Raw genomic sequence first — 144,179 nt, forward strand, 5'->3', positions numbered from 1 at the left:
TAATTGGATTGGAGGGTGATTTCAAATAAGAGACGTGGAATTGAGAGGGGATAAGTTGGGAGGGACAAAGGGGGGAGAGTTTGAGAGGGAAAATGAATGGTGATGGATATGATCCTATCAACATTGACTAAGTTGGCTTTAGTTCATACAGATAAGGATGTTTCAATAAACACAAATTAACAGAAATTATGTGAGCATCTCAACAGATGCAGTGATGGTCTTTGACAAAATCTAACATCCCCTCTTCATATAAGGTCTTGGAAAAATAGGTATGGAGAGATCATATCTCAGCACAATAAAGGCTATAGATGGCAAACTGTCCCCTCCATCATGCTAGGGAGAGAAATTTCGTATTCAGCAGGAAGCCTAGCATCCCCATTCCTCCACAACCCTGCACTTCAAGTCTCAGATAGAAAATGAGAGAAAGACAAGAACACAGCCATTGTAGCCAGTCAGTGAGCTTCAGAGACCATGTCTTTGAGACAAGATGAAGAGCAGCTGAGGAAGACACAATGTGTTGACCTCTATCTAGTCTCCACATTCATACATGCAGACATGTACTCTCACTTAACACAGCTGTTATGCCCACACACATACGACCACACACATAAACATGTATACACATATACTCTGTTCTCTGTCTCTCTCATACACACACACACATACATACATGCACAGGCAATTGTTCAGTGAGTAGACAGATAGCTAAGTACAGATACAAGGGGAACAATTCCTACTGTCATTGCAGACCAGCTATCATTGCTTCAATTCTGTTCCACACAGAAAGATGCCCCAGCCAAATTTAAACTGCAAGTAGAATTTAATTTTAAAATACTGCTTTTGTTGCTTTGTTATTTTTATATTGTATCTCCTCTTAAAAATCAATTGTTTTGAAAGTAGAAAAAAAAGATGGAACTTTTGTTCTGTTTTGCTTTATTTTGGATTTGAAACGAGGTTTCACTATCTATTCCTGCCTGGACTTACTGAGGGCTGTGCTTTTTGGCACGCTCTGCCACAGCCAGCATGCCAGTATTTTTGATATGGTTAACTTGAACATTTCTTTAAGACAGGTGAAAAACACTCGAATTCATTCATTGATAACTACCCCTAGGTTTTAGCCAAGTTTGTTGTCCATGTCCCCAGTGATCTTCCACTTTCCAGCAGCCAATGGTTAGAAGAGATGACCACACATAGATAATTGTCTTTCAAACATCATTAAAGCCGGCCCTTGCGTGTGCACCTAAATAGGAATTACCTAAATATATTGATGTAGCTAAGGGCTGTGATTAAATTTTCCATTGAACTGTTCTGTAAAACAAGATTACTTTAGAATGAAAATGAATTCCTCTCAGCCATCTTATAATCTTCTTTAGAAGCATTTACATCAGGGGTTATGAGGAAGCATAAGGTGACTTCATCCAAACTACAAGGGATAAACAGGAGGAAAGGCAAACTGCTGTATACAAAAGCCGACACACTTCCGCCGACCACGCCATCACACCTATCTCTGATACCTTCTCTTCCACATGACTCCTCTACGTATTTAAACACACACATGCATGCACTCAAAGCCGTTTATCCCCAAACGAACTAAAACTGCTCTGGGGTATTATCTTTTCCTTAAACAATCACCTAAATTCTTTCTTCTCTTTCAAATTTAAGAAAGTCTGTATTATCATTTCAGCTGCTTCTTGATTATTTCCTAAGCTGTTACGGAGGAGCTTGTGCTCTTTTATTCCACAGACATCATTTTCCACAGAAATGATCTTTTCTTATGCCCATCTGGCGAACCAGCAGGAGCAGTTGGTATATTTTAGGGCTTGTAGGGGTTATTTGTTTACACGCTTTATTTGGGTTTTTCAACCTACCACTCTTCTCCACCCTGATCCCTTCCAGCACCCCAACATCAGGTAAGAGAAGACAGAAGTAGTGGGGGTAGGGGGAGGCAGTTTTACTGGGAGAGTTTTACAAAGAGAGGTTTAATGAGAGGGCAAGCCAGGCACAGGTAAAGACAGAACGAGCCAGAAAAGGAGAAGAAGCCAGAAGATTAGAAGAGATTGCTGGAGTTAGTTTGAAGCCAGGCAGAGCAGTTCAGAGGCTGAGAGGAGTAAGTTTGCTGGGAGAGGAGTTTGAGACAGAACAGCTGAGTCATGAGCTCAGAAAGAACAAGAGAGTGCGAGCTTATTAAGTGGTAAGTCTCCTAGGCTGAAACCATTTCTAGGCCTAGGTGAGATTGTACAGAGGCTAGAAGCTTCCAGGACTAGGCCTAGGTTAGCAGACAGAGCTAGTAAGCCTCTGAGACAACAGCTGAAGCAGGCGGATAAAGTTCCTTTTACAGTGTTGCGATCTTTTTAGAGTACTTTCTGCTGAATCGGGGTGCTGAGACCCTTGTGACAAGTCCACACTTCGAGAGATCTTCAATTTATTCTTATCGCCTCTTTTCTTATGATCACTTGACAAACCAGCAGGAGCAGGAACCAACAGAAGGCATAGCCAGGCCTCCTCCCTTGGGGCTCTGATCTTTTTATACACTTTCTAGAGTCCCCAGAATTAAACCATGTTCAGCTGGAGGAATCATGCTCCTGCCTGAGCACCCACGGGGCAAATAGTCTGCTGCTGTGGACAATCCCGAATAGCTGCATATCCCACACCTGGGTCTAAAGCAAAAACATGTTTATATAACCTAACTGAGTTTTTAAAGACCCCCAAAATTCTCACCGCAAGAGCTCATACGTTTTTCTCTGGAACCTAAACATTCCTCTTTAAATCAAGAAACCATCTATGGCCCCCTTCCTGATTTCACATGGTCCAGGACCTTGGGATTCTTTCAACATTTGTAAACGGTTTTTAAAAATCCGAAGCATAATATTTTACGTGCATAAAAATATATGAATTCAAATAAAATGTGGCTTAAAGACAGCCGACGTTCCTTTCTTGTCAATGGCTGCTTTTGCACACTGGAGGCAGGGCTAAGTGTCACCATAATGAGAGGGAAGCCAAAAAGCCAAATGTAACTAATCCCTCGGCCGACTGGGTAGGCAGGACTAGATGAGGAGCTGAGGAAACGGCAGCTTTATCTTGGCAATTCTGCCAGTTCCCCTATGTGGTTAAAGGCTCACAGAACTATGGATAAGTTATCTCCCCTGATTCAGGAATCCAGGGTACCCCCCTCCAATTGCTTACACATTCGTACCAATAAATTAACTTTATTCTCAAAACACGCTGGACTCTTTATAACAATATTCGTATTTTAGTGTTGATTCCCCTTGTCCACTTGTCAAGAGGACCAGAGGACAAACTAAAAGGGGGATATGACATACTGTGACTCGGAAAGTACAGTCACTTTATTTTAAGCAGAACCCAAAGGGCTAATCATACCGCCCCCTTTTCAGGATAGTCTGTGGCTATCTCTCTTAACTTTGCTTGGCTAGCTAAATTTCTCTTAAACTGCCTCTGTCTCTGAATTATTTCCTTGGGGAAGACAAGAGCCAAGGAGTGATCTTCATCTGTTGCCATAGCCAGGCTGTAAGAGGAATCTCCTAGAAAATTTGCAATTTCACTACTGCTTCCCCTTAGCTGATGGGAAGATAAAATAGGATGTGGAAAGTACTCGAGACGTTATCTGTCTCGCTGTTACTATTTGAGTCGGTGTTAGTTCCTTCCTGTGCTGGCTTCTCTGCCTTCGCCCATTCCTTAGATATGTGTGTTCCTGTACTTCCTGTATTCCTGTACACCTGTACTTCTTCACCTACCTTTTAGCCTTGAACCCCATTCCCTCCGATAGTCTTTGTGGTGGCTGACAGTAATTGTCGACTTGACAGGATCTAGAATCACAGAAGAAGCAGGTCTCTGTGAGCATCTGTAAGGGATAATCTAGATTAATTGAAGTGGAAAGACATACCCTACCTGTGGGCGGCACCATTCCCTGCGTTGGGGTCTCAGACTAGGTAAACGAGAGAGAGTGAACTGAGTGCCAGGCTTCAATGCCCTCTGCCTCCTCCCTGCAGACTCAAGGCAGCCAGTTGGGCCTCCCTCTCCTGCGGCTGTGCTACCACACTTCACTCCTTCGATGAAGTGCTCTGGAACTGCAGGCTGAGATAAATCCTTTGCCCTTACATATTTTCTTGTGAGATATTTTGACACAGCACTGAGAAAAACAGCTAGTACAAGCCTCAGACATAATCTTGATGCTAGCCGCTGCCCTGAGATACATATCTCAGCTCAGATTCTGCTTATTTTGGATTTTCTCCAGTAAAATAAGCTCAGCATATCCAAAATTAAACTCTTTCCTTCTCTAAAATTTGTTCTTTATTTGCATTCTTAATCTCTAGGGATAGAACAGCCAACCACCCTGCCACTAAATGAACAGATCTCTCTCTCTCTCTGTGCCTCATTTTCATCCTTCACATCCAGTCAGTCAACAAATGCCTTCCATTGCATCTCACATCCCACCATCCATACACTTTCTGTCCTCTGTGTTCTCTCAGCAATACCTAATTTGCTAGGTATGGTGGCAAATTCTTTTAATCCCAGCACTCAGGAGGCAGAGACAGGTAGATCTCTGTAAGTTTAAGGCCAGCCGGCTCTGCATAGTGAATTCCAAGACAGCCAGGGCAATAGAGCAAAACCCTACCTCCAAAAGATACAAAACCAAACCAAACAACAACCTAACACTATCAGAAGTTGCTTTATACTTGAGGTTTTGCCTTCTACTTCCACCAGAATTAGCTTTTATCTTCCTATTCAACAAGTAATATTACAGGACTCTGGCGATTCTAATTTTCCATGGGACATGGTTCAGACACTAGAATCAATCCTCTCACAGTCTACTCATTCTTTCAAGTAGTACTCATTGAACGTGTGCAGTATGCCAAACTTTGTAGACCATTAAGACCAAAATTTTCTTTGATCTACCAAAATATTCTTTGATTCAAAAAGTAGATCGGGTAAGATCAAAACATTCTTTGCTATATAGGGATTCCAGCTCATAGGAAGGGATCAATATCACGGAAAGAATCATCACATTTCTCATTCAGCCACACTGGCAAAGGCACCATTTCATACTCAGTGGAACCTGCACAGTGAATGATTTTTGTCTGGGGGTGGGAAAGGGCTCAATTCAAAGCATGGCTCAAATCCTCTCTTTTTGTTTTTAGGAACGTCCTCCAATTTGCTGTTATCAGAGTAAATTCTGGCCCAGCTACTATCTGAGTCTATTTCTATCTATTATTTAAACAGAGTGGTATACATTCCTAATTTTCTAGCCTACCAGAACTGTGTTTTGGTGGTGGTGGTTTGTAGCTGGGGATTAAATCCAGAGCCTTGTGCACACTGAGCAGGCACTCTTCCTCTTAGCTGTACCCTTGGCCTGATTTTGAAGCGTTCCCATTTAAAGTCTAAAAATGACTAACTAAAAGCTATTATAGTTGGTTTGGTTAATTGATTAGTTATGACTTTGGTGACTAAAGCCCACAAACTGGCATATAGCTATGTCACTTTTAATAATATGATGTTTATATTTTTATTCAGGAAAAGTCGAGTGGTTAGTCAATAAGACATGTTTACCTCTGAATGCTTTTTTTTTTTTTTACCATTAAATTTGATTTTCATTTCAGTATGTTTCAGGGCATATAAATATCTTTGCAGATAAATATTGAGGGCGTTAATCTCACAACAAAATGTACGTTTTATATGAATAACTTTTCTGATCAGAAATATCATTGTGTTTATTTGTTAGCATGTAGTTGAATATTTGAATTTCCAGTATCAGATTAAATAATTTCATTTGGAAATTAACATGCAGGTTAATGAGTTGAAATTTTCTCCACCAGATTTATGTTGTATAGAAATTGAGAAATTTTGCTGAAAATTTTCACTCTTTAAGGAAATACATGTCTTCATGGAAGACCATGTTTTTAATCCAAGCTCTCCAGAGCATGAAGCAGGCTGGTCATGAATATGACAACAGCATAGGACGAAAGGAGTTCAAACAGCTACAAAGCCTTGTCCTCCAAAGAGTAGCATTTCTTCGACAGTGCTCACAAGGCACTATGAATTTGCTGCAATTTCTTCAAGATTACTTTATTTTTTTAATTGATTTATGAGCACAAATATTGAAAATCCAGATAATCTTTAAGAACTTTCTAGCACGAAAGAACAGGAGCTACTTGTGCCTGGCAAGCACAGGGTGACAGAGTCACACCTCAGGGCAGTCAGGACTTCCTTAAACTGAGGTGTGTTCTCACCTTCCTAATGCAGTCACAGCTGCTGAGAGGCTGGTTCTGCTAGGTGCCCCATCCAGAGCCTTTAGATTCAGATGGCCCCTGGTGTGAACCATTGATGGAAAGTCAGGTGACACATGCCAGCGTATATTCTGGTCTCACGCTTCCTTGCATTATATTTTTCTATGGGACTCCTGAGGCCAGTTGAGTTTATTTTAGAAGTTTTGTACGTTTTTTGTCTTTATGATTTAACAGTAATGTTGGTTCTGATGCCATTTAAGAATATTTCCAGGAGGAAAAAAATGTGTTAATTAATTCAGTCATTCACTCACTCATTTATTTACTTGGACCTCCTGCTATGCAGCCCTACATGGCCTGGGACTCACACGTAGATCAGACTATCCTTGCTGAGGTCACCTGTCTTTGTCTTCTGAGTACTGAGAGTAAAGTCAGGTCCCAGCACACCTCGCTTTCCCACAGGTTTTGATATGGAGTCTTGCTCTGTTAACTCAGGCTAGCCCTGAGCTCTGCCAAGGTCACTCAAATAAAAGCTATACCTGGATAAACTATTTGCCATACAAGATTTCAAGCTTTTATCAGTTTTATTATATATATATATATATATATTTATATTTATCATACAGATATTCAAGTCATAGACCATGCAGAAAATTTGGCAAAGATAAACAGGCTATGTTAAAAATATAATTGTAACAACAGCTATTTGAATCTACAAGATGTGCCAAAGGGGAGACTCAGGAAATTATCCCGTAGTTAGCATCAATACCAAGGAAGAGAAAGAACAAGTAATAACAGGATCGATCAAGAAGTACTTAGGCAAGAACAATTTAATGAACAAGAAGCAGCATGAAATCGTGCAGAAAGATTGTGGAACACAAACCAGTTGGAAAGTTCGGATACAAGCGCTGTGGCCAAAGGATCCCGAATTTGGCAATTTTGTGTTACAGCAATAATCATGTGAAGAGGTATAAATTAAAGTCATCCTATTGGAATAAAAATAAAATTTCCTTCTGGGTAAAAAAACAAACAACAAAAAACAAAAAACCAACTACAGTCCTTTGGAAAATCTTGCTGCTTAGAAGACGGTTTTAACCCAATCAATGCTGCCGCCACTGGACTCGGCGCGGCGCATAATGAGTGTGAGAGCATTAGCCTACCACCCACGAACATGTTCAAAGCTTACTAATAAGCAGCCGTCAAGCCTGCCAAATACGGTCAGCTTCTGAAGGCCATCTTTGTGAGTAAACCAAGGACGAAGGCTGTTAGAGATTAAGTCCTGAAAAGGTGAAGGCTCTTAGCCATACAAGACCCTCTGGTGGCTGTATTAAGTTTTGCCTTCATTTATCTTTTTGGGCGTCTCACCCACCAATACTGTATTGTTTACAGCCCATCCAAACCTTCCTCCAGTTCGTCCCGTACATCCTCACCACTTCCTCTCACATTCACATTTTCTTCTTTAATTATAATTGTTATACACACACCCCCATACCCTGCTCAGTCCGTTTTGTGTTGCTTGCATGTGTATGTGTTGAGGGAGGGCTCCCCACTTGGGATTAGATAACCCGTTCTTACAGTAGACTCTCCTTTTCTCGGCAGCTATTACTTGCCATCAGCTCTTCATCTCAGGGTGGGTCACTTTCCTAAAGCAGCATAATTCCCAGCTGCAGGCTAAATACTTTTGCTTAGATCTCATTGTTCATCAAAAAACCAACCAACCAACCAACCAAACAAAAACAACCAACCAACCAAAAACAAACAAAACAACCAACCAATCAACCAACCAACCAAACAAAGAACTCTTCTTTTTGCACAGACCATTACAGAAATCCATTTTTTTTTTCACTTAAAAATAACTTGTTTATATGTGAGGACTCATAACACAAAATGGAGCTCGGGCCAGCTCTGAGCATCTCTGTTCTATCAACACCCTAATGCAGCTCAGGCCAGCTCTGAGCGTCCCTGCTCTAACAAGGCACGCTTTGCCACTGATCACCAAGGAGCAACTCAGCAGGAATGTGCGTGTTTGGTCCTACAGAGGTATCCTCAAGCTGGCCAGATGGCAAAGAAGCTTTAGTCAAGTGCACAACCTCCCTTTGGTGGATAAATGGCTGCCAGCAGGTGCTGTGAATAAACTGCTTTTCAGGAAAGAAGATCCCGCTCTCCAAAACCGAGCCCAAAGTAAGACATTCGGGAGAAAAATGCTCGGATTTTGTGGAAAATCAGTAAAATTGGTACTTCCTATTTTCCTTACATTTTCTTAGTTAATTAAACTCAAGTAGAATTTTGCAAATGTCACTCCATTTTATGGGAATTTAAATCTGAAAGTGTGTTGATTTCTTTACTGAGGTGAGATTATGCATACTTCTCCATCTTAAATTCCTGTCTTATTCTTATTTTACATATCATTTCATGGAATATTCAATGCTTCCTTTTAAAAAAGTTAATGTGCAAGCAACTATCATTAATTCAAAGTTCTTTTGTACAGATAATGGCGTATTTATCTAGTGGTCCTTAAAATGCTGTTAGATTTAGAATACACAAAACATTTTGCTGTGGGAATGATACTTTTGGTAGTATATATATATATATATATATATATATATATATATGTATTTCCTTCTATTTACCAAAATTGTTATTGGTGGATGTAATGAGTTTATCATTTTCAGAAAATGAAATTAATTCGCTCTAAAGTAATGGTTCATTACTTACCATACATCTTAAATCATGTCTAAAGGTAAAATACACTTTATTTCTTTCAGTTCTCTTTGTTCGTGAATATTTAAATAATTTAAAAATATTGATCTCATAGTTAAGTCAAAATAAAACATACATAAACATTTTAATTCTTTAGATATTCCACGAGGTTATTGAACAATATTTAAAGTAGCCTTACATTCTGGTGAGTTATAGAATATTTCAAATGTTCATTCTTTATGTCTGTAGGTGAAAATGATGGAAACAATAGTGAAAAATCCTAATTAATATCTGTGAAGTTTTTCACTTTGTGTTTTAAACATGTTACCTTTGCACCAATGTTTATTGTAGTTCTACTCACTATAGAAAGCAAATGGTCAGTCCAACAGTACAGCAACAGTTGAATGTATAATAAAAACGTGGTACATGTAAACAATAGAATTTTATTCAGCCATAAACAAGAATGAAATTGTAAAAATTTCAAGAAAATGGGTATAACTGAAATGTTTTTTATTAAGTGACACAAACAAGATTTATGAAAACAAATATCGCTTCTTCCCTCTTACGCGTGGATCCTAGGTTCTCACCTGTATTCACATATTATCTTGTAGTGAGTTTGTATAGAACCCACAGAACTTGAAAACTGGCTTGCAAGGATTGGGAAAAGAGGTTTAAAAGAAGAAGGGTGAAGGGAGTATTTGCCACATGTGGTATGAAAGTAGATTGGTGTAAGCAGGGGCAGGGGGGAGGGATAGGGAGAGAGAAAAGTAGGCAAAAACAAAACAAAGTGTGCATGAAAATGCCCTAGGGAAAACCTGCTGATTTCCAGGATAATTACAATTAAATTAAAATTTCAAAGTAAGCACTTTTAAAAATACTTATTTTTATAAGTGTGATTATTACCTACATGTATGTACATCTCACACATGCCGGTTTTCCGTGGAGGCCAGAAAATGTTATCAGATCCCCAGGAAATGGAGGTAGAGACATGTGAGCCACCATATAGGTGCTGGGAAATGAGCCCAGAATATTTCAAATGTTCATTCCTTCTGTCTGTAGGTGAAGGTGCTGTTGCAGAGGACTGCAAGGGCAGCGAGTGCAAGTACTCTTAACAACCGAGTGACCTCTCTCCAGTCCCTACGTAATAGTAATAATAATAACAATAATAATAAATTTAAGTAGTTACATTTGTAAAGGTAGAGAATAAAATGGATAGAGCAGTTTTTTTTTTGTTTTTTTTTTTTTGTTTTTTTTTTTTTTTTTTTTTTTTTTTACCATATTTAACATCTGACAGTACACTCTACAGCTAGCAGAAATGGATCCGGAAAGTAAATCATTAGAACACAAGTGTAAAACTCTGTTGTTCTATTAGTTAGACTACATGCATGCCCACTCAAGAGCGCTGAGCAACGCTGCTTTTGTCATATTCATATTTGTCTCTACGTTTTTATAAAATTCTTTGAATGAGGGCCATGAAATTTGGCAAAGCGTACTGAGTAAGATTCCTGTTTTAACGGGATTTCGTGGTGGGTGTGTTTGAGCTATGAGCAATGTACACGCATAGAAATAATTAGAGCCATAGTGGGAATATGACAAAGTGGTGGAGCACTTGCCTAACATGTGAAAAGGGACTAAGTTCAATTCCCAGGGCCACAAGGAATAAACAAACAAACAAACATGTAGACAGAGGGGGGAAAGGCAAGAAAAAGAAGAAAGGGGAAAAGCAAGAAATAAAGGAAGATTTGAGCTAATGAAAACAGCCAATAATTACTGATCTTACAGTCAGTGGCAATTACCTATGTTTTACCTGTGTTAGACATCGATCCTCATTCACACTGAGTTAGGCTCTATTATCAGAGTTGTTTCACTGGTAACCAGACTGAAGCAGTTTAAACAACTTGGCCAACTCAGACAACTAGTTAATGAGATGCTGGAAATCCCTGATTGTAAGTGTGTTGTGTGATAGCTTTCTCCGAAGTTAAAAGTCTTCCACCTTGTAGGGAAACTCTCTTAGTCATAGGGTGAAAGTGAGACACCAGGATATTTTAGGAATGTTTACACGGAGGTGAAACCACAGCATGTTTTAGGGCACTGGTTATCACCCTTCCTAATGCTACCACCCTTTAGCACAGTGCCTCAAGATGGGGTGGCCCCAACCATCAAATAATTTTTGTTGCTACTTCATAACTGTAATTTTGCTGCTACTATGAACCGTAATGCAGATGTGCAGATGAACTGATACGCAGATATTCGTAGGGAACCCTTCTGAAAGGGTCATTCAACCCCCAAGGAGGTCACGGCTTTCAATTTGAAAACCCCTGTTCTAGGGGCGGGTGAAACACTCTATTGTGCAAGGAGGCCCCATTAAGACCGAAAGTAAACAACTTGAAATAGTTTGGGGAAGTCTCTGAAACTGATCAAATTTACTAAGATGCTCCCTCCCCCACAGTATAGATGTATGAGACTGCGCATCACTCTTAGACTAGACAGGCTGTGATTTTGACACAAGCTCAGTCTCCTGGAAGAAGTAGACACCATCCAGGAAGCCGGAAAGTAGGAGAGCAGCCAAGATGCTTAGAAGAAAGAACAAAAAACAAAAAACAAAAACAAAACAACACACAACAACAGAAAACCCAGCTGAGTTGCCTAAAAGAGGCTCAGATCTACTGAGCTTCCTGGAAAGGGCACTCTACCTATTGAAGCTGTATATTGTATCCTGGATCGCCTCGTCGTGGGTGAGCTGTCACTCATTCTGGGTGGGCTTTCATGACACAGCTGTCTTTGAGTCATTATTGATTGTGTAGTAACCACTCACCTCGATTTCTGTAAGTAACCCCAGTAAAACTCATTGTTTCACCAAGTTGGAGTTTGGTGGTATATGTACTTTGATCTATCGTTGGCTCCCTACGTGGGGTGAGTAGACACTTGTTCAGGTCTCCCTAGGAAAAGTCTGTCTTACAACCAAGAGCCAGGAAGTATGTTCTGTCCACTGGCCTATCCAAGCCCAAGCTGGTTCCTCTTTAAGGAAACGTCAGATCTCTGAACTCCTTGTTAAACACTTCCTCCACAAAAACTATGGCATCTGTATATATTTTTAAAACAGGCATAAAGTTCAAAGGAGATAGTAACCACTGGAAGATATGAAAAGAAAATTAAGAGACTAGTCTTTGATCTCAATTTTTTAATTTATATATTCGCCTTATATCCTGAGCGTAGCCTCTCTCCTGTCTCTTCCCAGTCCCCCTTCCCCTCTCCCCTTTCCCCTTCTCTTTAGAAAAGGGAAGCCCCACCCCCCACCTTAGCACAATAAGTCACATCAGGACTGAGCTCATCCTCATACAATGAGGCCAGCCAAGGCAGTCCCACAGTTTTTGAGGATAGGCAAGTTTTCAAACAGCAAAGTTTAGAAGGTAGGGTAGTCTAAATGATGGGTCACATAGGACAAAGATTAAAGTTGAAAATTGGGGAAAAAAATGTATAAAGATGGGGTAAGACAAAATGAAGTAAAATGAAGCCTCTGAGGAGTGTGAGTCAGCCATGGTCTTTCCCAGCGTTGGACTTTGGCATGCTACACTACCAACTTGTTGGGAAAGAGAGCTTGCCAGTGAAATAGTGGCATTATTGTTACATAGGTAACCAACTGATTTCTGTTTGGATCTGAGGTTTACTCCATACAAGGATATTAAAGTCCACAAATGGGAAGATTAAAGACCCTAAAGTGAGCTTACTACTTTTGTTTTCCTAAATTGACACGTTGTGGAACTGCCTCATAAATACTTATGTATCACATAGCCTAGCAATGCTCTCAGCCTTCATCAAAGAAGCTTTTCTTTACAGCAAATGGCAGTTGATTCCGATAGGATGGCTGGTTAACATACTGAGGCCAAGTGCTTAGCCTTAAATAGGACACCCGTAAAACTCCCTTTGAGCATCAGAGAACACTGTGGAAGACAGGTCCAAAATAACGCAGGAGTAGACAGTGGAGAGCAGGCCCATGAAATGCTGTCTCTGTGGAATGCTGTGGCTGCCTGGATAGGGCTCTCAGCCTGCTGAGCCCATAAACACTTAGTCATAGAAAGAGGACGGGATAATAGGGCCTTTCTCTGCTCAGTAGAACTCACAGGAGTCAAGAACTGTGAGGAAGAGGAAGTCATTGTCTTTAGTAATGTAGCCACTGGTTAAGTTACTCCAGCAAATGGGTTCCCACCTATGCCCACACAGTGGTCTTGGTTGATCTCAAAGCAAAGCAAACAAACAAAAGAAAACAGTCACGAAACTGGAATGGCAATTTGGTGGCAGGAGGAGGGCCTCTGGAGGAGGTGTAAGCATGACCAAAATGCATTATGTACACATATGAAACTGAGAAAAATTAATTTATTCCTAAAGATAATATATCCTTGCATGTCTTTTGAAAAAGAGTTCCTGTCTCAGCCAAGCAGAGATAAGGCACAACTCTAAATTTGGGCCTTGAAGTACTCTGAAAACCCACTTTAAGCTTACAGATGCATTTTGAGGTTTAATAATGATCTTGCATTTCATGATAATCATATTTTCTATTTTTCAAATTACTAGGGATGATAACTCATTGCTATGCTTTTAGCTCTAAAGAAAGAGAAGGTAATTTAGGTTAAAACATTGTTAAATGATTAACAAGCTTATCTATAGCAGTATGGTTAGCTCAATGGAAATGAGATAAAACACAAACACCGAAACTTTATTTTGCCTTAAGTGCCTTATGAGTCCAAATAAAAAGTAAAAACTGTTGGACGGAAGTGCTTTCTATGTGCCTGTTACATAGAACTTACACACCCACAGAAGAGTTCCAGGGCTGTTGCCTGACAGTTTGTCTGTGTTTTAGATACAGCTTCCTGGCGTTTATTTACAAATAATTCCCTTATTAAGAAAGACATTTTTAAAAGAAGAAAGAAATTTTAGTCTATAAATTTTATCAAAACATTTATAAATTTTATAATAATAATAATAAGAACACAGGAAGGAACTATCTCGATAATAAAAATATACACAGTTTACAGATACTGTGGTGGTTTGAGTAGGTTTGGCCCCCACAGACTCATGTGTTTGAATGCTTGGCCGCAGGGAGTGGCTCTATTAGAGGGTGTGGCCTTACTGGAGGAAGTGTGTCACTGTGGAGGTGGGCTTTGAGAGGTCTCCTGTGCTCAGGCTCTGCCCGGTGAGGAAGATAGTCTCCTCCTGGCTGCCTTCAGATCAAGATGTAGAACTCTCAGCAGCTCCAGCGCCATGTCTGCCTGCTGCCATGCTTCCTCTTGTGATGTCATGGAGTCTCTTCACAGCGATGGGAATCCTAACTAAGACAGGTATAAAATAAGCTTTTGATAAAAAGTGATAAAGAGCAAGAAAATGATTTTAGATAGGTATGGGTTTTGTGCAGAGTTTTGTCCTGAATTATAAGATTGTTTCAACATGGAACAAATGAAAAAAGACAAAACTGAAGGTCCGGAGTGCCAAACTTACAGAAAGTGGACACGCTTTTAACTAAGTTAGTTATAATATAAAAGTCATTATAAATGTTAAGGTCACTAGATGGTGGTCGCTCACACCTTTGATCCCAGCACTTGGGAAGCAGAGACATCAGATCTCTGGGTTCAAAGCCAGCCTGGTCTACAGAGTGAGTTCCACAACAGCCAGGACTACACAGAGAAACCCTGTCTTGAAAATGCAAACGAAAAAGGAAATGCAAATCAAAACGACCCTGAGATTTCACCTTACACCCATCAGAATGGCTAAGATAAAAAACTCAAGTGACAACACATGCTGGAGAGGATGTGGAGAAAGGGGAACCCTCCTCCATTGCTGGTGGGAATGTAAACTTGTACAACCACTTTGGAAATCAACCTGGCGTTTTCTCAGACAATTAGGAATAGTGCTACCTCAAGATTCAGCTATAGCACTCCTAGGCATACATCCAAAAGATGCTCAAGTACACAATAAGAACATTTGCTCAACCATGTTCTTAGCAGCTTTATTCGTAATAGCCAGAACCTGGAAACAACCCAGATGTCCCTCAGCTGAGAAATGGATACAGAAAGTATGGTATATTTACAGAATGGAATACTACTCAGCAATTAAAAACAAGGAAATCATGAAATTTGCAGACAAATTCTGGGAACTAGAAAAGATCATCCTGAGTGAGGTATCCCAGAAACAGAAAGACACACATAGTATATACTCACTTATAAATGGGTACTAGACCTATAAGATAAGAAAAACATACTAAAATTTGTATACCTAAAGAAGTTAAGTAAGAAGGAGGACCCTGGGTAAGATGACCATACCTCACTCAGAAAGGCAAACAGGATGGACATGAAAGAGGGTAAAAACAGGGAACAGGATAGGAGCCTACCACAGAGGGCTTCTGAAAGACTCTACCGAGCAGGGTATCAAAGCAGATGCTGAGACTCATAGCCAAACTTTGGGCAGAGTGCAGGGAATCTTATGAAAGAAGGGGGAGATAGAAAGACCTGGAGGGGACAAGGAAAACCAAAAATTCTTGGAACAGAGGGCTTTCCTGAGCCTGATCCTCCAACCAAGGACCATGCATGGAGATTACATAGAACCCCTGCACAGATGTAGACCATGGTGGTTCAGTGTCCAAGTGGGTTTCCTAGTTATCAGAACAGGGACTGTCTCTGACATGAACTCAGTGGCTGGCTCTTTGATCACCTTCCCCTAAGAGGGGAGCAGCCATACCAGGCCACAGAGGAAGACAATGCAGCCACTCCTGATAAGACCTGATAGACTAGGATCAGATGGATAGGGATGAGGACCTTCGATATCAGTGAACTTGGGGAGGGGCATGGGAAAAGATGAAGGAGGGAGGGTGAGATTGGGAAGTAATGAGTGAGAGGTATACAAAGTGAATAAAGTGTAATTAATAAAAATAAATAAATAAACGAAAAAGAAAGAAAAAAAAAGAAGGGAACTGAAAAAAAAAGAAAGAAAGAAAATGCAAACAAACAACAAACCTTTGTTAAGGTCAAAATTCGATACCCAGAGCTGAAACTGAATTTGTCATTCAGTACAGTAAGATTTTTCCCCTGTATTCATCTGTTCTTATCAATGTTTTTCCAAAACCTGGTTTAGGAAAACAAAAATTGGTTTCATTTTTTTGCTGAATGAAGTGTTTAAATCTCTCTCTCACCACTAAGCTTATTTTCTTATTAGATAAAATATTCATTTGTTGGGTGGCTAGCACAGTAGGAGAAATTTTGTTAAAATGTATTTGTATTTGGGGGCATTCCTAGTGAGTGAAGACTTAATTTCAAAATTCAAGTCTACAAATAATATTTGAGTTTTCAGACAACACTAATAACTTTTCAAAATTAACCAACACTTTGGCTTTATCTAAGATGCATCCCTTTTGGAAACATCACCATCTCTTTATAACACAATTTCTTGGTGTGTTATAAAATGTTAATTGAAAATCACACGAGCAGTATCTATCATAGGGAGACACAGACTCATTTGTTTGCTTATTCTGTGTGAGTGTGTGCGAGTGCCTGTGTGTGAATGTGAGCCCGTGTGCGTGCACACTTGCAGAAGAACCTGCAGCAGCCTGCTTTCCCCTTCCGCCGTGAAGATCCTGGGACTAGGACACAGACTGTCAGGTGTGCTGGCAAGCTCCTTCATTCACTGAGCTCTCTCGCCAGCTGAAAGAACTTCATAAAGGAGGTCAGTGAGGTGTTTCAGAAGATGAACACATTTGACAGGCAATTCTGACAGCTTGATTGCTAGCCCTAGACACATGTAAGGGTGGAAGAAGGAGGCGGACTCCACAAAGTTGTTCTCTGATTGTCAATCACAACCCCTCATAATGAATGAATGAATGAAATATTTAAACTGAATAAATAATGTGTTTAAGATATTTGGTATTCCGTGTGGTTTATTCTTAAGTGATAAAATACTATTCTTGTACTTTTATATGACTTTTAAATTTTTATGCATCTGTGTTATGAAAGCATCTGTAAACGGTAGTGCATGCAGCTGCCTCGGGAGCTCAGAGGGATTCATTGTCCTTCAGCTGGAGGGATAAGGGTTAGCAAGCTTCCAGAACTTGGGTCCTCAGCAAGAGAAGAACCCACTCTGAACTGTGCAGCCATCTCCCCAGCTCCTCTAACCTTCTTTAACTCAACTTTTTATTTCTAGAGAATTTACACACGAGGATTGACATCATTTTCATCCTTCTCTCCCACCTCTGATATCCCCCTCTTTTCTACTTTACGTATGTGTAAACTGCCGAGTCCACCTAGCATTGTTAGTGTGTATGTGTGCTCAGGGCCGGCCACTAGAAATTGGATGGCCTATCAGGGACCTCACCCTGGAGAAAACAGGATTCTCTGCTCTAGCAGCCACCGAGCTCTTCATTAATGGTGGGAGCTTGTGGAGCTTGCCTGTCTATATTGGCATGTTAATTGAACCTGTCACTATGCAGGTTTTCTTTGGGACCATATTGTATCTTTGCGGTAACCTCCTTCTGCTGAAAACAGAAGCTTCTTTGATGATGAGTTGAAAGCTACACTTATCTGTGAGTATAAGGTTAAGTTTTTATAATACAGTTAGGAAATATTAATTTAGAAAAAAAGGGAGCAGTAGGTTTTCCCCTAGAGGGTCACATGACCTCTCCGGCCACCAGTAGTTGGTTAGGCAACCAAGTAGTGGAGGCATAAATTCCCTCCACTGAGTGGTCTTAACTTGAATTAGACAACAGTTGGTTACCCCCGAGATAAAAGCGCCACTGTTGCACCATTGGGACTGCCTTGCCAGTCCAGTCACTGTGGTTCACAGGCTTTATAGTCAGGTAGGACTGGTAGCTTACCTGTCACCTTCTGATACCATGAGAGCAGGTCCTCAGGCTTGCAGGTCAGTTCCAACACACTTCTTCACTTCTGTGTCCAAAGCGTGTGATGTATTCAGAAATAGCATCTTGCCTTCTAGCTCTGGAAGGCAACCAAGGGCACTGCCAATAGTTCAAATTGTTTTGGAAAACTCTTGTAACCGCTGACCAACAACTCGAAAGGTTTCCCATGCTTACCACGAGGGTTAATGCAAGGTAGTGTGTGGCCCCTTGTGAAAATCATCATCACCTTGTGTGCTGTTAAATGTGTACACGCACACATACACACGTGCACACACATTTCAAAAATAAGATTATAAAATAGTATGTTGCTCTGTGGACTTTTCAAACTTTCTTACCATTACATCTTTCTCCTTCTTCTCTTTTCCTCCGTATCACCCTTCCTCCTTACTCTCCAGTATAAGTCTCCCCCATTTTCTCTATCACCCCATTTGTAGCACGGGTCTCCTGCTCACGCCCTTTCTAGGGCTTCTCCTCTCCTCTGTCCACGGTCTCCTTCTGTTTTCCTGGCTTCTTAGCATACTTCAGGTTACCCCTCATAATGAATGAACGAATTACATCTGAATGAATATTCACTCAGTGGAATATTTTCTAGTTCCATCCATTCAGCTACATATTTCATTATTTTTTTTTTTCAGAGCTAAGTAGTATTGCATCGTGTGTATGAACTACTTTTTCATCATCTATTCATTAGCTGAAGGACATTTAGATTGTTTCCATTTCCTAGGTAGTATGAATAGGGCAGCTATAAACATGGATGGACAAGCACAGTGGAGTAGGATGTCCAGTCCTTTGGGACTGTGACAAGGAGTGTTGTAGCTGGGCCACATGCTGGACTGACTTTCAGATTTTTGAGACTTTTCCATACTGATTTCCACATTGGCTGCACCAGTCTGCGTTCTGAACAGCAGTGAATGAAGGTTCCCTTTCCCTTGCATCCTCAGCAATAGTTTCGCCAGCTGTTTTCTTGATCTTCACCATCCTGACTGGGGTACGATGGACTCTCGGAGTAGTTCGATTTTCATTTCTCTGATTGCTAAGGATGGTGAACATTTTATAATATATTTCTTAGCCATTTTCTTTTTTTAAATTTCTTCTTTAGAGAACTCTTTGTTCAGATCCAGAGGCCAAGTTTTAAATTGGGCCGTCTGTTTTCTTGACTCTGGTTTTTTGAGTTCTTTTATATATTTGGGAAATTAATCCTCTGTCAGATGTATAGCTGGCAGGGATTTCTCTCCTACTCTGTGGGCCCCCACCTCTCTCACTTTATTGTTTCTGTTTCTTTCGCCGTGTAGAAGACTTTTAGCTTTATAAGGTTTCATTTGCCAATTGTTGGTCTTAATTTTGGAGCAAACGGAGTCCAAAGTTCAGGAAGTCCTTTCCTGAACGTGTGTCTCGGAGGGTACTGCTTAGGTTTCCTTCTAGCCATTTCGTTCTTTCAGGTCCCACACTAAAAGACCACCACCTTTCTTTAAAACTGAGTTTGTATGTTTTTCAAAGACTCAACTAAAATACCCGGTACTTTTCACAATGTCAGAATTTATTAACTAACAATAAATTCAGAAGGTATGTTGACTTTCTTTGTCAGCATCAATTTGACAAGTAGTCTCTATTTCCCGACAAGGTAGATACAGAAACACGGAATCTTTTATTCTAATCTTATCTATGAATATTAACTTTCAGATTATGCACTACACATCAAGCAATATATAAGCATTTTATATATGCTTTTTATGGATCCGCTGTGTAGGATTGAAGAGTATCAAGCAGGGCTTAAGGAATTGCATAGGCACTTGAGAAGCAGACAGGGTAGCTCAAGGGATCAAAAAAGGTCTCTGTGGTAATAAGATACCCAGCGCTGAAGGTCTGCTGCTGAGAATCAAGGTTTGAGCTGAGCCATTGGCAGAGGCTTTGGATGCTGAATGGAAGACTCAAGCTAGAGGACAGTTGGGTGGCAGGAAAAGACAGACAACGGGCAGATTATATCACTTCAAGTGGAACAGCCACATCACAGCAGGGACTGAGGCAAGCTGAAGGTCCTAGGATGGTTGGGAATTCTTTGCTGCAGGGAGGTTGGTAAGATAAGGTCCTTTGAAGCCTTAGGGCTCCTTCTCTTCAGGGGGGTCAGATGAGGGAGCTGCACCCCTGCTAGCCTGGTTTTCCTGGTTTGATAGTAACATCAGCGTGTGTGGCTATAGCCCCCATTTACTTCTTTTTTTTAAATAGTGGGGACCTTTCTGCTTTAAGGAACAAGTTGTTAATCTGTGTGTGCCTTGTGCCTGGTGCCAGGCAGATGGTGTTTACAGGCACAGTAAGGTGTAAATTCTACTTGTGCGTTTTCACCCAAAATGGAGTCAGTGCTGCTTGTAAAACAGAACCTCTGCCGTTTGAAAAGCCACATCCTGATCTCATTATCTTTATTTTCACCAGATTTGAATCTCTAGTACTTTTCATTGAGGATTTGCGTCTCCATTCACAGAAGCTGTTAGTCTGAAGTGTTCTTGTACTGTGTTGCCTGAGTTTGGTATCAGAGTAATGCACTGGGAATGTATTTTCTTTCTTTCTTTCTTTCTTTCTTTCTTTCTTTCTTTCTTTCTTTCTTTCTTTCTTTCTTTCTTTCTTTCTTTCTTTCTTTCTGGACTGAGTTCATTTTGTTCTCAAATGTCTTTGGGCTGCTTTGTTTGTTTGGCAGTCCGTTTTTTATTTTTTAAATAAATGCAGTCAAGCCACACGTAAACTAGGAGGAACTAATAATCAGCTCTTTTGTTTTACAATTCTGAAATTAATCCATGCCATCTGTGATTCACAACAAAGGCGTCAATTTTTGAGTTAGTCACAGCAAAGACAAGGGAGTTCCCTAATTCATCCTTAAAAGTTTTTTTTTTTTTCCTTTCTAAGCAAAGCATTTTTCTTGGAGTCAATTCATGCGGCCTTACCCCGACTTCCCTTCCCTCCATCCTCAACACTTCAGGCACATTTAACACTCTGACACTTCAGGACCAGCCGAGCGTGGATCTGGGAGGTGATACCGGGTGACTGGCAGCGGGAAAGATGCCTTCGAGGAGAGGGTTGGCCCGAGGGTCTCGGGGCGGGGCGGGGGAGGAGTGCAAAGCCAAGCCTCGGGGTTGGAACCTGTGGAGCGGTGACGCCCCCTAGTCTATAAATAAGGAGGTGACTCACTGCTGATCGCCAGGCGGCTGAGAGGGACTGGGTGATGCTGGTTGACGGGAGAGGACGCGGGGCGTGAGTCCTGTTCCACGGGTCGCCGGAGTGGCCGAGGCCGGTCCCAGCGCAGCGGCTCTCCCAGCTCTGCCGCTCTCCCCGGGTGAGTCCCAACCCAGGCGTCCCGCCAGCGTGGTGATCGAGGGCGGGAGGGGTCGGCTTCTTGTCACCGCTAATGAGTCCGGAGTCCTGGGCAAAGAAGACCCGGGGGATCCAGGGAAGCGAGCTCATTCCCGGCCAGAGGACAGACAGGAGTTGGCTGCCCTCCTCCAGATCAGGTGGAAGGAAACCGCGCTGGTTTGCAGCGTGGTCCAAAGGAGTCGTACTGTTTTGATCAAACTCTTTCGAGTACACGCGAGAAACCTGCGGGAGGCAAGCAAGCCAACTTTCCTCCGTGCCTTTAAGTAACGGTTGTAGTTTAACTGTGACCCGAATTTAACCGTGGCCTGAGTGACCATTTGAAGTTGTTATACTTTGAGCTTAAGTTGGACTGTCCCCCAACCTCCCCTTTTTGTTTGCCAGTGACCACGCACTTGCCTTCTCTGCTGCACGCTCTCCCTGCAAACCTTGGTTAGTGGGTCATTGGCATCAGACACAGGCAGTAGGTGGGCCAAACTCCATCGCGGCAAATGGCAGATGTTTCCGGCTGCTCTTTGATTCCTCAGACTGAGGTAGGGAGAAGCAGGTAACTCTCCCTGGGCAGGCAGACTTGGCCTGAGGTTCCCTCAGGATTTCAGTGGTCTCCTTTCAACACTGAGCCAACCGCAGGGCTGTCCACTCCTCTGCTCCATTTCCCGTTCCTCATAAACGTTTAGCCCAGTGCCTCAGCAACCCCAGACTGCTGTGGTATCCAGAAAATTTAAGGCAACCCTACCCAAGGCTTGACCTGTCCCTTTGTCTTTGGCCAAGCATAGGGGAACGGGCCACTGGTGCCCCTTGTCTGCCAATGAACTCATTAAGCATGAAGACCCAACACCAACTCCCGGGAGACGTTTGGGCAGTCTGCGTGCCCTGAGGTCCCTTTTGGAAGTTGGCAGCATTAATTTCCTGTGTCATTCCAGGAAGAGAGAGCAACAGAGAGGAATCAAGCAACCTTACAGCTTGTTCTCTTCAGTCAGTATTTGTCTCCTTTTTCAAGGTACTTCATTCCGAAAATGATTTTCTTGATAGTTGCCACCACGGAGTCCTGGGGCCCCGTTTTTTTATTGCACATAGCAATTTTTTTTAATATATATATATATATATATATATATATATATATATATATATATATATAGAGAGAGAGAGAGAGAGAGAGAGAGAGAGAGAGAGACCCAAAGACCCCAAGAGGCTTGCTTTAGCATTTCATATTCTTGGTTTAACCGCAAACAAACAAAACACCTCCTGTCATGTTTGTCTGTCTCCTGAGGTCATTCAGAGCCATGGAGGTCCCACTTGGACAGCCAGTTCCCCATCCAGGATCAGTTTCCCGCTAATGCTCATGGACCCTCCTTGTCCTCCCACTGAAGTCACTGCATGATATCAAGAGTGTTTTTGCTTGTCTAACAATTCTGTGGCTCAGGTCCCTGCCCAGAAGGTCTCTTCCAGTCATTAAAACCATCCATTCTTTCTGCTTCTTGGTTGTTGCTGACAGAACAGAAGTCTAAAATGGTTACCTTATTAGCCCGTGCTTAGAGTACTCAAAACTGCCCAACTTGCCTTTTGTCTTCTCAGGACAAATGTTTCTTAATGAGAGTTCCATGGGTCCATCCTGAAATCATAGGTGACGATTTCTATAAAGCATGAAATATAATGCTCGAGCTTTAGGGAGTGGCCTCAAGTTGCAAGGTCTTTAAATTGATTGGATTTTCTGAGATCCCCTTCTCTTCCTGGATACCTTGTTTTTTGTTTTGTTTTGTTTGTTTGTTCATGGTTTTGTTGTTGATCGTGGTTTGTTTTCCCCTCCTTAAGGCCTTGATTTTCTGGTTCTGCTCTTCCTTGGCATGAACTGAACCAGCATCCACCAGCTTAGAAAAGAGTGGGGTCTCTCCTAGTGGAAGACCTGTCATCCGGAGGCTTTCAAAGTGTGTCCATCGCAGTGTCTGAGGCAGGCAGACTGAGCTCCAGTCTGTCTTCTGTCTTAATTGGGTCAATATAAGAAGGACACATTATGAACCTTTTAGCTTTCTTGATTTTCATTGTCTCCTGTCTAGTTTAGAAGAAGAGGTGTCCCTGTTAATTCAGAGCGTGTCTTTGCTGCCTTTGACTGCTGCTACTTATGACTGTGTGGATACTGTGTTACAAATTAGCAGTAACATCTAGCTTCGATTGTGCCAAGGAAAGTTTAATTTTACACTTAACTCCAAACCCAAGTGAAAGGAGTCTGAAGCACAGTTTGGATGGTCGACCTGTACCTTCTCTGTGCTTTCACGATAGTGAAAAGCAGATAGTGAAAAGCACTATCTTCCCAGCAGATAATGAGAGCTGCTATTTTCTGCTTTCAAATCTGTTACAGCGACAGAGATGGAATTTCTGTCCCATTTGCATGTTTTGCCTGCCCAGCACAGACTGTTGTCCTTCGGCTTTTTATTTATCCCCATGCCCGGTCCTTCCCCTGATTTTTAGGTTCTAAAAATCAACTTTTTAATGATTTCATAGATACAGTTACTTTTAACCAGTATTACCTAAGTGGCAGAAGGTAATATCCAAATGATCTGGCAAGTGGCTACTGTTAAACCATTAAAGGCTCTAAAACGTAGTGTTTCTCTTCTAGAGAAGAAATCTAAAGTGGTGTAAATGTGCCAGAAGTTTCATTAGAGTTACTGCCCTAACAGGGAATCTGACAGATGGGAATACAAAACAAAGTATATATTTAGATCATTCCTAGAAATGACAAATATACACATTTGTTGTATACAGCTGTATTACCATGAACTGTTTGCTGATTTTTAATTCTTTTCATAGCAGATATTCAGAAAAGAAAAAGAAAAATTTACTTTGAACGTGAAAATGAAATTGTGCTTCATTTTTTTTTTTTTTTTTGAAAGAGTTTGCTATATGGTTCAAATGCCGGGTGATTGCTTTGTTCTACTTTAGTCGTAGAGGTCAATTTAGAAGTACTTTTTGTTTTATCTTGGTTCCTCAATAGGTGCTTCCTAAAGGTCTTAAGTAAAAACATGTGTCTAGACTCTGCTAGCTCCTGTTATAACTTCCAGGCCTAAGACTGTTTTCGAGAGTTTTGATGCTCTTATGTTCGATTTACATTTATGTTATTTAAAACTTTGGGAATCAAGTGAGCAATGAGCCCTGGCTGCTTCTATGGCAGCGCGTCTTTCCTAGTTCTGGATGTGTTCCAAATTTTAAATCCCATGAGAACTGGTCCTTTGGTTTAGATGAACTGATTTCTTACTCGTTTTGTAGACATAGAAGACACCTTGATCTTCACTGAGAGATAACAGCCGTTAGGTCACTGAATTTAACTGTTTGTCTCAGTTAACTACAGGACAAGAACACTGAAAACACACACATGTGCCTGTTTGTAAGGAGACTCCCTGCTCCCTAACTAACTCTGAGCTGCTTAGACGTTTGCTCATTTTACACGAATCAAAGATCATACTCTCCTTTGGGAAATAAAGAATGGTCTGTGAGATCTGTGTCAGCAGCAGCAGGTTCTTGCCAAGGCAACTGTATGGAGCAGAGTGACACTCAGCCTTTGAGGACATGCCAGTACATGAAAATGGTCTTTGCCCTGCAGAGTTACTGGTCAGGCTAAGCGCATATTGAGAAAGAGAGGATGTTTAAAAACCACGCTTTCTCCTGCCCTAGTGTTCAGATAAGATGGATGTCCAGTTTGGGTGCCCCGTTCCATTTCTGCACTCCTCCAAATGGTAGCTCCTTTTGCTTCTCCCGAGAACTCTGTGTACCCTCATAGCCTCTTGCTAAGCTCTGTGCAGATCCTTCATGCCAGAGGAAAAGCGTGACAGTGGAACTACCTTTCCAATCCACTTAGTGTTTCATCCCATTCATTATACACAAGAAAAAGGCTTAACATTGATCTCATTGGGAAATAGACATTAATATCATTCTCGACCTAAAGAAATATTGGCAAGGAAAATGTAAAGAGGATGAAAAATTATTCAGACAATGAAAGGCTGACATCTCAAATCAGTGGTTTGTAATGCGTCGAGGCAGGTCGAGCTTCTGTCTTCCACATTTCAAAGTAGAAGCAACCATTTAGTCACATCAGATGCTATCATAGTCCATAGCCCAGCCTCCTGGGAATCAGCTGAGAATTTATGGAAATGTCAACCCCCAAACTCCTTGAATAAGAATCCGCGTTTTCACGAGACAACTGTGTGATTCGAACACATTAAGGACAGGAAGGCACTGTGGTACCCTCCCCCCCACCATGCCTTGCCTAAAATGATTACCTTAGATGTTATTTTCTTGGCCTTTGCATAAGACAGTGTTTTATAATGGGTGGCAGTGGTGCACACCTTTAGTCCTAGCACTCGGGAGGCAGAGGCAGGTGGATCTCTGCTTTCCAGGCCAGCCTGGTCTACAGAGCCAGTTCTAGGATAGCCAGGGTAACACAGTGAACCCCCCCCATCCCTGCCATAGAATAACGTTTTAATCAAGGTAAAATTTATTCATGATGTATCACATACCGCATAGTGTTCATTTTGTGAGCGTCCTCTTTTTAATCTATGACATGGTCTCTACTGGATCTTCATGTTATCAGTTGGAAGACTAAGAAATAATGGAGATAAAGAGATAATCCAAATGTGGTAGCTGACACTTAAGTTTTTTTAAATTCTTTATTAATTACACTTTTTTTTCACTTTGTATGCCCCCCCGTGGTTCCCTCCCTCCTCCCAATTAAGATTTAAACATGGTAAAACAGCACCCCAAAGTCTTGCTTGTTGCCACATTGTCTGTCCTCTGCTAGGCAACCCACTTTTTTATGAAAGTTCATGGCTTAAGAATTTATTTAAAGTTATAACTTTAAACCCAGACCTATTACTCTACAGGAAGAAGACCATTTAGAATGATTATGTTTTAGTCATAATAGTCGACTTGAAGTATGCCAATAAGAAATCTAGAAATTTCAGCTATCAGTTGCAAGAACTGTATGTCAGTTTATCGTTTAATGGGTGTGTGTGAGGAGAGGAACCTGAGTAGTGCTTGTTTGCCAATCAAACTTTCTAAAAGTGGGGCCGGACACAGTCTATGGTCATAACTGCTTGGGAAACTGAGGCAGGAGTCCCTATTGAATCAGGAGTTCAAGAACAATTTTAAAAATACAAAGGTGGTTTTTTTTAAAAGTGATGGGTTTTTTTTGTTTTTTGTTTTTGTTTTGTATTTTGAGACAGGTTTCTCTGTGTAGCCTTGGGTGTCCTGGACTTGCTTTGTAGACCAGGCTGACCTCAAACTCACAAAGATCAACCTGCCTCTGCCTCCCTGAATGCTGGGATTACAGGCATGTGCCACCATTCCTGGCTAGGTGATGGGCTTTTAAACATTAACTTTGGGGCAGGGGGGGCTGGGAGTGTAACTTGGTTGGCAGAGTCTTTGCCTATCATGTACGGCTCTTTCCCATGAACTGGGTCTGGAAGTTCATGTCTAGATGCCAACTCAAATCACACCTTACTTTCAGCTTTCAGTATAGGCTCTTACTTACCTAATGTGTGGTTTATAAACACTGCAGTAGATCTAGATATACAGTGGTCCAGCTCTGAGCAAGCAGTGACTTCTTCTAAGCCAGTGACACTCTACCCGTCTTAGTTCCTGAAGGATTCCTCCCAATGTCTGCAGATGTCTGACATCTGTTAGACAGAGCCACCCAGGTGCTTTTAGTTTCGGCGGAGGATCACTGATGTTGGCGAAGAGACTGAGCTGAGAAGACACTCGCTGGGATCGTGTCTGAGAATTATGTCCTGCCATCAAGACAGTTGTCACAGTTTTCTTAGTGATAAATTCTACCTGGCAGCTTTATCAACACAGAACTTAACACCTACGGGAAAGACTGGGGGCAAAACTCAACTCAGAGAGACCAGCATACCGTGTAGCAGGGGCAGGAGAGGTAGCAGCACATGGAGTATGTGAAACGCAGAGTTTCTCAGTGCTAACACATGATGGGCCCTCTGTGACCACCCTCCCCGGCTTTACAAAGCCTGGCTTGTGAGTGACACTACTTACTGCGCGGTTGTTTTTTATTTTTATTTTTTTCTTCCAAACAGATTAAAACATCTCACAGGAACTTCCTCCGTAGGCTTACAATTTTATCATCAAAATTTTCTCTACTCTTTGACCCAAATATTTTGTGGTATTCAGCTCAATGACATTCGTGATTCTAAATCTATGTGTCATTCTTCTTGAATGAGAGTGTTCTGCTGAGCTGGGTTTAATAACAGTCTTTCGGTTCAGATGATGTCACACGTTGTACCATGAATAAGACACACTGTGTCACGATGCTTTCCACCGCACACAGTTCAGTGCTGTCGCTTTATTTGCGATGGGAGAGAGTCTGAAGTGCTTCCGACGTATTGATTTCTTAAATACTTGTTGAAACTTGACCCGAGGGGAGAAGAGGTTTGCCAACACAACTAAGCAGCCGCAACTTGAAGCAATATGATAAAGAAGTATATTTAATCTTATATTTTAATAACAGTTGATGACAACGTATTCATAAGCAGTGTATAAAGCATAAGCCCCAAGCATCATTCTGTGTACACAGGCTTTGTAGAGTCTTGTGAAAATACTGTTAAAGCTGGGTTTTGGTTCTTGGCATTCTAACGAAAATAATTTAGTTTTGTACTCACTGGCCTCTGAGTAAAATCATTCCTTTCATTTTTATTAATGCCTGAAAATTTGTAAAGGACAACAACAAAAGATCCAGAAACATATACAACCGGCCTGAAAAGCTCTAGAAGGTAACTCACTGAAGAGTCTTTCTTTTTGTGTCTGTAGTCTAAGTTTCCTTCAGCAGGTCTCTGTTAGCTTAATATTCCAAGTCCTGCCTTGGACTACCTTCACTTTTTTCGTAATTCACTCTGCATATCTTTCCTTAGCCCACCACGGTTAATGCCCTGAAGAATGGCACTGTAAAATGGAGATTTCCTAATTTTCTTCCTAAAGTGTAGTCTTAGGGAAAAAAAGCCCACAGCTTTTTACATCACCTTAGCATTTTAATGGAAAAATCTTCTTACAAAAAGGTCTTTTGATAATGAAGATAATGCCAAAACCCTTCTGTTATGATACTACAGTCAAGATGATCTCCATATTGGGTTTTCTGTGTCCCCTGTATGCAGTCCTTTCCTGAAACTCTGCAGCGTAAAGTAAGCTTTTAAAAATCTTCCAGATCCACAATCCACACAATGGATGAAGCTAGCTACCAAAAATAAACAAAAAACCCCAACATAACTAGATAATAAGAAGAACAATAAACAGATTCCAGAGATAAACTGTAAACCTGCAAAATGTACGGTTGCCACACATTACATGCAAAATACCAGCTTCTATAAACAACACGCACTCTTTAATGTGAGAAACTATGAATTTCCCAATTCATATAAAGTAAGCAAAAGAAATTTCCAAGCAAAATAAGAGCAGAAAAGCTCTTGTAAAGCAGTAGAAGTTGAGAAACTCCATTTCATCCATAGGTACTGAAATGCCAATCCAAAAAAAAAAAAAAAAAAAAAACCAAAAAAACACACACACAAACAAGATCTTACAAAAACCTAAATTTTTGGCATCAGACTTTTACTACTAACTTTATAAGTGGTATTTTATTAATATCCATCAAAACGTTAATGAACATGCAAACAGTTTAGTTCAATAATTCCACTTTGGACTTGTGCCATTGATCATGTTCATGTAAGTATAAAGTGTCTATGTATGAATATGAGCATTGAAACTTTTTGTTGTAGCTGAAAGGGAAGTTGGAGAAAAGAAATTTAAGGCCCCAAGAGAAAGCTGGCTAAATAAATTATCAACCAATAATGCTGTTTTATGAGTGCTGACAGAGGACATTCTTTGTAGCTATGATGCTAAATAAAACCAACATATTAATGACAGTAACAAGGAGAGAAACATCTTAGTAGAGAGAAAAATAAACCTACGCAATTGTGTACGTGTGTGTGCGCACGCTTTGAGTTCTAGAAGGATAAACAAAAAACATATCTCTGGGAAGTAATCAGAGACAATTAGAGGAAGACGTTTACATTATCAAGTAGCAGTGTTTACATAACATGCAGGTCTTACTTATATGAAAAAGATAAGTGGAAAAAAGTCCTCTCCAAAGGAATTTTCAAAATGCCACATAGTGCCGGCTGCATAAGCTTCATAATAAAAAGGGAATATTTAGCGAAGTATAACTGCAGATTCATAAGTAAAAGCACAATCTGTAGTGGTTTCAGGGTCTACTTCATCAGTCCAGCCCCCTTGCTGAGTGTCTGTGAGACACCCACAAGGATGCTGACCATCTTCAGGAAGAACCTAGGATCCGAGACAGCCTAACTCCATACCAGGGAAAATATGTTCTCGGTGTGGAACAGGCGGCTTCATTTTCTCCTCAAGTAGTCTTAATATAAAGTATTAGCAATTACTCAACTAAAAAAATAAAAATCTGACCGCCTTTGCGAATCACGTGAATATTCTTTCTCTTCCAGGCTCAACATACAGTATAAAATGGCTGGCATTTTATCCGGATAAATCACTGCAGCCCTCCGGAAAGTCATCACCAGGTAAGGGTCTCATACATACAGCATTGTGTCTGTCAGTCGTTTTCCCTAATAGTCAATGGTGGCATAAGCAGGTAAGAGTGAAATTCCGGTTTTACTTTATTTTCTTGGTACACGACTTATGGATGTGTTTTCTACAACTTTAAGCATAAGCGTTACCATAGTTACGGTTCACTAGCAGACTGATGGGAAACCACGTGGGAAACCTGCAAACCTTTGGCAAAGGGCCCCATGGCCTGTGCTGGTTGCCCCGTGCTGCGCTCTTGTTGCGCAAGGGGTGAAAGACCAGCTAGGAAATGACGTGGTCCCATCAGCCATCGGGTTGGGTGTGCTTTCACTCACAGGGGTCTAAGGAACCAAAACCTTAAAGTTAGACCTGCTCGCTTTCAGAGTCTCCCCTTGCAGACCTCTCTCCTACTCTAATGACAACGTGAAGGTAATATTAAACAGAGAGAGAGGTCCTGAAAGTCCCGAGATAAGCCCGAGAGACATGGAGTCACAGGGTTAGGACGCTGGTCCCTTGGAGAGTAACACAGAGGTCTGAGACTGTTTTCTGGAGCGGACCTGATCTTTTTCACGAAGGGGATCCCTTTGTTTACCCAACTAGTAGAGAAAGAGAACTTCAGGGAAGAAGCCTGCCGCGTTCCCATTCGATTTTGAGATTTAAAAAGCTGTGTGTGCCATCCGGAAAGCACTGTGACTCCATTTTGCTGCAGCAGAAGCTCTTTGATTGCTAGCTGAGTATGTCAGTGTTACAAGGGACTTTGCTTTCTTTTTTTTTTTTTTCACTGCATGTAGCAGAATCTTACCCCAGGGTGGTGGTGTGAGGGAACTATTTAGGCCTACTTTAATCTTGAAGATAAAAATAGTCACGTTTCACAGAATTGTCACTGCATATCTTTGGAGTTTAGTTTGGTTTGGTGTGTGTGTGTGTGTGTGTGTGTGTGTGTGTGTGTGTGTAGGTAAGCTTATGAGTCTGGGCAATGCATGTTGTGAAATTAATTTAAAAAAATCAGCTTTTGAAACAAGTGCAACAAATTATATCAAATAATTCTTCCAGTCTGGAAGACAGTAAGATAATACATAACTTTTTCCAACACTTGGGATTGAACCCACACTCTTATATATGATGCACTGTTGAATCACATCCCCAGCCTTTTTCTTTCTTTACTTCTTTCTTTTAACTTTTATTTTGAGAGCCAGTATTACCAAGTCACCTAGGCAAACCTTGTGTTTGTGATTCTTCTGTGTCAGCTTCCCTCCAAAGTACTGACGGGTGTAGGACCGCAGCCCCCAGGCCCAGCTAACAGTACTTTTTTTTTTTTTTTTAAGAGTTCTTGTACCAGTTGGGTTTTATTCACTTGACTTAAACCTGGAAAGAGGGGCTACTAATTGAGCACATGTCTCTATAACCCTGACCTATAGACAAGTCTGCAGGGCATTTTCAAAATTAGTTATTAATGTGGGAGGGCTCAGCCCACCCCGGGAAGGTGGCCCTGGGGTCTATAAGAAAGCAGGCTGAGCAAAACATGAAGAGTAAGCAGCACCCCTCCGCGGCCTCTGCCTCAGCCCTTGTCTCCTGCCTTGAGTCCCTCTGTTGACTTCCGGGATGATGGTCTCACTACAAACTGTAAGATGCAACAAACCCATTTCTCCTCAAGTTTCTTTGAGCATGGTGTGTTAGCACAGCGATAGAAAGAAACCCCGACTAAGACTTTGCTTAGGAGGAAGGAGCTCCTGCCTTTTCCCGTCAGCCTCAGATGGAAGAAACCAGGCAGCCAATCCAGAGTATCTTTCCAGAAGACATTCTAGTCTTGAACCTGCCCTGCTTCCCTACATGTCCAGAGATGTCCATTCCTGACATTCATACTTGGAAGAAAACTTCCCGAGTATGGAGTATGACATATTACTTAGAAATAGCAAGATACATTATACATTTCCCCCCCAAACATTTCAGTTTAAGGCTCACAAAACTAGCATTCTTCATTCTAAGGAGCCTGCTGTCCTTAGAATTACTTTTTTTGTTGTTGCTAAGAAGCTGATGGTTTGCTTACCAGTCTTTCTAACTAGCAACATTGCCCTGGTTTCCTGCCAACTGGTAGCAAAGGCCCTATTTCCAGCTGCAGGTACCATACTGAAATAAAGAAGGTGCTTGTTTGCAGAAGGATCTTGTGAACACGGTGATATCCCTTTAAAATTTTTTTTAACCAACTTACAACCAAGGAACTCTGATCTCTCATTGATTGAAATGTGTAAACAGCATTTTAGAGTTTGTTTTACAGGTCCAAAGTGTTTATGTTAAAACCAACTTTCACAAGCAGGGAAGTCTGAAGAGTTCATTTAAAAGAATGAAGAACTAAGGCCAGTGACATAAAAATCTGTGGACATGCACTGTCCAATAGAATGCCATTGGCCACATGTAGGTGCTGAAATTTAAGTATAACTTAATCCTGACTGCAGAAAATAGAAACTTAGTTTCTCAGTTCCCAGTGAGCATCCCGAGTGTTTGGCAGACATGTAATTGATGGATGACACAGACGTACAAAGTTCCAGGCCTCACAGCAGCTCTCTTTGACAGGCTATGATAAACACAGTGTTAAAGAATGCAATGGAAATTCATTGCCAGTTAAAGGAAAGTTTTATGCTCTTTTTAGCTTGGTTCGAGATTCAAATTTTCTTAGTGTCCATTTTCTGGGATACAGCTGTTATAAGTCCTCTTCATGTATTTCCTATTAGTTTGTATAGTTACTTGTTAGGCTAGCTTTACATTCTTAATTTCTTTAGAAGTTGTGAAGAGGTACCTATGTCACCCTGAGCTAAGGACTAGCATGTGGATGTGACAGTTGGCTTTTTTACCTACATAATAATCATCCTTTCTGTAAGGTCTCAATTTCCTTACAGGAAGAGAGGCACAACCTCATTTGTGTTAACTGATTGATATACGTTTTTATAAATAATTTAGTGAGCCAAACAAAATCGGTTACAGGGCACGTGTTTTAGACATCTCTGGTTTTATTTGACTTATGCATATTACAGATAATAGTAACTTGATTTCATTTTTAATGAATACAATCAACTGCCAGCGAATGTGTTCTTAAAGTTCTTGTTCGTCCTGTTCCATTAATAAAATGTCTGTCTCAAATACATTCTAGTCATTCTCCCTAGCAATGCAGTTTCATTTATTTCCTGGAATAACACAGTTGCACAAGACCAAACATTAAACACAAATTTGCCTTTCCTGTTGAAGCACAGGATTTGAAGTCAGCTGTCAACCTAGTTTTGAGAAAGGGATGTTGTATCTGCTAGTCTTGTCATCACACATTTAATAGTGTCACTTTTCAACCACAGCAGAAGTAACAGAAGCCTGGAGTCACCTTAAATTTTAAAAAATACCAACCCCAGAATGTTTCCAGTGTGTGTGTGTAGGGCGGAGGAGGGAATTTAGTCTCTCTGTGTGTTTCAAGTCAACTAAAGTGTTATTTGGCTTATATTGTAAATTACCTAATAATCACAGTTTGTTGATAGTAACTTGATTTCTTTGTTAATTAACATGCCTAGATAAAACTCTGTCTGTGGACAGGCTACTTATATTAATTAAGGAAGATGCTATAACAGCTCAAATACTTGTATTTCATCAGTTTTTTTTCTTTTCTTTTCTGGTTCTGTGGTGTAGCTACCTACTTATCTATCTATCTATCTATCTATCTATCTATCTATCTATCTATCTCCCCGTAAGAGAAAGTAATTCTGCAATCTTGCTAAGTAATTCATTCTAACAATTAAAATTCTTAAGCTAAAAAGAAAAATTAACTTCATGGGAAACTTTTATTCAGTTTGCTTAAGTAATTTTCATTAACTTTATTAATGGAATGTTGGTTAGGTATATAGTCAGAAGCTGAAGATCCAGGAGGGGATGTATCTCTTTCAAGAAGATGCCATTTAATTGGGAAGCAAACGTGATCAGATTTGAGCAGTTGAGTATTCTTGTCTTGATATAAGGTCAGGTACATACCTAGGCTGGAGAAGAGGTACGAAAACAGTGAGGCTTCGCAAATGTCTTGGGTGCACTGACCACTGGCAGCTGAAGACAGCCTTTGAAGACAGACAGGCTTCATTTAGAGAGAGCTGCTATAAATTCTTGTGTCAAAACTGAATTCCTTTACAGCGTGATACTCTGTTAATTCTCCTACTTGTCACAGACCCCAGCGTTCGTGGTACCCATGCTCCGCAGCATTTCTTAACTGCCCAAATCCCTGTGGTACCTCAGTTGCCAACTGTCACAATGTCGAAGAGTGTCACTGAACAGGTGTGAAGTAACTGCAAGGTTTCTTCCCTCTAACTACAAAGTTGGAATACCAAGTATATGTCATGGTTTAAAGCCTCAATGAGGATGATAGTGCACACAGTGCCCTTATTCAGGAGAGCGCTGTGCAGTAGGCTCTTCCATCCAATCAGTGGGTACTCTTGCAAACATGCATCCTAGTTCTCCTAGAGCACAAAGGTGTGAGCAAAGACCAAAGTCCCAGGACCTGGGTCAGGGAAGATGGCTCATTGGTAAAGTGTCTTCTGTGTAAACACAAAGACCTGAGTTTGGATCTCCAGAATCCATAGGAAAGCTGGGTATGGTCAGGGAGAAGACAGAATAATCACCATTGCTTGTGGGCCAGTCAGCCCAATCAAGATGGTGGGTTCCAGGTTCAGTTGAGACACCCTGCCTCAAAAACAGGATGGAGAGTGAAGAAGGGAGACACCTAAGGTTGACCTCTGACACACACACACACACACACACACACACACACACACACACGCATACTCACAGGCACACATGCACACATACAAAAAGAAAATTAAAAAGAAAAAATGTCCCAGGCCTCATACAAGTCTCAGCAGATGGAGAGAAAAACCAGTTGGGTAAACTATATAAAATGCTGAATGGCATGAAGGGAAAGAGACTTGTTCTTGGCAGCAGTGGGCAGAGGTTGATGCGTGTTTAAAGTGGTGTTTGGAGAACCCTTCGACCAGGCAAGAACTATGCGGACATTGGGAGGAAGGCAGAGGCTATGAGAAGCAACGGGGAACATTTATAGCCTTAGAAATGATAGGGACATCCACCGCTGAGAGGCACATTTAGGTTGGGCCTAGGCAAGGCAACTGACGTAATTTTAAACATTAAATGGCTGTAAAACTTATTATATGTTGGTACACAATGAACCATTTCAGTTTAGAATTGTGAGTGGAAACCAGATCCACACTTTGTCCTTACTGACTTGGCCGTGGTAGTGACCATAAACAGTAGAAACCCACAGGGCTAAAATCCATTCCCTCTGGACACCCAACTTCTGTGTTTGGTGCTTTGAACACTTCAGATACACTTTGCTTACAGTTTTGGTCTTTAATCCTGTCTCTTGGGCTGAAAACACAATTCTACGAACAATAGAGATTTACAGCCTTAGAGCGTTGGCAATAGATTGTGCTTCATGAAATATCTGAATTCTCAGACACATTGTACTTAAGTCCTTGGAGAGTACCAAAATCAAAATATTTTCACGGGCTGTTTGTTCCATTTAAATTATTTTATCTTCAAGTTCAGTAAGAAAACTCAAAACATATACATTTGGCATCACGTGTATGTGCTCATCCACCCCCACAGAAGAAGGAATAAAATTATTTAATAGAAAAAGCACAAATCTACTCACTCTGGAAATATACAGATGGTTTGGGTGAGAACAAACAGTTCTGACATTGCTTATTTTTTAACTGGTGCTGTTTTTTATGATCTTCATGTCTTCCCCTGTTCTGCTATCATTCAGGACCTCTAGCGAGGATTAGGGAGCAAATGTATTTAGCAATCTTTTTTTGTGGCGTGGAAGCAAGAACATGAAGATTAACAGTATCATTCTTGTTAATTTGATTTTCTGCAGCTTAAGTAAAGGTCTTTGTTACTATTTCCAGCTGATGGGTCCAAGGAGAAAACACATCTGTGATGTCATGCCTCTCCCAAATGGGCCTGCTGCCGTACAGGCTTGAGTTGGAGAATTCCTCAATAGAAAAATGATAAGAAAAGTGAAAGTCTCTTCACCGAAGGAAATAATAACAGCTCAAGGGTTGGCGTGTTCTATAGTTTAAGAGATTTTGAAGTAATGTGATTTCTGATTTTAAAAAAAGGGGGAGAAAGAAAACTAATGCCATTGTTATCAAAGAAACATTTCCTTAATGTTTTTGTCAAGTAAGATACTTTCAAATAGTCTACACCTTGATAAATCAGTATTAAATATAAATAGTAGTGAAAGCTTTAATAGGAAATTATGCTGTACAAAGCCTTTGTCATTATATGCATACATTTTCTACTAAAAAGGTATTTAATAAAAAACGGATTTTGTTGGTCCCTTATAAATGACAACTTGTTTACTTTGGTATGCTCACATCTCTGAGCCTTACAAAGTATTATCTGGACATCTTGCAAACGACTAGTATTGACATATTCATAACTTTTTATTATTTTAGTTTTGAGACAGAGCCTTATTATAGCTCAGGCTGTCTTAGAACTCTGTGCCCTCCAGCTGGCATTAGGGGTATGTATCACACGCTCTGTGCCCAGAATTTTCTTAAGAACTGGGTCACCTTGTACGTTTAATCACTGTACAGCATTGGCTGTATTATATAAAAATACCATTCCAGTCAACTGAACCAAATTGTGTGCGGAGAGCCAGCTGTTCTACGTAAGCTGGGGAAAGGGTGGCGTGGCCTTCAGCAGGGTCCTTGCTCCTTTTCACGGCTTTCCACCCTGAGTCCTGATTCCCCTCTCTAGAGCCATTCAGTCCTCTCTTAACTGGCCCCACAGACCTTCAGACTGCTCTAAAGATGAGGTTGTGCTGAACTGACAAAAAGATGTGGGAATTGGTTCTGCTCAGTTTGTGTGTGGCTGCTAAACTGAAATATGATCCACAGAAGAGTATTTGTGGTAGAATCCCAGGCTAACGAGTGCTCCAGCTGCCGTCAGTCATTGATAACTAGGTGCAGACTTGTTTCCAAATATTGCTCCTGTTAATGAGAACCGTACAGAACCTCACAGAAGTTCTTTCTTTCTCAAACAAAAACATGAAAGGATTGTTCAGACTGATCTGAGCTTCTCTGTCAGGGCCTGGGTGCTGCTAACACCCGTGTGTCCTTTGAAATTGCTGAATATAAAGGCCAAACTGCCGAAGTGTGGCCCTTTTCCTGTGAATTAAACCTTTTCAGTTCCGTATCAGCGACTGGTGATGGCTCTTCTCCACACACCATACAAAATAAAGCAGTTTTAATTGTGAGTTCCAGCAGCACATGGATGGCCTGCTATGCTAAGAAATGCCTGTAATTTAATCACCATCCCATCTGAAATAAGAAGCTTAAGATTCTGTCCCCACGTTTTTCTTGTCAGGAAAAGCAGGCAGGCAAGCAAGCAAGCAAACAAGCAAACAAACAAATAAAAAGCCCAAACCAAAAAAACTGACAATAGCCTTTGAGGGAATCACAATCTCTCAGTGACTATTAGAACAGCAATAGTTTTTTTTTCTTTTAGTTCATTAGATTTTAACAAATTTTTAACCTTACTGCTCATTCTTGCCAACAGTTCCAAAAATAGTTTGTGTCTAGTTGAGTTTTCTCCTTTTAAGAAAATGATTTATTTTTATTTTATGTGCACTGATGTTTTGCTTGCATGCGCGTCTGTGAGGGAGTCAGATCTCTTGGAACTGGAGTTACAGACGGTTGTGAACTGCCATGTGGGATTGGTCCTGGAAGAGCAGCCAGTACTCTTAACCAACAAACCATCTCTCCAGCTGACTCTTATTTCTATCCGCTATTTAGTCTGGTAGAGTCACAAACTTAAGTCATCATCCAACTCAGAAAAAAAAAAGTGATATTTAAAAGAATTTAAATGTTAGAATCTTCTTACTTAAAAAAATCAAAGCTAAAGATTAAAATATCGTCAGTCCAAGAAATGATTCGTCTTTAACGTTCTCTCAACTTGTGATCCAGTTTGAAAGGCGAAGGTGGTGGGAGAGCAGCTGGTTCCGAGGAACGATCTTTTCTGTCCTTCACCATGCTTTGAGGTCACCGTGTTAGTGACATCGCATTCTATTGCCACCTTATGAGTGGAAAGAGGGGTCAGAAAATACCAGTGAGCATCCCTAAGAGGACACTTCTTGATACAGGGCAATGTGCCCATTACTTCATTTTACTGTTTTACAATCTAATGACTATCTTTTTTAAATGGATAGATCTCTCTTACTGTGTCTACTTTTTTGATGGCAACTGAGTACTGTTAAACAGTTATCGGAGCCAGGACCTAAATCTGGGACTTCTTCCAATAGCTTGCTTTCAGCCACTTCTCTCTCAAGCAACAAGGCACCTAAGAGCTTGCTGTTACTGTTTAGCTGCTACTGTTGGGACCATTTTTTTTTTTTTTTCATATAAGTGAACGTGCTGCTAATATCTAATTACAATGTCTATTGGGTCTGTGTTTGAATATCTACTAGCATTTGAGTGATAGAGAGTCAGAGGCGCTCAGAGAAGGTATGTCCAGAGTCGTGTAAAAAGGGCACTGTGTCACATTTCAGTAAGGAAAATTATTAACTTACATGCCACCAGCCGCAGGCCAAAATGCAAAAGAAAACCAAGAAACACTCAACTACTTTAAATAATGTACTCTGCAGCACAAACTATTTCACTGTGAATTGGTTTCTTACGGCTGTAGAGTTGGTCATTTGGGATGTGTAAGAATTACTAAGATTATTATTTTTTTAATTCTAGCTTAGGGATCTATACAAAACACCAGGCAATTTGTCTGGTACTGTATGGAAGACACTTCAAAAATATTTCATTTTAAATTACATGTGTGTACATGCACACACACACACACACACACACGTAAGTGCACACATATTTTGGAGGCCAGAAGAGAAAGACAGATATCCTACAACTGAAGTTACAGGCAGTTGCTAGCCAACTCGTCATGGGTGGTAGAACCAAACCACCCTCTGCAAGAGCAGAAACTCTCAATTGCTGAGGCATCTTTTCAGCCCCACAGAAACACTTTTTAAAAAACAAATGACCTGGGGTTTCCCGCCCCACCCCCATTTAATTTTAACCCTTGAGCTCAGTTGATCTGCCAAATAACACTTGTAAATTGTATTTTAAGAAAGCTACAGACAGAGTGCACAGCTCTAGTGGCTGGGCAGGCTCAAAGCCTTTGCGGGAAGAGCAAGTCATGAAGAAGATAAACACTCTAGAAATGAGTGTGAAGGTAGGTGGAATAAGCCTTGTCCTTTAAAATGCTCATTCCAAAAATTAAAATAAAAAATAAAAAAAAGGCAAGGAGGACTCTATGACCAAAGGTCCAATAAGAAAGTCTGGGGTCTGGGTTTCCCATTTAAAAGGTTATATAAATGGGGGAAAATGGAGAAAACAGATCCGAACTATACACACCAAATTTCCCCCACCCCCAAACAGAACCTTCATCAGCCTGAGCTTGGAATGAGATGGTGAAGCCCCAGAAGAGTGGTGAGGAGGTAGGGTGGGCTCTTAGGCCACCTGATGGGGGAACTCTTTGATTCTCCCAGGAGCTTAAGCATTGCTAAATCTTCCTCTCAAGCTTTGAAGGGTGCCAGTCCTCCTGGGGAGTCCTTTTAGTTTTTAAACTTAAACAACATCATAGTCTCTCACTTGACTTATGCGCACATTTCTGTTGTTGGAGATTTGAAATCCTGATCTTTCGTTTTCCGTGGACCTGCCGACCATGTCTGTCTAGGTTGGTGATGTATGTGGCAGTTTTAAATATCCAGTTAGCTGGTTGGAGGAGTGTTAAGATAGGGTTTTGTTCGTGTCACCTATGTGTAGAAAAATGAGTGAGGCTCCAAAGAACGTCACTTCATGGAACTTGACATTTAAAAAGCATGAGCTGATGCTTATGGCTTTAGGAGTCAACAGCTCAGCATAAAACGTAGAAGAATGGGCCAGTAGGGCCAAATTCATTAGAATCTTATTACCAAACTAGCTTTGTAGCATGGTGCCAACCTTAACTTTGAAATCTGTAGTTTTAGAACTTATGTCATGGGATGGCATTAAGAAAGTTCTTCTCAAGCTTTTAGCAGTCAGTCTAAAGACAAGCTGCCGCATGACAGAGACTCATATGCTCTTATCATCACTCTGGATGCACAGTAACCTGCAGACTTCAGCCTGAGTCCACCTGAGTGATGTAGTTACCCAGACGCAATACGTACAATAACAGCAAACACTAAACACTCATTCTAAATAAGCAGGAAACTGAAAAGCACAGGGTTTTATTATTTTTTCACTCCCACTACTCCATTAGTAAAATGGAATCTTAGTGTACTGCATGAAAGGTAACCTTCCACTTAACAAAAGATCATTTTCTTTTCAATTATTAATGTTCTCATCTATGCTGAGGGAGTTTCATATAGTGGTGGTGTGAATATTCTCAGGTACTAGGTCTATGCATATTTCTACCTCATAGATGACTGAAAATGATTAGCTACTTAAGCTGAGGTGTAAATGAGAAAAAGGTTTTTATTACTGCGTAACCACATAAGACTGTCGTTTGTGCCATATCCTGTCTCCGTGCACCTTCTCTGAGACATTTCAAATAAATGTAATGGCCTGTGGGTTCCGGGTGGAGGCAAGCTGTTGATTGTAAGTTGCCTGTAAGCTCTGTGGCAGCAGGCGTCATCGTGAAGAATGAGGCAACCCATCGGCAGGAGAGCAAAAAACCAAAGCAAATTCCTCTGCTCGAGCCACAGGAAAAGGTCTCATGTGAGCCTGCCAATAAGGAAAAGATTTTGGTGGGCGCGTGCCTTGTCATGTGCGTGCGTGTGCAAGTAGTCGATGTTGTAAGTGGGCAGGTGGAGGTCAGAAACCTCTTTCCGTGGCTCTTCAGCTCAGATTTTGAGACAGGGTCTTTCGCTGAGCCTGGAGATCAGCGATTTGGCTAGACTGGACCGCCGGTCTGCCTGCCTCCATCCGCCCAGTGCCAAGGTTATAGATGACCGCCACCGCACTAGCTTCTTCATGGTGCTAAGGAGCCGATCTCAGGTCCTTATGCTTGTGTGATGCCTTAGTTGCTCTTCTGCTGCTGCGATGAAAAGCCATGACCAATGGCAACTTTATGAAGAAAGGGTTTATTCTGGAGTATGGTTTTAGAGAGTTTAAGTGCTCTTCATGGTGGCAACACTTGGCAGCAATCAGCAAGGCGGTAGGAACAGGATGCTGAGAGCTTACACCTTCAAATACAAGCACGAAGTAGCGAGAGCACCCGGGGAATTAGGGGGATTTTCAATCTCATTGCCTACCCTCGGTGACGAACTTCCGCCAATAAAGCTTTACCAACCAAAGCTCCTCAAACAGTGCTACCAACTGATATGCAAATATCCGAAATGCTGGGAAACATTTCTCACTTAACCCACTGCAAATAGTGGTCTCCAGCCCCGTGGTCCTTTCTGAAAAACTATGAATAACCATATAGACTATGAAATACATACCACATAGACTTGCATTGGCTAATCATTGCAATAGTGCCTTACTTTAGAGGTGGGAAGTTAGTACAAGGCTTAGAGGTTCTTCCAATAGCAGAGTTAGGACTCACTCTTAGACACCTTCTTCCAGACAAAGTGGAGCCACAGGGACCAGGGATACACCCATGACAGAAACTGGCCACTGGTAAAACTGTGGTTTTCAAGACAGTGGTCCTTAGGTGACGGAGAACCCAAGGGATCCCTGAGAGGAAAATGAAGAGTTCCCTAATATTGTTCCAGTTTGCTCTGTGTATAGTATTTTCAAGGATGGACAAGGCAAATCCAGGCAGAACCTAATTTTTTTCTAACTAGCTAGAGTTAAGAAAAGCCAAGAAGGCTTAAGTCCACAATATATTCTTAGAAAGGGTCGACTCTAGAAATAATAGGCCTCGAGATCTGCAGAGGGCCATTTTGTGTTCCATTGCATGTGAGTGAATAAGTTCCTAAAATGGTTTGAAGAAAACAAGACCCAGAGATTGCTTTCATTTTCTTTCTGAATGTCACCAGATGCCCGTGGACAGTGAAATGTCCTTCTCTGGCTGGTGTGAACAGCTGCTGTTGTCTGTAGAAAGCTACTCGCATGCTAACCACTGCTCTGATTACATCTGACCAAAAAGAAAAAATGCCCCAAAGAGCTAAGCTTTGCCTGTATTACAAATATCTCCTAGAACAAACCCAGGTCATTACTACTTTCTTGTAGAAAAATATTCAGTTCCCAACAAAGGCAGTTCATAGTGTTTAACACTCCTCAGTAAACTGCCAGACAGGCAAAGAAGCAGGAAACGGAACCAACAAAAAGAAAATAATCAACAGAAACAGACCCACTATTGACACCTATAATAAGATTGCTGCACAGGGACCTTAAATGTTTTTTGTATCTGTATTCCGTGCGTTCAAGAACCCGGATAAAAGCCTGGGCATTTTAAGCAGAGACCTGGAAGATGGAAATGATTGACATTATGCTTCTGTAAATGAAAAACTCCATGTCTGAGGTGAAACTGCCAAGTAGGACGTTTGATGCTTAGATCATAATTCTCACACTGTCCTTACATCATTTTACAATATTCTCTTCTAGATACTGTTCCATCCCAGCAGCCTAATACATATTTGCCCACAATTAAAACTCTTAGACAAAACTTCCTTTTCAGGAGAGGGTTAGCCACTATTTATAGCTCCTGTCACACTGACCCTTCTGTCTTGTCCTGGCTTCCCGAGGATCTTCCACTTTCCAAAGGGCTGGCATTCCTTCAGACCTGACTGACACTCCTTAACAACGTAGCCACCGACAGTTTTCTGAGTCAGCTGCAACAAAGTTCACATCCTCAAACTACCATTTTTTCCACCTAGGTTGTCTCTTTAATTATGAAAACTCTGTCTGACTAGACAATAAAATACCCGCCCTTTATATGGAATATAATTTACCTAGAAGTCAGCATTTTTGCAGATTCCCACCATTCCCATCCAAGATAGCACTCATAAAACCATAAACTGCTTTCTTTTAGCTTGCAAGCAGTTCACCAAAATATACGTGTTATTCTTTAGCAGAATTTAAAAATTTTTCATGAGGTAAGCTGTATTCTTTTCAATAAACCAGAAAAAAATTAATTTGTGTGTTTAGGAGGTTTTGTGCAAGCTTGATTGACAATTGGTATGATTGCTAGTCCAATCAGAAAGGTGACATATCCGTCCTTACTAACCTCATGGACCTCTTTACTCTAATCATCTACCTAATCGATAGAGGCAAGTTCTTCTTGTACATCTTTTAACATTGATCTGTGTTCCCAAACCTGCTGTGAATTAACCAAGGAAATAAGCAGTCATCAAAACCATGGATGTACCCTTTTCACATAAACGTTTAGGTAATTTCTTGCTTGCAAATTAAAGCACACCTTAAAAGCACTTGATCTAAAAAAAAAAAAAAGAACAACCCCCCAAACCCTAAATATTTCTGGCACCTATTAAGATATTTTTAAATATAATTTTTTAATCAGTTATATAACGAAGTCAACGTGTCTCTACAGGAGAGCTTCAGCTTGTTCAAACTTCAGGTGCTAGAAGACATTAGGTTCACAGATACTACCACAGGCACAGATAATCCAGGTACCACAGCTTCTGTGCCATGCTCACGCACACGAAAGTGGCACAACACTGAAAATACATACAATAGTGTCTTTTATAGGGTAGGGAATAAAACGAGACAAATAAGTTTTCATGTGGAGCAGTGAGAGAGACGGCAGTGGAGTGGGGCGCAGGCTGGCGTCTGGGGTTCATGCTCAGGCTGAGCCACGCTTGTGTCAGACACGCGCAGACAGGGCAGCCTGGCCGTCTGAGAGCCACAGGGAACAGTCCTCCATCCCACCACGCCTCCATGTGCCTACGACATCCTCCAGTTTCCGGGCCGTGAATTTTCTTGTTGGGTGCAGAAATGAAAGAGGGCAGTCTAGCAACCACAGAGATTTTTTTTGCTTCAAATACTTAACATCATGTAGAAACATTGGATTGCTGTCTTTAACCTCCTGCCAGGGCTTCAAGGCTGTTTGGTCGGTTGTGAAATTAGGTGGTTGGCGTAGTCCAACCAGCAGTTGGCAGCTGCCGGACTGGACCTGTAAAAGAGCTCTGTTCAGTTCCACCGTGTTGTTTTCTCGTTCGCTCCAGTGAAAACATTTCCAAATAAGACATTTCACATAAAATTTCAAATTCCCAGCTTATCTTTAAAAACCCCCCTCCCGTTCCCAATTGCCACAGTTGGCGGAAAAATAAATTCCCTGTCTTCCTCCGGGACAGAGGTAAGCCTTCACTTCCCATCTGCTCACCCTCTGTGCTGGCTGCTCCCTGGCCCTGAAATATGTGAGTACAGGGCCCCTGGAGTTCACAATTCAAGGGATCACTCCAGAAGTAAAATGGCACGAATCTCTGACTTAAGTTGTTTCAAGGGAATGAAAGACTATGAAGAACTGCTCAGATACACTAAAGGCAGAAAATACTCTCTGCTCAGATAACATGACAGTCAAACCATCTCTGATAATTGCCATCGTAGTGGACTTGTTACAGAGGCGAAGGGTATGGAGAATATACATATTCTCTGAAGAAAAAAAAAAAAAGCACTAAATTTGACTCACAAATATCCAGACTTTGCAGAAAACTCTATGACTCTTTAAGCCACATGGAAAGAAATCTTCTCCCCAAGCCTCTATTGACAGTGTTCCGGTTGCATCATGTAAACAGAACGAACGCCTTTGGTTTGGGTACAATCTAGAGCCAGACTATTTACCTAGAGTGGAGTGAAAGTTGAACGTTACCTTGCGGGTACAGGTGGGGTAGCTGGAATAGGCTGGCTTCTAAAGCATAGTTTTTGTAAATTGGAACCTTTTCATATCAAGGTATCCAAAATTATTAGTAATTGTGCCATTCTTTCACAATTCTAATGAACTCCACAAACCTGCTTGCCCTCTGGTAAGCTGAATAAAGGATTCAGGGTTACTTGTCTTTCTACTGTTCGATACAGTAATAAAGGAAGACCAAAAAAATGTTACTATCACAAATGGGAGCATGCTATGAAACTATTCAAAGGTGAAACCATGAATTCATGTTAAAAAACAACAATTACGAATGTGAGGCCAGATAGGCCCAAGAAAGGATGTGAGAGAATGAATGTAAGAGGAGTTGGAGGCAGATAAAGTTTTGGGCTCTGAATACTGTATATATTTAGGGTCTTTTAAATATATATATTTTCTTATGACATATTCTGATCAAACCTTTCCCCAACTCCTCCCTACCTCCCCATCCTTCCAACTCAATGCTCTTTCTCTCTCTCTCTAAAAAAAAAAATCACACGAACAAAAATAAGAAACACTGAAAACACAAAATGAGAAAACAAGATAGAGACCAATAAAACAAAACAAAGAAACAAACACAGAGCACAAACAAAGCAATCTGAGAGACAAAGTGTACAAAACCACCATTAAGCTTGTTTTGTGTTGGGCTGAGCATGGAGACCTACACTGAGGTGTGGTTAATATGCCTAGCGAGACTCTACTGGTGAGAAATGATTGTTTTCCTTTGGAACAGGTACAGATTGCAGATAGCTTCTTGGTTAGGGGTGCAATAGTTTGCCCACTTTCTCCTCTCAGCACTAGGACCTGGTCAAGTGTGAACATGTGCCTTTAAAGCGCTTTTTCATTTAATTAGTCAAGGTATGACGTGCCAGCCAAAGGTGTGCAGGCTGCTTAGTTCCTTTGATTTGATCCTGTAATCAACTGCACTTCAAATGTTCACTGATTTTTTTTTTTTTTTTTTTTTTTTGTAACTGAGTCATTAATTTGGCTTTATTGGGTTAGTAACATTATACAATCACGTAATACTAGATTAAAAGAACATCTAGCCTCATTTCAATTCTCAGACTGTATGAAATGTTAAATTTTATTGAATAATTTAGTATAGTTGTAAGGATATATGAATATATTAGAAATGATAATATAATGGTGTATCGTAATGATTATACACACAAATATATAATGATATAATGATTGTAATAATAGGTAGCATTTAACGGTGGCTAGAGAGATGGCTCAGTGGTTAAAAAGTACTTGTTGCTCTTACAGAAGACTTGGGTTTGGTTCCCAGGACCCATATGGCGGCTCACAATTGTCTGTAACTCCAACTCCAAGGGCCCTAATGCCCCCCCTTTTTTTTTAATCAATCATAGGCAACAGGGATTCCTTCACATGGTGCACAGACTCACTTACAGGGAGAACACTCATATGCATAGAATAAGTAAACATTTAAAAATAGATAGCATTTGTTGAGTAGATAATATTACAATAATTTCCTCTTCATTTGATTTAACCTTCATGTTAAGAGTATATAGTTGATTTAAATTTCATTTTTAACAGAAGGCTATTGAAGCCCAAAGAGGATGAGTATATCACCCAATTACATAGTTACTCAGAGATATAGTGGGAATTTTAACCCTGCCCAAACTTTTGGGTTGGTTTGTTTCTAGTCATTAGACTCTAACCATCAAAAAAATAATTTCTATTTGTTAGACATAGATCTTAGTCTATAGATTGGCTTTCCATCCCAGACACATACTAACTTGTTTTTATTTGATCTATCCCCATTTCTGTTTTTACCCCTGACACCTTGACCCTAATTCTTGGTCAGTGTGCTCTTTCTCCACTCTTCCACCTCTTGAATCACGTTGCTCTTTCACTCAGGGATTCTGGTTTTACCTATTAAGATGCGGTGACAACAGTCACCATATCTTTTTATTCTTCACATGGGGTGCCTCTGTCTCTCTGGTTTCCTGTTCATTTCTGTACTTCATGGGCGTCCTTTCCATTTCTGTTTTCCCCCTGGTTGCCCAAGAGAGATTGTTTTGCTATTTTCCCAATTAAAAGACTTGGTAAGTGATGTTGTTTATCTCCATATCCTGGAATGGCATATCCCGACCTCAAAAGCCTCCCCAATGCCTATTCAGCTCTAGCGTACAGAAGAGGCATCTGTGATAGGCAGATCCTTGGCGTTTCTGGAGGAAGAGAACAAAGTTCTTCATAGGGTGGATAGGGGTAAAACTTTCTCTGATTTAACTGGTCTTTCAAACTCCCTTGTGATAGCCTGCAAGAAGCTTGAAGGAAATGTTTGAGGGGAATGAACTTTTAAAATTGTGGTCACAGAATTTTGTTTACTAAAAGCTATTGATAACTGCTATTTAGAAAGGTTTTCTCCCCCCTCAGAAATGCTCCTTAGCTGTGAAAACAATGAGTTAGAAAAGCAACTTGCACAGGATGCAAGTAATAGGACATCAAGCTAAGTGGTCCAACTCTTACCCTATGATGTCATTTGTCCCTGGCTGTGTAGATCCTCTCCCAACTTCTCTACTTGGTTCAATTCTCCTGAGTGCTTCAGTGCATTTCCCACAGAGAAGAACTTAGAGTGAATGCAAAGCTGAATGTATATGCCAAGATTTGCCAAGTCAGTTTAGACCCTAAAGGATGTACCATGTACCAAGTGGCTCTCAGGTCCACCCAGTGTCTATGGACATGGTGCCACCAGAGGGCAGACTTTGACGTTCACAGTTGGTGGCTTGTGCCCTCTAGTGGAGATTTGGAGGCCATTCTGAAGGGCCTCAGTTGTCTTGAATTCCTTGAATACCTCTTCCATTGTGCTTGTGTCCTAGAAAATGCTTAGAGAGACAATTTTCTAGGATGACTTCATGATCATATGTTTAGGTGATTTCCAGTTCAGAGCCAACTTGCACCCAACACCAGCTTTGTCTTTTGAAGGGTTCCTCAACAGAATTGTATCTTTTGTGAAATAAATGTAGCATATAATTAGCTTATTAATTTAAAGGTAAAAGCTATAAATTATCAAAGGTAAAGAAGGGAAGAAATGAAGAGAAAAGGAAATGAAACAAAAGGAAAAGAGAAAGCAGAAGGGGAGCCTTTCTTCCTTCCACTATTGGGTCCATTGTAAAAATGAAGTATGTCTATATGGTATGCCCTTAAATGGCACAATGGCCTGTCATTAAGAAGCACTGGACCATGGCATAAATACAGGACTTTATCAGAAGGTGAAAACAGCATTCACGAGTTGGACATACTAGTCAGCAATGTAAGGACCCGCTTCCTTATCTGAAAAAAGTAAAAGTGCTGTGCTTCCTATCAGTTGATTCTTGTAGAGATTCAAGCAGGTAACATAGTACTTGGCATAGTGAATGGTCGTTAATCATAATTGATAACAAATGCCAATTTAAATAGCCACAGCGTGAGTCCTTCCTATGAATCAGATACTGCAGAAGTGCAAGCAAGGCACTGGATATTAAATAAGTTTAATTGGAAAATTCTTGCATGTTGCTTTGTGCTACTTACAGAGTTGACAAGATTAACTTGTCATTTCCCCCATTAACAGTGTAATCATATCACGGCAGCTTTGTCTCTTTTTTTAATTTAAAGTTCAAAGGACAGAAAGGTCAAGGGATGCTTCCTTAGCATCAGGACCCAGTGTTCTAGAAGTAAACTTTAAATGTTTGGCAGGCTCTCTCTGCAGATAAGTTCTGTGTCCACACTGCCCAAAGAGGACGGTTGGACATGATACTTTCACTCTCTTAATTTGATTTCTAAGTTTCACTCAGTGTCTAGGAGATAAGCATTGAAATTAATTAGGGAGAAAAAATAAACAATTGATTCTTAATAGCCATACGGCTCAGCTGGAACTGCTCCATGCAAAACAAAACAGCAACAACAAAAAACAAACAAACAAAAACATCCAGAGCATAAAGACTTTAGCCAAAATTCTTTGTTTGTAAAAATTGCAAAGCAGGGCTTGTGAAGTGGTTCTGTGGGAATGACCTTTGCCATCAAGCCTGATGACCTGGATTCTGTCCTTGGGGTCCACGTGGTAGAAGGAGGGATCAGATCCTTACAAGTAGTCCTCTGGCTTCTACGTGTATTCTGTGGCATGAATGTCTCTGAAAAAAAATTAAAAATTTTTAAACTACAAAATTTTAGCTATTCCCATCAAATCAGCTTGCTGATTCAGGAAGAATCTGCAATTGTGCTTTCTTCTGTTGGGCTCCTCCCCCCACCCCCGAGAGCACAGTTGTTTTGCATTTGGGAGCTGGGATTCCGAGAGTAGGTTGGGCTATCTGGAAGAGGGCCTCTCACTACCTCCTGGAGACTGGAAGGCCAGTAAATGTCTTGCTGCAGAGGAGTTCAGGCGCATGGAGCTGCGTGGAGCCGGTGCTGAGAGAGGCTGACATAAACAGCTTTGTTAGTGGTAATAAAAGCAGAAATCACCAGGTGAATGCAGGGGTAGGAACGGGAGAAACCACAGTGAAAGAGTGAACAGAGAAGGTGCCAGTTCCGGTGTGGAGCTGGTGCTCTCTGTGCTGCCTGCCACCTCACTGGCACAGCCCGTCTAGACAGACATGCTCTTTCTACTTTACAGACCAAGCGAGGAGTTTTATTCACATTTAGATGAGAGGCGAACCCTCAGAAGGCAAAATGGTGCAGGAATGCCTGTCTTGCGCTTGGAAAGAGTTCCTTTCTGTCTCCTGTGCAGACTGTACGCGAATGCATAGCACCTGGTTACTCATTAATTGCAAACGAAGCTGTCGCAGGAAGCCAAAGTCACTGGCAGCAACAGCTCACTCTAGTTTTTGAGTGGCAGAGCCTTTTATCCCAGCTCCCTGCTCTTCTGTCACAGGCTATTTATTAGAGAGTGCCAGTAGCCCAGTGTGGAAAGAAGTGGAGCGGCAAATGAAGGCAGGTGGAATGAGCTACCTATTCCCAGGCTAGCCTGGGCTACAGAGCAAGAGCCTTCCTCTCTCTCTCTCTGAAAAATAATTGTAACTTATATGCTGGGAGGAGTGTTTTAGGAGACAGCACCGTGCTAGGTAGTTCACCATGTCCTGAATATGGGGGAGACATTCAGAATTTCATAAGCAGTTCTTCATTTGGCTCCAGCAGTTTCTCAGGCTTCCATTTGATGCCCGCTGAAGACCAAACGAAAGACTGTGGTCAATGTGGCTGCTCACTGGACCTGATTTTGCTTATTAGTCATAATTATCAGCAGTAACTCACATTTGCCAGCTCAGATGCTTAAAACTGGATTTGTGCTTTTTGGTTCTCATCATGGGCCTCCTCTCCTTTCCTCGTATAACCCTGACCTGGTGAGATCGGTGCTGTCGTGAGGAGTCTGGGAGTGCAGGAGGATGAGTGCTTGTACATTCAGGCTTCCTTTCAGGTCAGTCTTCATGCTCCTTTCCTCCTACTCATTTGGAACTCTCAAATGCCTCATTATACTTAAAATAACAAGACTACTTTCTGCTAACACCAGCATGGCAGTGGTGGATTAATTTTTGATCACATATCTTTCATCCCAATTTTTCTTTACTCTTTGAAATAAAGAGACGGTAGCACAAACAGTCAGGAGTTTGGGATAACAGGCAAAAGGGAGGAGCTAAGAGACATTTATCAGAACTGAAGTATGGGGCTTGAGAGATGGCTCAGTGGGGCAAAGTGCTGTCCAAGCATAAGAATTTGAGTTTAGATCCCTGGAACCCATGTAAAAACTGAGCATGGGGGCATGTGCCTAAAGCTTTGACTCTCGAGGGAGGAGACAGGCAGAACTGGGGGAAGGGTGATATCCAGCCAGTCGAGTTGAAGTGGTGAGTTCTGGATTTACCCAGAGACCCTGCCTCAAAAAGCAACATCCCAGTGCCATCCTCTAGCCCTTCCCACACAGCTGTAAGCTCACCAGCAGACCCATGCCCACACAACTGAGTTGTAGAAGCCACGGTTATTACCAAGGGATTCTTGGAGTTGATAAAATTTTATCTGTCTCTTAGACTCCCCTTAGTGAGTTCTTATTTTGAATAACTCCTGAGAAATATAGGTGTGAGGGTAACACCTGTCCAAGGTTAAGAAGAATGTCTGAATTTCCTCTCATAATCCTCATTTGGGTTTGGTGGTATTTTAAGTGAAGCAAAGGGGAAGGTTAGTAATGACAGCACAGTTAGCTGCCATCACCACAGTTGGTTATAGCTGATAGGCAGGACTGAAATGCTGCTTGTCATGTGATTATGTCTGTAAGGTCAGACCACAGAGGATAAAACCAATGGGAAAAAGATGATAACCATTGCTACTGCTTATACATACCATACAGTCAGTCATTATTTAGCAGACATTGGATCTTAAATACTTAACTATATGCACCAATATTTGGAGAAAAGTTGTTTGTTTTTTTTTTTTTTTTTTTTTACTGAGAGAAATATTCACCCAGGAATTGCAAGAATAGGGTAAATAAATTTATTTCCAAGGAAGAAGTTAGATAAGGATTGACATCCAAGAACATGGCACTCACTGTGTGTCTGCCTTAAAGTCAACTCAAGATATTTGCCCCTCACTACTATGCTCCTGTAGTGATGGCTGCCAGGATTACCAGGATGGCATGAAGCCTGCAAAGGCCTGGATAATTCATCAGAGGCATGCTTATTACCCAAAGCTTAAGTATGTCTTCAACTGCTGGTTAAGATACAGACAGTGATCCAGTCATACATGGAAAATCTCCTAGGTCATAACTCTGTTCAAGAGGTAAAGCTGTGGTCTAATTAAAGCTGTGGACTAATAGTAGATACTTGGCTGCCATGAAGTTCCAATGACTTTATCCATCTAAAAATCAGGGCCACTAGACTCACACACTGATGACAACGGGAATTGTATTTTATTGTTAATTAAAGCCATGAACTAGAAAAATTTGGCCTATTTGTTACCAAAAACAAAACAAAACAAAACAAAACAAAAAACAGCTACCCCCATCTTAGTTAGGGTTTCTTTCTATTGCTGGGATGAAACACCATGGCAAAATAAATGAGAAAGAGAGGATTTATTGGTTTATTTTCTTACACTTCCATATTGCTGTTCATTATTGAAGGAAGTCAGGACAGGAACTCAAACAGGGCAGGAACCTGGAGGCAGGAGCTGATGCAGACGCTGTGGAGGGATGCTCCTTACTGGCTTGCTTCTCATGGCTTGCTCAGCCTGCAAGATTCTTACAGACTCCAGAACCAACAGCCCAGGGAAGGCATCACCCCCGAGGTTCCCTCCTCTGGGATGACTATAGTTTGTATCAAGTTGACATAAGTCTAGCCAGCACATCCCTGGGAGCTAAAAGAAGGTTGTTTTGGTGAAAAGCTAATGAGGGAGGTGAGATACTAGAAACACTGATATGGTACTTCCCAGAAAGCAGCTCTTTCCGTCACACACTGCTTTGACTTGAGTATTCATTCAGGTTGGAGAGACTGTTCACCCATTAAAGGCTAGACTCACAACCAAAACATCATTAGAATATTAGGTACTCTTAAACAAACCTAATCCAATTGTTTTGTAAGTGAGCTTTCAATCTAAAGAAAAATTATTCCACAGTATCGTAACAGACAGTAAATGTCTAAGCCATTGTATTTTCAAAGTATTTACTTCAAATTTCAAATGAGAAGGCCACTGTTTCTGAGTTTGCAGTTTGGGACAGCTCAACAAATCATCCTATTCAAATAAACTATCTGCTTTACTATATACATTTTATAACTCTTTTAAAAGAGATCTATGCTTTTATTTACGTATACATCTGTGTGAATGTATGGTACATGTGTACCTGTTCCAAGGAGGCTGGAGAGGGTGCTGTATTCCCTGAAGCTGACGTTGCAGGCGGTTTGAGCTCTCTGACCGTGGTGTTTGGAACTGAACTCACGACTCTTGGAAAAGCAGCCAGCAGCTCTCAACTGCTGAGCCATCACTTCAACCCCCTTTATTTTATAATTCTGACTTGGGAAAGCAATGATCTTCCCATGTGTCCCTTCACCACAATAACTCGTCAGGGAACAACCGTTGCTACATTTCATAGCGAGTTCATTGACTTATAGAAATCAGCATTAAAAAATTTACGGGTTCTGATGGTTTATTTTTAAAAGCCACCTTGTACTTGTTTCTTAACATTCTATTGTGTGGATTCCACATTTCCCTTATTTCCTCAAGCACTCGGAACACTTGTGAGAAATCCCTACTGAGTTACGCCATGCTTTATAGGTCCTCCTCTAGAAAATTTACCTGTTCCATGTGTGAGTGCTCTTTCTTGGAATTTGCCTTTTAGGTTCTGCCCTCTTCTCAGTTCACCCCTGCAAAGAGGAACTTCCTTTCAATATCTGGGTAAGAAACTTCTGCTTGGGCATAGAACAGTCATTTGATGAGATGGGTTTTTAAACCCAATTCAAGGGTTCACTTTCCACTTGTACTCTTTTCTGTAAACATACTGGATCAGGTCTACCTGCTCAGACTTTGACTGGTCTCAATCATTGTAGAAATGCTTATGTAAGATAGTCTTCTAATTAGCAGTGTCAAAGATGTATTGAGCCACTTATAAATACATCAGTACCATTTCCTAGGAGGCTCTCTTGGCTTCTCTGAACAACCTTTCACATATTTAATATTAGTCAGTGTGAATCAGTGTGAACCGAAGGAGAGGCTGACCTCAGCTTGCAAAGAAGTTGGACTTGAAAATCTGCTTGGAAATTGATCTGTTAGAATGCAAGCTCGTTCCCGGTTGGCTTTGCTGTGAGTGCTGTTGATGGTTTCAGGCTAGCCGGTACAATTTTAGACACTCCAAACATAGGATTAATGGAACCAAATGATTTGTGTGATGTCAAAGTAGGGTCAAGAGGGGAAAGAGGGAGGAGAGGACCATTTCCTCCTTGCCCTGGCAGCTAAGGCTCCCCGGAGATTTTCATGCGTTAAATAAATCCCTTCCTGCTGTTTTTTGGTGTCTTTTTTTTTTTTCTTTTAAAGTCACTCTCAGGCAGCCCTCCAGTGATGTAGCTGAGGTGGGCCTTGAACTCTTTATCCTTTTTGCCTCTACTTCCAGAGCGTTAGGATTATTCTGCAACACTGTGCAAGCACAAGAGCGAACTGGTTAATCTTTGTTAAGATATGAATGACTGCTAGCCAAAACAGTTTTTATGTGGTAATTAGCTTTCATGAAGAATTATCTAGAAATTATCTGCACAGGCATAAGCTCAAAAACTGTAATAAGATTAGTGGAAAAGTCAATAAAACATAAGGAAGTCTGAGAAGAAAAGCAGTAGACCTCTCCCAAAGCCAAAAGAGTCCCAGGTTGCATGTGTTAATTCTTCTTTTTAACTGCCTGCTGTCTCCTAAGCTCATTTCTAGAGTCTTTCCGCCTGCTTTGATTTCTTTTCCACAAGTGTGGTTTGACCCTGGGTGGTTTTTTGTTTTTGCTTTTTTTTTTTTTTTTTTTTTTTTTGTGAGTAGGAAGCAGGGTGAATTGATTCCATGAGCTGATAGAAGTCCGTGTCAGTGCCTTAAATTCAGCCATTCGTTCACATGCTATCTGCTTGTTGGTCAGCCAGTAAGACATTGCCAGGCTTAGAGCCATGGAGGAGGATGGACACTTCATTTATGACCCCCTTTGGGTCCTAGCTTACATGTTTCTGTAACCCACTGGTTTTAAGGAAGGGGGCAGTATCACAACCAGTCCTCTGAAGAATCTGAACTGCCTGTACAGGGAGGGGACAGCACAGGTGCCTGTCCTGAGGATTTAACATGCCAAAAGAAAAAGAGGAAGGTAGAGATAGTGGGTTTCTGGAGAACCCTTTTGGGTGAAAGCTATTTTCTCATAGTAAGTATTAACTATTTCATAGATTTAGTTCTTTAAGTTTTCTTTTTCTTTCTTTCTTTTTTTTTTATAATATACGATTTAGTTTGTTCTTAAGAATGGACCGAGGTTGTACCTCTAGCCCTGGTTGGGGACATATGACTTTCTAAGCTGTCCAAAAGACCGTTCAAAGACACACCACCATTCCTCCTTTAAGAGTTAACAAAAATGGGCCTGTCTAATTATCTGGACAGGAAAACATCCCTCAAAAATCTGTTTCAGGACTCCACTCCCTGGGGACTCTGCCCAGCCACATGGCTGCCACAGCTTTCTCCTTCCTGTGGGTCCTCTCAGTGCCCCTTTGTAGCCCATTCCCATTCCCTTGTGTCAGCTGCCAAAATCTGGTGACATTCTCTACTTGGAAACTCACTGGCCATGAGAGTCTGGGAATCAGGTAGGCGAGCCACACTCTCTTCCTTGTCCTATATTGCAAATTCCTCAGCCTCATTCCCAACCCTGTAGCAGAGCACATACTTGCTGGGGCCTCTCTTTCTTGTCTCCACTCTCTGGGATCACCATCAGACCTCAAGGGAGACTCAGCTTACACCTTCCTGTGGACCCTCTCAGCACCTCTTTCTAGCCCATTCTGGCTCCTCCTTGTCAACCACTAGCAGCTACGAACATTGCCTACCTGGAAACTTGGTGGCCTCACTGTTTTAGAAGTCAGTTAGGTCATCTTTGCTGTCCTTCCTGTCCTCCACCACAAATTCCCCGGTCTCATCCCAGCCCTCTGGCAGACTACAGGGCTGTAGCAGAGTGGGAGGGACCTGTCCTCCCACTCAACCAGTGTTCCTGAGGACTTCCTCAAACCTTGCAGTGGACCTAACTTTCCTCAGTCCCCCTGCTTCTAGCTCACCCCCATTCCTTTGTGTCAGCCAGGAATACCTAGAAACACAATCTACTTGGGACTTCTAGTGGCCATATCTGGTAGGTATTCTGAAGCTCTTTTTACCAGGCAACCCCCAGCTACCACAATTTCCTAAGCTCCAGCAGGGGCAACAGAAACCAAAGAACCAAACTCCACCCAATAAGGACAAGACCAGATACTAACACTTAAAATCATGTCAATCATCCCTACTCTAGATGCCTGGACACCAGCCCCAAACCAGAAACACTAACATCCAAGACAGTACATTCTGAGCAGAAGCCAGCAACCCTATCATGGCAGGCCCCGAGAAATGCAATATAGCTGAAGCATAAGAAAAGGACTTCAAAACAACCATTATGAATATGTTCACGGACCTTAAAGACGATATGATAAATCCTCTAGTGAAGTCTGTGAAATCACAGAGGAAGGAAATGAAGAAAACAGTTCAAGACAGACATGAAAGTAGAAATAGAATCGTGAAAGAAAACCCAGAGGGTGGTAAAACCGGAAATGAAAAAATTTAGAAAGTCAAGCAAAACAACCTTATGCATAGGTAAGCCTCACCATCAGAGTGCAAGACATGGAAGACAGAATCTTGGACACTGAAGATAAGGTAGAAGAAACAAATGCCTCAGTCCAAGAAAATGTGAAATCTTAAAAAAAAAAATCCAGGCACAAAACATCCAGAAAATCTGGGACACAATGAATAGACCAAATCTAAGTATAATGGGAATGGAGGAAGGAGAAGAAACCCAAGTCAAAAACATACACACACAAAAATATTCTCGATGAAATAATAGAAGAAAATTTCCCTAACTTAAAATAGGAGTCAGTGGAGGCACAAGAAGCATACAGAGCACCAAGTAGACTGGAGCAGAAAAGAAAAATCTGTGCTTTCCAGAGTCTCAAAGAAACACAATACATCTGCAGACACGCTAAGACATGTGGAGAAACGCTCTCCATACTGAGATGTGTAGCTCAGAAGCCCCTCCATCATGGGCACAGACTCTCCTGGCTAAACCCGCCCACTCTCCGAGGTCTAACACCAAACACACAGTCTTTTCATCTTCCTCTTTTTGGCTCCCCGTTTCATACACGAGTCACAATCCTAAGATGCTTGCCCTGCCGTTCTGTTTATTCTCTTTCTCTGATTCCCTCCACACCAGGAAACGTTGCCAGAGTTCCTCGCCTGCATCTTTGACTAGCTCAAAAGAGCAAGGCTTTCTATCCTCATCTTTCTAGCTTCCCTCTCCCAGAAGCTTCCAAGGTCCATGGCTTGTCTCTCCCATTCTAATAAAATTGCCCTCTAGGTTTCTTCTGAGTCTGTTTTTAAATCTGAGAGTGAGAGCCCGCAGAGGGGACTCAGTGTTCCCTGATATCACACTCTCTCACTGAGGGGACGTTTATCACTGGCCCCCTGGAATATTGCAGGGCTTACGGTAGTAAACAAGATGATTCAAAACAGGCCTCTCCTCAAGCAGCTGGCGGAGCAGTGGGGAAAACAAATATGTCAAGATGATTAAAGTGTCAAGACCTATACCCAAAGTTCCAGAGCTACGCAGTGAAAGACGTTGGGAAAGCTTCACAGAGAATGTGCCTTGCAGAGCAGACTCATGCTTGCGTGTGGATACCAATGACCCCACGCGTGTGAAAGAAGGAAAGGGCTTAGCGTGTATAAGCTGGGTGAAAGGGACAAGGAAATGAAAGGGAATGCTGGGGCGTCTTTGTAGGACAAAAGAATCTTTCTTGGAGGCCAGCGTCCTGGAAATTTGATGGCCAACAAAAGCTGTCCTGAGCCAGTGAGTGGTTTTGCGGTTCTTGTTCTGTGAACTGGAAGAATTAGAAATTCCCAGACGACGCTGGATGAATGTCAGAGTGTTTGTTATAGGTTCACAGGTGGGAGTGTGTTGGAAAGGAATGTTGCTGTATGCCTCGTGTTGGACCGAGAGACTCAGGAACAAAGTGAAAGCACCTTGGCCAGGCAATTTACTTTTGAAAAAGTTCGTGTGTGTGTGTGTGTGTGTGTGTGTGTGTGTGTGTGTGCCAAGTGACTGAGCCTGAGGGGTGGGTCCTTGGTGTCTGTCCTGTCACAGGGTGGTGGCTGTGTGTCACCCCCTTGGTGGGAGCTTGACCTAATAAACTGACACAATTGGATAATTCGGAATCAGAGCAAAGGGAAAGGGTGTGCAAGAGTCAGGACTCAGGAATGCCTGGCATCTGGGACTTGGGCAAATAGACACATATACAAGTTTCTCAAGATGAGAGAGAGGTTACCAGAGGATACTAGCCCTTCCTGGGCTAGCCATCTTTAATAGAGAAAACAAAACCCCACATTTATCACAAGTTCAGTGTTACTGAACTTATGGGTCAGGGCCTGTGCCCAGTGAGCCAAGTTCTGTCATTTATCTTCAATAAGTCAATTAAAGAAGCCAAATTAAAAGCAAAGCAGAAGAGAGAATCATTCAGTGTGGCCACAAAGACAAAGAGATCCAGTGACCCTCTGGAGTCCATCTTCTGGGTCTTGACCTGAGGGTTGAATTTTTAATAGAAAACAAGAGATACGTGTATGTCTAGGTGTGGCCCTGTGCTCACTACTGTTTCAGCTCCAAGTTTCTCTCCCAGACACAAGCTGCCTTCAGGCCTTCAGCTACCCCCTCTCACAGAAGGAGATTCCTAGGGGAAATTATAATTTCTTTAACTTCATTTTTTTTTTTTTTTGCAATATTCTGGTAGTCAAAAGAGAAAAACATAAAGTAACTCTTTAGAATATATTCATTCCTGCTAAACAGAGGGTGACAGGAGATGATGAAGGAGCATGGAGGTCAGCCATGTGACAGGCCAAGTACCTTCATGGTAAAAATGGGAGGAGGGGGCTTCAGAGGAAGAGTGCGGAAGCCCAGAGGACTAGGTAAAGTTTACTTGTGTTCTGGCTAGGACCCAAAAGAAAGACAGAAGAGCTGGAAAGGGCAAAGATGATGCCTCTCAGAGTCAGGACTCAGAAATATAGGCAGACCCAACAGAAACTTGGGACTCTCCTGGGCTGTCCCAGGAGGCAGGGATTCTGGGAAGAAAGCTTACATTCTCTCAATCAAGGGATAAAAGTTCCTCCTGCCTCTTTAGGCCCCTGATGGCTCTGGATTCCTAGGCGGTCCTGCTTTTTTTTACTTAACCAGGTAACTGATTTGCCCACTGCATTAGCTGTTTTGTTTTGGGGTAGCATGGAATGGTAGGCCTCCACTCAGGCCAGAGAAACAGCTTTCCCCAACTGGCCTCCACAAAGCCCTAAAGAAGGCTACTGTAACAATGATGAGGATGGAAACTAAGCGCTCAGACAGGGACAGTAACTTCTTACTGAGGAAAGGAAAAAAAAAAATCTGTCTTTGATTTTTCCTGGAGAAATGTGAACAGATATCTATCTACTCGTGCTCATTGGATATCAATAACTGATTAAGTTCAACATGGTGAAACAATGATTTTTTTGGGGGGTTTACCTACAGGACTATGGGTGCTGGGTTTCTGACAGGAGCACTGGCGACCCCAAAACAGCTGCATCATGGAAGAGTGAGGGAAGACGTCATGACAGTTGCACTATCAAGTTCCACTTTCATTAACTGCCACTTCTCATAGACTCAAGGACCTCCCACAGCCACTTGCAGTGCGACAGGCAGGAGAAAGCAGCAGCTGGAGTATCAGATTAGGATCCTGGGGTCCTTCCCTTTTTCTGTCGTGGAGTACTAACACCCTTGCTATGATATAGTCTCAGCTATCACTGTATCACTGTACTGTTCTGCTTAGATTTTTGCCATGGTTACCGGGGCAAAGGTTCTCTCTGCGCCAAAACAGTTGTGATGTGGCTGTTTAATAACTAGGGGAAAAAGCCACAGTGCAATAAGAACCTTTCCTGTCTTCTATTCATTCATTCATTCATTCATTCATTCATTCATTCATTCGTTCGTTCATTCTCCTTCTCTCTCCCACCCCAAAATTTTCTATGGACTCATAGGAAAGAAATTGCAGATTTTCAGAACCACGTAAGTGAATAGTTGGGTGATTATGTAAAACCTCAGAGGGCAAATTTGCAGGAATCTTTAAAGAATGCCTTCCCAAGCGCCTGATTATTCCTACAATCCCAAAGAATCGCTTCTCGCTCCAGCACTCAGTAAAGATGCGTCTTGATGGTGAACCTCGCCTACTTGCTGCACCTGGCATCCTCGCTGCACAAATGGTTAACCTCGTAGTTAAGCCCTGAATGATCTAGTGGAAGTCAACATTCAGACAGTTGGATGTTAAAGACTAGCCAGTTTCAGTGTAGACATGCTGAAGAGCCAAGGAACGAATGCTGTGCCTAGTGATCTTGGGGAAGAATGGCACATGGATACCACCACTGCATGGGCTCCAGTGTGTGTCTCTCGACAGGGAGATGCTATTGGGAGGTTGCATTTCCAAAGAAACAAGTGAGCGGAAGCAGAGAAAGAGTTTAGAAAGTCAGCAGTCACCGTGTGTGGAGGATGGGGGCTTTTTATGTCAGATTTCAGGGGCATTTTGGCTTACGGGCATAGCTGGTGTTTTCTTTCTCATGCCCCCCTGCTCCACGTAGCTCCACGTACAACTTCACACGTCATATATCTTCCTGGCTTTGTCTCCATTAGGGGTGCGCATTCTGCTGTTGTAATGGACCACGGATCACCTTCACACTCGGCAGCGTGTCTCTGGAGGGCTTCTGCCTGCTCCAGGAGCGCCAGTCAGATCCGGTAGCTGAGGGGCTGAGCATGTTCACTCTTCCAAATCTTTGCCAACACATCACTCCTGAACCCTAAGTTATGTGCAAAGCCTCCCAGATCCTATTCTATTCCTACCTCACATCATGCTGAACCTTCCTTCCTATCCCATCTTAAATCTACAGATATAACAACCAAAAGACATCTATGTTGACTGTGAGTAATGGAGGATACTAACAATTTTTATTCCTAAGTAGCGGCTGTGGAGCGAAATAAATTGTTTAATGAATAGGATGCAGACGTATTATGCCTCTGAGACTAAAGATTAATTAATTAGATTTATTGGAAAGAACTTCCAAGTTACTCTGAGTAATTAACTTCATTTTTTTTAACTTAGTAGTAGTATTTTTTTGAAACTTAGTTTGTGCTTCCAGTTGAGCATTTTTACCTGCAGACACACTCCCTAGGACCACACCCCATTTCTTCCCCCTGTACCTGGGGAACACATACCTGGTTTTTTGGTTTTTTTTTTTTTTTTTTTTTTTTTTTTGCGTAGGTTCTTAGTCTCAGATATAAGAGAAATTGAAATTGGACTCAGAAGGAAATGAAGAGAGTTTGATTATAGTTTGAGAAAAACAAAAACGAAACAACTGGGCAGAGGAGACGGAAGCTTGGCGGAGATTGGAGAAGCTTCCGGGAGGAAGGGATTAACTAAGAAGAGAGAAAGTCACGGATTTTATGGTTAGAGTCAAAGAAGGTTCAGTGAAGGCCTAGAAAAAGCTCTCAGTCGAGGGGCGGGGAAGGGGTGGATTCAGGGAAAAAGAATGTCCAGAGTGTCAGGGCAAGCTGGCTCGGGATGTGGAGGACATGTGAAAAGACAGATGAAAAGAGAAGAGAACATGTTACATCTTGGAACTCGGAAAGCAACAGTCTTGCAAAACAGAGCCCTAAGTGTCTATATATGAGAGGGGCTTCTGGGGTGTGGAAGTACATATTTCAATGAGACAGCTCTTTCCCCCACTTCTTAACATGCCTTCAGTATGTATGTTCTGATTCTTGCAGTTTCAGAGACATGTAGTTTTTGTTTGTTTGTTTGTTTGTTTGTATGGATGGATGGTTTCCATCTCCACCTTTTTGACTGGTATACCTCTTTGACAGGTATTTCAGATTCCAAGAGGAGGCACTTGTAATTCTGTCTCCTTCTTTCAGATTACCATATTATATGGAGGTAGGATCTGTGTTAGCCACTGGACTTGTTTCTTTGGCAAAAGGCCTGACAAAAGCAGCCTGAGGAAAGAAAGATTTATTTTGGCTTATGGTTTCAGAGTCAAGGCTACTCTAGTAGGGGACGCGGTAGTGAGAGCAGAAACAGCTATTCCCGCTGCATCCTCAGTCAGTGGACAGTGGCATTCAGCAAGCTGTCCCTTTCATGCAGCCCAGGACAACAGTTCACGGAACAGTGATGGTGAATCTCCTCACCTCAATCGGCTTAGTCTAGACAATCCCTTATAGCCCACTGTCACAGTGAGCTGACATCCTATCCAGTTGACAATCCGTACTAAGAGCCAAAGTTAATCACGATTAGGGATATGAACAAGGAGTCCCATCGTCCTATGATCGTCAGGCTCACTAATGTCTACTTGGCCACCTAATGCTACATAAGCATACACTCCAGAAACTAAGTGGGCTATCACGGACTTTATCAGCTCGTGAGCTTCTTCAGAAACTATGCTCTAACATTTTTCCGAAGACTAAAGTTGAACCATTAGATTTGTGGTTGAGAATGAAAATTGCTTACCTACAACCGGAATTTAAATTTTAACCTTTCACGTCCTTTTGAATTTCTGTTTTCTCCAGGTGCATTTGAGTAAGAGTCTGAGACTAATTTAATTGCGAAAACGCAAAATGGCCCTTAACTCTTCTGCTGACGATGGCATTAAAAGAATCCAAGATGACTGCCCGAAGGCGGGCAGACACAGCTACATTTTCGTCATGATTCCCACCCTCTATAGCATCATCTTTGTGGTGGGAATATTTGGAAACAGCTTGGTGGTGATCGTCATTTACTTCTACATGAAGCTGAAGACTGTGGCCAGCGTCTTTCTTCTGAATCTCGCCCTGGCTGACTTATGCTTTTTGCTGACACTGCCAGTGTGGGCTGTCTATACCGCCATGGAATACCGCTGGCCCTTCGGCAATCACCTGTGTAAGATCGCTTCGGCCGGCATCAGTTTCAACCTGTACGCCAGCGTGTTCCTGCTCACTTGTCTCAGCATCGACCGCTACCTGGCTATCGTCCACCCAATGAAGTCTCGCCTCCGCCGCACGATGCTGGTGGCCAAAGTCACCTGTGTCGTCATCTGGCTGCTGGCTGGCCTGGCCAGTCTGCCAGCCGTCATACACCGAAATGTATACTTCATTGAGAACACCAATAGCACAGTTTGCGCTTTTCATTATGAATCTCAGAATTCAACCCTCCCCGTGGGGCTGGGCCTGACCAAGAACATCCTGGGCTTCATGTTCCCTTTTCTGATCATTCTCACTAGCTATACTCTTATTTGGAAGGCTCTAAAGAAGGCTTACGAAATCCAGAAGAACAAGCCGAGAAACGATGACATCTTTAGGATAATTATGGCGATTGTGCTTTTCTTCTTCTTTTCCTGGATTCCCCACCAGATCTTCACTTTTCTGGACGTGCTCATTCAGCTGGGTGTCATCCGTGACTGTAAAATTGCTGACGTCGTGGACACTGCCATGCCCATCACCATCTGCATAGCTTACTTTAACAACTGCCTGAACCCTCTGTTTTACGGCTTTCTGGGGAAAAAATTTAAGAAATATTTCCTCCAGCTTCTGAAATACATTCCTCCAAAGGCCAAGTCCCACTCAAGCCTGTCTACGAAAATGAGCACACTTTCCTATCGTCCTTCGGATAATATGAACTCATCGGCCAAAAAGCCTGCTTCTTGTTTTGAGGTGGAGTGACAGATTCAAAGCCTACTGGCAAGGTAATGCCCTGACAGAAGCCAGGGCAGTGTCAGACTAACTGGCTCATGACCAAAGGAACATTCACCCCTGCTTCAGGATCTAAGCAGAAAATGCTTTCAACAGATTAGATGTCATCTAAGGCTCTGAAAGAAAGCTTTGACAAGCAACCAAGCAAAGCCACTCTTTGCCACATCTTTCATCAATAGATGATGGCTGCCCAGAGGAAGAGTCAGGAGCTGGATGGATTTGTGGGTTTGGAAAACAGTTTGCTGGCAGAAATGCAATCTCACCAGTCTCCTTTTGCTATGTTCCTTTTGATTTCCACATGAAGGTATGTAGAACATGTTAAATATTTAGACAAGCAACAGGAGACGGGAGGTGAAGATTATTTGTTCTGTCCAATTCCCAATGGGCAAAGAGCCTTTTTTATCCCTTTAGTCATTAGTAATGGCAATCCACTTGTCCCTGTTACTGTGCATATTGGGCAAAGATTTGCTAAGCTGTAGTCACCAAGTTTCAGGACCCCTTTGTAAAACCCAGCCAGTGTCTTACAAATGTGTACTGTTGCTAAACAATGCCAGCTAGTGTTGTGTGTTTATGTAACAGTGTTACCAAAGTCGCACATCAAAGTCACACTGCTTGTAGTAACTGTGACTTCCTAAGTACATCAGCTTTATTTCAAATCTGAGAAATGTATACAGCTGGTGGTGAATACATCCTACAATCTGCCTTGTTCTCTAAAAGAGTATATGTTCTCCTCATGTATGTATACCTATTATCTCTAAACTGTCATTTGATGAAAATCTGGCAATGTATGTTACCTTGAAATAAAGTAATTTTATTGTAATTATCTAATCTTCATTATTTAAAATAGAAGCCAGTCTACTTTTAAAATGGCATGGATATAAGTACAAATGTATTTTTACTTCAAGTTTGATCTGCTTGCTGGTTTAATATGGTTAGACATAGGTTTTTTTTAGTCCATTGTTGAAAAGGTCAAGAAGGAACTAGTTTGTCCTGCTGAATAATGTGGGGAAGATACACCATTTTGAATTTTTTCAAGTTATTCATACAAAAAAACCCACATTTTCATTGCTTATTACATTAAATTAATACATTGTTTTACTTATTACTTATTGTTTTACATAAGTTTTTAAATAATTTGATGCATCTAGTTGTATGCATGTCATTGCAGGAAATGTGGAATCTCTAGAAAGCACAAAATAATAGTCATATTTAGTTCTTCAGTGCAAAAAAATCCATTCATTTCAGTATTTTAGGTCATAAATAAGAATCAGAGAAAATGACTAGAAATAGCTCAAGTCTTCTGAATCCTCAAAGTTCAACCACAGTGACCTATTTGCTTCACCAAGTATGTCACACCTCCTAATCCCTCATCCCCTCCCCAGCTACCAACTGGGGACTAAGTTTTTGTTCTCATCATACATACAAACATACTTACATACATATGTAAATTATGATGTTGGAGTCATAATGTATATACAATTCTGTATGCAGATTTGTCCCTCAGTTTCATTGCATATTAGTTAGTATCTCATTAAATATATTTTCTCAAACATTTCAATACTGTTACAAAATACAAGCACACCTGTAAAAGCATCTTTTATTCTCCAGATATAATTGTCATTTCAGAAACTTACTATTTCCATCTGCTAACCTAAGCCTAGTCATGGAAGTTTCTAGTCTCCTTACAGTCTAATGTAGGCTTCGAATGTTTTCAGCCCTGAGACTTACTGCTTAATAAGCTCACCCTTTCTAACTCTTTCTGAACTCTGTCAGGCTGGTTCAACTCAGCTCTTCTGGCTCAAATTCCTTTCCAAGCTGACTTTTTCAAACTGGCTTCTCTCAGCTTCTGACTGAATTGTTTTGCTTGGTCTCAAACTAACTCTAACATCTGTTCTAATCTTCTGGCTCCTCATTCTCCGGCTCATTCTGTCTATACCTGTGTCTAGACTGTTCTGTCTTTAATCTATCTCTGCAAAACTCTCCCAGTAAAACTGCCTCCTCTCTCTCTCCTTCCCTGTTCTCTCTTAAGTCACCTTGCTTTTTCCTCTCTTCTTTTGAGAGTTGGGCATATCCTATTCTATCAAATCTTTCTCTGATTTATCAGGTTGTCTGCCTGTCAATACCAACCAACTTTACTTTCATTGTTTGTGTACTAATGGTGTATCTACATTCCAACCAGGTCACCAGACCTAGAAGGTCCTAGGATGTGATCAGAGCAGCCATGTTGCTGGATTACAATTCCTCTACACACAACCTGCTCTAATTAGGAAGTCCAAAATTGGAACATTTACCATTTTTTCTAAAGATTATTAGGGCATCAGAAATTACACTGAGCTTATCATTCAAGTACATGAATCTGATAACCTCCTCACACCCCAAGGAGTAGAACCGAGAATACAGTTGTATGTATTTATCATATTCCCAGTAAATGTGACCAGATATTTTCCAGAAAGCATAACATAATTTATATGCTACCAGCTATGTTTGGCTATAACTCATGACAACCTCACTAGAAAGCCGTTTACCCAGTGTAAGAAACCAGGTACCATATGCTAGGGCAGGGAACAAAGTAGGCCAGAATATTACAGTGGAGCAGCTACCTATTCTTTACCTTAGAAGCATTTACTCTTCCTACCCCTGGCATGCTGAGGTGTCCTTTCTGGTCCAATAAACTGTTTTGCAAAGGATTGGATAATATGTAGAATAGTTGATAGATGCTATAGGCAAGGAGGTCATTCAGAGACATATTGCTGGACACAACAGAACCTTCACCAACAAAACAGCTCAATAATATTCTTGGAAATCAATGTTGTTGCATGTGATCCATATTAATTTTTCTTGTTTTATCTTAAATATATTTGAAATTTCAACACAATGCTAGCCACTTATTTCAATGTTCTTTTATTTTTCAAAAGGACTGTGTGGTAGTTTAAAGGAGATGTCCCTCATATGCCTCAGGCATTTAAATACTTGGTCCAAAGTTGGTGGCCGTTTGGGTGTGTGAAGGGGTGGTGGAGGCGTTAGAAGGTGTGGCCTTGCTGAAGTAAGTATGTCACTGGGGTTGGGCTCTGAGGTTTCAGAAGACTTAGCCATTTCAAGCCATTTCTCTTCTCTCTGTTCATGGATGGAGATGTGAGCTGCCAGCTGCTGCTCCAGAGTCATGCCTGCCTATCTGTTACCATGCGCCTCACCTAGTTGGTTATGGAGTCTTATCCCTTAAAACTACAATCCTCAAATAAACCCTTTCTTCTCTAAGCTGCCTTGGTCATGGTGTTTTATCATAGCAATAATAACTAATACAGATTTCCTCCAAGCATTAAATTCTACTTCATCTCACATGAGATGCCGTGATTTATCTTTTTATGAACATATTTAAAGTAAGTGCACTGGTTGTTTTGGAGTATAAAGAAACAAAGATAAAGATTCCAGGTGTCCCATGAAATGCAAGGGCTACAGGTCCTAAGTTTTATTCCTCCACGAATAAATCCATCTTGTTGGTTAATAATGCACTTATTCATTGATTCAGTAAATTATTTATATGTACCTAGTCTGTGTTGGGATTAGAGAGTTGTGTAACTCACAAATTAAAGGGCATGACAGGCCTTTCCAGAGTTTGTAAGGTAACCAGGTAAGAGGTAGCTGGATCAACAAGCTGTGGAAGAGCTCAGAGTTTCCATACAGTATATTTTAAGTTTCATAACTTTATACAATGCCACATTTTCCCCAATAATACCCACCAAGAGGCTCTGAGGCTCAAGAGAGGAGAAAGCAGAATCAAGTAGGTCCAAAGAGAAGTGTAAGAAAATGAGTTCAGGGAATTGCAGCTATTGTGTAAAGGATAAGACACTTGAAGGCAGAGAAAGTAAATTAGGAGAAAGACAGAGGAAGGGATAGGAGGCTGGAGGCAGCCAGCCTGAAGCCATGGTGAAGACTTCATAGAAGGACCACACACAGATTTCTGGGGCCCCAGGGCCATGTTGGATTTAGGCCTAGACCAACAAGGGGAAGAGCAAGCCAAAATAACAGGGAGAGATGCAAGCTATAAACAATGGTATGGTCATGACACAGCTGTACAAATTTTACATATTACAAGTTGCATAATAGGAAAACATCCATTTAATTCAGAAGGCACCAAGAAGATTAAAAAATAAGTGCAAAGGGACTAAGGAAATGATAAGGGTATGATATTCCAGCCAATGATCAGGCAGATTTTCAAATTTTCTTTTCTTTTTTTTTTTTCCTTTTCTTTTTTTAACTGAGTCAGATACAATATGCATTTGCTGTTTAGAGCTCCGGCTTGTGGATGTTTGGTTAGCAGGCATGGGGCCCCTATTTCTTTCGTAATTGCAAAAACCAGTATCTATAATTGCATCCACTTTTGTCTTTTGTGCAATATATTTCTGTGGTACCCCTTTCATCCTTAAATGGAAAATTTTCATGACATCTAAGGGCAGGAACACTTCAGAAGGAGTCATTTTTCTACATAAGTCCTTCTCTAGACCACAGTAATAGATGTAGATTTGACCCGGTCCAGTGATATTTTCATAAGGATATTCAAAATGGGTGCTGTGGTAGATCAGGACAAAGCCACCTCAGTGAGGCTCATCCTTTTGCAACCTGCGCAAGAAACAAGGGAGCCAAATATATTATGTAGTGAAACATCATGCTTAGAATAAATATGGTAAGCTTTCTAGATAGTTTCCAGTGACCTGGATAATACAACCAACATGTATAATACACAATGCATCCATATATATACAATATTAATTATGTCAGGTGATGGATCCTGCAGGAGTTTATCCTAAGCAAGGCAGTTGAAGGTTTCCACACATGTGCCATATTTTCATCATTGTCTCCCTTCCTGATAAATGTTCAGATGAGAGGTGACAGTTATGCAAGTATCTGTTGAGGAAAAACAGCAGCTCAAATCTGGGTCTTCATCAGCTTTTGGTAGAAGTCTGGGTCTTACTCAAAATATAGGTGAGCATCTATGAATAGTATTTATTTTAAAATAATACTTTTAGCACTCTGATCTACAGATTCAGAAGAACTTAAGAGCTCTGGAAATGGGATCCTTTGTTAATTTGTGTGACTTACAGATAAGTTCTTAATCTCTCAAAATAATGTATAAATCACCAAATGTAATAGATTGTGCATTAGGAAAAACGTAGAAACGTTTGCATTTGTGAGATGCAACTTTGGAACCTGCTAGCTGCAATGTCTCCCACACATGAGAGCGATGGTAACAGAGATGACAAGAGAGATTATAAGGTCACACTTGAGTCCTTGATCTACCAATATCTGGTGTCCACCTTTGTGTTTATGGACAGCAAATAATACAGCCAGCACTCGCTTTTTTAAATATTACATTTTTCTTACTGTGTGAATATGGGTGGATATACATGCAGGTGTTTGTCACAGTGACTGGAGATCAGAGGATGACTTGCAAGGATCAGTCATCTTCTTCCATGATAATAGGTCCTGGGTTTTGAACTCAGATTCTTAGGCTTGGTGGCAAACACCTTTATCCATTGTACTATCTCAACAGTCCAACCACTGAGGGACCAGAATTCAAAGATCTACCACTCAGAGTTACAAGTGGGGGTGTGGGTGTGGCTGATTTTCCCCTTTCTTGTGTCTAGCACATCATCTATTGGCTATTCAGCAAGAGCTCTATGATCAAAGTCCCACAACCCCTTTAGCTTATGTCCAAGTGAAGATGATATTGGCTAGCCTCTTTCCTAGGTTACCTGGTGAGACAATAAGGGCCTGAATATCCAAGTGTGTGTGTGTGTGTGTGTGTGTTAAAGGGGAAGAGGTATAGAGGGAGCTGGAACTACATGGAACTAAAAATCTTATAGCTGAGATCTGTTCCCTGATGTGGCACAGTGACAAAATATTGACTTTCATGAATCTAACTTGAATCACAGAATCATAAGGAAGGAAATGCACATCTACACCACCTGACTGTCCAAACAGATGGCCTTCATGCTGCTGGGCCTCCCCACTAGACCTAGCAGCCTGTTATTCTGTTATTGGTCTCACAGAAAGATCAAACACAACAGTCTACCTTAGAAAATGTTTGTGTCAAACCAAGTCATCCTGCTTGAGAAATCATATAATGAGGTTAAGAAGTGAATTTTCATGATCAAAAGAGCCACCATTAGTAACTTGGAATGAGTTTGTGTAGCTCTAGCAATAGTTAATTGCATCATTCATACAAAAGAAAGCTTTGGGTAGGTAAATTTCTATGAACTGAAAAACTCTAAGATTTACCTTTCATCAGCATGATAAGAAATTGTTTATCTATTAGTGTGAGATGTAAAATTAACAGATACATGATATGAATTTTGAGACTATTTAAAGCAAGTTTTTATTATTATTATTTTTTATAGTTACTTAGTTTCAAGAATCCTAATAGTCATGAGTCATATATGCCCCTGGGCCTAGTTCTTGATTCTTTCCATGTCTATAAACTTACTTAAAAAACAAAACTAAACAGGATGAGAAAATGGAGATTCTTACCAAACCTGCTTGCGAATTGGGTGAGAGCTCACAGAACTGTGTTTCCAAGCCCAGGGGAGTTTTGTTTTGTCATATGGGTAACACGCAGTTACCAAATGATAATTTTCCAGAAATTAACAAATAGGCTTCCAACTTCCAAAACAGCAGATATAAAAGCAAGCTGGTGTTGGCCTGCAGCAAGAAACTCTGCTAGGATTCATCAGAAAGGAGAGAGACACCTGGGCAGATGTGCTGTGTATCAACCGGCACCATATATGTGACACCAGAAGCCCAGTGTGGACCCGTCCTCACAGTGGCCTGCTCCAGATGGAGGCTGCAGGGACGTTTCCAGCCTGCACTCACTGTACTACAGCAGTGTGCTGTCCTGAAGAAGTACAGTCAGCTCTGAAGACAAGCGGTTGCATTTCTCCTCCACTCAGGTAGCAAGTGGAATGATGGGGAAAGAGACCTTTCTACTGATAGCGCCTTTATTTTTGAACTCCCAAAGACTCCACCTTCTTCCAGAAATAACTTCTGCTTCCCATTAGGTTACCCACCGACTCTTAGAGTAGGAATCAGAATAAATGTAGCTAGAGCTCTGCCCCATTGTCAACCTTATTTGTTTGGTCTACTCTCTTCTCCGGGCTCTAATGCTGTGCATAAATGAGCTCGGTAGCCCCAACCAGAGCAAATAGCAGAATTTTACCAGGAGAAGCTATCAAGGCAAAATGTTGGTTTTTCTCCCTATTACACAAAATCTAAATGAATGCAAAGAGATTTTTCCTATCAAGAGAGATGTGGGAATTTCCAGAAACATTTATGGAAAGAATAAGAATATTAGCAACATAATGAAAGGCTGAACAAAATATTTAAGACATCATTTGAGAATTTCCAGGAGCTAGTACCACACTTCAGATTTCTGGTCATTTCATTTTGTTTTGTTTTCTAGCCAGTTCAGGATGGAGAAAAGCATACACTAAAACCTAACTCTCCATGGAACCATTGTAACCATCATGAAGTTCTTACTGGAGTCTGGTAGAGGATGCTCAGCTCATACGCATGCTCTTATGCAGTCTTCACAACAGTCAGCCATGTCAGTCCCCCGGTTATCCAATGCCACACAAAGAAGCTTAGAGAGCTACATAGTCAGAGCTACAGCATTCCTTGTCGGAATGATCTGCTCGGGGGCTGCTCTCCCCAAGTCCCGCCCCTAAAGGGGCATCGCGGATTCTAAATCATGTAGATGCTCTCTAAGATGATTGTCCGTGACCACTCACTCAAAATCAATATAATACTCTGTTTTTAATCTTAGGCCACATTTACTGCACTTCACTTAGGGTTTGTCCTTGAAAAGTGGGCTCACACATGGGAAGGACTGGCTGGTCTTACGGTGGAGCGCTGGATTCTGTTTACTTTGATTTGATTTGGCCTGAGCTTGTATCACATCAAGCAAACAAACACGCTATAACTGTTTAGTGTCTCAGTAATGAAAGGCTCTGGTCATTTTTGTAGCGAGGTATTTAGATAGTATTTTCCTAAATGAAGTAGGAAAGGAAAGTCCCAAATTAGTTTTTATGGCAAAGTTTTATCTTTTTACAACCTAATGGAATGACACTCCTTGGGAAATGCCGAGGAGCGACAGTGTTATATTCTGGAAAAGAATTCCTGTTAAGGCATACAGTTCAGATTTGGGAATGGATGTAGGCGAGGAATTAACCCATAGTGAGAAAAGCCCACACTGTTGTTTTATTTCAGTGGTACACAGAAAACCAAGGGACTAAAAAGGTCATAGATGCTCATCCTGAGGTCAGCTTTAGTAGCATCATTGAAAACCACCTCAAAAGAATGCTGCTCAAAGCAGGGGAAAGGGAAGAGAGTAGCAACACGACAGACTTAATCTTGACCTTGCCTTTTGCTTCTGGAACTACCATAGGCAGAAAGGGAGCAATTACTCATGAAGCATTTGAAAATGAAGCAATTCAGCCTGAAGCCGAGGGAATGACCAAGTTGACAACCGCTGTGGGAAAAACAAGGGAGGAGCCCACGGTGAAGTTCTATGGATTATCCGCAAAGCCTTGTGGTGAATAATGTGAGGGTTTCCTGATTTTTACAACTTACAGTGTTTCTTCCTTCTACTTTTCCCGTTCTCCCATGCAATGTCTCAGATTGTGCTGCCTGTGGACTTCAGCTATGAAAACCTATTTTATGGGAAAATTGTGCTGAAAGGATCAATGCCATCTCCTGAGTTCAGCAAGAAATCTAGTAAGATTGTACCCAGATCTGTGTGTTTTGAAGTCACGGAGGCATGTCAGAAACAAAGGGGGGCGGTGTCGTGGGTAGTATGATGTAAACTGAAATTGTTAATGTGAAAACCCAAACAGGAGTCACATGGCTGTTAAGGAGCGGCATTGCTGTGCATTGTATTAACTCTCCATACCTTAAGATAATATGTTTCTGTTTCGTAGCCCTTATGTATCCTACAAACCCTGTGGTACATGACTGCCCCCTTGCCTTATGGAAATATGTCTTCCCAGATACCTTCATGACCCCCCCCTCCACACCATGTACTCTTCCACGTATCTACCCCATAGCAGCCTCGAGCTCTGAGCCTGTCCAGGTGCTGACAGTCAACTATCTCCACAGCTGTTTTCCGTCAACCCTAACCCTTCAGATAAAAAAGGGACCCCAAAAGCCAGTGAGGGGCTGCTCTTTGAAACCCTGACATTTGGCCAGGCCCTTGTGCACTTCTAAACACGGCCTGCTGCTTCCACCGAGAGAAGACATGTCTCCCACCAAGCCAATCCTCAGAGAAGACACCAAATGCCAAAATGATGTCAGCATAAGATGCTCTTGGTGACTCCGAGGAACACACTAGCATCAACATGAGAAATGATTCTGATGGAACTTTTATTGACCAAAATTAAAGTGTAATTTTGTTTTTTTTTTTACTCTAAATATTTTCCTAGAGAAACTGAGTGGTTTCCAATGAAGAGCACATTAAATCAGGATAATAACAATAAGAGAGAAGTACCACACAAAGACAGGGGCAAAACCACTGGCTGTATTATCTGAGGGAAATACTGGGCTCGGAGTTTCTTGACATCATAAATAGGCTACACCCCTAAATGGAGCAATCTCCTTGACCTTGAATTCCGAAGGCAACTGCTCATGTGGGATAATGGGTGGATGAGACAGTCGTAACAGGATGGTTCTATTTCATTTTTATTTTTGTACATCCACTCGTGTGTGTGTGTGTGTGTGTGTGTGTGTGTGTGTGTGTGCATACATGCCCATATCCAGGCTACACATGTAGCGATCAGGGAACAGTTTTCAGGAGTCAGTGCTCTCTTTCTACCATGTGGGGTGAGGATGTCCCCCTCAGGCTGCCAGTGTCTTTACCCACCCAGCCTTTTCGCTGGCTTAAAGGAACATCTCCCTTTTTATTGTCTGATTCGAATGTGGCTCTTTTGCAATGTTCTGTGAAGAACAAGAGCAAGGGTAAGTGTGGTGACAAAAGCTGGTAATTCTGGCATTCGGGAGATGAGTCCAAGGCCAGCTTGACCTACACAGTACATTCCAGGCCAGCAAAGGTATAGAGCAATATCTCTTCAAAATAAAATCCCAGGGACATGACACCAATGTAATGAGTGTTCTCAGCCAACAGTGTACTGCATAGACGAATGAGGATTTCCGGGTGTCAGTGGGCGCTTCAGAGTCCCTTGAGACCTTAGATGAATCAGCTCAGGTTCAGAGAGAGAGAGAGAGAGAGAGAGAGAGAGTCTGAGATCTCCAGAAATGTCTGCAGAATCTTAAAGACTTTTCCATTTCTGTGATACAGGCATGCAAAAGTTCCACACTAAAGAGGGGAACGCAGAAGACATGCTACATCGACATTATGTATCACTAGGCTGACACATTTGATTTAAAAAGTCCTCTGTTCCCTCCGTGTATTATATGCCTGCTATACATCATCCAGGGTCAAATTTTTGCCTCTTCTCACAATCCACTCCCTTCTCTCTCTCACCACCATCTCCCTGGGGGGAAGCACAGCCCATATCTAGTTGCTCACAGGAAGCAGTTTAGATGTTTATCTCATTAGCTACTTATTCAATGTCAGTCATGCCTTCCTTCAGACAGGACTTCCTCCTTCCCAACAAGGCTGTCAGGATCTGTCCTTGGAGAAATCCCACCCCGCTAGGGTGGAGGCACTGTTCACACTGTCACTGACAATCCACTGCTTATTAAAAAGTGGATCACAGTACTGATAGCATCCACGTGGTTTGATTTGTTCAGAATCTATCCTCCATCAATCCTCAGGTCTTCCTGCCAGTCAACTATGTCACTTCATGACATCCTTTTTGCCTGAGACTACCTAATGCTCTCTTCATGTCCCAGATTCTCTGCTGTGTGTGACCATCCACTCACGGGGCTTATGCAACAGAAGTTTAAGCCCAACTACTTTCTTATTTGTTTATCAGTTCCCTCTATGCACCTGTCATTAGGCTTATTTGTACAGTCTGCTCATACTCCATAGTCATTTGCTAAACTTAAAGAACATCATTTCATTCTATGTATTCTAACTGCCTGCAGGGCACACATTTCGATCTGGAGATGTGTATGTCATCTTATACTCAACTTATCCAAAAGGAGCCTTACAAGAGACAGAAAGAGATATGAGAACGAGGGCCCCCCTATTCCCAATGAAACATTGTGCCGAGAGCATTGCCACTGTCATCGGTGAACTCACACACTGGCTCTGTACCAACCATGTGCCCGCAAATGCATTTCCTTCTCTACGCCAGCCTCTGGCCCCGCTGCCATCGTGGAGACAAGGATGTGGGGTAATGGATGAGAGCCCCAGAAAGAATTCCACCCCCACCTGCTGACGTGTTTGCAAAATAAAATCTATGTATATTCAGTTGCTGGGAAGCCAGGAAATAACAAACGAACTATATAAAAAATGTATTACCGAGAACAGAAGGGCAAGGAGAGGTGCCCTTTCCAGAACAGAGCCCGTTCCAGACTCAAGTGTGAAGTCATTAGAGTGCTGGTGGTGTGTTCATGGTCAGCCCTATGTGCAGGATTCTCTGGGCTTCCTCCCTACAGCCTCTGGGCCCACATCGCCAACTGTCCTCACCAGCCAAAATTGCAGCCCTTGGCTAATCTATTTTCTTTCTTTTTAATTCTTTTTATTTTTAAATAATTTTATACATTCACTTGTATCCCAGATGTAGCCCTCTCCCTCTTTCCCTCCCAATCCTCCCCTCCCTCCCTCATCTCCCTGCCCCCTTCCGAGTCCACTGAGAGGGGGTGACCTCCTCTCCTTCTGTCTGGCCCTAGCTTATCAGGTATCTTTAGGATGGTTGCAATGTCCTTATCTGTGGCCTAGCAAGGGCTGCTCCTCCCTCAGGGAGGAGGGGAAGCTCATGAGTTCATGTCAGAAATAATTCCTGTCCCCTTACTAGGGAACCCACTTGGATACTGAGCTACCATGGGTTATGTCTGAGCAGGGTTTGTAGGTTATATCCATGCATGGTCCTTTGTTGGATAAACAGTCTCATAGAAGACCCCTGTGCTCAGATATATTTGGACCTTGTGGGGTTCCCTGTCCCCTCTAGGATATACTAATTCCTCCTTCCTTCATATGATTCCCTACACTCTGCCGAAGGCTTGGTTATGAGTCTCAGCATCTGCTTTGATACACTGCTAGGTAGAGTCTTTCAGGTGCCTTCTGTGGTAGGCTACTGTCCTGTTACTTGTTTTCTCCTATTTCCAATGTCCATCCCATTTGTCTTTCTAGGTGAGGATTGATCATCTTACCCCTGAACCTCTTTCTTGTTTATCTTCTTTAGGTGTACATATTTTAGTATTCATATCCTATCTTATAGGTCTATATAAGTGAGTATATACCATGTATGTCTTTCTGCTTTGGGGATACCTCACTCAGGATGATTTTTTCTAGATCCCACTATTTGCCTGCAGAATTCATCATTTCCTTGTTTTTAATTGCTGAGTAGTAGTTCATTGTGTAAGAGTACCACAATTTCTGTATTTATTCCTCTGTTTATGGACATCTGGGTTGTTTCCAGGTTCTGGCTATTATGAATAAAGCTGCTACAAACATGGTTGAGCAAATGTCCTTGTTGTGTACTTGAACATCTTTTGGATATATGCCTAGGAGTGGTATAGCTGAATCTTGAGGTAGCACTATTCCTAATTGTCTGAGAAAGGGCCAGATTGATTTCCATAGTGTTTGTACCAGTTGACATTTCCACCAGCAATGGAGGAGTATTCCCCTTTCTCCACAGTCTCTCCAGCATGCGTTGTCTCTTGAGATTTTGATCTTAGCCATTCTGATGGGTATAGCCATTCTGATGGTTGTAAGGTGAAATCTCAGGGTCATTTTGATTTGCATCTCTCTGATGGCTAGGAATGTTGAACATCTCCTTATGTTTTTCTCTGCCATTCTATATTCTTCTACAGAGAATTCTCTGTTTAGCTCCATACCCCATTTTTTAATTGGCTATGTAACTGACTTGTATGACTCTTTCTTTATTCTTTCCCCTATCAAGTCTCACCTCAGTTCTGTCAGAAAGGATGAAATAAAGTTTCCTGTGTGGATTTGAGGATATGACTCAGCAGGTAAGGACACTTCTGGTTCAGGCATGAGAGCCTGCCTTTAGATCCCTCAAACCCATGTAGAATCTGGAGGTGGTATTACACACCTGTGATTTCAGCTCTGAGGAGCAGGGACAGAAGGATTGCAGAGATTTGCCAGCCTGCCAGCCTCGCAAAGCAACAGACAAAACACAAAAACCCTATGAGCTCCAAGCTCGATTAAAGACCCTGTCTCAAAGGAATAAAATAGAGAGCAATAGAGCAAGGTACCAAATATCCTTCTCTAGCCTTCACACGTGTGCATAGGCATGGCCACCCATGCTCTGACACATATGTAACACTTCCTCTACCCACACATGCAGACACACACACACACACGTTTCCTCTGTCATAACATTTAGGAAAGAAAAACTTCTTTTTCAGCTCCTCTGTTTTACAGATTTCATAGAGGCATCTGTGCCTCAATACAGGCCAAAGTCTCACAAGGAATGAAATGTTGGAAGTGCAATCCCGGAGGGAATGCAGCTTTGGAACAGAGATTTCCAGGGTTCTTAAAATCACACCAAATGTCAGCTTTAAGATCCGGAAAAGGAAATGAGAAGGAATGAAGGGTCATCCCCCGGGGGTCTGGAAAAGGGGAGAAAGGGAAGACTGCTTTTCAGGGGATTAGGAAGAAGAAGTCCAGAATTTTGTTTCATGTGTAAACTGCAGAAAAAAAAAAAAAAAAGCCTGCCTTAATCAGGAGCAGCTTGTTCTCTTCCGTTCTTCCCAACGGCAGCTCTCATTCATTCCCAGATTCATGCCTCTCACTGCATAGACACCATACAGCAATGAACCTGTGGCAGGGAGGACCCAGCCCCTGCCTCGGAAGCCCACTGCTCTGAGATTAGCTCCTCAAGGTTTCACCGCTTGAGATCGCTTTGCCTGGAATTCATGGAAAGCTGCGGTTCCTAATGCTTTGGGCCTGCAGAGTCTAAGAGTCTGTGTGTCTTGACATCTCCCAGGGAATCCTTTTGACCGTCTTCGCTGGGCCCCACTGTGGGTAGTGAGGATCCGGATCAGACTCCAGCCAAATACACGTGAGGTGACGATTTCCCACCTCACAGACACATTTCCTTCTGGGAGAGTTGGACTCAAATACAACTGGGGGAGCTCCCTCTCCAAAGACGTTTGTTACTCTTGGCACAGGAACTATTTTTGAAGTATTATTTAAGCTGCTTGAGAATAGGAAGAGAAATCCAAAGCATTCAGAGGAGAAGGCACTTCCAACCCACAGACCATAGTTCCTGCAGCTGTTCTAGCACTGACTTGGGCTTTCTATGAGACTTCTGAGTCACCACGCATTCCTGGAGGACCAAAGGCTCTGCCCGTGCCACTGAAGTTTGGCACTGCTTTAAGGAATGAGTTTCAGTTTCTGCACTGTTAAAAAGAATGCAGACAGCATCGCTTCTAAGATTCCATAGCTTTAGCCATGCACAAGCTCAGACGCACCATATCGAAGGACAGAGAGAGCACCAGTTCTCCTAAGGGGCTGTGTATGCACACACAAAGGACGCAAACAAACAGAACGCCACACTTGCCTGGTCACTGAATATCCAGTGTCTCTCATCCCAAACCCACCATTACAAACACAATTGTGTGAGTGCCCCAAACCTGCCCACTTAATGGCTGTTCAGAGAACTACATGATCATTAAAAGCATCAAATCATTGATAAATTCAGACAGCAGAGGTCTAACTATTCTATTTTAATATGTTGAAGTAAAATACTTTAATTTTTACATTTTTTTTCAAGACATGGTTTCTCAAGCAGCCCTAGCTGTCTTGGAACTTGTTTTGTAAACCAGGCTGGCCTTGAGCTTAGAGATTGACCTGCCTCTGCCTCCAGAGCTCTGGGATTAAAGGCTTGCCAGTCTAGTGCAAGGTACAGTGAGAGACCCTGACTCCTAAGAATGAGGTGATGAATGAGAGCTGGGAACTTGAGTCTTCCTCTGGCCCCACTGCTTGCAAACCCATATACACATTCCCACACTCATAAAAATACGAAAAATGAAATAAAATACTGATCTTTCTCATCACCAGAACTGTGATTACACCTTTAACCCTATAATTTTAAATGTTTTTTTTTAATTTAGAGTTTGTATGAATGCCAAGAACTAAGGAATAATTTGAGCCATTGTCAGTATATCAGTATTGTCTAGTAACATGCTAATCTGTAAAAAGTTGCAAATGTTTACAGCAGCTTAGAAGCTTTCACTGGTGCTTCAGCACATTCTTCCTTGACTGCAGCCAAGTTCATGGCACAGTTCATGCAGGACACAGCAGCCTCATGACATAAGCTGCCAATGATCAGCCTTCAGGAGATGTTGCTATTTCTGACAACTCTAAAGCTGTTTCTGTTTGTTTTGAGGAAGAAATCATCAAATCTGACTGGGACCAGCCATAGGCTTGTAATTAGCCAATGTCAACCACAGCTTCCAACCAAGAGTGGAAGGGTCATGCAATAATTAACAATCTAACCAATGGTGTCAACCAAAACCAGCTCTCAGTTAACCAGGCCAGAGACTAGAGAGTAGCCTTCCCTTCATGTAGCATAAAGATAAAACATCACCCAGAAATGGTACAACTCATCCAGGAAACGTCATTTTGAGGATGAAAACCAAAAGGACATTTGTACTTCTTATAACAAATATCTTAGGGTGGAAATATCTCTCTTTGGAACTTAAGTTATTTTAATTCAGTTATTTGTGTATTTATTGTTCAAACTTTGAGATTTTGGCCTCAAGTAGTTTATTTTATTTTAGTTTTTATTGATTATCTGGGAATCTCATATCAATGCTCCCTGATCATGCTCACCTTCCATTCTTCCCACGACTCCTCTTCTCAAAAACAAGAAAAAAGGGTGGGAGAGAGAAAAAAAATAACTCCACTTTGTGTTGTCCATATACTCACTGGAACATGGTCAAATTCTTAGTGACCAGCCCCACAAGAGAGGCTGAGTCTTTCTCCACCTGCATCCATGCCAGAAGCCATCTTTCCCATGAGGGGCAGGGACAGCTCTCCTGTGTCCTTGGACATCAACATAGCTTCAGGTGGCTACTCAGACAACAGCTTGAACTTTGGTGACAACACAAGCCACAGATATCAACATGGCCCCTGGCTGTATCAGGACCACTGACCTTCTCATGGCTCTGAGTGGCAGCATGGACAATAGGCCTCAACATGGCCTCGGGTGTCTTCTTATGCTACTCATATCAGCATGGCTTCCCAGGCATCAGTAGGACATCAGGTAGTGGTGCAGACTACATACATCCACATGGATCTCAGGTTTCATCATGGCCTGGGGCCACAGCATGGACCACAAACACCAACAGTGACAACATGGACCATGGTGGTTCTTTGAGTATGTCTAGTCCAGAAAGTGAGCCTTTCCTCATCTTGGGTCTCTGACATTTTCCATAGCTAGGGGATCCCACAGCCGGGCAGCATATTCAGGAGGCTGAGCCTGCTTCTGCTGAAGCTCCAGGCTGCTGCTCACCATCTGGCTGATACTACTGGGCAATGATAGCATGTCGACCTTAGTCCTCTCTCCCACCTGTCACCCCATCACATCTCCAGTTCTGCCTTCGACATCACTCCATTTTTTTCTGTCTTTCCAACCTTTCTATCACATATTTGTTCATTGTGGTGGCACCTTCATTGGGGTGCTGAGTGTCTTCCAATGCCCTGGACTACCATTTTAAGGGTGTATATAAGATAAAATTTAAATATTAATAGAATAATATGTTTCAGTATATGTATGTATTATATAATGTTTAAATCCATGTGGCCTTATGTATCTGTTAGTTTTTACATCTCTTTATGGTAAAAAAAATAATTTTAATTATGCAGAGCATTGGTGTTCCACCCCATTCTGCTATACAGTAACACACTACTCTCTCCAGCTGTGTGTACTCAGGCACCCAGTCATCAAGTAAAAGGGCTACAGCTTCCACGGGCTACATCTGAGCATATCCAAGTGGGTTCCCTAGTAAGGGGAACAGGGACTGTCTCTGACATGAACTCAGTGGTGGGCTCTTTGACCACTCCCCCAAGGGGGGAGCAGCCTTGCCAGGCCACAGAGGAAGATAATGCAGCCAGTACTGATGAGACCCAATAAGCTAGGATCAGATGGAAGGGGAGGAGGACTTGGAGAGGAGAATGGGAGGAGATGAGGGAGGGAGGATGGGATTGATAGGGAATGAGAAAGGGGGCTACAGCTGGGATACAAAGTAAATAACCTGTAATTAATATAAAAAATAAAAATTTAATTTAAAAAAGAGCTTCTGCACCTATATTTATTGAAGTAAAAATAATAAAAAAAATTTTGTGTTTGTGTGTGTACCCACAAGTGCCCAGAAGAAGCTGTGTTCATACTGAATTCAATATAACTTACTAAGTACGAAACCCTAGACAGATTCCTAATACAGGGCAGTGAAAATAATTTATCCCACCCTGATACACACACAAATGCAGAAAAGTGAATGAGTGTGTACCTGACAGGGGACTGTAATACTTCTTTTTCTCTGGCAAATATTTTTTCTATGAGTAGATTCACCAGCATGGATAGTCAAGAAAATTGAGAAATTAATGCATTGCCTTTAATAAGCTTCTCATTATTCTAGTTCAGATTTGAACAAAAACTGCTAACAGAAAGCTAATAGACGTAAAAGAAAGAACACACTGTGAAATATAGATGTGTCAACTCAGGCTTACCTTTCTTTAATTCTGGGGCTGGGCTTCCTCGTGTACATTCCAGCAAATGCTAATGTACTTTCACGTGATACTCATGATGTCTGCCTGCAGGGTGGTGGAGGGAGAGAATCATTGCCCTGAAGTTTTTCTCTGACCTCCCCAATAAACTATAGCACATAGGTACACACACACACAAATACAAAGTAATAACAATTTTTAAACCAATTTCATTCTGTCCAGGTTTACAAAACACAAACTCAACATCAGTAAGGACAAAAGAGGACAGCAAAGTAGAAAAAAACTCTGGATCTTTCTACAAACAGCCCAGGAGGAAGACAGACATCAACTCACCAAATTACTAATGCTCATTTATTGCTTAGCAGAATTTTTTAAATTTCTTTTATTAAAATATTTTCAAATATAGTATATCTTGGTTATGATTTTTCCTCACTCTACCATCCTATCTCCTCCAATCTGTCTCTCATTAGAAAACAAACTGTTTTCTAGGACTTAATAATAAAATAAAATCAGGTAAAGCAAACCAAACACATCATAATGGGACAAAACAAAAGAAGCAAAAGAGCCCAAGAAAAGGAGTGAGACCCATTTGTTAACACACTCAAAAATGACATTAAAACACAAAACTGGGAGTCATACTATATATGCAAAAGTACAAGAGAGGAAAAAGAGAGAGAATAAGATAAAAGAAAAAAATAAAATAAAAAGAGAAAGCCCTGACACAACATTATGAGACAAAACCCTCCAAATCATGTTGTTAAGTTCATTTTCTGTTGTCTTTCTACTGCTGGGCATGCAGCCTACCTTTAAGAGTAGTTTGTTTCTATATTATATGTCTAATAACCACTTATGAGTGAGCATATACCATCTGTGTCTTTCTGTTTCTGGGATACCTCACTCAAGATGATCTTTTCTAGTTCCCACCATTTGCCTGCAATTTTCATGATTTCCTTGTTTTTTAATAGCTGAGTAGTATTCCATCGTGTAAATGTTCCACAATTTCTGTATCCATTCCTCCACTGAGGGACATCTAGGTTGTTTCCAGATTCTGGCTATTATGAACATGGATGGTTAAGCATGTTGAGTACCTTCCTATAACAAACATGCTAGAAAAAAAAAACCTGCTAGAATGTCGAGATGAAGACTATGTAGGCGCCAGCTCCTCTACTCCATGTTCAGTGAACTGTGTAGGTGCTATCTTCCGCAATGGGGCCGTACATGGAGTTTATGGAGAGCAACCTACAGTCTAGACAACAGCCTGGGTTGTTTGAAGTTTAACATGGACCCCATTTAGTCAATTTGATTAGATGTACTGGAATCTTCATCTGGGGACAAGAAAGGCCAGTTGGGGCTGTGTCTCTCCCATTATTTGATGATTTCATTTAGATTGTCCTATGTATTTTATAAAGCTTCTACTGTGTTAGGTTTCCATGCTACCCCTCAAGTGCCCCTTTATTTTAGTTATCTCTTCCCATGTTCCTTTCCTCATCCCCTCTCTTCCTCCCCTTCTCTGCTTGATCCTCCCATTCCTATCCCTCACTCCAAGTCCCTCCACAACTATCTACTCTACTTCCCTTTCCTAGGGAGATCTGTCTGCCAGGCCTTCACTCTCACTATACCTAACCCCTGTGGTTGTATGGATCGCAGCTTGATTATTCCTGCCTTCACAGCTGATATTCACAGAGAAGAGAATAATAGCTATATTTGTTTTTCTGGGCCTGGCTACCTCACTCAGAGTGATTTTTTTCAAGTTCTATTTTCCTGTGCATTTAATGATTTCATTTTTAAAAAAATTATTGAGTAATACTCCGTTCTGTCAATGTATCACATTTTTCTTTATCCATTCTTCAGTTGTGGGACATCAAGGCTGTTTCCAATATCTGACTGCCGTGAAGAAAGAAGCAATGCACATGATTTAGCAAATGTCTTTGTGGTAGGGTAAAATGTCCTTTGGGTATAGCTGGTATCCAGGAGCATAGCTGGATCTTGAGGTAGATCTATTTTTACCATCTGGGGGAACTACCACACTGATTTCCACAGTGGCCATACAAGTTTCCACTCCCACCGGCAATGGAGGAGAGTTACTGTTAGTTTACATCTTTGTCAGCATGAACTGTCTACTTGTCTTATTGATCTCATCCATTCTAATGCGGGTACAATGCAATATCAAAGTAGTTTTAATTGGCATTGACCTGAGGACTAATTTTGTTAATTTGGATCCTCTCTCTCTCTACCATTTGGTTAATTTGACTAAAGCTTTGTCATTCTTTTTCACCAATCAATTTGTTTCACTGATTCTTTGTAACGTTTTTGTTGTTGTTTCTATTTTATTGACCTCAGTTGTGAGTTTGTTTATTTTTCCAGCACCTTCTCCTCTGGGTGTCATCACTCCATTTTATTCTAGAGCTTACAGGTGTCCTGTTGAGTTACTAATATGAGATTTCTCTCTCTCTTTTAATGTAAGCACTTAGTGATATAAAGTTGCCTCTTAGAAAAACTTTCATGTGTCCCATAAGTTTGGGCATATTTTGCATTAATTTTCATTCAATTTTAGGAAGTCTTTAATTTCTTTCTGGATTTCCATCTTGATCGTTTTTCATTTACCAGTGATTTGTTCAGTTTGTAAGCTTTCTCTTGTTTTTGATAACCAGCTTTATTCCAGGCTGTTCAGATAAGATGCAGGGAGTTATTTCAATTTTCTTGTATCTATTAAGACTTGCTTTGTGTCTGAGCATGAGGTGAGCTTTGGAGAATGTTCCCTTAGCTGCTGAGAAAATGGTATGTTCTTTTGCATTTGGGTGAAATGTCCTGTAGGTATCTGTTAGCTCTGCTGGGCAGTGGTGGCACATGCCTTTAACTGGATTTGGAGGAGCGGAGGGTGAGGCGAATATCTCAAGTGAGCTTGCCTGTCCCTGGCTGGCCTGGACCTGTGGGTTCCCAGGACATCAGATTTTTTTTTTTTGACATACAAATTTCCTGTAATAGATCTTCAAAAACATTTTACTTGTTTATTGAGACAGTCTCTAGTTGGACTCAAAGCAATCCTCCCGCCTCAGCCTCTGAAGTGCTTCAATTGCAAGAATGACCCTCACCACAGCAGGCTCCAACAATTTCTTTATTCTTTTCTTTATTCTTTCACAGTTTTATACATGTAGGTAGCGAATCTCAATTATTTTAACTCTCGTTACCCCCCTTTGTTCCCTCTCCCTCTACTGCTGAGCCCTTCCCCCCAAGCAGGCTTCCACTCACTTTTATGCCTTTTTGTTTGCTGGACTCTCTGGTCTTGATTAGGGATGCTTGCCTGACCAGGGGTGCAAGGTTACTTACTGGAGCAAGAGCAGCCCTCAGCTGAGGAATGTGACACTTTGACCAGCGTAAACCTCTGCATTAATCAACACCTGCAGCAATAAGGAATGTCTTTGAGGAAGGTTGAAATGTGCGCTAATTGGAGTACGATTTGGGAGTTAGAAGGCAGATGGACAGACAGCATGTCCTTTAGCAAAACGATAGTATAGGTCCTCCTCCAGGGTTTATGATCTCCCCAGTCATAGGCTCCTGTCCGTGCTTGTAGTACTGATCCCGAGTTCCCTCTTGTGGAGTGGAGCTCAAAGCCAGCCAGGAAGTGGCTGATTACCCTTCTCATGCCACTGCTGCACTGGTGGGCACATCTTGACTGGCAGGTGGGTACTGGCTGAGTTAGACTGTGTAACCAAGAACAATGTTTAGTGTGTGTGTGTGTGTGTGTGTGTGTGTAGGGGGGCTCTTCTGTGACTTCCCCAACCAACAACAACTCATAGAAAGGTATTCCATGTTTGGAACTGGTTTTCTTTATTTAATATTCCATTGTTTGGGGAAGATTAACTCACACTCAGAAAGACAATGCCACATGTTGTGTCCCATATACAGATCCTAACTATGAATTTTTGTTCGTTTGTTTTTAAAAGACGGGGTTTCTCTGTGTAGCCTTGGCTGTCCTGGACTCACTTTGTAGACTAGGTTACCTTCGCAGAGATCCACCTGCCTCTGCCTCCTCGAGTGCTGGGATTACAGCCCTGGGTGCATGCCTCTGTACCTGGTGCTATGAATTTTTAGAATTGTGTGTTTTTTATTTGATATACCTATGGAGGCCAGGAAGATATTTCTCTTATCACGAAAGGGTCTGGCCTGTACTCTTTCCTGAGAACTATGTGACACTCCTTACAAGATCTGGGGTTACCAGATCAGGTGGAGAGAGAATTTCACTGAGAAAAGGGAGTCTACCATTACAGACCGAGTACAGAGGTTATCTGTAAATGTCAGACTCCAACCTTATCCATCAGGGTCCCACAAAATTCATCCAATAATTCATCTTTAAAAACATACCACAGCTTCAGAATGACAATTGGAACTGTATAGACTGTTAGGACCAAATAAATGATGATGCACCCAGCAGATTTTATATGAAAGAGGTTTATTAGATGGAGATGAAGAGAGAGAGAGAGTGAGACATGATAGAGGGAAGAGAGGGGACACCCCGACAGAGAAAGGGGAGAGAGCAAGAGAGGATAGGGCAAGAGGAGAGAGAAAGACAGAGAGAGAGAGAGAGAGAGAGAGAGAGAGAGAGAGAGAGAGAGAGAGAATTGCGGATTGATCCTTTTAAGAAGCAACATAACCACGCCTGCCAGGTGTGGTTACCTGGCCAACGACACATGATGACATCATAGGTTGCTAGACAACCCAGAAAGCAGGTTGCCTAAATTTTAACATAGCAGACACTGATATGTATACATTTTGGGTCTGGCTAATCTCACTTGCATTCATTTTTGTTTGTTTGTATGCTCTTAACAGTAAGTTTTATTTTTTAGGAAGAAGATATTGGATTCTAATGGTTTTCTCATACTTCAATAGTTTTGACTCTCTCTCTTTCATTATCTTCTCTACTTACCCCACCTTCTGCTCAACTCTTTACACTCATATTCTCCCCACCGTACTTTCACATCACATATGTTTTGTTATTTCCCTATCCCTTGGGGCCTTTTCCCATTACATCTAACGGTTCCTTGCTATCTTCATGAGTATGGTAGTCACATCTCTGGTACATAAAAATGTCAGTAGTGCCTCTGATGTACAAACTGAACAGATACACATGCAATTACCCAACACTGATGTCCAGTGCAGGCTTTTACGAGCGAAAACAGTATCAAAGCTACATCATGACAGAACCTGACTGACTTATGCTGAAGGCACCTTGACGTCCTGAAGACCCAAGGTATCTCATCATAGAAAACAGTGGTGCATGCTCTGTGTCCATCAGCTTTTCGGCCATGGGTAACTTTGCGGGCTAGAGGTTCCTGTGGTGAGTACCTGGCCTTTGGAGCTCCCATAGCCAAATAAGAATGGATTAATCAGCTCAAGACAAAACTGCTCGGAGGCCAGGATCCTCTGTAGGAAATTCTCCCTCTTATCTAGACGCCTCCTGGCCAGGAAAGGAATCTTCTTGCCCTGATCCCCTAAGATTACAAATTTAGAGGGCACATCTGCCTATTTGAAACTAGATTAATGTCAACAGTTTTGTTTTTCTGTCCTGGCATGCTCAGCTGGGGGGACAGAGGTGCCCTGCGGTAACCGGGGGTGCTTCATGTTTTGTCACAGGGAAGAGGTGCTGCAGTGCACGGAGCAGTTCAAGTCTTAGTTCATTCATAAGTCACGTGGCCATGGGCAAGTCACTGAGTCCCCGTTTACTTACCCAAGGACTGGAAGAGCGGAATGAGCCTGTGAACAACTCAATTGATATCAGTAGCTTAAAAACACTGGTGAGCTTAACGATGGCTCTTGAATTGCAAATTTCCCAGTGTTGGGGCCATGTGTCATTGTCTTACTTAGGGTTCTCTTGCTGTGAAGAGACAACATGACCAGGGCAGTTCTTACAAAGGAAAACATTTCATTGGGGCTGGCTTACAGTTTCAGAGGTTTAGCCCATTGTCATCGTGGCGGGAAGCATGGCAGTGTGCAGGCAGACACGGCTGTGGAGGAGTCAAGAATTCTACATCTTGGTCCGAAGGCAGCAGGGAGAGACTGTTTATCACACTGAGGGCGGCTTGAGCATATATGAGACCTCAAAGCCCGCCTCCACAGTGACACGTTTCCTCCAATAAGCCACACCTACTCCAACAAGGCCACACCTACTAATAGCGTCATTCCCTATTGGCCAAGCATTCAAACACATGGGTCTATGGGGGGGGCATACCTACTCAAATCACACAGTCATTATTCTCACTAAGCATTTCAAAGACTAGGAAAATGGAATTACCCCCTACTAAGTTACTCATCCATGTGATAAGAAGTCCCTTAAGCACCCCCCCCATCACTAAAAAGTAAATGAGAGTATGGCCATTTATCAAGCATAAAATTGAACTTCTGGAAGGCCAGTAAACCTGAAAACATTTGACCTTTATTTTGCATCATGTCAAAACCTGTATGACCTTTTCTATACTGACTGTAGTTTAGTGCTGGCACTAATAATCCTTCTCAGCATAGCTCCAGCTTACTGAGCATGGTACAAGTATTTTTGATATTCTAACCACATTCCTACGTTAATATTTAAAGATATGATAACATTCTTGTAGGAGCAGTGCTATTGTTCTTATCATAACATAAGTGTGTAGTTCCGTGATTGAAGAAGAGAAGCAACTGGCCTAACGTCAAATGACTAGGGTGTTTTAGGTTCAGATTAAACTCCAGACAGTAAGACTTATTCCTGACCTTCTTAACAATTACATGAGACTGATATAAAAAAAATAAAGTAATAACTATCAACCTGAATTCAGTTCACAAGATTCTTTCTAGAGAGGTATGGCCAATAATTGCGAACTTAATGAAGTGAGTTTCAAGGTCACAATCTGGCAAAGCAAGAACTGACCTCTGAGTTATTCTGATACAAGCGATGAATGGTAATTATTCGGGGGAGTCTGCCAAGCACGAGGTAGTGAGTTAGATATTAGACATCATAGGGAAGCCCCAGCTAACTCATTAGCTCCCTGCTATGAGACCAACAATTATGTAAGTTACATGAGGCTAAATAACCAGCAAATGGAAACTTTCAGATCTGAACCTGTATCTTTCAAAGTCTAAGCACTCAGAGTACTCTCACAGGACTCTCTTGGTCTATTATTCTATCATTACATAATTTCTTGATTTTACTTAAGAAGAAAATATTTCCAAGATATTATTTCATGAGCAGAATTTGCACAAAGGGTTTTGAGGTAAAACCAGGGCCTTCTAAGAGGTATTATATTTCCTATAATTTTCCTTTTATTAAATTTAGCATACTTTGTTATGAATTATTGTATTTATCTCTCAGGGAAATGTTAAGAGCAATAAGCTTCAGTTAAGTATTGTGTTCGTTATTTTTCTCACCACTGTGGACAGTTTCTAGGCAAATAACTTAAGAGAAAGATTTATTTTGGCTCACAGTTTGAGGAGATACAGTCTAGCACGGTAAAGAAGGGTCGGTGTCTGGGAGAGTCTATCTCAGCTGCAGACCAGACCATCAGGGAGCTATCCAGCTAGGTCCAGAAGCCAATCCCCAAACCCACCTTGCTCTACCTAAGTCCCACTTCCTAGCAGTTCTACAGCTTGTAAAAACAGTGGCACTGTCTGGAGCCAGCTGTTCAAACATGTGACTCCATACACATGAAGACTCACTTTTCAAACCCTAAAAAGTGTTTTTAATACCTAAAGTGAAGTTTCACAGGAATGCAAGTTTGGAAAGTATTTTAATAAAAATATAAGCCACTAGTCACACTATGAAAACTGAGAGACAAAATCTTGAATAACTGGAAACTTTTTATACTCTATTAAAAATTAGAGCCTTCTTTATTCAAAGATGCCTTTGAGAACATCTTCCCCAATTCTCTTTTTATTTATTCAAGCTTATTTGTTCAGATAAAAGTCTTGAAGGGACATATAATATGAAGATAAATAGGCTGAAACATTCATATACAGAAAGAAATAAAAATGAAAGATATGATTTCATTAGCAAACCAGAGCCCATGATTATCCTCTGCCATCAGTTCCATCTGTGGTTTCTTAGCAACAGAAACAAAAATGGAAACAGTTATCTGAATGTAATTTATCTCGTATTACATAATAATATCAATAACTAATATCTGTAGTAATGATTGAGTCTCTAGTACAAAACTGTCTCCCTGGCAAACACTCTCTTCTTGTCTCCCTTAAAGGGGTGTTTTTACCTTTCCCACAATTCCAGATTAGAGAGCAATGCCTCTCAAAAGCAACAGTTTTGAAATTATGTTCTCTTGGGAGCTGTTCGTAGATCTACTTCTCTCCTTACTAAAAACAACCCCAGCAAGAAAAAATGTCCCAAAATAAATGATAACTTTTTCGAATCTTTAATTTCTCAAAAAATACTGAACCAATAAATAAAGAAAAGGAAAATGGAAAGGGGAAGGGAGCACTCACTATAAGAGAGACGTAATTGTACAAATCACAAATATGTGTATGTTTATAAGCATTTTAATCTAAAAAGAATTCTTCAATGAAAATAAATGCACAACATACCCAAACTTAAGAAATACAATGAAGGCGGATCTAAGAGGAAAGTTCATGGCACTAAATGCCTACTTTAAAAAACTGGAGAGAGCTCAGACTAGTAACTTAGCAGCACACCTGGAAGCCCTGGAACAAAAGAAAGAGATCACACTCAAAAGGAGAAGATGGCAAGAAATAATCAAACTCAGTGCTGGAATCAAAAAAAAAATAGATGCAAAAAAAAATGGAACAAAGAGTTGGTTCTTTGAGAAAATAAAAAAGATGGACTAACCCTTCGTGAAATTAACTAAAAGGTGGAGTGAGAAGATGCAATTTAACAAAATTAGAAATCAAATGGGAGACATAACAACAGATGTGGAAGAAATCCAAAGAACCATAAGAACATATTTAAAAAAGAAAGTACCCCACCAAATTGGAAAAATCTAAAAGAAATGGATAATTTTCTTGATAAATACCATATACCAGTTAGATCAAACTCACATGAGCAATTTAAACAGATTATAAATCCTAGTGAAAAAGAAGTAATTAAAAGTCTCCCAGCTCCTCCCCCCTCAAAAGTTTAGGGACAGATGGATTTAGCTCAGAATTCTACAAGAGTTTCAAAGAAGAGTTAACACCAAAACTCCTCAAATTGTTCCTCAGAATAGAAACAGAAGAGGCACTGCACAGTTCATTTTATGAGGCCACAGTTATTTTGGTAACCAAGCCATAAAAAGACCCATCAAAGAAATAGAATCAGAGACTAATCTCCCTATGAACATGAATGCAAAATTTCTCAATAAATTACTTGCAAACTGAATCCAAGAACACATCAAAAAGATTATCCACCATGATCACACGGGCTTCATCCCAAAAATACAAGGATGATTCAACATATGTAAATCAATAAATGTAATCTACAATACAAACAGACTAAAAGACAAAAACCACCTGATTTTCTCATTAGGTGAAAAAAAAATAAGGCCTTTCACAAAATACGGCATCTCATTCTCCATAGCCAACATCAATGTAAATGGAGAGAAACTCAAAGAGACAGCTAAAATGAAGGGAAATGAAGGGGCATTTGAGGGGTAGTTTGAAACATAATACAGTGGAAGCTTCCTGAAAACATACCCATATATGAAGGTGATTTAAATGAAATCAGCAAATAATAAGGGAGATGGAGTGCCAACTGGCCATTTTTTTTGTCACCAAATGAAGCTTCCAGTACCAGGATTCTGTAGCATCTAATTGAATTGTTGGCCAAAGAAGACCAACAATGGGAATGCCCAAACAAGCTAGGCTTTTGCAAGACTGCAGGTTGTTCTGCACAAACTGACCACCAAGCCCTATTGATGAAGACAAGGCCTACACAATTCATTGAACACAGAGAGGCTGAGCTGGCACCTACATAGAGCCTTCACCTCTAGTGCTTCTTTGGTATCTTTGGTACAGAAAAGGACTGTGCATACTATAAAAGGCAAAGCATAAACACAAAACCAACCAGAACCCCTTTGCTCTACAGTGGTGTCCTGCCTATAAGACACACTACTGCAATAGTGGCACAAAGTGTGTGTGAGTAACCAAACAATATCTGATTTGACTTATGGCCCATTCCACGAGATGAAATACATACCCAGTGCTGCATGAATGACCAAGAACCTGAGACTAAATAACTTATGGACCTCAGGAAAAACCAAATACTACTGTTGTTAAAAGAAAAAGAAGAGGAAGAAGAAGGAGGAGGAAGATGAAGGAATGGAGAATAATAAACTTATTCCTGTTTACATTCTGCTAAACACATAGATCAGTACCTTGCTCAGTCATCATCAGAAAAGCTTCCTCCTGCAGCAGATGAGAACAAATACAGAGACAAATACAGCCAAACACTATGCAGAGTGAGTGTGAGACATCTTAGAACACTCAGCTCTAAAAAGCATGTCTTCATCAAAACCTTTCTCTCAGGGATCAGGGAACCCTCCTGAAAAAGAGGCAGAAAGAGTGTAAGAGCCAGAGGGGGTGAAGGACAACAAGTAAGGGCCTCTCTATCAACAGGAGCAATGCATTTATGAGCTCACAGAGACTGAGAAAGCATGCCTGGGGCAGAAGCGTTCTGACAAGATGGAGCCCTAGAGCTGAAGGAGGCAGTGGGCACACACCCCGTTCTTAACCCAGAAGCAATCTCCAATTGATAACCACTTGAAAATGAAAATTTAGGGTCCTCCAAGGAAGTCTCTCTGGGGAAACAAAGTACTCTAAAGGGTAGGCTGCATGTCCAACAGAACACTAAACAACAGAACACCATATTTGGAGGTTCCTCAACTCTCAATGTCCTGTTAGGGCTTTCTTTTCTTTATAAATGGTATTATTTTTATTTTATTTTATTTTATTTTATTTTATTTTATTTTATTCTCCCTTTTTACTCTACAGGTCCTTGGTGTAGATATTATGGTTTCAAGTTTACTGTTTTCATGGGATTTCTGAGTGTGTGATAGAGTGATTCTGTTTCTTGTGCTTTCTCTTGGACTCTTTCCCTTCTGTTTGTTTTGTCCAATTCCAATGTGTTAGTTTTTGTTTTATCTTATTCTGTTATATTTTATTATTATTCTTTAGAAGCCATTTGTATTCTAATAAGACACAGAGAGGGTGTAGACCCAGACGGGAGGGGTGGTAGGAGGAATTGGAAGGAGTAGAGGGAGGGAAAATCATAATCAGGATATATTCTGTGAGGAAAAAAATACATTTGCAATAAAGGGAAGACAAAAACGAATTCTTCAAGATCTCAAGATTCAGGTGACAACATTTTTCTTCTTGTCATTCAAAGGTATCCTCCACCATGATCACCTAGTGATTCAGAAAAGGAGATGCTGTAAGAGCAGAAGAGAATAGCGAGGTTAGATTTCAAGAGTATAAAGAGTGGGCAGTGTGGTGCAGTCCTTTAACCCCAGCACACATGAGGTAGAGGCAGGCAGAGCTCCAAGACTGTAGGCCAGGACAGCCAGGACCACACACACACACACACACACACACACACACACACACACACACAAAAAAAACCCTGTTAAATAATAAATTTAAATAATTTGGAAAAAAAAAAGAAAAGAAAAACAAAGAGCCATGATAGATTTGTTTATTTAAACAGTTATACAAACCCAATACATTGATCAACTAAAATGTTAGTAAGTGCAACAGTCACCAAAGCCTCTGAAAATGCTACAATCCAACAGTCAAATCTAAAGAAAGATAAAGTAGAGTAATCCAGGCTTTCCAGCGGCATCCAGTGGCTATGACCTTCTGTCATGAACAGAGGCTATAATGGAGAACACTCCTGGGGCTCCCGAGCACACAGGCTGGCCTGTTTACCACCCTGTGAAAATCTAGTGTTTTCTAGTTGTGAGAAAGGATAAAGCAGGTACCAAAAGAAACTGATAAAGACAGACAAAAAGCTCAGTTTGAAAGAAGCAGAAAGTCATTGAATAAACAGTTACGAAGTCTTAGAGAACTGTAGCCAACTTAGAAGAACCTGATATTGGAAATACCAGCTATATTTGTGAACATTTCACAGGAAGACAACAGGTTAAAGAGTTAAATAGGCACATCCAAGGATAATGCATGGAGATAACTTCGAACCCCTGTACAGATGTAGCCCATGGCAGCTCAGTCTCCAAATGGGCTTCCTAGTAAGGGGAACAGGGCCTGACTCTGACATGAACTGAGTGTCTGGCTCTTGATCATCCCCCTCCCCTGATGGGGGAGCAGCCTTGCCAGGCCACAAAGGAAGACAATGCAGCCAGTCCTGATGAGGCATGATAGGCTAGGGTCAGATGGAAGGGGAGGAGGACCTCCCTATCAGTGGATTAGGGAAGGGGCAAGAGAGGAGAAGTGGGAGGGAGGATGGGATTGGGAATGTAAAAGGGAGGGGGCTAGAGCTGGGATACAAAGTAAATAAATTGTAATAAATATTTTTTTAATTTAAAAAAACAGTAAAAACAAAACAACAACAACAAAAGAGTTAAATAGAAAGTAAACACACCAGATGCTCAAGGGATGGCGGAGTGCTAAGAATTTTAGCAGATTATAAAATCTGCTTCTGCACCGAAGCACAAGAAAGCCACTGGGACCAGGGAGATCCCCGGTGGGTAGGAACGTTTGCTGTGCAAGCATGAAGACCCGAGGTCACAAAACACAAACTGCAACCAAACACACAGCCACAGCCTCAGTGCTGGGGATCACTGGGGCTTGCTGACAGCCAGCCTCGCTCCAAGGTCTGTTAGAGACACTGTCCAAAAGGAATAAGGCAGTAGAGGGGGAAACCACAGCCCTCCTTTGGCCTTTCTGCAGGTGTGTGTGTATATGTGTATGCATGTATGTGTGCGTGTGTGTGTGTGTGTGTGTGTGTGTGTGTTTACTTGACACACACACCTAGTGTGCATCACACAGACAACACGCATACACACACAAACACACACAAATATTTTGATTTTTTTTTCCCAAAGAGGGTACCACTCAGAATTGTTCTCCCTCAGCCCCTCAGTGTTTTCTCAGATTAAATACTGCTCTTTAGGTTTCAATTACACATGCTTTTCCTTTAGTGATTTTAGGGATTGAACATAAGTACTAAGAATGGTAGCAAAGTGCTTTTCCAGTTTTATGCCCGGCCTCAGCACCTTTTCCGTTTGATCAAGGTCTCCCTAAATTGTCCCAGATAGCCTTTGACTTGGCATGTAGTCCAGGCAGGCCTTGGAATTTGTGATCCTCTTGTCTCAGCCTCCAGAAGAGCTGGGATGCAAGCATGTACCAGTACACCTATGTATACCATACAAAGAGAATTTAAAAGTATTCTTTCTTATTGGTAACTATACAAGTTCATACAAGTATATATGTTAGTTCAGCTTTTGTCTTAAAATAAGGATAAGAAATTAACAGTGCCCAAGTTAGTACACATCTTTAATTCCAGCACACAGGAGGCAGAGACAAGCAAATCTGTGTGAGTTCAATGCCTGCCCTGTCTTCATAGTAAGCTCTAAGACAATAAAATCTATGTAGAGAGACCTTGTAACAACAACAAGTAATAAAATTGAAAATATAGATATAGAGGAACCAAAGAAGCAAAAACCTGCCTAAGGTTTTAAAAAGTTTATTTAGACCTAACTTCTTATCAATATTTGAATTTAGTTGTTAAATCCCTTTGAGCTTGCTTTTAACAGACTTGAAGTCAAATTTCTATCTCCATTATTAGAACATCTGATTCAGTCCTAAGAGCAGAGGAACACCTCACAGTTCAGTGTAATAGAAACTGATTTTACTTTTGAGGTCTAGCGAATGCAGGGGCATATGCAATTGTCTAGCTCTTAACCAGTTTGTGTGACTTTCGTTTTGTGTCAGGAGAACAATATAAAAGTTAAAAGACTGAAATCAGTTCTTTTCAAATCACGATCTTAGTTGATTGTGATTCCTTAGTTCCCACAGTTATAAATACTCCATGGTACTATTATATATTGAGGATTCCTATGATATAGGAATTTTTGTCAAAGTTCATTTTCTTATATCTCTATGGAAAAATAAATTAACTCAATAAAAAATATTTACAAACCAAATCTTAGTTTCTAGCATACTCTGACATTTCTCTACATTTTTTTCCATGATATCCTATAGTTGGGCTTCATGTTTTGAGACCCACTGTTCTGTTATAAGCATTTCTCATCCTTATTATATTCTAGTATTTTTTTTATTTCAGCCACACTTGTATGACAGTTATAAATTATTTCATTAACTATGTAAGAATTTACTTCAACATTCTAGTATTGTTAAAACACTTAAGTTGCCTACACTTCATCACTGGAAGTAATACAAATGTCTCCCATTAAAACTAAGCTGTTCAACAAAATAAAATTTAAAAAGCAAAAATTAATACATTTATAGCCAAATGCAAAACAAGTCAGGGGAAAATTCTCAGTTGCCAGGAATATAAAGAACCCTAGACGTCTTGAGAATGGGCAATGAGGAAATCTTCCTTTGAACTAAATGAGTAGAATCAACATAGACTAAAGGGTTGGAAGCTGAAATGTAACAGAAGTTAGGAGATGGGTAGAAGCCACACCCAGAGAAGTCAGAAATAAACTGAATTAGTTCCAGATCTATAAAAGTGCCTTTCTTCTACTCTATGAGCTGTGCTGGCCAGCCTGAGAATCGTATAAGGTGACTGTGAACGTAAAGTAAAGATTGAAAATAAAATCATTTTTACCAAAGGTTAACATCAAGTATCTCTGTCATGCAGGAACATGACGATCTTTTCTTTGGGTGTGGAAATTCTAACATGAGAAATTAGTGGACTCATTTGTCTAAGTCAGTAAAGCTCAAAAATCAAGGCCAATATAAAGTCATTCTCCAGGAATGACTCCACAGGGACAATTCCAAACCCAGGACACTGGCTCTTCATTGGTAAACAAGCCTCCTTGAAAAATTGCTCAGTGAAAACTTGTAAGCACTGTGGATAAATGAGTCATGCTGAAGCAGAGTGAGTAGGCCAGCTAATAGAATCATCCATGACCAGAGAAGTAGAGCAAAAGAAATTTACCAACAAACATGAAAATTAAAACAGTCAAAGAAATAGAAGAGTTAGAGGTGCAGTCAAGAAAAAGAGAAATTCAAGGGGATAAAATTTGTCATCATTTTAAAAATGATTTACTGCTTTCAATTCAAATGTCTTTAGGTAAGGCTAAACAAAATGTGTGGCTCTTCAGGGTCAAGGAGTGCAATCCATAATGACAATAAGAAATGAGAAATGGGTTATGTAAAGCTAAGATTAATAGTGCGATGAACCTACTGAGAGCCGGGTTCCCCGCTACTGGAGAAATGAATGGCAAACTTAAGAAGGTTGGATTTGGAAGCATCGATGAAATTCATGGATGTCTATATAGATGGACTTTCAAATAAATATAGAGATTGACGGTAAATATATATGCAATAAATTATAGATAGATAGATGTATAACTACATGGATGGTTAGACAGAAAGAGAGACAGAGACAGAGAGAGTCAGATAGACAGATAAATAGGCAGTCCTAGGAGCAATAGTAATGAGTAGATAGTTTTGTGTAATGTAATGTCTACACCCCAATTTTGTAAATAACTTGAAACTGGCTGGGCAAAAGAGGAGCTATTCCAAGAGTGACTACTGTATCCCTCCTTTGGGCTATCTGGCTATTGAAACAATAGACCCTGTAGTGGTTTGAGTAAGAAATTACCCCAACGGCTCATATATTTGAATATTTAATTCCCAGCTTTCCTGTTAATGATAACTTTGCAGGGGTGAAAATTCTCCATATTCAGTAAGAAGCTCATCAGAAGGTCTTGTGATGGTCACTGAGAGCCTGAGCTGGTGAATTGAGACACATTGTGACACTGAAGGTTAGCAGCAGGATGTATAACCCTTTACTTAGTCACAAGTCCCAGGCGAGCTAAGGAAGCGGCACCCGCCATTACTGCTTTGCATTGTTTGTTTATCTGTCTGTTTGAGACAAGGGTCTCATCATATAGTTCTGGCTGACATGGAACTCAAAGATCTTCCTGCCTCTGCCTCCCAAATGCTGGGATCAGGGGCATGAGCCATCATGCCTTGCTGCTTTACAGTTTGGAGACTAATCCACAGAAATATTAAACACCACTTCCAAGGTCATTGAAAGTTTTTCCCACAGAGCCTTAGACATTCAGCACTATCGTGTCATTTATATTTATACTGTAATGATAATATAGTAGTCTCTATGTTTGCAAACACTAATGGAGTCCTAACATGGGTTACAGACAAGGTTTGGTTTTTCTAAATGTCACAAATGTGTTCTTGTTGTAAAAAAAAAAAAAAAAAAAAAAAATCCCAGAGCAGCACTGTACTGAGTAAAGTGATCCCGGGAACATCACACTGGTGCCCAAGGCACTTTGCTCCAAGCTCAGCATTCTTTCATCCTAAGCAGTGTGTATCTGTCCCTCTGGCCATTCTCTAATTGGCACTACTGATGAGCATGAGCAAGGAGAAAACATTCATGAGGAAATTTTAATTGGGTGGAAGGCATGGATACAGAGCACAGAATTAACCATGGACTGAAGAGACCGTAGGATAGATGCTGGAAGTTCCTAAGTACACAATCTAAAAACCTCCAAGAGAAACTCATTATTGTTCAATAGACACCACTCCTTCCTTCTGTGTGCACACGTGGGTAAGGGGAAAGCTTGAAATCTACGTTATCTCTGGAGGCCAGCTGTGCAGCTCGGTCCTCATATGCAGACGATTAAACGGCCTGCCTTCTGCCCTTGGGAGATGCTGTGAAAGCTACCGAGCAAGTTCACAGTAAATTATGGCGTACAAAGCAGGTCTTTAGTTTTCCATTTGGTCCATTTGCTTTTCTCCCCACTTCATGAACACACTGACCATAGCAATTTGGCTTCTCTGTATAGCTCATCTAACTAGAGTAGAATGGGTCCCACCATGGGCCTAAAAGCTCCTGAATAGATTTGCACCTGCAGAATATTTTTTTTTGGTCATGCAATCATTTAAGCACAGTCCCTCAATTGCTGTGTTAAGCAACAAATCAAAGATTTTTTTTTTTTCACTGTGGGACTTGGGGCTTCCCGTAACCCTCAGACCGTGCTGTTCCTAGCATGTGATAGAGTTCATTGACTTTCTACTATGGCCCCTAGTTGGTCCCTGGAGGAGAGACTTGGCCACCACAGTGATACAGGCGGGCCATTAAAATTTCCAGAATGAGGAAATGTTGGAAACAGCTCGTATGTTCAGCTGAGCATTCTTGGCAATGGAGGCAACACTCTGCTCTGGGCTTTAAAAGCTGAAAGACAACAACAAACAAATACTAGCCCAGAGGTTGGGGCCCTCTCAAGTGAAGCAAGGCAGGTACAGCAATTATAACAAGTCTGAGGCATTGTGGCTTCTCCCTGCATTAAAGAGAAAAAACAAATCACCCTTCCATGCAAGCCACTTTCATGGAGTCAGGGAACTCTGTGTCTTTGTGTAGGATCTGGACTTCTTTGTATCTTTGACCGCCTCTCAGCACCTGAAGTTAAATAGCCCTCTGAGAGCTTGGGAAGGGAGGCCTGGAGGATTTGGAGCCGATTTGGATGGCTGCAGAGCACAGATGGCCAGTTACTGGTGTAATCTGTGTATCTGGCAGGCCTGTGCATAGAGGCGGCCTAAGCCAGAGGATTCAAACCATAGTTCTTAAAGCAGAAAGTATGTGTGAAAATGACATACAGGTTTTGTGCACGGGTGCAGGGCTGTAATTGATGGTTTTAAGTCAAGTTGACATGAATGGATTGATGGAGGGTTTTCCCAATATGCAATTCTGTGGAGGCTCAGAGCCACATCTGTTTTACTGATAGGGGCATTTTACAAAGTTAGTCTTAACATCATTTGCTTGGCATGCTGCTTTTGCTGTTTTACTACTGGGACTGTGTGTTTTGGAATAAGGGAGAAAGTCCAGGTTTTAAAAAAATGTTTGACCTGTTATTTTCCAAAGGAGAGAGAGCATGGAATGCCTTTATTCCTCTTACTGTGACTATTTGTATGGCTGAATATTTCCCGGATTTTCTCTCCATCTGTGGTGTAACTCTATATTAATACTGGAAAACGAGGCAAGATTACATTGCCTTTTCTGTATGCACAACTCTGAATCCTAATTGTGTTTCCCAGAATGGAAACTGCCACAATAATTCAATTTGGTAAATCCACTCACTTTTGTGGCCAACTACACTGAACTGCAGCTCCAATTACTGCTCACAGTGTCCTTCTGAACTAGTGAACTGCTGTGGGAAGCCTGTTGAGCAGAGTTCTGATCAGTTATTGTGCGCACATCACTTAAAAAGAAACACATCATAATGAGGCCAACGTGTGTGTAGCCATCTTTCCCGCTGGACAAATTCTTTGGAGGATGAGTAAGTTTTAGGCACATAGGAGCACACTGAAGTTTTACTGTTTGTTGAATTTTTAATTTTTTAAAAAATGTATTTATTTTGCTGATTTTATATGTGTTATAATATGTTAGATTAATCAACATTGGGTCATAATTGCTAGCCTTCTGGTGAGGGGACTCTAGCCAGCCTGAGCATGGCAAGCATTGCTCTGGCAGGCCTTACCTTTCTTTTCCACTCCCTCTGCCTTGATAAAAACTGTTACATTATATTCCTGAAGGTAGCCCCCAATGTCTTCGCCCTTATTGGGCCACTTCCTTCTCTGGGGCTGGTTGCCAAGGTCCAGCTGTCAAGTCTTGGAGTCTGGCAATCAAAAGCCCCCTTTGGCTCTCCTAATTAACATGTCCAATTAAAATTATACGCCTCCTTGTAACACTGGATTTCCCCTTTTACCTTTATAAACTGCCATTTTCCTATGGGCCATGCCTGTCGCCTCTCTATCCAGAGGCAGAACTCCCCCCCCCACACACACACAACAAATACCCCTCTCCCCTCTCTCTTGCCCCTTTCCTCACCTCCCCTTTGTTCCCTTCCCTTTCTCGCTCTTTCTCTATCACTCTTTCTCTATCTCCCGTCTTTGTCCCTTATTCCTGCCCTCTGCCCCTCTGGAGCAAATAAATGCCCTTTGCTGAGAACTTGGTCTTGCAGTATCTTGAGCCAACTCCAATGGCTCCTACAGTTCAGAGTTTAATGAAGTGGGGGTGGGGAGCTTTTGCTCTCCATCCCTGAAGTATGGGAGCCTAAGCATATGGTCATCAAGCAATGCTATGTAAACATCCACTTAGATCAGAAGGAGGAAATGTACTTCCTATATCACTATTGTATCAATAAGGTTCTGCAGTTTAAAGAAATAAAAATTCCATGTTTTTCAAAAACTCTTCTCCAACTTTTGGACTCAGACACCAGTTGATGCAGGAAGAAAAGATCTGCAGTGTCTTGAAAAAGAATCATTAATTCAACCTAGAATAATGGCATTAGAAATTAATTTGGGGACCAGAGGGTTCCATAGGTAAAAACCCTCGCTGCACAAGCCTGATGATCTGATTTTGAATCCTGGAACCCATGGAGAAAACGGACTCCCAAAAGTTTTTCTCTCACTCCTGCATGTGCACACACGAATGCACACACACACATATGCACACACGAAATAATAAATAAAATTAAAGCAAATCAATAAGTTTTTGTGCAAACATTGATGAGAAATTGCCCAATAAAGACTTTTAGCCTAGAGATTATCAAGTGCATACAGTTCTGGATTCATTAAAATTTGGTCTCACATACATACAAAAGGAGGGATGTGACAGTAAAGAGAATGTTTTTTAGCCTCTTACAAATAAATAAATAAATAAATTGGGGGCTGATTAGAACTCAATCCTGTATAGCTTTTTCTGAGAGTTAAAGGAGAAAGTTATGTTCTGTGAGATGAATGTTACTGGATTAACAACCGTATGTGTCAGATAAGGTGTGGAAATTTTCAAAGGTATTCAGACTTTGTGCCCAAATGGGGGAGAGTCTCTATGATTTAACAGTAGTACATTCTTAGCAAGAATCTGTGTGGGACCTTCCTCTGCCATATCGAAGAATCCAGAAAGAATGTCCCCTGGACACTGCATTTACTTGACCGGTTAGTGATCTAGTTCTCTCTCACAGGGAGTGCGGTGACCCCCAGCCACACAATCATTTTGTGGCTACTTCATAACCGTAATTTTGAATCATAATGTCTGATTATGATTCATATGTGTGAATCATAATGTAAATATCTGATATGCGGGATAGCAGCTACCATGACTCTCAGGCTGAGAACAACTGCTCTCACTTCATTTCTGCTCTGTAATAAAGTTTTTTTTTTCTCTCTCTCTAAAGTAAAGAAATGATAATTTGAAATACCTTTGGAATTCCCTAAAAATAAGAGCAGAAACTACTAGTAAGGGAGCTCAGATTTTAAGACACCGTTCTCAAGTATTCTCAACTCAGCTGATGAGAAGTTCATGTTTATGTCAATGAAGCTATTTGAGTTCACAGCCTTGAGGTCTTTGGCCCCAAGGATCAAGAGTGTAAATACTTCAAGGCTGCACTGTAAACCATTCACACAGGAAGTTTTGCTGTCCGTACAGTTCATTCTCCAAAATGTAAATAGATATTCACAATACAAGTTGGCTTGCTTCAATATTAATCTGGTTTCTTTCTAGACTTTTATAACATTTAACAAAGCTGCGAGTTCCAGTTCTAGCCAGGGCTACTTTAGAGAGCACTTGCTTGTCTGTGTAATCGACATTAAATCGACATGGAAAGAGATGTCATTGTCTGCTAGAAACAGAGGTCATGGCGTTTAAGTACATTCTCCCTACCCTACTGGAGAAAATAGAGACTTTGAATTCCAAACAGGCCCAAAATAACACAGTCTTTTGTTTCCTTCCAGTGCCCTTACATATACTGAGGGAAGCCAGGTGGAGGCTTGGCTGGCCCAGCTAATTGCTTCCATATACGACATGAGCAAATGGTGCTGTGATATGTTAGCCCTAGATACAAGTTAAACATCACTGAAGCGTGCTTAGAAGAAATTAACATGGGAAGTAAGTTTAAAATTCACTCTCTTTTTGTTTCTTTTTTTATAATTAATGGGAAATTAATAACTGAAAAGATTTTTAAAAAGAACAAGAGGAGAAAATAGTGAAATTATTACCTTAACACAAAGTTTTGTTGATATTATGTTTGAATAGAATGAATACAAAGGTAGATTTTTTAAAACATTTTCCTTTTTAAAAAGATCATTATTTTTAAATTTTTGTTTTGAAAAACTATCAGCTAAGCCGATGTACTTTGGGTTTTAAGATAAAGAAGTCATAATTTAAAATTTGCTCTGTGTAATAGAAGTACCACAGCTAATTATCTAGGTGAATGTGACTTTTTCTTTCTGTTATGTCAAGGCAGATGGGATGATCCTAGGCTAATGGAAACCTGCTTACTCTTGAATTACATATGTCCATACTTATTTACAAGTAGCTTTGCTGTGAGCCATGAATCAGAATTAACACGTCTTGGTCTGTATAATGCTAAGAGGAACAAAATGGGTTCCTAAGTCAGCAGAAGATACTCACATCTACAAACGTCGGCCTTGCTTCCTTTCCATCACAGAGTATCTGATCACTTGACTTATATCACAGAGGACTGTTGGTGTTTGATCAAGGGGTTATTCTGCGTCTGGCTCAGTTAAAAATGCAGTGTTTAACATGGTTTCTATAACTGCTCCATGAATTGTCCTGATGTTTGAAGAAATTGGGGCTTATAAAAAAAAAAAACTGCCAGTGGTTACACTATTGTGTAAACCGGGAAGCCAAGATTTGAATCAGACACCATGTATGTATGAATTTGTAAACAAACCGGGAGGGAGACCTATGCAACCTGGAAGAGAATTAGTGTGAGCTTCCTGCTCAAATGCCAGGAAAGGATGACAGGGGTGAGGAGCTGAAGAATTTTAAGGGCTCACAGGCAAATAAGTCACATACTTTATTCACAATACAAGTTGGCTACTAGGTGTCTGTTTTTATGCCCCCTTTCCAGCCCTAATTTTGTTGATTTAAATAGTCTTTCCTTGCCTTTTTGTATTTTATTTTATTTTTTTCTTTATTAATTACTCTTTATTCACTTTGTTTCCCCCCTGTGGTTCCTTCCCTCCTCCTGTCCCAATCCCTCCCTTCCTCCACCCTCTGCATGCATGCCCCTCCCCAAGTTCACTGATAGGGGAGGTCTTCTTTTCTTTCCTTCTGATCCTAGTCAATTAGGTCTCATCCAGACTGGCTGCATTGTCTTCTTCTGTGGCCTGGTAATGCTGCTTCCCCCTCAGGGGGAGATAATTAAAGAGAAGATCAGTTCATGTCAGAGACAGTCCCTGTTCCTATTACAATGGAACCCACTTGGATACTGAACTGCCATGGGCTACATCTGTGCAGGGGTCTTAGGTTATCTCCATGCATAGTCCTTGGTTGGAGTATCAGTCTCAGGAAAGACCCCTGTGCTCAGATTTTTTGGTTCTGTTGCTCTCCTTGTGGAGTTCCTGTCCTCTCCAGATCTTACTGTTTCCCACTTCTTGCCTAAGATTCCCTGCACTCTGTCCAAAGGTTGCCCATAAGTCTCTCAGCATCTACATTGATAGTCTGCAGGGCAGAGCCTTTCAGAGGTCTTCTGTGAGGCTCCTGATTTGTTCCCTCTTTTCTCCTTCTTCTGATGTCCATCCTCTTTGCCTTTCTGGATAGGAATTGAGCATTTTAGCAAGAGTCCTCCCTCTTGATTTGTTTCTTTAGGTGTACAGATTTTAGTAGGTTTATCCTATATTATATGTCTATATGAGTGAGCATATAGCATGTGCATCTTTCTGCTTCTGGGATAGTTTACTCAGGATCATCTTTTCCAGATCCCACTATTTACCTGCAAATTTCATGACGAAGGGCTAAGACCCAGTATATATAAAGAAGTAAAGAAGTTAAAAAGCAACAAATTAAGTAATCCAATTAAAAAATGGGGAACAGAACTAAACAGAGAATTCTCCATAGAGGAACATCGAATGGCAGAGAAACACTTAAAGAAATGCTCAACCTCATTAGCCATCAGGGAAATGCAAATCAAAATGACCCTAAGATTTCACCTTACACCCATCAGAATGGTTAAGATCAAAAACTCAAGAGACATGCTGGAGAGGTTGTAGAGAAAGGGGAACCCTCCTCCATTGCTGGTGGAAATGTAAGCTCGTACAACCACTCTGGAAAGCAATCTGGCATTTTCTCAGACAACTAGGAATAGCGCTTCCTCAAGATCCAGCTATACCATTCCTAGGCATATACCCAAAAGAGTACACAATAAGGACATTTGCTAAATCATGTTTGTAACAGCCTTATTTGTAATAGCTAGAAGCTGGAAACAGCCCAGATGCTCTTCAGTGGAGGAATGGATGCACAAATTGTGGTATATCTATACAATGGAATATTACTCAGCAATAAAAAACAAGCATACTGATTCTTAACAGACAGATTCTTAACAGAAAAAGAATAGAAGCACTTTACATTAATCAAACTGAGCTTCATAGCGCATGACATTTGCCCTCATTGATGAGAGGTTGTCCTATAAGGTATGATGGAGCACAACACTATAATTTTGTAGCTTTGAACATCAGCTGAGCCATTTGTGCTAGCCTTGACCCAGAGTGGGCCCTTAATCCTTTCCCCAAACTCCCTTCTTCCCACATTCATTTTCTTTCACAGCCCTCCATTGCCTACAGTTAGCTTTGTCTTTTACTTCTGTGACAATCCTGAGGCCAAGCTGCAGGGAAAATTTCATCAAGGCGATCCTTAATCCCCCACAAGGCTTAGTGCTTCTCCACACTTCTGCACAGTCTGTTCTCCAATATACTCAATCTCTCTTTTTAAGTGTTACTGACGTGTATGTGTTTGAGTATTCACATGTATGTGCAGGTGCCCACAGAGACTTGTTTTGTATCTCCTGGAGCTGAAGTTACAGGTGACTGCACGCTTCCTAGGATGGGGGCTCTACTTGTCTGAAAGAACATCCCGTGCTCCTAACAGCTGGGCTAGCTCCCCAGCCGGCCATTCCCTTCTAAATCAACTCCTTTTTCTTAAGCTACAAACATGTGGTCAGGCTTTCTTCTGGCTGTTGTTGGATCTCTCCTCCTTCCCTGAAGTCTGCTATTGTCTGCTGCCTTTCCATGAGCTCTGTCTTCGGTAGCAAGAAGGAGCTGCTTGTTACATAGGTTGGTTCCTCGTTCCGAGTGACTTGCTCTCTCTAAAGTGTACTTAGTGTCAGTATGGGGATGAATTGAGGCTATGGAGTGCTGGCTTGTATCAGGTTTCTAAAGATTTTGCAACTGCCCACTGCACATTTCTACATGCATTACACATTGACAGGGAAAACTCTCTTGAATATTTTATTTCATCAAATCTAAACTACCATCAGGTATTAAAAAAAACAAACATTGTTTTATGTACCATTTAAAATGACACCTATTTAATTAGGGTATATTCATTTTAAGGAACATGCCAAATGTTAAAATGCAGACAAGCTAAGTGTGGCTTTATTTACTGTACTCAGGATGTAGGAGCAGGCTGACCGCTGTGAGTTTGAGGTCAGCCTGGGCTACAGAGTGATCCAGGACAGCCCCAGCTACAATATAAGGCCCTGTCTCAAATAAAGAAAAGAGAAAAAAGAAGGAAAGAGAAAATGAAGAAACAAAAGAAAAAAAAAGAAGGGAGTAAGGGATGAAGAGATACCTACCCCTCAAAACAAAAACAAAGCAACAACAATGTATTTGACATTCAAGAAATAGGGATTTCACCAGCAAGGCTTCAGAACAGTATGTTGAACAGCTGACAAAACATGATCTAAGTCAGAGATGTTTGAAAATTCCTGGTCTCTCTGAGTAACTGTGGAATTCAGAAAAAGCAAGACAGTCTTTTATAAAAAATATTAGAGCAATTAAATTAAATTAAACTCTAGAAGGAAGAATAATCTCACATTGTCTTTGTTAAGACAGACAATTTGAACAAGATATAAACAAGAAAAATTGAGGTTTACTGACGTATGCATTTTATATGTCCCTGGGAGAAATAAAGGGAATGACTTGTACCAAAGAGGTATCTTAGAATTCCAGCTTATGTAGAACCTTCAAAAAGGAATAGTAAGTTTTTAGAAGTAACAACAAAGAATGACCTGGAAAGCCTAGGAATATCAAATGGATACATGTTTACTTGGAATGGGAAGGAAGAGAAAGGAAGGGGAAGGGATGGAAGGGAAGGGAAGAGAAGAGAAGGAAGAAAGAGAAAGGGAGGAGAGGGAAGGAAGGAAAGGAAGGGGAGGGGAGGGACAAAAGGAAGGAAGGGAAGGGGAGGGAAGGGAAAGGAAAGGAAATAAAGGGAGAGAAGGGAAGGAAGGAAGGAAAGAAGAGAAAAGGGGGAAGAGGAAAGGGAAGGGAAGAAAAGGAAGTGGAAGGGAGGGAAGGGAAAAGAAGGAAAGAAAGGGGAGAGGAGGGAATGGAAGGGAGAAGAGCAGAGGAAAGAGAAGGAAAAGGAAGGTGAGTGGGGAGGGGAGGAGAGGAGAGAAGGAAAGGGAGAACTTTTTAGAAGGGTTAGAAATGCACAGGGTGCTAAAGGAGGGGGAAGGCAATGGGAAAGGAGGATGAACAAGAGCAAGGCAAAGGGCACAATAAAACCCGTTTCTTTGCAAGAGTTGACGCAGAAACCGTTGTCTCAAATGGGGATAAGACAATTTATTCTGGTGCCAAAAATGCATAAATAAGGCCCTGGAACATAGATCGAGGTTGCTCCCAAATCCATGATCCAAGGCAGTGTTTCATAAGGTTTTTATATTAACAGAGCAAAGGAAGTCACAAATGGTGATTGTTTTAAAATACATGGATGGGAAGATCGGACAGGCAGGTGACAACAAACCTGGGAATTCCAGAGTAGGCCTTGGATGTCATTTGATGACTTTCTTAGCCTTTGGAGAGATAAAGATGGGATCTGTTTAAACATTCCAAGAAGACCTTACCTGACAGTCTCTAGGTTGTCAGGCCAGATAGAAAAGTTGGTACAAAATGGCTTTTATGGGGCTAAAGGCTGATATCCCCTCCCACCCCCGTAATTTGGTTATCAACCTGTAACACTGAAACTCTCTAGAATTACGGAAGCTTTCTACAGTCAGCTTAGAGTCTCTACCACACAGGAAGCACCCTTACTCCAGCCCCCCACGTAGAACTTCAGTTCACATATGCTGAGTTACAGAACAAACAAGACAACCACTGCTACCATCACCAAAATACCAAAAGTGAGTTAAAAACCATTGTGACTGTAGATTCCTCTAGCACTCCCTCCAAGCTCCTATGAGTCTGAAACTGTCTACAGTGGTTTAAACTTACTTCTTCCTGGTAGACAGGAGGGGCAGAATGGTTGGAGAACTTGGGAGGCTGAGGCAGGAGAATCGCTGTGAGTTGGAGGCCAGATTGGGTTACACAGTGAGTGTCAGGCCCAGTCGCAGACGGGACTATTGTAGCTAGCATCATTTTTACAGTGGTATTTAGGTCCTCATGATCTCTACTGTTGTCCTAATTCTTTCATGGCTGTCTGGGGATGGTGACTTGAGTCACAGCTTGAGGTGGTGACATGGAAAGGGAGTTGCTACTCATATCTAATTGATAGAGGCCAGGAATGCTGCTTTCCATAGCTAGCCCAATTGCAAAGCAGCATTTAGCCCCCAACGGCACGAGCAGTGAAGCTGAGAAACTTGGGAGAATCCCAGGAAAACATTCATAATCCCATTATTGTAACCCCACTCCTAATTCGTCACGTGTTCTTAGTGTGTGAAGTTCTTGCCTTTGAAATTTAGCAGTAAAAAGAATCTGAATGTGAATCTGTTCTCCTTGCTTGCCCTACATCCAGTCCAGCCACGATCACGGCACCCAGCACCACACGCAATATTGTGTCAAAGAAACACCGCTGGCTCGTTTTATATCCACATCCCCAAGTGCATGTGCGCCACTGTATGTAAATCACCAACAATTCATTCAGTCAGTGCAGGAAAGTGCAGAATCTTGCCAGCTTCCCTTTCTAGCTTTTATTAGGAGCCTGTTTCCATACTGGTATTGCTTCTTAACCTTTTAAACCTCATCAGCATTTAATGCAACATCCCTGCTCTGTGATCAAGTGGAATAAGGAAGTCCCTCTTACACATCTCAAGACCTTAATTGTGTACTTCACTCTACATAGCCAAAATGAACCATATAGCCTAGCTATTTCCAGCATTGAAAAAAATGGTCTTGTACTCTAGTAGTAATTTTGTCAATATTTTAGTTTTTTGACTTTTTAAAGACAGAGTAATAAGATGAAACGAGCAAAGATATTATTTTAAAAACTGGTACAGTATCTCACTTCCATGAAGTGGTGGGAAGGAATGAAAACTAGAAAGAAAGAAACAGAGACGGAGGAGACAGACATGGAAACTATTTTTTTCAATCAACATTTCTTCCACAGATGTTCAAGATGCTCAGCTATATCCTCACTCTGCCCCTGAAGCCCTGACTTTGTCCACAGTTTGTGGCTTACTCCTGTATTTCTCTGTCACTCTGTCAGATAGAATTCGCCATCAAACTAAACTTTTTATCCTTATGCCCATTAGACCCAAAGTAGCTCCTCCTTACAGCGTGTTATATGCTAAACTAAATCATGTGTGAAAATGACCTTTTATTGACTTGAGTGAGAACCTTATATAAACAGCTCAAGGTTGATTTCAACCGCATGCTGCCAAGACAGCTCTCTGCCCCATCTGTTGGATGCATGTACCATTAAAACTTTTATTAGCCTTAGAAATAGAGAACTCAGTTTATACTGTGGCCTAAAAACCTACAATAGTCCTTGAAAGCAGTCTACCACCCCTGGTAACTACTGAATCTGAGCAAACGTTGAATAGTGAGATTGGCATCAATATCAAAATACAAATGAAAGCACCAAATCATGTTATTTTGAAAATTCATACTTTACAATGATAATGTACCTACTGTTCCTCCCCAAAGTGAACATTACCAAAATATAGATCTTGAAATTTCCTTATGATGTTTATTCTTATTTGATATTTTAAAATATGTGTCAAATGAGACAATGTTTTAGTTAGGCAGGAAGAATAAGTTCAATAGCTTTACTGGGGTTTTATGGTAGCAATCAAGAAGTTGAAACTATAGAGCATACTTAAATATTTCTAAAGTAATGCAGCTTAAGTGTTCTCACCATAAAACATTACATGAGATAACACATAGGTTAAATGACTTGATTTAATCATTTCACAAAGTTCTTCTATCAAAAGATCATGTTGTATATTGTAAATATATATGCACATACTTAATTCTCTTTTGTCGATCAAAACTAAGCAAAGGAGAAAATTTCTCATAATCATGTGAAAAACATAATTTTTATTTACAAAAATATTTATGTGTGTCTGCCATGTAGAGGTGCCCGTGGAAGCCAGAAGTGTCAGATTTCCTGGAGCTGGAGTTACAAGTGGTTGTGGACCACCATGTGGATGCTAGGAATAGAACTCCCCACCCCTTTTTCTGGAAGAGCACCCCATGTCCTTAACCACCGAGCAACCTCTCCTTCCATCCCCAGATTGGTTTTATTTTTCACTTTTGTATGTTGATAATTGTATAGGTTTGTGCATGCATTTGCGGCTGCCTGCAGACGCCAGAAGGTGTCAGAGGCCCTGAAGCTGGAGTTACAAAAGACTGTGAGTTGCTGGCCATGGATGCTGGGAATTGACTGAACTTCGGTCCTCTGCAGTGTGTTTATCATTGAGTCAACCCCTCAACCCCTGAAAACATAATTTTCTTAAAGAAACCACTATGAAGTAAAGACATGACATTAAGAGCTATCATCAGAAGATATCAAGAGCGTCCTTAGAAAAGTTGCAAGTGGCTTAACTATTATCAGTCATTAGATATTTTATCAGATGGAAATAAAAAAAAATGAAAGTCAAACACGGCTTTTTATACTTCTGCTTACAATTACACATTAGCCAATTTATCCCTTTGTGAATGAAATCTTAACACCTGAAGAGATGTTGTGCTTTGAGATATGAGGACATGCTGGCTTTTCTTCTGTTGTGGATTATTTTTATTAAAGCAAAAAGACTCACAACTAAAACATATGCTTTTATTGAATCCTATTTCCCCCTGAAGGACAGCATGAATGAACACTCAGCTAACATTTGCCATAAGCCCAGCAATAAAAGACGATGGCTGGTACATTCGTGCCCAGCCAGTGTCCTGTGGGCTGTCGTTAAAGGCAGCAGATGGCATACCTAAATTTAATTTGCTATTTGATTTATCGTTGTGTTACCGCTCTGGATGTTCGTCTAATGCTGTTAGGAAACACAACGCCATGCTTTGAGGAGGTTTATCATGTAACCCGATGCACAAACATCAATCTAGAGAATGGAAGCCATGCCCTGTCTACCACAACACTAGCCTTTGAGTAAGTGGAGCTTGTCAGCCCCTAATGCTCTGTATTAGATGACGTGCATGTGATTTTACAACACGTGGCAGGAGAGCAATGTCAGATACTATCAAAAGGAGGAATTTGGCTTCCATTTTGTTGTTTTGATTTGCAACTGGAGATTTTTTTTTTCTTTGTGTTTCAGCCTTTAGTCTATGCCTTCCCTGAGAATATTTATATTTCGCTTAAGTGTTATCATTTTCTTGTGGGTTTTTCGGTTGAGTGGTGTGTGCCTTGGACCACCCATTGGTGTGTATCTGATTAGCGTCACAGAAATTCTGGGCCACTGAATTCTCAAGTGAACATGTCTTAAGTTTGTGTTTCGGCAGCTAGCATGTAACTCCCAACGATACCATGTTTAATGATTTGTTTCTGAGTTAGCCAGTGCCGAGGATTAATATACCGTGCTTCAAAATTTGGTCACTAATTGTGAGGCAAGCACCCTATTCTTGTATTGACCAAAATACAAATGTAAAAGGAAACGTTTCGCGTTTCAATCCCAGACACAGTGTCAATTTAGCAGTTTAATCCTCAGAGTATTTTGAAGGGTTTGTTGTTTTGAAACAAGCTATCCTAGTTGGCTTTTTGATGCTGTGATAAAAATCTGTCCAAAATTAACTCGGGGAAAAATATTTACTTCATCTTACAAATAACGACCCAAGTCTCTCGGCAGGAGCTTGAGGCAGAAACCATGAAAGGACAACATTACAGTGGCTGGCTTCCTCTGACTTTCTCAGCTACCTTTCTTATATAGCCCATTCCCTCCTATGCAGGGTTGGCACCACCCACATTGGGCTAGGCCTTTCCACATCAACTATCACTCAAGAAAATGCCCCAAAGATGTGCACATGAGTCGGCCTGATGGAGGCAGTTCCTCACCGGAGAGTCCCTCTTCCCAAGTGACTCTAAGTTTGTATTAACTTGACAAAACTAGCCAGCACAACCTACCACTTATCAGCCTGACACATAAATACATTGCTATTAAAACATAACCTCTCCTATTTTTGGTCCCCAAGATCCCACATTTATATCACATCATAAAGCACAGTCCACCTTTTCAAAAGTTCTACAGTCTTTTAAAAATTCCAAAGATTTAAAAGTCCAAGTTCTCTTAAAACAAAACAAAAAACAAAACAAAACAAACGAACAAAAAAATTCCAAAGTCTCTTAAACTGGGCTACTATGAAATCCAAATCAAGTTTTATAATTTTTTTTTTCCAGAAACCATTCATGGCATAGTTACAATCAGACCAGAATGCAAAACACAAAAGTGTAAAATAGCTTAGCGTTTGACATTTGGGACTCACTCATGGACTTCTGGGCTCCAAAAGACTTGAATTACCTCACTTCTCTAGCTTTTCCATCCACGGTATATACAGACAGATGTCTGATAGGTGCATACCACCTCCATGGCATACTGGCTGCTGTCCTTGGAGTCTTCCTATGGTCCTGTTATCTCCAAGGGGGGGGGCTTTACTGCAACACTTTCACCAATGGCCTCTTGATTTCTCCACAGGGACCCCAACACTTCCATATGGTGCCAAGCCTTTGTTTCTTTCCATGATCCCTTCATGCCTTCAAAGCATGTTGGATTGTCATACACATTACCAAGTTCACTGCCAGCTGGAGATGTACTGTTGAGCCCCTCTAGACCACAGCTTTTATGTCCTGACCCTGAGGAAATGCTTCCCAAAGCTTTTTACCTCCATAATGCTGGTCTTTTGTTAGTCACAGCTATGTTTTAAGCTCCAGCTGATAAAAATCTCTTGTCCCAGTAAAGCAAAAGTTTTACTTCCATGGATTCTTACTTAAAACACATAACACAAACAGCCAATAGAGTCTTTGAAGGACTCTCCAACTGGCCCCTCTAACTTCATAACTTCACAAGTTCCATTTTGCTTGCACTTCTCTCTCTCTCTTTCTTCTTCTTCTTCTTCTTCTTCTTCTTCTTCTTCTTCTTCTTCTTCTTCTTCTTCTTCTTCTTCTGCTTCTTCTTCTTCTTCTTCTCTCCCACAGAAAAGCCTACTAAGGTCTGAGCACTTAATAGCTTTTCTACCTCAGACTTCCAAACGCTTACCCAATCTTCCCTAAACAACACAGTCAGTCCTCTCAAAGCAAAAACTGCCTCCCCTCTTTTACGGTACCAATTTTTGCCCTACTTTGCTTGTTACTACTGTGGTAAAATACTGCCTCAGAACAACTTGTTATTTCATCTTACACTTTATAACCTCTCATCTAGAGAAGTGAAGGCAGTGACTCAAGGTAGGAGCTTAAAACCAGTGTAGAGGAACAACAGTTACTTACCCTCTTCCATCTTGCTCATCTGTCTTTCTTACATAGTCTAGGTCTACCTGCCAAGGACAGCCCTGCCCACAGTGGACTGAGTCTTCCTGTACTAAATATCAATCAAAAGAATTCTTCATAGGACACAGCCATAGGACAGCTGGATACAGGCAATTGCTCCAGTTGAAATTCCTTCCTGCATATGTCTGGGTCTGTGTCAGGTCAACAGAAACTGATCAGCACACATAAGAATGTAAGACAAACCATATAGCATTTATATGCCTGGGGAAACTTTCCTCACATTATTTTCCTCACAAGGGTTGAAATGCCAAGTCCTAGTGATCATGCTGTTGAACGTTCACATGGTACCTGAGCATCACTCCAGGAGAACCTCACGTCAATCTGTTTCCCTTGTGTCTGTCACCCAGTATGGTCATCTCAGGGTTAGTCTAAAATTTCTTAGAACTTACTGAAAAGAAACATGAGAGGCTCAATGATTTAGGCTCTGGGAGCATAAGAAAAAATCAACCTGGTTGGTAGAACCAGATTACCAAATAACATCAGCTGTCTTACCCTGTGCCTGGAGAGCAGCCTTCCAAATTAACTTCAGGAATGAATTGGAATTGAACTGGAGCCTGGCCAAGACAATTTTGAAGATTCCTATCATGTATTTTCAGAAATAGCATCAATGAAATTGTTTTCATGCTTGAGCTCCTACCCAGATACCATTTAATATTGTTAACATTTATTTATTAAAATTCTGACCTTTTCTCAAAAGGTTTCTTTTGGAGAGGGGAGGGAGTATGGTGGAGGAGGGGATAGAGAGATGGCTCAGCAGTACAGAGCACTTGCTGGTCTTGCAGAGGACCCAAGTTCAGCTCCCAGAACCTACCTGGTAGCTAGTGACCACCTATGATTCAAGTTCCAGAGGATCTCATGCCTTTTTCTGGGCTCTCCAGGCTCTAGGCACACACATGGTGCACATACATACGTGCAGGCAAAATACTTATGCATATTAAATAAGACTAATAAGTATTTTTAAAAATAAGTTTAAGGTGATTCAAATATAAGAAGTGTTTGAAGAGATATGGAAAGAGTGGGCAGCCTTGCCTTGTCCCTGATTTCAGTGGGAATGATTTAAGTTTCTCTCCATTGAGTTTGATATTGGCTATAGGCTTGCTGTATATTGTCTTTACTATGTTCAGGTATGTGCCATGTATCCCTGATCTCTCCAAGACTTTAAACATGAATGGATATTGGATTTTGTCAAATGCTTTTTCAGCATCTAAGGAGATGATCATGTGGTTTTTCTCCTTCAGTTTGTTTCTGTGGTGGATCACATTGATGGATTTCCATATATTGAACCACCCCTGCATGCCTGGGATGAAGCCTACTTGGTCATAGTGGACGATATCTTTGATGTTTTCTTGGATTCGGTTTGCAAATATTTTGTTGAGTATTTTTGCATCAATGTTCATGAGGGAGATTGTCCTGAAATTCTCTTTCTTTGTTGGGTCTTTGTGAGGTTTAGGTACAAAGGTGACTGTGGCTTCATAGAATGAGTTTGGTAGTGTTCCTTCTGTTTCTATTTTGTGGAATAGTTTGAAGAGTATTGGTGTTACCTTTTCTTTGAAGGTCTGGTAGAATTCTGTGCTGAAACCATCTGGCCCTGAGCTTTTTTTTTTTTTTTTTTTTGCATGGTAGACTTTTGATGTCAGTTTCTATTTCCTTAGGGGATATAGGACTATTTAATTGGTTTACCTGGTCTTGATTCAGCTTTGGCATGTAAAATCAGTCAAAGAAAATTTATCTCTTCAACATTGTTCTTGAAGTCCTTGCTAGAGCAATAAGACAATTGAAGAAGATCAAGGAGATGCAAATTGGAAAGGAAGGAGTCAAAGTATCACTATTTGCAGATGGTATGATAGTATACCTGAGTGACCCCAAAAATTCTACCAGGGAACTCCTACAGCTGATTAACACCCTCAGCAAAGTGGCTGGATACAAAATTAACTCAAAAAAAATCAGTAGCCCTCCTGTATACAAAAGACAAAAGGGCAGGAAAAGAAATTAGGGAAACAACACCCTTCACAATAGCCACAAAGGACATAAAGTACCTTGGTGTGAACCTAAACAAGCAAGTCAAAGACTTGTATGAAAAAAATTTCCAGTTTCTGAAAAAAGAATTAGAAGAAGATATCAGAAGATGGAAAGATCTCCCATGCTCATGGCTTGGCAGGATTAATATAGTAAAAATGGCCATCTTACCAAAAGCAATCTACAGATTCAATGCAATTCCCATCAAATTACCAACACAATTCTTTACAGACCTTGAAAGAAAAATTCTCAATTTCATAAGGAACAAGAAACCCAGAATTGCTAAAACAATTCTCTACAGTAAAAGATCTTCAGGAGGTATCTCCATCCCTGATCTCAAGCTGTACTATAGAGCAACAATACTAAAAACTGCATGGTACTGGCATAGAAATAGGCTGGTGGATCAGTAGAATTGAATAGAAGACCCTGACATAAATCCACACACTTATGGACACTTGATTTTTTACAAAAACGCCAAAACCATTCAATGGAAAAAAGACAGCATCTTCAACAAATGGTGCTGGTCTAAGTGGATGTCTACATGTAGAAAAATGCAAATAGATCCATACTTATCACCCTGCACAAAACTAAAGTCCAAGTGGATCAAAGACCTCAACATAAAAGCAGACATACTAAACCGCTTAGAAGAAAAAGTGGGGAAGAGTCTTGAACTCGTTGGCACAGGAGACAACTTTCTGAACAGAATACTAACAGCACAGGCTCTAAGAGCAACAATCAATAAATAGGGCCTCATGAAACTGAAAAGCTTCTGTAATGCAAAGGACACTGTCGTCAGAACAAAACGACAGCCTACAGATTGGGAAAGGATCTTCATCAACCCTATATCTGACAAAGGACTAATATCCAGTATATATAAAAAACTAAAGAAGTTAAACAGCAAAAAATCAAGTAATCCAATTAAAAAGTGGAGTACAGAGTGAAACAGAATTCTCAATAGAGGAATATCGAATGGCAGAGAAACACTTAAAGAAATGCTCAACCTCATTAGCCATCAGGGAAATGCAAATCAAAATGAACCCTAAGATTTCACCTTACACCTATCAGAATGGCTAAGATCAAAAACTCAAGTGACAACACATGCTGGAGAGGTTGTGGAGAAAGGGGAACCCTCTTCCACTGCTGGGGGGAATGTAAACTCGTACAACCACTCTGGAAAGCAATCTGGCACTTTCTCAGACAACTAGGAATAGTGCTTCCTCAAGATCCAGCTATACCACTCCTAAGCATATACCCAAAAGAGTCTCAAGTATACAATAAGGACATTTGCTCAACCATGTTTGTAGCAGCCTTATTTGTAATAGCCAGAAGCTGGAAACAGCCCAGATGCCCCTCAGTGGAGGAATGGATGCACAAATTGTGGTATATCTACACAATGGAATATTACTCAGCAATAAAAATACAAGGAAATCATGAAATTTGTAGGTAAATGGTGGGATCTGGAAAAGATGATCCTGAGTGAGCTATCCCAGAAGCAGAAAGATGCACATGCTATATGCTCACTCATATAGACATATAATATAGGATAAACCTACTAAAATCTGTACACCTAAAGAAACAAATCAAGAGGGAGGACTCTTGCTAAAATGCTCAATTCCTATCCAGAAAGGCAAAGAGGATGGACATCAGAAGAAGGAGAAAAGAGGGAACAAATCAGGAGCCTGACACAAAGGACCTCTGAAAGGTTCTGCCCTGCAGACTATCAATGCAGATGCTGAGACATATGGGCAACCTTTGGGCAGAGTGCAGGGAATCTTAGGAAAGAAGTGGGAAACAGTAAGATCTGGAGAGGACAGGAACTCCACAAGGAGAGCAACAGAACCAAAAAATCTGAGCACAGGGGTCTTTCCTGAGACTCGTACTCCAACCAAGGACTATGCATGGAGATAACCTAAGACCCCTGCACAGATGTAGCCCATGGCAGTTCAGTATCCAAGTGGGTTCCATTGTAATAGGAACAGGGACTGTCTCTGACATGAACTGATTGGCCTGCTCTTTAATTACCTCCCCCTAAGGGTGAAGCAGCATTACCAGGCCACGGAAGAAGAGAATGCAGCCACTCCTGATGAGACCTAATTGACTAGGATCAGAAGGAAGGAAAAGAAGACCTCCCCTATCAGTGGACTTGGGGAGGGGCATGCATGCAGAGGGTGGAGGAAGGGAGGGATTGGGAAGGGAGGAGGGAGGGAACCACAGGGAGGATACAAAGTGAATAAAGTGTAATTAATAAATAATTTTAAAAAAAGAATAAAAAATAAAAAAGAAGTGTTCGAGTTATTACAGCTTATGAGGTAATAATTTGTTTCCAAGAAAGTAAAGATGTTAATATGAAAAAAATATATTTAATAACTCAAAATGCTTGGTAATTATTCCTGAAATCCATGACCTAGTACACTAGTTACTTTTCTGTTCCTGTGATACAACACTATGACCAAGGCAACTTATAGAAGGAAGAGATTACTCACACTTACAGTTCCAGAGGAGAAAAGACTCCATCATGGTAGCGAGGCCTGGCAGCAAGCAGCAGGTGCGGAAGAACAAGTAGGAAGCTAAGACCTCGCCTCTCCTCCACAAGTGTGAAAAACAGTGAAAACTGCCCGTGGCAAGAAGTTTTTAATGTCCAAACCCACCTCCAGTGACAGACTTCCTCCAGTGAGGTCAGACCTAAACTTCCCCGAACATCGCCACCAGCTGGGAACCAAGTATTCAAATGCCTGAGTCTACGGCGGACATTTCTCATGCAAACACCCAAATCTAATATAAATCAAAGAACAAAATACTAAGAATGACCTATGAGAATTACCAATGAGAAACGCAGTGGAAGAATTGGGTTGGTTTATTTGGTATCTGTCCATCTTACCTCACATTCTTTTATGCTTGCTAATTGTCTTCCGGGAGGAGCTGGAGCCTAGGTATGCTATTTTCTTAATTCCTGTTGATGGAGTGTTGCTAAAAAGACAGAACAAGAAGCAACTGCCTTTTAACTGACCGGTTTTCGTGTATTAATCGATCATAACTTGTCCATTTTAATTATTTCTCAAGTACCAATAAAGACAAACTTGTAGTTTCCAAATATTTGCATGATAACAGATGTTTTCTCTGTTTCAAAGAGGAAACTCAAAGTGATGGCTCAGGTGGTAAGATTTATGGAACGAAGTAGTTTTGTTCATCCTCTAGCTCTCCAAAATATTCTCCTGCAATTCAGCAACAAATACCATTCCTCCCAGAGATATGCAGACTATGCGCATTCATGATAGGATCATTTCAAACACACACACACACACACACACACACACACACACACACACTCATTGGCAGATGTCAGAGAAAAAAAAAAACTAGCCAAGAATATGTCCAGTCAGAAGTCAGAGGACAACTTTCAGGGGTCAGTTCTCTTTTTCCATTAAATGGACTCCAGGAATCAAACTCTGGTCATCAGGCTTAGTAGTACACACTCTTAACTACTGGAGCCGTCTCACTGACCCATAGGGAATAATTTTAGATGAAGCTTTTCTATTCAGTGTCTGACAGACGGAAATGCATGTACAAACTATTTGAATTTCTCCAGGTTGTCAGGGTTGCTTTCTCTGAATTAATAAAAGAATTAAACAATCCCTCAGTGCTCGCCTCCCTTGTTATCATCTGATCCTGTCTCACCCGTAGCTTCTAACACAAGCCAAAAGAATGGTAGAACATCATTTGATCTTAATGATAAATTTGTTACCATGGAATTTATGGTTCCCTTTTGGGTGCTTAGTCTCATTAGTGAAATAAGTTAAAGGCAAACTTAAGATTGAAGACAACTTCATTAAAGTTTTAGAGGAAAATGGAACAGGAAAGTTATAAGTTTGGGCAGTTCCCAGTGAGGGAAAGACAGAACAGGAAAATTTGTAGCTTCTTGAGTTAGGGTCTGAGAAAGCCAGCATGCTCAACAATGATGGTCAGCAAGCATCTGCATGGCAGAAGCAGAGAGAAGCTTCAGAAAAAGCATGAGAAAGCCCAGAGTGTCAGAGAAAGCCAGCTTAGGGGAGGGGGAGGAGAAGGAGAGAGAGAGAAAAAAAGAGAGAGAGAAAGAGAGAGAGAGAGAGAGAGAGAGAGAGAGAGAGCCTCCTTAGTGTCATGCTGTGGCTCTGTGTTCGGAGGACACTGATTTGAGGCTCTTACATGCCAAGACAAGAGTGTACCATGGACACCAGCTAGAAGAAGATAAAATAAAAATAGAAGCAGAGACATTATTATTAAGTTGGAAAAGATGCCTATGAATGGGAGTGGGTAGCAAGTTGAGTTTTTTGGGAGAAAGCCCAGAAAACTTTGGGCCATAGGGTGTACAGCCTTTTACAGGACTTTGAGTTATCATCCATCTCTTCCATTTATATGCCTGGTGCTTTTCTTGTACTGGCTCTAGAAGAAACCTAAGTGAAGAAGGGCTCCCTGTGTTTCTCTGAAAACTGGATTTTTATACGTTATTTAGACAGTCTTCAGTCTCTACTCTAGTGCCACAAACCCATATACAAAAGTCTCAAATTTGAGTTAAGTCTCAAATCCTGGGACAATGGCTGAGGTGCCTATTTAACATAAAGCATAAATGGCTGACAGCTTCTCCCAGCATCCTTCAGTCTCTGCCTGTTACAGGATATGGCTGGCATGCCCTGCTCTCTACCCTGAATTCTCCATCCCAGGGGCTGGGCTGTCCTGCCCCAGGGTCTCTTCCATATATAATCCTGCCATTTTGGTTACCTTGCCCCTTTTTACCTTTTGCCCTCTTGGATGCTACACCTGGTTCAACCTCTCTCCACTCTGTCTTTCTCGCTCCTTTCTCCTCACATGGCTCAGGGTCATGTCCACTCTGGACTCTACCAGATGTCTGTGCCTCAGGCTATGCTCTCCCTTTTATCTACAGTAAACTTTCTCCTCCACCATACCTAGAAGTAGTCGTGTCCTTTTTGCTTCTTTTTTATTCAAAAACAAACAAGCAAACAAACAAATGAAGGAAATATTATGGAGAAATGATTCCCTTAACACTGGTGATTGATTTTTGCACATCTTTTTTTTAAGTTTATTTTTTTATTTTTTATTCTATTTTATTTTATTTTTGGGGTCTTCGAACCCTTCAAAGTTTTTAGCTCAGTTACCACAGGTTCTATGTTCTCACAAGGAAGCAGTTTTATAGGAGGAAAGAAAGTTAAAAATAAAAGTAATGAGATCCCATTTATTGATGGTTGCTCTTAGAGCCTGTGTTTTTGGTGTTCTGTTAGAAAGTTGTCTCCTGTGCCAACGAGTTCAAGGCTCTTCCCCACTTTTTCTTCTAATCAATTTAATGTGTCTGGTTTTATGTTGAGGTCTTTGATCCACTTGGACTTCAGTTTTGTGCAGGGTGATAAGTATGGATCTATTTGCATTTTTCTACATGTAGACATCCACTTAGACCATTTGCTGAAGATGCTATCTTTTTCCATTGAATGGTTTTGGCGTTTTTGTCAAAAATCAGTTTTCCATAAGTGTGTGGGTTTATTTCTGGGTCTTCTATTCAGTTCCATTGATCCACCATTCTGTTTCTATGCCAGTACCATGCAGTTTTTAGTATTGTTGCTCTATAGTACAGCTTGAGATCAGGGAAGGAGATACCTTCAGAAGATCTTTTATTTTAAAGGATTGTTTTAGCAATTCTGGGTTTCTTGTTATTCCATATGAAGTTGAGAATTTTTCTTTCCAGGTCTGTAAAGAATTGTGTTGGTAATTTGATGGGAATTGCATTGAATCTTTAGATTGCTTTTATACACCTAAGGAAGCTAATGAGGAAGGACTCTGGCTAAGATGCTCAATTCCCATTCCCATTCAGAAAGGCAAAGAGGATGGACATTGGAGGAGGGAGAAAACAGGGAACAGGACAGGAGCCTACCACAAAGGGCCTCTGAAAGGCTCTACCCTGCAGGGTATCGAGGCAGATACTGAGACTCATAGCCAAATTTTGGGCAGAGTACAGGGAATCTTATGAAAGAAGTGGGAGATAATAAGACCTGGAGAGGAGGAGCTCCACAAGGACAGAGACAGATCCTAAAAGTCTGAGCACAGGGGTCTTTTCTGAAACTGATACTCCAGCCAAGGACCACTCACAGAGATGGCCTAGAACCCCTGCACAGAAGTAGCCTATGGCAGTTCAGTATCCAAGTGGGTTCCATAGTAATGGGGACAGGGTCTGTCTCTGACATGAACTGATTGGACTGTTCTTTGATCACCTCCCCCTGAGGGGGGAACAGCCTTTCCAGGCCACAGAAGAAGACAATGCAACCACTCCTGATGAGACCTGATAGACTAGGGTCAGAGGGAAGGGGAGGAGGACCTCCCTTTTCAGTGGACTGGGAGAGGGACATGGGTGGGGAAAAGGGAGGGTGGGATTGGGAGGGGGAGGGAGAGAGGTACAGTGGGGCTACAAAGTGAATAAACTGTAATTAATAAAAATAATTATTAAAAAATCAAAGTAACTTTAAAATACATTGGGGATACATCAGAGAGGTGGTTACAAATACAAGATGGGGGAGTCTTTCCTACAGATATAATCTGAGGACATTCTGAGCTTTTGCATTGGTGGAAGCCAAGTTGCCTGTTACTTTAATAGAGTCCAAAGTTTGTCTTTAGTCACACGATGTTAGTTTTGACATGGAGGTGGACAAGGAATGTCTATTGATGGGGCTAAAGCTAGTCCAAGGTGAGATGAGTTAGAGTTAGGATGTGCAGCATGCTAACTTTTGCACACCCCTGAAGCAGTGACCAGCCAGTCAACCCCTGCAGACACAGCTGCTTTCCAGGAATTCTCACAAATTCACACACATACACATACACACACACACACACAAAATCTTTCAAGATGAGTAATTAATCTTTCTGCACTCAAAACTCCCTGTTAGTGGCCATCCTGTTATGACATGGTAGGGGTCCCCAAAAGGAGAAGCCCAGTCTTAACAAACATTGCAAAATTAGCCTGTGAAGCCAGAACCATTGCTAAACTTTTTAGCTACATGAAAGGCCACTTCTCTCAGCTGGATTCTAAATGCAATGATGAGAAGATTGAGGGAAGTGAAGAAAGTTCCCAAATCAGCACCGATAGCAAGGGGTGAGGCTCCGAAGACTTTAAAAAGGGCTAAATCCAAAGGCAAGGTCACTATGGAGGTGAAAATAAACAGACAAAAAAACAGAACAAGGAGCAATGAGGTCATTATCTGGAAGGCTGCAGCAGGGTGAAATGCCTGTGTCGAGCACACATTTGGGTTAGGATGATTTAGGAAAAGAGCCATGAATAATGAACAAATGATATGATTTACTACTTTTGCTGGGCCCAGTTGAAGCAGAATAGGGAATAGGGTGAAGGCAGATATCAGCATTCAATAGGCTGCAGTAGAAATATTGGACGCCCTGAGCCTCCTGGACTCCATTCAGCCTCGGGAGTAGACTCAAAAAACCTCTATTATACAAGCTGGGGAGAGGTGGATACTATATCAATGATCCATAAAAGGTCATATAACCTCTAACACACATACACACATATGCACACACATACCCTTTGCTGTTTTGGAGCAAGGCTACAGGCGGGGTCTGGCACAGTATTTCCTTTAATAATCTCTGTATTTCCCCTTTAATAATGTATTTTTTTTCGTGCAGCTATTCATACATCTCTGTGTAACTCACTGTGAAGAGACATAAGAACCTGTGAACTTCAGTCACTGCCCTCCAGACTCAAATTTCAGAGCACAGTGGACTATGGACGCGTATGGTGCCTCATGCCTAGAATCCCAGAACTCCTGCAGCTGAGGCAGGAAGACTAGGAGTCCAAGGCCAGCCCAGACTTCATTTCGAAACCTTGACTCAAACAAACGTGACATGCTTTGAAGACATCATTAGATCATTAATCCTGTTAGAGTAAATAACTCCTGGTCAAGAGAACAGAAGATCTCTCTGGTCTGGGTGGGAATCTAACATTCTAGTTGGACTGGTTCAATCATTTTGGCTAAGTGATCACTCCCAGGAAGGTGGGGTCTCCCTAGGGCAGCAATTCTCAACCTGTGGGTTGCAGCCTCTTTTGGGGTCCAAGGACTCTTTCACAGGGGTTGCATATGAGATATACTGCATATCAGGTATTTACATTATTATTCATGACACTAGCAAAATTCAGATTATAAATTAGCAACAAAAAATAATGTTATGGTTGGGGGTCACCACAGCATTAGAAACTGTATTAAAGGGCTGCAGCGTTAGGAAAATTGAGAAACACTGCCCTAAGCCATCTTAAAGAGACGGATGGAAGAATCAGTTCTTGAAAAACAAAACAAAAGAAAAAAAAAACCTGTTTCTTTATGTATTTTAAAATATTTTTATTATTAATTTTATGTATATGGTGTTTTACTTGGATTCATGCCTGTGCACCAGGTGTGCGTGCCTGGTGCCCTTGGAGGATAGAAGAGAGCATTGGATCCCCTGAAACTGGAGCTACAGATAGTTGTGAGCCACCATGTGGGTGCTGGGGATCAAACCTGATTCCTCTGCAAGAGCAGCCAGTCCTCTTAACTACTGAACCAGCTCTCTAGCCGTGAATAAGTAGTTCTTTACTGAGATGCTGTCCCTCTCCTTTCCAGAACCCATGACCTTAGTAAGGTAGTCTCTAAACACCTCATGTTATTGTGGAAATATCAATAAACATACTAGACAATACACCCGCTACTAAGCAAATAAAAATGAGTAAGACAGAGTTTGATGAGGATCTTGCAGTCCTAATCAAAGGAAAAGATCCACAAATATTCAGTCAGAATACAAAAATAAATAATCATTATCACAGCTAAAACCAAAGCATTATAAAGATGTCTGGAGAAGAAAATAGTTAATCATACCCACAAAATAGGCAAACTTGTTGACGAGTTGCCTAAATGTTCCACTTTTAAAGTGACCTGTGTTGTATACTAATGGCCATTTATATCTTCACATTCAGGAAACGTGTGAGAGTCCCTACCTTGAAATCTGTAAACAGAAGCTCAAGACTCAAGGAGACACACCAAACTTACAAACATTCCGTACAACTGACTTGTACTCTAAAAGCATCGATATTACTAAAGACTGTGCTCCTCCCGGATAATCATAGTGAAGAATAGCCAATCCAGAAAGCTAAGAGGAAAGTTGCTTAGCAGTCTAGGACATACGCTAATGGTTTATGTAATTGTTTTTGCCTGTTGGGTCCAGGAGCCTAGAAAGTAGAGCAGAGGTCACCGCTGCAGACTAGCCCCTGCATTGCATCACTTGAGGCCCTGTTGATATAGATATTAATCTTAATTCAATGCCACATTAGACAAATTGAAAGGATCTGCCTCCGATCCGTGTGTGCTGGCTAGATTTATGTCAACTTGACACAAACTGTAGCACCTGAGAGCCAGAGACCTCCACTGAGAAAATGTCTCCGTAAGATTAGGCTGTGGGCTGGCCTGTAGAGCACTTTCTTAATTAGTCAGTGGTTGATAGGAAAGAACCCAGCCCACAGTGGGTGGTGCCAACCTGGGCTGGTGGTTCCGGGTTCTGTAAAAAAGCAGGCTGAGCAAGCCAGTAAGCAGCATCCACACGGCCGGCCTCTGCATCAGCTCCTGCATTCCAGGTTCCTGCCCTGTTGGAGTTCCTGCTTGTTCCCTTCAGTGGTGGAGTACAATATGGAAGTGTAAACCAAATAAACCCTTTCCTCCCCAACTTTTTTTTAGTCATGGTGTTTCATCACAGTGATAGAAACCCTAGCTAAGACACCATGTCAGGTTAATCAGAGCGACCAAGCAAGAGTAGTGCACTCATGGGAAGATTCAGTAAAGGAGATAGTAGCAGAGCTTGTGGAGAGCCAGTTCATGGGAGTCCCTCCAATTTTTTTTTCATTTTAAATAAAAAATTAAGATGTTTTAAATTGAAATAAAATTAGAACATTGCTGCCCTCACGTTTGTTCCCACCAACCCCTCTCATTCTACCCCCTCTCACTCTCAAGTTGATAGCATCTTTATCTTTGGTTATTATTGTTACACACACACACGTGTGTGTAAGCACAAAAATATGAACACAACATGCTGAGTCCATTTTTGTTGTTTATGTGCCTATTGGTTCAGAGCTGACAATTCTGCACTGAACAACCAATAAACAATTCTGCAATATATATATATATATATATATATATATATATATATATATATTTTTTTTTTTTTGTAAGGACAGTTGTACAGCAAAAGACAAAAAGAGCACCTCCTACCCAGCCATCCCTGGGAATGGTCTATTTCCTAGTTAGAAGAACAAAACTAATATTTCTTTGGGGACAAAGATTGGGCAAATTTGCTAACATACTCCTCAGCAGATTTTCTAAACGCAGTATACCTCAGCTATGACACAAGCCTATGTACACATTTACCAACTGGGTCCACCTGTCCAGCATTTCCACTGGACCAGGAAGTAAAAATCAATACAAACAAAACACATCTGCTTGCCATGAGTAATGAAGCCCAGTTTTGGTCCCGTTGTGTGCTCTCTGCCAACATAGTTATTGTGTGTGTGGAACATATGGCTCCAACTCTTTACAAGGCTTGACAAAGACCCCGATTAGTGTAGGCAGATTCTATGTGAGTTAAAAGACTTTATGCTATAATGACATAGTTTCTCTTCAAACTGACCTGATACTCAGTGTAAATACAGTAAAAGATTTTTATAGAGATTGACAACTGATACTCAAATATATGCGTAAGTAAAAAGAATTTGGCACTGTGAGAAAAGAACAAAGTTGCATATACCAACAGTGGGCAGGCTGTTCTTTACAGTATAGTCATCAAGACCATGCTAGCGTTGTATAACACTAGACTGACAGGTCAACAGTACAGGATAGAAGTCAAGGAATCAGTCTACAGTTCCACCGCAAATACAATTTTGGCAAAGATCCTAGTGCAGTTCAATGGGGCGGGATCTGGATAGCCACTTTCCTGTACATTTCAAGAGCCTAAAAGCTCTATGCTGATTAAAAAAAAAATCATTCATCTGTGTAATAAGAATGACATTTTCAGTTATATCCACAAATGGTAAGTATTGGCTGCTGACCACCAAATAGTGCCTCTCTGCCCAATGCTGTTCTCCGTAGGTAAAGCAGAATCATCTTCTGGCCTCTAAACCTGCGTCTCTGTGTCTGTCTATCTGTCTAGCATCTATCTAGCCATCTGTCATCTATTTTTTGCTTTCAAGAAATCAGGACTTTCTAATTGAAAAGGAATATGAAATCACGTACTCTAGCCTTGCAAAATTCCAGGATATGGCACTCCTACCTTTAGTACTCCAGGAACCCATTCAGCTGCTTCCGAGAGGGGAGGCTACTTTTCAGAATAACCATTTTCTTCATTATCCTGGAAGCTGCCTTTCTCCAGCTTTGACCCTTTAACCTGACTAAGCAAAAATACTGTATTACGTCTAAGATGATCTGTTTCCCAGGCCTCTCAGCATTTCCCTAGCACACTTAAGAGATTATTCTGGTAATTTCTGAATACTATTCAATAATCTGTCAATATTTCTTCTGCAAATGCTGCGCCTCTGAATTGTCATGCACCTCTGGGTGTGAACTGAGGAATGCATGGTGCAGCATCCCTGCCTGGTTTCATCAGCGAAGCCGACATCTATTAGCAGGGCCTAACATTCTTTTTAGCACCCTGAGCTCTCTTAGCCTCTCTTAAAGCTGTATTCATTCAAAACCATCAGCGAAGTTTTTCCTCACATTGTTATCCTCAAATAAATCAGTCTCCCTTCTATGCTTGCCTAATTGATTTTTTAACTTAATTCAGATGTTAGATTCCCATTGCTAAAACTTGTCTTGATAGCTTCTTTTCAACATGTTGAGATTATTTTAAACATGAATTCCACCATTCATCGAAATAATTCCCCCTTTATATCACCAGTAAGTGTGATAAACATGCTTGCTCAACTTATCTTTTTATTGAGAACAAACAATAGCATATTGTTAGGAGTCTATGGGACAGAGAGAGAGAAAGAGAGAGAGACTTACCTCCTTTAGGATTCACCCACTCAGTATATCAATGCAATGGTTAGTTTAATGGTCAATTGTCAATTGACACAACCTAGACTAGAATCTCAAGAAGAGATTATCTAGATCAAATTGACCTATGCTCAATCTGTAGGGGATCATCTTGATCGCCTTAATTAGTGGGGGAAGACCCAGCCTGAAAGTGGGCAGCCATTTTCAGGTTTGGACCCTGAATTGTATAGGAGTAGAGAAAGCTAGAGTAGTAAGCATTCATGCACTCATTTCTTTCTGGTCTTGACTGCGGGTGTGCTGTGAGTGGTCGGTTAAAGTTCATATCTTGACTTCCTGGAGACGATGACTGTAACCTGGGAATGTGAGCTAAAATAAACTCTCTCTCCCTAAATTTCTTTTGATGAGGTTTTTTTGTTTGTTTGTTTGTTTTTAATCAAAGCAACAAAATAAAGCCAGTACTCAATCCCGCATGTGGAGAGCTGCTTGTTTGTCAGGCTGCTTTGTTATTGAGTTGTCAGCAAAAAGCATGTTTTCACCCTGGCCTTCACCCGGAGACAGGGATAGGCAGGATGTTTTGCCAAGTTCACTTTATTTTGTTTGTGTGAGGATCACACAGACAGGTGATCAAGGTAAACAAGTTTGACTTCTGCATGACCCCCTTCATTGTGTTGAGGTGCTTTGCTCTGACTATAAAAAGGAATTGTGGGATAAACCAGGCGGGACAGTTGCTACTGGCAGCCCTCTCGAACGGATCTCATGTGTAGTGTGTTACTTTATTAAATCCTCACTCCCCACTTGGGAACTCTTTGACTCTGCTGGAGGGCTCCAGCACCTGTGTACACTCGACGCAATGTAAAGTTCTGAAAGTGATTCAATAACTTCCTCTCCTTAGGCTACATCAGCTTACATGCAAAGTTAGTGGGGTGTTACTTAGACTTATCACTAAGGCACCTTTTGGCTTGTAAAGAACTTCTGTTAAATGCTTTGCTGAGATCAAATGTCTACGTTTCACAAAGTTAGTGATCTTTTCCAGCAATCAGATAAAGGAGAGTCTGATTTAGTCCTGCTCTCAACTGTGCTAGCTAGACCAGGCATATGGCTAAACTGACAAAGTTCTTTCTGTGTAGGAATGACGGCCAGCCTGGGTTTGGATTTTTAGCACCTCCAGAAGATACAGGCATAGCTGAGTGTGTCTATCACCTCAGTGCTAGTAGGGGTGGGCAGAGGCAGGCAGAATCCTGGCCCCCACCCAACCACTAAGAAGCCAGTCTAGCCAAGTCAGCATGTTGCAGGTTTAGTAACCTGCATCTCAAATAAGATGCAGACTTTTTAAGAAAGACTGCTGATAGTGAAAACATACACACTGATTCTCTCAACCCCCTCCCCCCTAAAAAAAAAACAAAAACCAAAACCCAAAATCAGGAGGATAGAACATGCCCCAAATTCCAAAAAAAATCATGAAGTTCCTGGAAAGCAGTTCACCCCCACCATATACCCTGCGGCCCCAGAGGTCGCAAAAATAGGCGATCTGACTTAGCTCTTGTCCTGCGGTTTGAAAAAGCAAAATAGTTTTTCCAGAGAAATAGTTTTTAGGTCTGGCAAAACCAGGCCTTTCTCCTATACTTTCCCAGGCCAATAAAAGTCTGCTCTCAAATTGATACCCTATGGCAAATCGCTCAACCTGGCTGTCAATGAAAGTATGCTGGACTTTGTGTCACTAGCATACAACATGAGAATTTTTCCTGTGCTGCAAATCTGTCTAAACAATTGTCGAGCTATATTTTAGGTAATTGGACTGGAGAATTCGATACTACGATGGAGCAGCTGAGAGTGGCCATTGTCACAGTAAATTCTACCGGAGTGGACGCAGGACTAGCCACAGGATTATCAACATGGATTGCTGCAGCCATGAATCATCTGAAGGAATGGGCGGGCATGGGAGTGTTAGCAGGCCTTCTGGTGTTGGTCTCTTTGGTTTGCCTGTGGTATATATGCAAGATTAGAGTCTCACAACAGTGTGATGCAGCCATGATCATTCAGGCCTTTACAGCCATTGAAGCAGGACATTCTCCCCAAGCATGGTTGGATACCATAAAAAGCTAAAATGATACGCTCAGGATGCGAGGCTAAGCACTGCACTCAGGGTCAGCCGCTTTGGACCCAGAGAAGAGCATGTCTGATTGCATGCGGGTTGATGCCCCAGGTCCCGCCTCTGAGAAAAAGGTATTGGACTGGTCTGATGCTCTTTGGGTGGATGACACCTAAATGAACATCAGTACAAAGTCCTAATTTATTTCTAATATCAGAGATCAGACCTCTACTCTTGCCTGATGCGTCTAAAACAAAAAGGGGGAACTGTAGAGAGCTGCGGAATGCTATGCCTTAAAGATGGAGCTGGTTTCCGCCTTCCACCTTCCCGATGGTGAGTGCTCTCTGTCACGAACAACTCCACATTTGGCTAAGGCCGAGGATCTGGCTTGCTTCCATGTATGTGGACCTATCTGCATTGCCCCCGTGGCATGCCTGGGTTGGCTACCCAGAGGCTATTTAAGCTGTGGGCTGGCTTTCCCCGGGGTCCGAGGATTGTTCAATGTTCCTGAATAAACTGCATTGAAAAAAAAAAAGATCAAAATGAAAAAAAAAAAAAAAAAAAGTCTGCTCTCTCACCGTTTATTTTTTTTTTGCATCTTTTTACACTCCCAAGGATCATAGTCCCTTTTCTGAACATGCCTAGTCGGTTTGCTCCCAGTTGACCTTGCAGCTCTCTGGAGCTCCTGTTTCCGTTTTCACTGGTTACCTTCTTTATGAAGACTGAGCAGCCCATGTACCCCAAGTGAGTCCTTCAAGCACAGGTTCTTCTGATACTCTGGGAAAATCATGCAATCACATCTGTAGCATTTATTTACTTACTTATCCAAATTCAACATTTTACTGTGGCCAAGAAAAAAAGAATATGATCACAGCATGCTAGGGTTCAGTTTCTGGGGTTCACAACTTTTTAACTAGCTTTGCACACCTCTCTATCATTGCAAAATTATGATAAAAATTCCCCTCGATAATTGTTGTAAGGGCTTAAGGAATTACTCCAAGTGCAGCACTTAGGAAGAGGCTGAATGGAAAGAGATCTGTGGTGGTTTGATTACTGCTGAATTAAACCTGGAATTCCCAATGCAATTTCCATGCCAGTACAATTGCTCCTCTCCTCTTCTGCCTTTGATGTTGACAGAATTTCCAGAGAAAGCGATTCTGCTTGAACGCCGTGTGAAATTTCTTGTCTTGATGGTAATTTCATCTCTTGCTGTAAGTAGAAAAATTAAGAAATGCTCCAGCTCATTGAAAAGAGTGAAGCCAAGTGATGCTTAGATGTCCATCCTTCCCTCAAGCTTCAGCTCCAATCAGGGGTCACACATGATGATGAATTTAAAAGATAATCTTATTCTCCTTGACAAGCTTGTAGGTGTAGTGTATTCTGGCTAAGATATTGCAGGGCATCTAGCGCCTCTATTCATCCTTAGCTGGGTGTTCTTCCAGCTGCCATAGCCACTTTTGGAAGCTGAATGTACTGTAGAGATCTGTGACCCCACTGTCCTGTTGCAATCTGTAATGCTACTACTGTAAGGATTTTTATTATCTACATGATGCCCGATCTGTAATGCTTTATAAGGATTTCATATTATATAGATGACACCCAAGCTGCACCAATTCTGTTTTAAGGAAATGTTCATTCTAAAACCTTCTCTGTCCTCTGAACTTTCAGGAATTCTGAGTTTTCCATGTCTTTCTTTTAAGTTCAGAGCAACAGGTCTCCTTCCTTGCTGCTTCATCAGTGAGCCCCTGCCTGCTGTGGGAACCAGGCCTGGAATAGAATTCTAAAGGAAACTCTCCAACGATAACTGAGCAATGCACCAGACACTTAACTCACAGTCAAAGGCAACATGGAGAAACAAATCTGTGAAACTTCCTGAAAAGCCAAAACCAAATCAAAAATAATGTTTCCTTCTTTATCTGTCCTTCTATTTTTCCAAAGAATTTAAAATGTATCCATTTTAAAAAGAGTTTATTATTTGCATCCACGTGGAGCACTGGATTGTGTTGATCCTGATGTCAGGGTGTTTCTGCCTTGAATATAGTGGGCCTACAGCAGGCTTGCACACTCCACGTGACTAGATACCCTCACAGTTGGTAACCAAACCAAAATTCTCTGTTAAACTAAATATTCTGTTTTGCTTTAGGGATCAAGCCCAGGGTATGACATAAACTAGACATGCTGGTTCTACTGCTGAGCTACATCCCCTCAGCTCCTCAAACTGAAATGTTTAAGAAATCTTAGGTCAGATCTCCAAGTTTTGTTAAGCCTTTACATATAACTACTTTTAAATAATCCCTCCTTCTCATGCAGTCTTAAAGGTAACGTTATGGAGATGTGTATAGTGATCCAGTTTTGGAAGAAATAGGACAATGGGCAAGAAGTTACAGAATTAGAAAAGGTCCTTTCCAGTTTTAGAGCAGAAAGGGAAGTGACAGTTGATGCTGTGTTAGAGTAACCCCAAACATCCCATGCATTTGTTGTTCATGGCCCAAAGGTAGCATTTCAGCAGAGGCTTGTCCAGAGCAGGTCCTGAGAAAAGACCCAAGGGAAAGGTTCATTTGGAAAATGCAGGAAATGCTGGTCCCAAAACATGGGGGGATTAGCGGCTAAAGGTGCCTGCCACCAAGCCTCATGACCCGAGTTTGATTTCTCATAAGAAAAGTAGAGAACCAGCCTCTCAAATTGTCCCATGACCCCCACACTTATGCACACAAATCCACACACATACACACATAAACACTCATACACACACATGCATGCAAGCAAATAACTAAACAATGTATTAAATTAAAAAATAAAGTGTATAAAGGTGATAGAGAGAAGGTAATGCAATTGACAAAAGGGAATCCATCGTTGAACCAGTGTCCACAGAAGACAACTGGAGTTAACCCGTAAAGAAACCTCAGGAAAGAATAAAAACCGCATAATTCAAAATTATTCCATCCATGAGCTGGAAACCCAAGAAACTGAATAGTTACTTTCTAGGACCTTCATTGAGTAAGAAAGTGTTGTTTTCCAGAAAGTGTTATGACCTCAGTGCTCTGCCTGCCAGAGTCTGTTATTTGGCTTTTCCTAGTTCTGTGGGAAACAGGCCCAGGGTCAAAGACATAGATCTTAGAAGTGATGATGACTCTTCTGAGCACAGTGAAAGGTTGCAGCAGCTGTGTGTGTGTAGAGGGGAGGGGCACATGCAGGGTTTTATGTGCTTTGTGTCTATGATTTAAAAGAAAAATCACATTTCTCTCTCTCAGCTAACTTCAGAATGGCAGCCTCTTCTTAAGAAAACAAGCTCAGCCTGGGCAGCAGTGGTACACAACTTTAACCCCAGCACTCTTGAGGCAGAGGCAGGCAAAACTAGAGTTTGGGAGTTCAAGAGTTCGAGGCCAGCCTGGTCTAAAAAGCGAGTTCCAGGACAGCCAGGGCTATACAGAGAAACCCTGTCTTGCAAACAAACAAACAAACAAAAAACTCAATAGACTCTCAAAATATTTTTTCCTTTACAATATATTATCTCTATTGTCCTTCTCTTTATAACACTGGCTAATCATACCTTGCCCCCGGGTCTTATTTAGTCTGCTATTAGTGTAGCAACCTTTATGCCTTCTCTATGACCATTTAACTCCTATCCTTACCCTGCTGATCTTTGTCTAGCCATCAGTACTGTCTCCTTTCCACCTTCCTGTGATATCTGATTTCATACTTTTTCTTGGTGAGATTTCATGTTCTTGGCTTTCACTGTCCTGGCATCCTGTATGGCCCGGAACATGGTTCAGAACCTGCCGGACATCTGTGGTGGTGTGAAGATTACTCAAACAGGGTGTAGGTTCTAGATTCCCTACAGTGGAATCTGAAATTTGGACCACGTGAAACCATCCCTTCCCAGTTTGTGCTCTACAATCTATAAGGCAGCCCAACCTCCGGGTTCTCTAGGCAATAGTCTCCAATGTCACTATTTAAAGCCAGATATTCACAAACTAAAAAAAAAATCATATAATCAAATATATCACACCTATTTTGTAATTCATTTATCTAGCATCTCACTCATAAAGACAGATGTCATGTCTGATTTGCCCACCATATTACTAATCTGAAACTTTTGCATAATAAATTCTTAGTAATAGGTGATTAAGAACAATAAATGAAAATGCCAGTATATTACTGGATCTCCAAGAGCATTTGTCTCTAGCCACAGTGTAGGAAACCTACTGTGGAGAGAGAGCACATTTCTTCCCAATACGTCCTCTTCTTGTCCGGCGTGCCCCTGGTGCACCCCACCTTTACACAGAACTAAGCTTCAAGATAGACTTAACATGTCCATTAAAAAGTTAGAAAAAGCGTGACTTCTCCATGCTAAAGTTTTGTCTATAGTTAATCATTGTCATTTATCCATCACCACAAGCATGGTGATGACAACAAGCAAGTACTCCAGAAAATCAATAAGAGGACGAAGCAGTTGCAGAATTATTAGTATTATGGGGAGTGATTACACCTTCTCCGTGATTGCTGCTAATCAATTAAGATTGTGTATGTATCTAAAACTAGTCCTACTGCTATCTAGCGGCTTGATCTCAACCCTTATTCACTGAAATGAGGTATTTGAAGAAGTTTCATAGATCATCGGATTTTTTTCATCTGTGTCTATGGAGTAAAGCAACGGTGTCATATTAGAGGATAATTCATCTGGTAAACCTGATCCTGCTGTACAATTAAGCTGCACTGCAGTTGGCTTCCATGTTACAGCAGACGATTCTGTCACTATGAAGGGCTTCCTTGGGCAGTATGAACAGCATGTAGTGAATGATTGATAGGTTAAAATTTTTCCCTGTCATCCAAGCCTTAGAATAATCCTGGAAAAGCAAAAATGAAGCCAAGACTGGAACTTGCTCTGTAGACCAGGCTGGACTTGAGCTCAGAGATCTGCCTGCCTCTGCCTCTTGCTCCCCAAGTGTTGGGATTAAAGACATGTGTCACTACCACCTGGCTGTATTCTTAAGAAACTGTTTTGGTGTATTTTGTGTTTAGCTCAATGGCTTTGGTTCTTGAGCTCGCCAAATTTCTAACCCTGCTAAAGCCATACAAAAACAGATTATAGGCGAAATCAGTGCTCACAATGTTCAGCCACATAAGGTTTTAGTCCCCGGGATCAGCAAATTTTCTTCCCAGGTCATCAAGCATACCTCTTGTGAGCAGTGAGAACTCCCTTTGCTCCATTAGCTTAAGAACAAGGCTAGAGGGTAACTGTTCTGTTCCCTTCAATGTCCTACCACTCTCTCTAGAGGTAGGATTCCTATCCAAAGGCAGGTTTCCCAACTCTATGGAGCAGAGCTGGCTAACTGGCTTGCCCCTCGTTCTCTCCCGGAATAACCCATTGCCCTGCTAGGTCTTTCTAGATGAGATTGTCTTCCTATGCAGTTGTTCACTTGTTGACCCAACACACAGATGCCACGTGCCTACACTACACATACCATCTCCTGAAGAGGATAGCTATGGAGAAAGACAGTATCAAATAGATTTTAGAAAGGGAAGAGAGGTAGAGATTGAGAAGAATAGACCCAATTTAGGAAGTAAAGAGGACTGGCCTATGAAATGGTGCTTCAGCTGAGAACTGAGGGGTGACATAAATAATTCTACTTCAATTAAAAACATTAAACATAAATTTAAAATATTGACTTCTTGCGAGTTAGAGTGGTTTAGTATATTTGCATGTTAAAGGATGTTATCTTTAAAGGCATTGTCTTAACCTTCCGCGTTAATAGTTCAAGTATTTAGTAATACTATTTTGTAATATAGCTGAAGTAATAAGTACTTCATGTTCAACCTAATAAAATCAAATAATCATAAGGCTCAAAAGGTTCACTTGATGTCAAGCCCATCCTTTCAGCCAGAAGTCAGTATCTGTTCAGACTCATTTAGATGGTCTTTCCCAACACATTCAAGAATATCCCACTCTTGGGTATAATCTTACGTTTCACTAACTTGTGTGTTTTCCTGTCCTGGTTACTGATAGAAATGGTCAGTATTAAGTGTAGGGATGCCTCTAACAGAATCTTTCTTTTTAGTATCAAACACCACTTCCATCTTCCATGTGGTGACAGATCCTTCTAAATCAACTCAACTTCAGGGTTGGGTTTATGCGAAGGGTTGCTACCAGTGAGGCAAGCTTGGCTGTCTACCCAGCACTGGCTCCTGAAGAGCAGAGGTCCTTACAGTGATGGTCTTGTGTTGGGGGGTTGATCTGATGTTTGTAGTTTGATGCTAATACTAGCCCTCTGAATCTGGTTACTACCTGGATACACCTATCCTTGTTGTGTAAATGCCTAAGACATTATACCTGATTGCTTGATTAAAAGCCTAAAACATGTGCAGTGCAGAATGGGGTAGGCATGGAGTTAAGATTCCTGGGCTATGGGTCCAAGAGAATGACAAGAAACAACAGGCGGAAAGAGAGGAGGCAGGAGGATGGCATGATGGGTTAGCATGGAGAAGGAATCACATGGGCTGAGAGGAAAGATTGCAAGGATGGCATGGATAAAGAAAACACCAAGATGAAAAATATAAGCAAGCATCTTGGGATTATGGATTGAAGATAGCCCAGATAGAAATGGTTACAGAGGATGGCATTGTATGGGGGCTGGGAGATGGATTGTAAGGTTATTGAGACAGTATAGATAAAATATCTGCCCAGCCCAAGGTAAATAAGGCAATTACAAAATCTAATAGGTGTCTATGTCTTATTAATTGTGATAGCGGGTTAAATAATACTGCCATGATATAGTCATAGGTCAAATAATAAATAGCATTATATAACCCAACACACACTTTTTATTGCCAAAAACAGTCTTGGACAGGCAAGTCTGTTGGCAGTCATTAGTGCCTGTGAGCATTTCAGATATTTTCCTCTGGCACTCATGTAATACTTTTCTTGGTCATCAACAGTGGAAAATCATGTTGAGGTAAAAGCATTCAGGATTAGAGATATACCATGCTAGCAGGCTACTTTGTGTGTGTGTGTGTGTGTGTGTGTGTGTGTGTGTGTTCTTCATTCAGGTGCCAGCCCTAAAAAAAAACATGACAGCTTATATCATTTATCATTTTATTTTTGGCTCTTCCTCCCAATCTCCTTTTCTTCCTTTCAATATTGTCTTTCTCCCTTTATTTCTTCTTCTTTCTTTTTTTTTATTCAATCATGGAATCTCATGTTTGTTAGGCAGGCTTATGCCTTTTCAGATTGGTATGGTATGTAACCATGTAGCATACAGTTAATATACTTATGGTATATAACCGTAAGATATGGTATATAACTATATCTTAAAGATTCCTGCAGTTACTTATTTTGAATTTTCAGGTTTTTGTTTTGCCTGTTTTGAGATTACTAGTTATCCCAGAAATCACTTTCCTAAATGGTGTCTGTTCTGGGGTTTAGTTTCTCCACTTTTTCTTAGCATTTATGATGACTGTAACTGCTGAAAACCTTCCACATAGACCTTAAAAGACATCTGTGTCGATGAATATTGTCTATGGACTTGATTCATGTTTTAGCAGTGAAAAAGACTGAGTACCCTCTATTAAATGGCCCCATTCTCAAATCATGAATTTAGGCCCAGAGAACAGGTGACTTTTCTTTTCTTTTTATTTTTATTTTTTTTAATATTAATCATAGGTTATTTACTTTGTATCCCAGCCCTAGCCTCCTCCATAATTCCCTCCCAATCCCACCCTCCCTCCCTCATCTCCTCCCTGTCCCTTTCCAAGTCCACTGCTAGGGGAGGTACTCCTCCCCTTCCATCTGACCCTAGCTTATCAGGTATCTTCAGGACTGGGTGCAATGTCCTCCTCTGTGGCCTGGCAAGGCTGCTCCTCCCTCGGGGAAGGGGAGGTAAAGGAGCCAGTCATTGAGTTCATGTCAGAAACAGTTCCTGTTCCCCTTACTGGGAAAACAACAGGTTACTTTTCTAAAGCCATTTTATAAGTAGAGCTAAATAACAATCTTGATCTTTTGATTTCTACTTGAAAATCATTTTACTTCTACCCTATTTTCTTACAGCCCACATTGGCATTTATGATGGTTCTCCAAATGTCTATATCGTAATACCCTAAATGTTTAGCTGTGTTACATTGCATCACAAAGACAGTTTGAAGCAATAACCAAATCCCAGTCAGAGTTAAGCTGACTTAAAATACAAAGACCATCTTGGATTGTTCAGCTGTGAAGGTACCAACCACTTTCTGATATTGGACTTAAGGCCCACTCCTCAAGAAGAGACACATGCCTGGTAGTACAAGTCTAGCCAAGAACACATGGTTGGGAAGTCACAGTCCCTAGGAGCGAAGCTGCTATTATGACAGTTGAATGGACATAGTGTCAAACGGCTCTCTAAATTCCCATCTCTCTACCTATAGATCAGCGCCGCCCTCGGTCTTCATTAGAAAAGCTTCCTTGTGTGCTGGTTAGAGGCTAATGCAGAGACTCACAACTGGTCAAAGTGCAGAGAATTAGTGACTACAGAGTGCTCAGCCACCAATGGGACATCTCCTATATGCTTCTCCTATATGCTAAGACTCGGGAGACATTGCAGAAGAGAGGGCAAAAAGATTCTAAAAGCCAGAGGTTGGAGGGGACTGGAGTGAAACAGTGTCCTCTAGACATGACAGAACCACTGCCCTAAGGAGCTTACAGCTGCTGGGTTCGCCTGCACAGGATCAGGCCAGTCAACATTCTAGCATGGAGTGGGAAGGGATTCACGATCACCTACCTGTAACTGAGGACCTATGGTCAGTCTATGGCTTCTTGAAGACAAAGAGTTAGTTTTCTTTAAGGGTGTGGCTCCTGGTAGATTAACCACTGAGTGGGGGTGGCCCCACTCAGAAGTATATGGGCAGCACAAATTGAAATCAATGGGTTAATCAATTAAAAAAATAAAATTAAAAGCAGCATAAGGGATTGGGGGTAGTGATCTGGGAGGAGGGAAGAGGGTGACATGAGGGTACAAGCGATTAAAATTGTATGCTCTTTTCTAGTTCCCACCATTTGACTGCAAACTTCATGATTTCCTTGTTTTAATTGCTGAGTAGTATCCCATTGTGCAAATGTACCACAATTTCTGCATCCATTCCTCAGTTAAGGGACATCTGGGTTGTTTCCAGCTTCTGGCTATTACGAATAAAGCTGCTAAGAACATGGTTGAGCAAATGTCCTTGTTGTATACTTGAGCATATTTTGGATATATGCCTAGGAGTAGTATAGCTGGGTTTTGGGGTTCCTAATTTTCTGAGAAAGTACCAGATTAGACACATAATATAGGATAATCATACTAAAATCTGTATACCTAAAGAAGCTAAGCAAGAAGAAGGAGCCTGGGTAAGATACACAATCCTCATTCAGAAAGGCAAACAGGATAGACATCAGAAGAAGGTGAAAACAAGGAACAAGACAGAGGGCCTCTGAAAGACAACACAGCAGGGTATTAAAGCTGATGCTGAGACTTATAGCCAAACTTTGGGCAGAGTGCAGGGAATCATATAAAAGGAGGGGGAGATAGAAAGTCCTGGAAGGGTCTGGAGCTCCACAAGGAGAGAAACAGAACCAAAAAGATCTGGGTCTAGGGGTCTCTTCTGAGACTGATACTCCTAACAAGGACAATTCATGGAGATAACCTAGAACCCCTGCACAGATGTAGCCCATGGCAGTTCAGTCTCCAAATGGGTTCTCTAGTAAGGGGAACAGAGGCTGTCTCTGACATGAACTCAGTGACTGGCTCTTTGATCACCTTCCCCTGATTGGGGAGCAGCCTTACCAGGCCACAGAGGAAGATAATTCTGCCAGTCCTGATGAGACCTGATAGGCTAGGGTCAGAGGGAAGGGGACGAGGACTTGCCCTATCAGTGGACTGGGGAAGGGACCTGGGAGGAGATGAGGGAGGGAGAGAGAGAGAGCAGGATTGGGAGCAGACTAGGGTGGGAGCTACAGTTGGAATACAAAATGAATAAATTGTAATAAATAAAAAATTATATTGAAAAAAGAAAAAATACATTGTATGAAATCCTCAAAAAATTAATAAAACTATTTTTAAACACTACATTGAAAGAGAATTTGCTAAAAAGCCAGATTGTTAGTGTTGATATAATATTGTATTATATTAGATTATAGTACAAAGACAAATTAATACATAAATTTACCAAATGAAGAAAGAAAGAAAGTCTGGAGGACATCTCTGAGACTTCATCAAAATGCCCTTGGGGCAGCCAGAGGAAGAGCGGACATTTTATGTGTGGCTGCCGTTCTCTGCAGGTCAGATATAACCTTCTCAGAGCTTGACTTCAGATAACAGAAGCCTCTGCCAATCAAGTCTTTATTGGTATATTCACAGTGCTGTGATAAGGGACGCTGGTGTTCAGATGTTCAGAAAGTGTCCCCTCCAAGAACACTTTCTATTCAAAGTAGCCGTGGGAAATCTCACACACACACACACACACACACAAATCTTCATGCCTGCCTCTTTCAGTAGAAATTTGCAGCTGAACTACATACATTTATAGCAGTAAGAAAACCTTATTTTCACATGGCCTTGCTACAGATCTAGTGTTAGGGTTCTTAAGCCAGCTGAACAGGCAAATAGAAACTAGGCCTTTAAAATTAGTATTTTGTTTACCTAATAAATCTCAACTTGGTTAAAATTCTGAGTTTTCAGCCAGTAAGTCATTTTTCTTAAAACTTGGCAGTTGGCCCTGTATGACTGTCATAATTTTTCTGGGTGGGAATGAGTAAGTTTCTGGGACATGAAGGATTTTTTTTGTTGTTGTTTATTGTTTGTTTTTGGTAAAATGAGGCCATCTCTGAGAAAGAAAAAACCAAACAAACAAAGATTTAAGTCCTGATACAAAATGTCTAGATACTAGAATAAAGTATTTCTGAATTTAGGGTCTAGAGACACCGAGATGTATAGTGTGTGGTTTGTAGGGGGTCCCTCCTTCCTCACTACTTAAGATCCATAACAGAATCTCCCATAAACACTTGAGCTCAAAGGGCCTCAGGAGCAATGAGAAGGTCACCTGTGATTCCATGAAGAATGTACTAGTCCGTCAACCAAGGCAATAGGACGCATGCTCACCGCACGAGAAAAACGCTCACATTCAAACATTCCCTTCAGCTCATTGGGTACTGACAGTGTGAGAATGGGCTCAGCTTAACCACAACGCTCGTGCAAGCAGACAGAGCTCTTCAAAGTACAACCGAAACAGTATGCTATGCTGCTGAGCTGGACAGACATTTCTTTGGGGACTGAGCAAATCATGTCATATTAATACCCCAACTGTTTCCTTTGGTGGAGAGAGGACTGACATCAACAAGCCACGGCTGAGACCTCAGGCTTCATTCCCTGCAGTCACTGCTGGCACATTTGGAGAATGCACAGTGGTAACTTCTCCGGGTGATTAGTTTTCATCATGGCCTTTCCATGTCTGTGTGATTTACATCAATGAATGCTAAATGCATGACCATCTGATTCACAACCATGTCCCTCACAAACATCATTGGCCCTTCCTGACGGTATCCTTCAGGGAGCCAGACAGAATCACCAGCTTCTTCTACCATAGCATCTTCACAGCATTACTTTAATTTTTGCAAGAGAAAAATGCAATGAAAATGAGAGCTATGATAAATTTATCCAAATTCCTGAAAGCAACGTAAATGTTGCCTACGTGGACAAAATTCTTCTCCCAGCTGTTGTTTGCAAGCACATTTGCTGCAGATACGACTATCAGACATTGCGAGAGGATTAACTATTTGCTCCTGTTATCTTCTATTGCCATTTTTTTTAAAACCACAAAACTCTAATGAAGGAAATTGAAACACAATAGTTGGGGAGAAAGGAAAACTCTCACTAGACTAAGCACAGTAACAACCCCTCAGAATTACTCACACACTGCTGTAGCAATGTCACCCCCGCCGAAAACAAACCCCCACGTGAGCATAATTAAGCAGGATAATCAAGCGTCTTTGAAGAATGTGGGCACGTCAAACCTAATAAAAATAACAAACAGCCATGTGAGCTTCCAGCCAAACACTGTGTCTAGAGGCGAGAAGAAAACAGGCTGGTATTATGCTTTAATTTAACCGTAGCATATATTAAACTTGCTCTGTCAGTTTTCACCTGTTGAATCCAAAACACAGACGGGCAGTGAATATTTTAAGCCTGAGTGCTAGGTGATGAATCACACTTTCCTTTTTCTTTTTGTCCACAATTGTTGGCAAAGCTAAACTACAGAAACCAGCCATCTTCATGGATTGCAGTTTCTGTGGGAGATAAGGGGGCTTCTGCTATACTTTGCCAATGGTTTGTGACAGAGGTCAGCATGCAGGATTTTTACAGAGGAAAGCGGAAAATATTTATATTTCAGTTAATTCCTTATATCCTAGTCATACTAAGAGAAAAATGGCACAAAAAAAACTACAATTCGAAGTACTCTTTTTTGGAAATCAGTTTAGACTTTTGCCAACAGACATGTTTTTGTTTGTTTGTTTGTTTGTTTGTTAAGCTAGTAAATTATATTTATTCGAAATTCTCACCACATTTGATGGACAGGCTGACAGCTAGTACAATGGATTGATCATTAAAGAGTTAATTAACGATTTGACTGCTATCCCCTGACACTGTCACTGACACTGTCAAAACTGTTTTATTCTAATCCTGGAAAAAGTATCGATGAGCCAGTTTCTGAAAGTTCCTTTCCTTCTTTGTTTTTGAGAGTAGAAGTGAAAAAATATATAGATGTGGAGGGGGCTTAAATTGATCCAATAATTTATTTGGTTTAAATAAATAGTGTTTTAATGCAAGGAACAGTTCCCCATACATGAAGTTTGTTCACTAATGTTTACAGTGACAACAGTTCCATTCCCTATGGCATCATCACAGCCCCGGCTCAGAGGATTATTTCAGGTGTGTTTGGGATATCAACAAATATCTTCCACTGCAAAAATGTCGGTTTGTCCCTGCTCAGATGCAGCTGATAGGCAGCTCAGACTCCATGTGGGACCATGTAAGGGGACCAGGAACCGTCTCTGACATGGACTCAGGTGTATGCTTCTCGATCACTTCCCCTGGGTGGGGCAGCCTGGCCAGGCCACAGAGGAAGAGGGTGCAGGCAGTCCTGAAGAAAGTTGATAGTCTGTGGCCAGTTAGTAAGGGAGGAGGGCTCCCCCTTTCTGAGGGACAGGGAGTGAGAGGGAGGGAGAGTAGGACAAGGGAGGGAGATACAATCGGGATGTAAACTGAATGAAAAACAAATGTTGGTTTGTTGGAATCAGTTTTGTCAAGTTGCTGTGAGCTGGATTTGACACAGTCAGAATACCACATAATGTCATCAGGAAGTTGCCACCCTTGGGAGATATCCAGTTCATCAGTACAATCCGAAAATTGCTCATTTTACTTTTTAATCGGATGAAACATAAGAATAAAGCACTCTTTTGATGTTAATCTTTCTAGATATAGGGAACAATGCAAAAAAATATTTAAGGACCCTTGACTCCAAAAACCAGCAGTATTGTTGAACACTGGAGATACATTCACACGAACAGTTAACTATTGTGGGTTCTACAATAATTAACACTAATAAATATCACACAGAGGCAGGCATATCGCTGCGTAAACAGTTTTTAAAGCGTATTTGAATCCTTTGAGCAGTATTGTTTTAATTTACGAAGCATCTCGTTGCCAGAAGTTGAGACCGATGATCCAAAAGGCAGATCTAAAGCATTTGATTCCCCCCCCCCCGAAACACACACTGTGTCCCCCTATATCTATCCATATTTGTGTCTACATATCCCTATATTCCTCTTACCTAATGACACAAAATTTGGGCTTCTTTAAATGCATAATCTTGAGAACACATTCACTTTAAAAACTGTACACTTTTGTTTTGCCCTTCTAGGTTCAATCCATTAGAGGCCAAGTAAAATATGTAATACAGTAAATGTGTCACGAAAAGAAGCAAAATGGAAAATCAACCCAGCCTCCTAGAAAACTCATAGCTGTTGGCCTGAATAACATTAACTTTTATTTTATTTTATTTTCCATATTTGTATCCAAAAAAATAAAAGAAAATGTAGTTTAAGTTGCTGGGTCTGTGTTTTGCCTGTATGCGTTCCCGCTGGGAACACATAGTTTTACTGCCTGAGAGGCCAACGAGGTCAGCTCTGATTTCCGTCCTCTCAGGCCACCAGAGGAGAGGAGGCTAGGACATGTGGTCTGTTTATTTAAACTGTACCTTATTAGAAGGGGGGAAAAGTCACCCTCATCAAAGAAACTTCTCTTTGCCACAGATGGAAACCATCACAGAAAACCACAACCAATCAGAATGCAGAGTCATGGAGCCTGGTTCCCAACAAATACATCTACCAAACGACTCCTATACCTAAAGCTCAGGGTTCATTGAAGAAGAGCGGGCAGAAAGATTGGAAGAGGCAGAGGATCAGGGAGTTTGCCATGAGATTGTGTCCCCGAGTGATAGCAGAAGCTACATCCATAAAGTCTCACCAACAGGACTGCCTAAACAGGAGCTGAGCAAGGACAATGACAGTAATGCATTGTTGTTATGTGATAAGCATTAATTAGCAATGCTAATCTGGACAAGGGAAAGACCAGGAGGCCTCAGCCCTACTGATAATCCAGGAATGCCAAGAGTGGAAGAAATAGAATATACCTCTAAGTTTTGTGAGGATATAGCCTGCCAAAAATTTTACTGAGCCCTTACTAAGAGTTCTTAAGCTTTGGTTCCTGCCATTGAGAACTTAGGGTCTCACTGATATGGTAAAATTCAGATGCTGAAAGCTAAGTAAGAGAAGCCACGTAATTGGGGTGGGAGGAGGTTAATTACACATAGTTGTAAGAGAAGAAAACTGTGTGCTGAAGCTGCTCCACAAAGGTTATGAGGGGTGACCTGAAGTGAGGAAGGGCAAGATCTGGATAACAGCAAGTGTCTTAGTCAGTGTTCTATCACTGTGAAGAGACACCATGACCATAGCAACTCATTAAAAAAAGCATTTCATTGGAGCTGCTTTACAGGTCCAT

At 41.2% G+C, this 144,179-nt stretch overlaps 1 protein-coding gene and 1 long non-coding RNA gene across 5 annotated transcripts; one reads left to right on the plus strand and one right to left on the minus strand.

Annotated features, from left to right (window-relative positions):
* Positions 1-13,560: 13,560 nt before the first annotated feature.
* LOC132649353 (uncharacterized) lies at positions 13,561-21,010 on the minus strand. The gene is made up of 3 exons (XR_009587780.1): positions 17,794-21,010; positions 15,944-16,052; positions 13,561-14,262 (listed from the first exon to the last, which is right to left on the minus strand). It is a non-coding gene; the product is annotated as an uncharacterized LOC132649353 (long non-coding RNA).
* Positions 21,011-21,016: 6 nt separating this feature from the next.
* On the plus strand, positions 21,017-63,986 carry LOC110539373 (type-1 angiotensin II receptor). Of its 4 annotated transcripts, none has more exons than XM_060373090.1 (3): positions 21,017-21,157; positions 29,703-29,777; positions 62,009-63,986. In XM_060373090.1, the coding sequence occupies exon 3, from the start codon at positions 62,057-62,059 to the stop codon at positions 63,134-63,136; it is 1,080 nt and encodes a 359-aa protein (XP_060229073.1). In that variant the 5' UTR covers positions 21,017-21,157; positions 29,703-29,777; positions 62,009-62,056; the 3' UTR covers positions 63,137-63,986. The 4 variants fall into 4 exon arrangements, with proteins under 4 accessions (XP_060229073.1, XP_060229074.1, XP_060229076.1 ...); XM_060373091.1 differs by lacking the exon at positions 21,017-21,157 and adding an exon at positions 21,659-21,725; XM_060373093.1 differs by lacking the exons at positions 21,017-21,157; positions 29,703-29,777 and adding an exon at positions 30,186-30,210.
* The last annotated feature ends 80,193 nt before the right edge of the window (positions 63,987-144,179 follow it).

The sequence above is a fragment of the Meriones unguiculatus genome, chromosome 19, assembly GCF_030254825.1.
Source record: "Meriones unguiculatus strain TT.TT164.6M chromosome 19, Bangor_MerUng_6.1, whole genome shotgun sequence".
Classification (NCBI taxonomy): Eukaryota; Metazoa; Chordata; class Mammalia; order Rodentia; family Muridae; genus Meriones; species Meriones unguiculatus.

Excerpts from the sequence above, each read along its gene's own strand:
- LOC110539373 (XM_060373090.1), top strand. The coding sequence starts at position 62,057 with ATGGCCCTTAACTCTTCTGCTGACGATGGCATTAAAAGAATCCAAGAT.